The 120,397-nt window shown below is 41.1% G+C and overlaps 5 protein-coding genes and 1 long non-coding RNA gene across 7 annotated transcripts; 4 read left to right on the forward strand and 2 right to left on the reverse strand.

Moving 5' to 3' along the window:
- Window positions 1-448: 448 nt before the first annotated feature.
- On the reverse strand, window positions 449-2,445 carry her9 (hairy-related 9). 2 transcript variants are annotated; one of them, XM_035160373.2, is made up of 4 exons: window positions 2,053-2,445; window positions 1,777-1,872; window positions 1,573-1,660; window positions 449-1,457 (listed from the first exon to the last, which is right to left on the reverse strand). In XM_035160373.2, the coding sequence occupies exons 1-4, from the start codon at window positions 2,158-2,160 to the stop codon at window positions 874-876; spliced, it is 876 nt and encodes a 291-aa protein (XP_035016264.1). In that variant the 5' UTR covers window positions 2,161-2,445; the 3' UTR covers window positions 449-873. The 2 variants fall into 2 exon arrangements, with proteins under 2 accessions (XP_035016264.1, XP_035016265.1); XM_035160374.2 differs by having other exon boundaries at window positions 449-1,454; window positions 2,053-2,444.
- A 35,299-nt stretch (window positions 2,446-37,744) lies between these two features.
- LOC118111414 lies at window positions 37,745-41,849 on the reverse strand. The gene is made up of 3 exons (XR_004697090.2): window positions 41,736-41,849; window positions 39,112-39,235; window positions 37,745-38,097 (listed from the first exon to the last, which is right to left on the reverse strand). It is a non-coding gene; the product is annotated as an uncharacterized LOC118111414 (long non-coding RNA).
- A 1,369-nt stretch (window positions 41,850-43,218) lies between these two features.
- On the forward strand, window positions 43,219-44,628 carry foxl2l (forkhead box L2-like). The gene has a single exon (XM_035159581.1). It carries the CDS (start codon window positions 43,333-43,335, stop codon window positions 44,098-44,100), a length of 768 nt encoding a protein of 255 aa, XP_035015472.1. The 5' UTR covers window positions 43,219-43,332; the 3' UTR covers window positions 44,101-44,628.
- A 1,776-nt stretch (window positions 44,629-46,404) lies between these two features.
- Window positions 46,405-61,639, forward strand: tmem201 (transmembrane protein 201). The gene is made up of 11 exons (XM_035159199.2): window positions 46,405-46,627; window positions 47,650-47,770; window positions 47,884-48,078; window positions 48,170-48,349; window positions 49,039-49,394; window positions 49,483-49,680; window positions 55,281-55,501; window positions 56,656-56,718; window positions 56,824-57,114; window positions 57,308-57,436; window positions 58,212-61,639. Exons 1-11 carry the CDS (start codon window positions 46,518-46,520, stop codon window positions 58,307-58,309), a joined length of 1,962 nt encoding a protein of 653 aa, XP_035015090.1. The 5' UTR covers window positions 46,405-46,517; the 3' UTR covers window positions 58,310-61,639.
- A 3,789-nt stretch (window positions 61,640-65,428) lies between these two features.
- Window positions 65,429-85,763, forward strand: pik3cd (phosphatidylinositol-4,5-bisphosphate 3-kinase, catalytic subunit delta). Its single transcript, XM_035159899.2, has 23 exons — window positions 65,429-65,749; window positions 66,638-66,854; window positions 67,604-67,832; window positions 69,266-69,498; window positions 69,770-69,946; window positions 71,547-71,702; window positions 72,207-72,296; window positions 73,333-73,554; window positions 76,456-76,552; window positions 77,204-77,334; window positions 77,426-77,476; window positions 77,578-77,745; window positions 77,970-78,091; window positions 78,184-78,327; window positions 78,405-78,504; window positions 78,592-78,758; window positions 79,098-79,207; window positions 79,517-79,595; window positions 79,684-79,851; window positions 81,443-81,566; window positions 81,827-81,972; window positions 83,025-83,157; window positions 83,250-85,763. Exons 2-23 carry the CDS (start codon window positions 66,714-66,716, stop codon window positions 83,385-83,387), a joined length of 3,126 nt encoding a protein of 1,041 aa, XP_035015790.1. The 5' UTR covers window positions 65,429-65,749; window positions 66,638-66,713; the 3' UTR covers window positions 83,388-85,763.
- A 2,470-nt stretch (window positions 85,764-88,233) lies between these two features.
- On the forward strand, window positions 88,234-110,968 carry ctnnbip1 (catenin, beta interacting protein 1). Its single transcript, XM_035159243.2, has 4 exons — window positions 88,234-88,392; window positions 96,876-96,990; window positions 98,065-98,155; window positions 107,889-110,968. The coding sequence occupies exons 2-4, from the start codon at window positions 96,895-96,897 to the stop codon at window positions 107,945-107,947; spliced, it is 246 nt and encodes an 81-aa protein (XP_035015134.1). The 5' UTR covers window positions 88,234-88,392; window positions 96,876-96,894; the 3' UTR covers window positions 107,948-110,968.
- Window positions 110,969-120,397: the final 9,429 nt, after the last annotated feature.

Here is a 120,397-nt window from a genome sequence, read left to right on the forward strand (position 1 = left end):
CCATTCTCCGGTGAGCCAGATGTAAAGAGCTCCCGCCAAACTGGTGACAAGGTGGCCACTTAGAACCTAGAGTGGATGAATTGATATTGAAGTTCATATCAGGAGCACAATCGATAGATTGCAAATTCGTTTTCGTTTTCGCAAACACCCTTCAGCTGTATCCACTGAGTCTTCCAAAAAGTTATATTCTCTGACTTCAATAGAATGTGTCCGTATGAATAGTAACTTTTACGCAGGGTGTCGAAGACACAGAATGATAATTTATACCCTGCAATTAAGTACAGAAATAGCAATTCAAACATGATAATAACAGACTGTCATCACTGGCATTTTTACGCATGAAATGTCACTTGTACGCACGGCCTGAGCGACTATAATGACCCTTTATTTCCTCCAATAAAGTAGAAAGCAGCAGTAGGAATGATAGAAACAGTCTGTGGACAAGACGTTCATTTCTGAAAAGTCATTTATTAAAACAACGGGCCAAAGCCCAACTTCAGTTTTTTTTCTTTTCAACACAAAACAACAAAGAATATAAAACACAGCTTTGGTATAACAATTCATAACAACTCTGTACAAAACTAAAATCTTTTCATAAAAAGTACTTCATGACAAAACATCTCCTATATTTCTTCTGCATGTACAGCATTTTTATCACCGACATCCAAATGTTGGACTCAGACGATAAATTAGAAAAACTGCCATATAAGGCAACCCCTGTTCCATAAAACGAAACAATGAGAAGTACTGGGGGTTATTAAGTGGTTAGAGTTACCATTCCACTGCGGAAAAGTCACAGGTTGATCCCCCGCAACAGTTGTGTGCAGTCACTTAAAAAAGTAATGGTTTCGCATGAGTCTCTCGTCCCTGGAGCTACCAAGGCCGCCACACGGGCTCGTTGCTCTCGGAGCCGGTGCTGACACCCACAGGGCTGACCGCTTGGGACCCCCCGGAGAAGGACGTCATCCCGTGGACTGGAGATGCTGCAGTGGGCGCCGAGCTGCAGTGCACCGGGCTGGCGTTAACCGCGACAGGCACTCCTGCGTTTGCGTAAAGGGGGATAACCGGGGCCGTAGCGGAGGCAAAGGCCGGGTTAGGGATCAAAAAAGCGAACTGTCCGTCGGATGCGGGCACGAGCTGGAAGCCACCAAACACCTTGGGGGAGATGGCCTCGACGGGACTGAGCTTGGAGCCCATGGAAGCGCCGCTGATGGGGAGGGTAGATGGGAGCTGCACGTGGAGAGGCTGCGCCAGATGCGCCTGCTGGGACGGGACCTGCTGCGGGTAGTTCATGGACATCATCTGGCCCATGCAGCTGGAGAGGTGGTTGAGGAGCCGCGACCTCACCTCCGTGTTCACCCCCTCTGAGGTGGACAGGAAGCGGGTGACCTCGTTCGTGCACTCGTTGAATCCGGCTCTGTATTTACTCAGGACGGTGGCATCTGCTGAGAGCGCTGCTGGGGGAAGAGAGAGAGAAGTGACGGATATTAGTGACGCGTTTGTGGCTGACAGATTCCATCGGCAGATTCGTGCAGGGTTTACTTTGATCTTTAATGCATCAGATAAACTTACCGCTCATCTGCACGCGCTGCATGTTCCTCAGGTGTTTCACTGTCATCTCCAGGATGTCTGCTTTCTCCAACTTGGAGTGCCTGGAGCTCTGTGAGAGAAAACAGGACGAGTTGAGTTTTTGTTCAAGGTGCATTCAAACCCCCCAAATAAATCATTTTACGTGGAGGAAACTTGCTGAATGGATCAAAATGAGTTTTTACTTACATCTTTTTTGAGTGCGTCCAGGATGAGTGTCTTCAGCTGCCCGAGGCTTTCGTTAATTCTCGCTCTCCGGCGTTTTTCCATGATTGGTTTGGATGACTGCAAAGAATAAACAGTTCCCCATGAATCTCTCGTTCGACATGTACTGTTTCCCACGCTATCACAACCAACTTGTTAATCCAATTACAAACTCTGAAGTGAGACTCCCACACTTCAGACGGCTCGACAAACAGGATTGTCTGATGTGCGTAATGCGTGCGTAATATCAAAAACCATTACCTTTCTGTGCTCGCTGGCATTTTTCGGTTTGTCCGGCGTGTGTGATCCGGTCGCAGGGGCCCCGGCAATAGGGGACGCCGTCTGCTTTTCCATAGTGTCAGCTGGCATCGTCGCTCAAACCAGAAGGAAAACAGTCGATGAGAATAAATCCTTTTTTTTTTGCGAGCGCAGGGAAAGATGAAAGAGTAATAAAAAAAAAGAGTAAAAAAAATGTCACTTTGAGCCTCTGCGGAAGATGTGAGAGTCGTCTGATCGTCGGGGTCACCCGTTCACTGTTTGCGTGTGTTATCACTGAGCTGTCACCTGACTGGGCTGCGGGCGAGCGTGCGTTGCGCGCGAGGGGGGCGAGTCTCCGCTTCTGGCTCCGACACACGCCGCCGCGGTACTTATAGACGGCTCGCGTGCTCCCGGTTCGTGTGAAACCCTCTCTGCATTCTTTCCCACACTCGCCTCAGCCAATCGCGCGCGGGACTCACCCATTGGACGCGGGGCAGAGCGCTGATTGGTCAACACCCCAGCAGGCCGTCAGTCACGCGCTGCTCAATCAGCCCTGCAGGGACAAACAACAAAGCGAGAGAGAGAGAGAGAGAGAGAGAGAGAGAGAGAGAGAGAGAGAGAGAGAGAGAGAGAGAGAGAGAGAGAGAGAGAGAGCTGCGGCGGCGGCGGTCGGGGCAGGGCTGTGAAGTGATAAGGGAGAAGGAGGGGGGGGGCTCTAGATGTTTGTTTCCAACTTTGCTCAGCGCTCGTGAAAAATGCTGCGCAGCCTGGTGTGTGTGAACGAGACAGAGACTCTCTTAGAGCGAGGCAAACGACCTCCTCCATGTTGACTACGTGTTAATGTGAAGAATTATAGAAATATAATAATGAATGTATCCAATAAGATCATTGATCACAAAGCGCTCTGGCTGCGAACAGGGTCCATGACTCCGATACGAGAAGCAGTCTGGTTGTTATTGATTATTTTAGTGCGAATAGTTGAATGTTTCTCTGGGCCATCAAAAGTGCCAATACCCAGAATAAACATCAAATATAAATACATATATGAATATTAATATCCATGTGTAAATATAGATGGATAGGGAGAGATATATATATATATAATATACCTGCTGTGGCTAAACACTGTTTATGTTTATTTATTTTAAACATAAACATCTTCAAGGCCTCATGTGAAAACAAACAGCCTTCACTACACACACACACACACACACACACACACACACACACACACACACACACACACACTTTGATTCTATTTTTAAAGGCTCCTCTCGCGCCTCCGAGGAGCAGACATCTGTAATGGCACGCGAGGCGGTTTGCAGCAGCACTCGCGGAGCCAATGGCGCGCGGCCACTTTATGCAAATAGCCAGGATGCTCTCTGATTGGCTGTGCGAGCGGCTCCGTGTCAATCATCCCGGCGCGGGAGCTGCTCAAAGAGGCGGAGGAGGACGGGGGGTGGCACATCTGTCCGCGTGCCATGCGCACACACTCTCCTCCGGTCTACGCCGCGCACGTGCCAGAACTTGGAGATTACAGCATCATGGAGCGAAGACTGAACAAACTGGAACTATTATATTTAACCAGTATAGAGTAGAATAGAATAGAATAGAATAGAATAGAATAGTATATACATGGCACGTTTTGCATGGCATTTAGGCTGCAGTAAAATTATGCTGCAGTATATAATTTGACTATGGACAAAGACAACGGTATAGTTTAATCATATAATAACCATATAGTTTAACTACATCCTCATAATCGTGGTTAGTCCTGTCCATCAGGTTCGCGTGCGTGTGGTTTGAAACGAGCGGACAGTGTTTAAAGGAGAAGAGCACCATCTAGCGTTGAATTTCCAAAAGTCAAGCAATTTAACATGATGACTCCAGTAAATCGGCGCATGTGGTCAAGCTCTAAGTTTTTGAAAATGTACATATTACCTTCATGCCCAGTGTCATGTAAGTGTCCTCCCAGTTGTTATAGAGTTGTTTTATTATGAATTATGTTCATTAGATACCATTGTTTTTCTGTAGTTTTCTGTGGTACGATATTATTTTCTTTCTAAACTGAATTTAGTTTGTTATTATTATTCATTCCTTTATTTTAGTTCATTAAAGGTGACGCAAGAAGAAGACCCTCATTAATCCTCCAGTAGGCCTGCACGAGGAAAACACTTTTTTAATGTTTATTGAATGACCACAAGGGGGCACATCTGTGTCCAAGTTAATGGAGAAAACAAGTAATTAACCATCATAAAATGAAACTAATCCGTCAAATCTATTATGCTCATAATGTCTATACATATAAAACGATATAATTGTATTTTTAAACTTCCACTCAAATCGAATTAAAGAAAAAACAAAAGGAAGGAGGGCAGGTGCTCATGGGCACAGGTGATGAAACAGAGGAAAACAGTTCAAAATCTTTGTTTATATGTACATTATTCAGACTATATATGATTCCATTATAACATTTATTTAGTGCGAACAAGTAAAAACAAGCAATCACTAAATGCGCGATTTGGATATTCATCAATATCTATACACGTGAACTGTCTATACACGTGAATTGTATGAATATATACAGTATGTATGTATCTTAGAAACCATGCACACTTCATAAAATGACATCACAAACTCTCTGACAAAAATGTAATGTATTGATTCTTGGAAGTTACTTTGTTGTATGTATATTGTTTCTAATGCACGTATGTATGGATTTTTGTGATGTTGTATTTGTAATGCAACAAATACTTTACAGATCTGTTCTAACTATAGTACCACACAGTAAGAATGAAACTGTGACAAAAGTAGAAATGATAATGTTTATTATTCACCCAACATGAACCAGTTATAATACTCAGCTTCATACATTGGTTATAGCTTCATGTAAAACATACAAAAAGAAAAAAAAAGCACAATTCAAACTTTATCAAGAATAATCAAAATGTTTATCAATGATTTAAAGTCTAATAAAAGTCATATCCTGAAGTTCCTGAAACCAGCTCAGAAACTCCGACATTGTAACAGTTACCGGTCACTTCTCATAAATCTGTAATTGTGACACAAATGAAAACTTTATTGGAGCGAACAGCAGATTTCCATGTTAAACCGGTGGATGTGCTGCGACAATAGGAGCATTACAGAGTCTAAGGAGGCGTAGATGTCATAGTAATCGTCAAACCGATGACAAAGTCTGTGATCCTCTTTTGGCCGGCAGTCTATTGAAACAGGCCAAATGTAATAAAATTTTGCTAAGCCCTGCTTCAGCCTGGTCTCTTGTGGAGTATCAGTCATTGTTCAGTGGCTCATGTCCCTCTGTGGGTGAGCTGTGCTGAGGCATGCTGGACACTTGTTTACCCAGGATCCGGAGTCTCAAGAGCCAGCTGTGTGTGCTCGGGCTCACATCGCTTTTATTTGCTTTCGGATTGGGCCAAATGATGCAGATCTAATTCCACAGAGTTACGCGCAGACTACACAACTGCTGCCTGCAGCAGTGGAGTCACTGGGGACTTTGGTGGAATAATTGTGTGTTAGGTGGAGCAGCACCTGTTGAACCTGATCGGAAGTCAGGACAACAAAGTACGACAACGCTTGGTATGTCCAAATTCTGCCCATCAATAAGTCCCCCCTCCCTCACCATTCCCGCATTTCAAAGATCTGGACTCAGACAACAAAGACGACAAGAATTCCTCTTCAACTGAAAGCAACTTTTTGAGTGACTCCATCATTAGGGCATCATTAAAGCGGATGCCGACATGGCTGATCCGAGGAATGCAGGGTACAGAAATCTCTGCTGTTTTTTAAGAGACGATCAACGTTCACCAGACAAGAGCCAAAAGTACTTGCTTTTTGACTTAGCTGTATGAAGTAGGGATCTGCAGGAGGAGATGTCGGGGGGGGGGAGATGAAAGGGCCCGAAAGGAGGGAGAAGCCGTGTTTGCAGATTTAGCCGAGTTCAGTCGTCTGTTGTGCAGATCTGGTGAATGCTCAGCGGCTCCTTTTCACTGCCGCCTGCTTAATTTGTTGTTGTACAATGAGCCTGTGCACTTCTCCAAATCCATGTGCAGAATGCAGAAGGAGAGTCAATTATATCTGTATTAGGCGGTGTGGGCCAGCCAATCCCTTTATATACACTCCCTAATCAAGTGCTGGTAGATGTGTTTACTGTGATGACTCCCCGACGCTGAGCCGTCACAATGCCTGTTTGGGTGGCCTCTGCTTTGTTTCGGCTGCTGTTACATTTTTATGGAGGAAAAAGCAGAAAAAGCGATAAAACAGGATGCTGCTAAACTGTGGAAACTTCACTTTGGTGCTTCGATCTCAAGAGAAACGGTCAAATCTGGGTGTTAAGATAAGATAATAATTTAAGATAATCTTTATCAGTCCCACAATGGGGAAATTTGCAATATTACAGTGGCAAGAGTCAAAAATAGGCATCAGTAAGTAATAATAAGTAAAATGCAATACATAAGTGTAAGGATAATAATACTTAAGTGTAAGGAAGTATAAGAAATATGAATGGAATAAATAGCTAATATATACAGTGTAAAAGCAAGAAAAATATGTACAGAGAGAATATGTACAGTGGATGGATCGCACATGAACCATTGTATTGTACAGACAGAATGAATATTGCACAGTTAAGAGTCCATAATGGGTGCGTGTAGTTCCACTGGGAGCAGAGCTGGTTGTATAGTCTTACTGCTGCAGGAAGGAACGACACCTCTCCTTCAGACACTTGAGGTGAATGTGCTGCCCAGTTTGGTCTTCTCTCTAAAGGTTCTTGTGTTTTACTGGAGTATTTCCATTTTGTGAAACTTCATATATCTTATTTCATCACATCTCAGAGGGAAAAGTTCTACTTTTCACTACAGCTTTAGTCACTTGTTATTAGCTCCACCTTAACCAACTGCACCAGCAGAGTGCAGACCTCCGCCAAGGCCCAACCGTCCCCTTATGAAATCACATTCAAATTCACTAGATCTGGATTTTTATGTGATTCTGCACCAAATGACGCAAACTCGTGAATATTTATAGATGTTTTTTCATCAAGATATTTGAATTATTCTCTATGACATCAAGGAAAATGTTGAAAACACCCCATCTCCTAATGTTAAAAGAAAGTTTCAAAACATTCTGATCTAGCTCCAGGATCCGGATCCGCCCCACACCATACCACAGACTTCCACCAAGTTTTTCTGGAATCCGTCCTGCAGTTTTTCCTTGATCCTGCTTACTAACAGACAGACAAAAAGTTACAGCTGAAAACATATAACTTACAACATATTATAGTCAGGGCTGTGGCCGTGGATACAAGTCACCACATCTGTGTATGATTTTAGTTACTTTTCTTCTCTTTTCTTTTCTTAATCTATAAAGTTCAGTTATTATTTTCAGGTCTTTTATTTATAGGTCTAAATGCTAATGCCAAGGCAAAAATTCTGGTGCAGTAATGCTGATTATTTTTTGATGTAGTCATTGGCCTAAAACTTCAATACATTTTTAAAATACTGTAATAGGCCCATAGAATACTCTTAGAGTACTCATCTGTATGAGAGCACAGAGAAGACATAACACCAGTGTAAGCATTAGTAGCTGAAGCCATGATCATAGTATCCAGTCATATTAGTACTTTCAGCTTTGAGGAATAAACAATACTTATGTGCTTTACTATAATGGAGTATTTTTACAGTGTGGTATTATTACATTTACGTAAGTCAAGGATCTGAACAGTTCCTGCACCACTGGTGAATCCAGACACGTGATGACGATCAGGACACATCAGGCATTTGATGTTGTGTTTCCACATCAGATTCGACAGCAGCTCTTCAAAGCTCCTGTTAGCACCAGTTCGTACTGTGAGGTTTGTAAAACATGTAAATCCAGGATCCCAGCAGCAGCAGCAGCAGCAGCAGTGGATCTTAAGCCTCTGGGTGAAAGGACACCTGTGGCTCCTTCATTCACTTCCCACTTTAAGTAGAGGGATTTGCAGAATGCCAAAAACACAGGGCTGATAAAACAAAATATTGACGAATTAACAAATATTTTGTGTAAAAATCTGCGCTTTTTTTCCTCACCGGCGTTGGCACCAGATCTGAGGGGATTTTCTCGAAGGGTATTTCACAAGCATTGTTGTCAGGGATTTCTTCAATTTGGGTACTGGTTAAATATATTAAACTTTTTTTTTTTAACGCCCCTCAATTGTGCTGGTATTAAAAAAGCCATTTTCCCGTTCAACTATTCCGTATTTGATGTATTACCGGGACTCCAGGGGTGCTTTATAAGAGGTCCGAATTTGAATACATTAATATGAATCTGGAAATATTTCTCATGGCATTACAGGGGTGGGTGGGTTCAGTCAAAGGCTTCAAAAGCTGCATGTTTGCACCACAAACGAGAGGGAAAGTGGTATTTTTCATGCGTTTTCACTTTATTCTCCTTAATCTCATTACTCCCTCGGCTGTTTTCATACCTGGGAAAAAAGGGGGAAAAAACCCTGAGATCAATTATATTTGCCTCACTTTTCAAGCGGCTTGTTGTCATTTTGCCATCTGCAGACCAGCATGTCCAGTACAATGTGGTGTATTCACGGAGCCTCTTTGGCTTTCTGAACAGAGAGAGAGACCCTTTTCTCTTGCTTCTCGCCCCAATTCAGGGCTTTCTTCTCCCTTTTAAGTGGGCTGTTGATGAGGTTAGTCTAATCAGATTAAGTCAACTCACATTGGTCTCTGCAGTTTGTTTTCCTTCCAAAGGAGCCCTGACATCTCCTATACTTTTTTCCCTTTATCCTCCTCCTCGCACTTTTCATCCAGGCTTCCACCCAAAAAAACCCTTTCAACCGAGGTCCCAATGGACTCCTTTATAAACCGCAGTTCCCCAATGATATAGGTTATTTAGAAAGGGTCACTAGACCGCAATACATGGGAAAGGCCTTTAAAGTTGTGCAGTGACGCATTTGGACATTTCCACTGGTGTCTGTGTGAATGCCAGAGATTAGGTAAACACAAAGCGCTAAATCAAATTTTGGAAATTGCTGGAACCTTTAATTTGATTCCTAAATAAATGTTTTAGGGATGTTTTCTGTAAACTACACGGCTAATGCAATCTCTAACTTTTATTTCCACACTTGGCTGAGAGGGAGCGTTTTCACGGCCAACTTGTTAAATACTTTTTAAGTGAAATAAATACAATTTGATTGTTTGGGTTTAACAAGACGTGCCTGTTATACAAACTGGTTTAAAACAACCAGATGTGTATTTGTGGGAAGATCTGGAAAACGCTTGGATTAAAATGTAGAAATGTAATTTTAATACCTGAGGGAAAACAGATAAGTAGCCTACACTTGTTTCCTGAGAGTTTAAGTAGTCCTACATCTTGAAAATATGCAAGATAATTAAGAGCATAAAAAACAACGTGTTTACACTAGTGACGCAAATTTCTAATTATACAATCAATTATTACGTTGCACGTCTTGACATAAGGAACTCAAGAGAGTCATTACTGGAGGCAAAAGTTTGGAAAGTTCATGATCCCAGAGTGAAATCAATTCTTCTTCTTCAAAACTGATTTGATGAATCTGCACAGATGCCCATGAGAAGAATACACCCCCCACCTGTAACTGTAAAAACCTCTGAAGTTCTCATCAGTGGTGTGTGTCGTAATTTGATTCCCCCACTAATAAAGGGCTTACAAAGACAATGAGCACAATGAGTACAGAGGAGGTCTTTTCAGATGACTTCAGAGCCCCCTCCCCACCTCCCTCCTCCGAGAAGAGACATGGCAGCACACTGACTGAATGGGGTCTGCGGAACCATTTCAAGCTAATGGATCTGAGGGACTGTCCACATAATTACATTACAGCATTTCAGCAGCCCTTTGAGCCCCACACTTGCAGCTTGGGCACACCACCGCACTTCATTCATATCATAGCTCCACAGCGGAATGTGCTATGACAGATATGGCCCTCTTGGGCACTCCAGGGACAAGGTTGCGCTCCACGGGACTGGCAGCCCCCTCGCCGCTCCGCACAGAGGTTCTCGGATTTAAAACAGAGGGTGGGCACCGCAAAGACAAAGGATCAAACGTGGAGGGCAAAGAAATTCTAGAAAAATCGACTTAGTGTCAAAGAAATGCTGCTCGAGTGCAACAATATGCATATTTTCCTGTTAACCTTCAGTTGTCCAGTTCTGTTCTCTCACTTTACACAACATATAGTTAATTCAGTTAATTCAGTTTATTCTATAAATATATTCTATAAATAATATGTCATAATACAAACCAATGATAACTAACATACGATTCAAATATTTTTTGGGGATATAACTCACACATACAGTTGCAAACATAAAAGTTATACATTATACACAATCATACCTGTTTCAGTTGATAATCAATTCTCTAACTGAACAAATCTACTGACTTATCTCCGGGTAGTTCAGATATAGGTGTATGCACAATTCTGATACAGGCGATAAATAAAAGAAAATAAATGACATTTGAATAAATAAGAAGTGGTTCTCGGAGCTTTGTCGTTGCTTTTGCTAGTGGTCCCTATCTCTTCTGGCTTTATTCAGGAGATTTTGATCATTTTCTTAGGTATTAAAAATCTCTGTCTCCCACATGTTTTCTTGCCTAAATCAAGCTTCTCCTTTAAACACAATGTCAGTGTGGCTGCAAAGAACCAGTATACAAAAATCAGGCAGAAAATCAGGCAGAAAATCTTCTTTTTTCCCCCTCTCCTCTTTTGTCTTAAACTGAGCTTGTGTCTAATCCATTCCAGCCAAACCAAACACGTGTAAAAGGAGAACAGGATTTTTCACAGGCTGTGGTGAATGCTGGTGAATGAGTCAACAGGCAAAACACAGAGCGGAAAAAAAGGCACATTTGTCGCTGGATTACCATACCCACTCCTTCATCAGTTTGGATTTGTAAAGAACCTTTCCAGCCGTCACAGGCCAAACGATTGAAATTTAGATTAATGTTTTTTCCCCTCAATTTGTGACCAAAAGCGTAACTTTTGCACAAAAGTCGAGTCAATCTAATCCAACAGACCAAAATCCCTCAAACTCATAGAACACAAAGCACAATTTTTAAGATTCGCTTTATTGATAACCATATTAAAAGATGCTGTTGATCTTTTTGTTCAATTTGGTTGTTTGGGGGAAAAAATGCTTCGGCTTCTAGTTCTCCGGGACAAAAACTGACTCCCTTTTGTGGAGGAGCAAAATCAATGCAAATTAATCCTTTCTTCATACATTCAGTCTTTGCACTTTTGTTTGGGGCCTGAGAGCCAAACAAAAATCATAAGAAAGGTGGAGAATGTGAACATTTATTGGCCGGTGGAAGACAGAGATGACCCCACTCACGGCTGACAAAGACTCCTTTATGGCGTTGATGTGAACCCATGAAGCAGGGGTACTCCACCCTGACTGACCAGCACCACAGGAGATCCAACATGTGCTAAAAAAACGTGCCCCAGTTAAACCAACTCTTTCTTTTTCCCCGAGAACGAGGTTAGACAACCAAAAAAAGAAAAGGCGTAATCTTTGCTGCGGTCTTGAGAGCTTATTTTCAGGGATGAGGTGAAAGGCAGAGGATGACAGGCTGGAAGCTGTGTGGCAGCCTGACACTGACAGATTTATTATAAACTCTACAGCAAACAGAGGAATAATTTCAGATTTGGTTCACATTTTTTCATCTTTTAAATCATTCTGCTGGGTCAGAGTGATGCATCATTGAATTGTCTTCAATGGGAACTCCCTGTGTTAAACATTAAAGTCTATATAACGTCTTGGATGGGAAGTACCAAATACATATGTAAGACTGTTGGGCCTTACCTCCACCAAGGACCAACAGTCCCCTTGAGAAAACACATTTAAATTCACAAGATGCAAATTTGGATTTGGATTTCAAATTTCAGATACTCTTCTTACTACTTACTACTTTTTTATTAAGATCCATGAAATTTTCTCTGAGAAATCAATGAAAATGTTGAAAAACTGTGTTATTGAAAGTGAAAAAAACTTAAGAAATATAGAAAATAACTAACAAACACAAACGGAAACGTAACCTCCTTGGTGGAGGTAAAAAGTTGTGTAGAGCAACCATGAAGTTTGGTTAATGGTTGGAGCTAAAGACAAGTTTGAAAATAAAAAGTCTGAGTTTGGAGTTGGAGACAAAAGATCTCCACTCCAGCCGACTACTCATCTCTGCTTGAGGGGACATTTGCTGTTGACGCACCGGAGTCTCCGAACTAACCGGTGGTGGTGGAGTATTGTGGGTGATGTCTGATCCCAGTTCTGCCACAGCATTTTTTATTCTTTAAAAAAGTGTCGATCATGAGTCTGGTGGAGAAATGTTTTTACTGTTTTCACAGTAAAGCCATTGCTGCTGATTCTTATGCAGAATTCAACAGTCCGACTACTTAACAATACAAAACATGTTTCTCATATCACACCAGTCTTAGTTTTAGCTGTGATTTTGCCCCGGCTGCCCAATCTATTATAAATATATAATATAATATACCAACTATTTAAATTGAACACCTTATATGGTTTGGCACCAGAATATAAAACTGAACTTATTTCACCATTTTCACTTTAATATTATTTAATATGTTTCTTTTGTAATTACTTGCTTAGATATATTTAAAATATCCTGCACCGTGAAAGAGCTTGAAGTCAGACCATCTCGTGGCCAAGGCTATAACTGTTGTGTATTTGATGAATAAAGCTTTTACTGAATTATTATGGAATATTTAAACCACACTGTCCTCTGAGACCGCACCTTCTAGTCAAGGTTAAAAAATGAAGGGTGATGAAGCTGCAACTCTACTGGCTCTGGAACAGCCCTCCACTTGGCATTGGGTCAATTCAAAATACACCTTTACAAAACAGCTTTCTCATCTCATAATGCAATTTTACAGACTTCACCATGAAAAAGTAGCGAGTCCAACAATCAGACTTGCAGGATAACTTGATCCTTTATATCCCAGTTTTCCTGCTGAGCTCAGCACATTCCTGCACACGGCCAGAGGTAAAACAAAGGACACGGACGAGAAGGACAAGAGGGATCCATTTATATCCAGTTAAACAGAATAAAACCACCGTTAATACTGGTTGGTCAATTCTTAATATTAAATGAATATAGTAATGGCCAGCATACAATGGTTGAACCAAGGGTTTAAGAGCGTTTCCATGCCTGTGGTCATCACAAACATCATCCCCTCATCAAAGTCCTCTCCAAACCCCAAACACCACCGCCCTTCCTCTCCCCTCTGATGTGGAGATTCACACACTCACGGAGTACGTACCCTCCCTTTAACTGTTATTTTGGGCCAAACATCGCAGAGGAGACGATTTGTGTCTGTGAAAACACGATGTATCAATCACATCAAAAGCCAAGGAAACAAAAAGCTGGCAGCATCGGACAAACACCCCCATTAGTCACTGCGCTCTCTTTTCACGTGTATCACATCGTGGCTGAAGGAGGGGCTGTTTACTCTGGAGTATCTCACACTGTAAAGGCAAAGAGAACCTACCGCCTGGCCCATTCAACAAGCTATGGAAACAAGTGCACCACTGTGCAGTCAATTGCAATAAACACAGATCAAAGGGCACAGAATGGACTTCGGTTTCTCGATGCACCATGTGGCCCAACCTTTTTCCTTACAGGGCCCTCGCGCTCCATCTTCCCACACTCATAAACTCACCATTAATAAGGTCTGAAAAGTGTGATTTTCACCTCTCCCTCCTCTGTTTCTTTTTCTTGTCCCATCCCCTCGCCCCCTGCGTGGTACTGACCCAGCCGGCAGACCCCCTCTGCCCCCTCGGTGGCCCCCTTCAACCCTGGGAAGAAGAGGCCCATGCCAGAGCTACGACTGGGGGCTCATTAGCAGCGCCCACCTGGAGGCTAGCTGGGGTCTGAAGGGAGCGCAGGGTCTGAGGCTTTTATCAATTGGCTGTGAGCAGCAGTGTGACACGCAGCAGGGTCAGCACACAGAGCAACATCATACATGCACTGTATCGCCCCTACAGCCGCAGGTTGATCAGGCTTAATCTGTTTAATTGTCTCCTAAGCAGAGGCACGCCTATTTCTCCAAACACGCCGGCAACGCTTTCAACAATTCCTGCTAATAAAAGTCAGACAGAAAGTTTATAACTATTTGTTTTGATGGTATCATCACAGTAGAAACAGTCTGTAAAACAATTATGGAAACTAGCAGCCTTTGTGTTGTTGCGTTCTTTGAAGTCTAGCCACTTTATGCAAAGTCAGCGTCTCGTCAGCCGCTTGACTGCAGCTTCTCAAACAAATTATACTATTGTTTTAGGGGCAGTTGTCTGCTGTGGATTTTCTCTTGGGGGTGAGGCTGAGGTGTGCTCGGGCGTATGTTTGTAATACTCCGATGGTCGTCTGAAGCCCCGCGGTCAATCGCCCTGGGTCTGTCCCGACACAAAGGGATTCCTCTGGAGGAAGAACAGGTCCCCTGACTCAAGTGGCTCCGGTCATGCAGACTGCATCCAGACGTTCATGTTGCTGTTCGACATCTCGGTATCTAAAGAAAAGCCTTTTCAGTAGAATGGGGCTTTAGAGCTACTTATAAATGTGGTGAACTCTTCGAATAGTTTCACACAAGTAATATCTAGTAAAGTCTTTTACGAAGAAATATTTGTATACCTCTGGGGGTTTTTTAATGACGCATTTGACAACAGCAATAAACTGGATAGAAACATTTGCAAAAACAATAGAAGAATCCTCCCAAACCAATCAGAGTGGGTGATAGGACTTCTACGAAGACAATGTTGTTGATTATTAAAAATCATTCTAATCATGAAAATGTGTTGCCACAAGCCACAATCTAAATGATCCATTGTCCAACTCCTTCTAAGTGAGAGCCAAAAATAGTATTTTATTCTTTTCAACATGAAGCCATTCTTTTGTTGTTCAGCTGTCATATGTTTACTCAGCTATAGCCTTCAGTTTTTATTTGGCATCTTGTATGGGCTCACAGGATAACCACCAAGATTATCCAACCGCAGTTTAAGATGTCAGCAGAAGCATTCGAAAATATTCAAAAATATCCTTATCAAACATTAACTTAACAACCAAAGCAAACTTTGATTCTTCAGCTGTAATATATTTACCTCCCACAAGAAGGCAATGCTTTTACCCCTGTCTGTTAACACGAAACTTGGTGTAAGGATGTGGTAATTTATTTTTGTATCAATGTCTTGAGCATCACACTCCCGGAGGCTACAACCATACTCTGACATTTTAGTTTGAAAGCAGTGTTTTCAAACTGAAACTATCTCTGTCCATACGAGTGTTTTGGCTCCATATCAGTTTGAATCCGCCTCCATACGAACACGCCTGAAAACGCATGTTGAATGAAACAGTGGGGAGGACATGATGTTTTTATTTAGCCGATAAAAACAAGAGCTGTGGCTGCGAGGTTCTCTGCTCCAACAAACCATTGGTCCTGGTCGTGTACATTGTTGGAGGGTCATCACTGAAGTAGAGATGCAGAGCTTGGTCACAAGTATTCTCATGAATGGGAAGCTTTTAAATTATTCTACTTTATAATGATCCTTTGATTTGTTTAGATGAAAGAGGAACGGTCTGGGCTGCTGATGGTGAATATGGACAATGGTTTGGTCATAATGACTGGTAAATCTCAGTCACGGACCACCACATCAAGGACAATTAGCATTAGCTTGACTCTGCAGGCTCACCCCTTAAGCAGGATGAGAAAAGTGACCTGCTGACTAAGCACATTCCACCTGCAGCCTTCAGTTCAAAGAGTCACAAATCTACACCTCAACGCTCCGCTGCCATCCAGCCACCACCTACCCTGAGGCAACGCTCACCCTCCTCCACACCGCGGGTGACCCGGTGCTCCATCAACAACAACATCCCAGCCCATTCACAACACGCGGAGCTGCTCTGACCACTGGCTGAGGCGCTACCTGCCAGCTAAGTGCCCCAGGTGACGTTTGAATGGGCTCCGCTTCAGAATTAGCCGCACCTCTCCCCCTTCAGAGAGGGGGCACGAGGGAGGTAGCATATGGCCGCCTCGGATGAATTCCCCCACTGTTTCAAAAGGCTCCCAGAAGCCTTCGGGGTGATCGGAACTTCATGCTCTTCTTTACTAGATTAAGTCTAATAATCTCCCAGTAACGAGACTTTAAATCCAGAGCGGTAAAACACCGGGCCCCGGGGTTCACTTACACACTGCTCATGCTGTTTTCACTTTAACACTATTTTATGACTGCAAGTAAGAGTTAATGTCCCCAATCAACTTTCTCCTCATCTGAGAGCAAAGAGGAAGATTTGTTGTTTAAAGGATAGAGTTTCACTGAATGTAAATTTATATATATATAAGATGTCATGTTAAAGGACACAGAATACACTCAGTCTACATTTATTGAGATTAGAAGAAAAAAAATCTAGTAGTAGTTTTAGCCATAATCTCTAATGATAGAACTAAAACTGAACTCACCAAAGTAATTCCAGTGGGTTGGGAACATCGCTGTGACATGTGGTCAGACAAGTTAAGGCACATTATCTATACTGCTTTATTTGAAGAAAGAAATTACAGCAGTTGCACCAGAAATGTCATTAATAATCCACTGCTGCACAGGAAACATGTGCATTTACAGATACAGCAGGTAGAGTGCATCAAACCACAAAGTTAGTTTTGCAATGTGTCTGATGTTGCATTGAAAGAATTAGTTAATATTCCTCATCAGCATTGACAAAGATGTTTTTCTGATTTATCTTGGTTGCAACACTTGCATACCACCACCAACAGCCCCCTTATGAAACCACATTTAAATTCACTAGATCCAGATTTTTATTTGGATCTGCACCAAATTACACACACTTTATCAATACTAGTCCCATAAACATGTCTGATTTTTTAAATAAAGATCCATAAATCTCTCTATGAAAAAAGGTCCCATCTTACAATGCTAAAGAAAGTGAAAAAGCAATGTCCTGATCCACAACTAAATTAAATGTGATCTTCCCTGATCCATACCACATGCAGTTTTGTGGTAAACAGTCCGGTAATTTTTGTATATTGCTGCTAACCGAGAGACAAACAAACACGGTGGAAAACATCCTTGGCTGAGGTTTTATAAACAATACAGAGTGAAGAAGATAGCTCAGAGTTAGCATTTACAGCTGGCATGTAAAAAATGAGAGTACAAATTTTATCCCGGTAATTTTTTTCTGTATAACTCTTCCTACGGGTAAACTCTTTCTTTCATGATCCAGAAAAATGAAAACAAAATGTTGTATTATTCATACAACAGGCAAGGTTATTTTAAGATCCAATGAGAAAAGAAACATTATTGTGAGCACTTTTAATTACTGTTACTGATGAAAGGCAAAGTGACTCCATTGTGAAAGTTATAAATCCTGACTCATACTGAAATATGGACAAGAATGCCCCTGGTTACCTTTCCTGGGAATTACTGTTGAGTTCATAATGAAACAAGGACTCCCACTGGACTGTTGATTAGGCAGATGCCTTCACTGAGCTACATGGGACGAGCGTCAGGCCCGTCTCCTGCCCCGCAGGGACTCACTTCATTCATTCACTGATGTAATTCATGGCCAACCCAGACACAGGCCGGGATGCTGCACCCTCTCTCGTCTCCACTCATTTAATTTGGAGAAGGATGCAGAGGCAGCGGAGGCAGGAAGGAACCCAGTGATGAAAGATATTAGACTGTGGCCTTTAATAGGAAATCCATCCTGAAAATAGAACTAACATTTAGTTTGGTTGTGTTATATGATTAGGCATTGACTGTTAATTAGTAAGTTGCTCTGAAGAACCTGATAGTGTGTGGATCTTTAACACTGGTTTCCAACCTTTTTGGCACATGTCCCCTTATGACGAAGATTTGCATGATTTCCATTTCCCCAGTTTTCAACTAGACTGAGTGCCACCTTTCATATTGTTTGGTTTGGATAAAGTCAAAATCACGAAAGCTTAGCCAGTAAGGTTTTTCATACAGAAAATCTTAATAAATATATATCATCACACTCATATCTGTGCATAAAATATTCCAGTTTCAAGTTTATCTATGTCATATATGTATGAGTGCCTTTTTCTCAGAACCTGTGTGCACATAGATAGATAGATAGATAGATAGATAGATAGATAGATAGATAGATAGATAGATAGATAGATAGATAGATAGATAGATTGATACTTTATTGATCCAAAGGGAAATTTAGGAGGGACATACAAACGGTTGAAAGAGAACACAAAAAAGCAGCAATTTAGTGCAGTCGCCTGACTTAAATAAATATTTTTAAAAATCACAATAGGAACAATGAATGCTATGGTTTTAAAGTAAAGGTAAATATGAGGCAGTTAGTTAAGTTTATATCACAGAGACCAGGAGCAAGGAGAAACCCCTCCTGGTTCTTTGTCAGATGCTTTTCAAACTGGAGTCAAAGCCAATCCTGCTTTTACCTCCGTGGCGGTCTGTATGCTAAGCTAAGCTAACCGTCTCCTGGCTCTTTATGAGAGGTTTAACATTCTCCTCATTTAACTGTGGAAGTTTATTTCTACAACTTTATTAAAACGTTCCTTTTAATAAATCATGTTAATAATACAATGTATACCACACATACAATTGTCAAGAGTTAGAGGCATTTGAAGAAAAAGCACAAGTTCAATTCTAAAAAATGTTTGAACTCGTTTTTGGAGAAATGAATTTCTGCCATTTTGACAGTAAAAAAGAGTCATAAAACAGCAAGTGATGCCAAACTGGTGTCATATAAGTGGCAGTGCAAGTACTTCAGATGTTGGTTGTGTCAGATCAAAACGAGTGTGTTTGGGTTCCGAGAAAACACACGCTGAAGACAATGACATTCCAATCTGGAGACAAGCAAAGCCTCCTCATCAGGAAAAGGGACCAAAACAAGGTTTCTCGGCTTGACGGTGTCTCTTCCGACCTTATGCCAGACAGCCGACTGGAAATGCCAGGAATGCTAGACTGCTGCTCAATAGGAGACCATGTTCTACTTATTGGCTGCCGGTGGGCAGATCCACAGGGACAATGTCCGAGATGAGTTCCCACACAATAGGAACAAGATATTTATGACTCTTTGGTCACGGAAAAAAAATTAGACGTTCACACTCGGACGTTCGAGGCTCCCGTCCTCCCACTGACACACTGGGAGAAATGCAGCTCCAGGCTGACACCCCTCACATTTTTGGGCTGTGTCTGAACAGCTGAAGAAAAGGTCTCCCCTGAATCCAACCAAGCTGTCCCATTTAGGATGATTTAAATGGCCTGTTATTACCTTTCCTGGCCTTTGTTTCTCCACTGGTATTTCAAGTATTACGTTTCAGCGGCACTCACCAGACAGGAGCCAGGCAGAATTCTGGCTCGGTATTTCACTGGCATGTAAAAATTACTGGTGATAACCCAGGCAACCAAAATGAGAAACCAGGCCTCCCATGCACTCACCAATGGAAACTGAGACACATGATCTGTGGATAAGTTGCAATAAAATTGTGTTCAAATCTAGTAAGTGGAAATAAAAGATGCAAGGAATGCTGATTTTAATCTATACTTATAGTTTTGAAATAAATGACTGACAATTGAAATGAATGACAGTTAAGGATCACACAGACCACAAATATGAAACGTTATTCAATAGTTTAAAAATAGGTAAAATCTTTAACATTTGGATGGTGTTAATCAGTGAAGAGCAGTAGCAAGTGTATTTTCGTGTTAAAGTGTACATCAAAAAGGTTAGTCATAGAGAGGTATTATCAATTCCAGTGTGTTTACTGATTACTTAATATAATTAGTTTTTTTGTGTTACCATATGTGTATAACTTTTATGGAATTGATCTATTCAATTTTCAATTCAATTTTATTTATATTGCACCAAATCATAATATACTTTATCTCAAGGCACTTTACAGAGAAGGTCGAGACCTTAAAAATGATAGAGAAACCCAACAGTTCCCACAACGAGCAAACACTTTGGTGACTGTGGAGAGAAAAAACTCCCCCATTAACTGGAAGAAACTTCCAGCAGAGTGTCGGCTTTTTAAACTTAAAAGCAACTGAAAAATGAACATGGGCCTATTGAATGTTTCTTGTACAAAAACAAACTCACTCTGAAACAAAGTTAGTAGCCAAAGCAGGTAGGTTGATTGAATGAAGAGAAAAATGTACAATGTCCTCGTCTGAACTCTCCTTGGTTTGAACAATCATGACAACACTCTTTTTAGAGTTAAATTTGATACATGATACTGAAGTTGCACAACATAACTTGAGCAGTTGTTGTGAACCAGCACCCAAAACAACTAAATCATCAGCGTACATAAGATGGTTAATAAGACTCTCAACCACTTAAACAGCCAGACTTTAACTTCTTAGAAAAAACATACGTATACTTGAAGGGAATAGTGACAGTATTCCACATTGTCGGACCTCATTGGCTGCTAGAAAGGGTGCAAATACATTGTAACCCCATCATTATTTCTACTTTCTATCATTTGTTTCTGCTCTGATTGTCATTATCTGATCATTGGAGTTTCTCCTGCAGCTCATGTCATACGGCCTTCAGACCTGGAGTGCCACCTACTGGTGTCTTGTCAGAACAGCAGGCGAAACTGGGAACAGTGGAGTCATACTACAAATGCATTTGATTCTAAACGATCAGACATAAGATTGTAAGTTTCATTTGGATTTGAGATTTTATTCTTTGGCTTGATTTAAAATATTGTTTTAAACTCCTCAGGTGGATATTATATAATTCCATCAATATTTCATTTGAAAGGTTCAGTTGCTCCTTTTCTGCTCAATTGTAAGGTGTGTAATTAGTTGCACCAATTAGTAAACACCCCTATTGATGCTCATTACACTTTCATACTGCCAATTAGGAGCATGGACTCACCAAAACCTTTTCATGAGCCTCCCATTTCCTCACTGCTATCTATTCTACTCTTCAGCTGGTCTTCTGCTATTTGAACCCCATATCCAGACCTTTCCCAATTAGACCCAACTTCCACTTTGTGGTTTACTTGCTCTGAGACGAGGGAGAAACAGAGTCCTTTAACAAGTGGGCCTCATTCTCTTGTTCACATGGGGAAGTTTACCCACATCTGTCTCAGCACCTAACCCCTGGAAGAGAGGGGGTCAGTGCCAAGGCCAAAGGTCAGCACTTGTCCCATTGTAAGCTAGAACCAACATGGACCCCAAACGAACACTGCGGTCAGCGGGAAACGCAGCCCGGTTGGTTTTTCAGGGCCACGGATGTGTGAACTGAACAGGAGTTGTGCTTTGAGGTGGCTTTCTGCACGGAAGCGTTTGAAAGGGACTCTTCAGGTTTCCTTATTAAGTGAAGAACAAATAATTGTCCTGCTTTGTTGCGTCTTTTCTGCGTCTTCAATGGTGCGGACACAAACAGAAAACAAAGCTGCGGTTGGAGAATTTGCAGGTGTGCATGGATGCGTGTGAAGCTGCTGGAGGGAGCACCACCATGTGAGAAAACAAAAAAGTCTATGTGGCACTCGAGGGGGAGGTCTGTATGAGAACAGATCTAGTTAGCAGCGTCACAACACATCTGATAAAATAGGCGGTCAGGTCAGGCCAGGCTTGCTGCAGTGACCCTGTGGTATTCAACCAAATGATAATTATAAAAAAACAGCAGTCCTGCTCCCCTCCCCTGGCACTCCTTCATTCTCTGGCTCCCTTTCTTTCAGTCTTATCAGCAAGCCACCCTCCATAATTGACCTGATTCCCAGATTTCCGTTCCTCTGACCACCCTTGCTGTTGCATAGAGGTGGGCAGCATTGGTGGCAGGAGACGACTGAGAGCGAAAGGAACCCAAAAAAAGAACGTATTCTTCTAGCATCTTGAAAGAAAAAGGGAAATCAGCATAATGACGTGCTCCCCTACCACACATTCACTCTCTCACCCACACCTACACACACTCCTTCTCCACACGGCCCCTCCTCCCACTCCCGTCCGCATCAAAATCTTGATTAACCTCCTCTCTCACTCCCCCTTTCCCACCCACTCACATTCACACATACACATAGGCACAAAGTGCCTTGGAGGCCCCCTGACAGATTTGGAGAAGGGTTTCGGGGGGTTCCTCTGAACAAATGGCACCCTGGTTTAGTGTGGTGTTGTCAGGGTTTGAATTGATCTCCGGGACTACAGAGGCTTCTCTCTGCCAGTGTGTCACAATGGCAACAAGTGTGTGGAGCTGGGAGCAAGCTTGTACAGGCATGGGACCCATACCTCATGAATGATAGCTTAGCAAATGGCCCTCCTTTCACTGGCTTTCATTGTAGGGCCATCTCTCGTTTTCTTTCATAGCCTACTCAAAAAACTTGCCCAGCTTTGTTGGTTTTATTGGGTTTGATTGGTTTGAGATTCTGAAACGTGTTGGTTTTTGTGTGATTTTGTATGTGTGAACTTCGGTGTAAGGTGGATGTGTCTGTGTGTGTGGGTGTGTGTGTGTGTGGTGGTGTGTGGTGGGGGGGGATTGTATTTTTGTACATTTTTGCTTGTTAAATTGATGGGCACTGTGCTCTCACGGTATGGTCTCTGGAATGATGTAAAGCTATCTGTCATTGGCCAGAGCTGCTGAATGTGATTCAGTTTTATATGAATGGTACTTCCTGGGAGGTCGTGGGTGTTTTTCACTCGCTGAGATAAACACCATGTGCACAATTTTCCCAGCTTTCCATAAATTCAGGGAGATACACAGCAATGAGGCTTTCACACAGCTATAACAGCCATATATTCATTCATGTCAACCTGGAGGCTCCTGAAGAACTCCTTAAACAGCATCACTGATGCAAATAACATCCCATTTGTTTAGAGGAGGCATAAAAATCCATGCATTTACTTTTGCCTTTTTGGTTCTAAAGTCGTATATTTGTCTAATATGGTCTCATATATCAGCATAATGAGCCTGTGTCTCCTCTGGAGGATAAAGCCTGGTTGAAAGTCCACTCTGACCCCTCATCTGACCTCGGCTGGCAGTTTACAGGCTCGCCAACAATCGTCCCATTGGCAGATAACAACGGCATCATCCCTCCAGGGCCACTTCATCACTGTCACTTCTCCTCCCTCTGGTTAATGTTTCACTAGTCCTCCGTTTTCTGCCACTCGGCTTGCAAAAGAGGGGGAGAAGGAAGAGGAGCAGAGGAGGTTTGGTTAATGACAATAGAAAAACAGAGGGTGATCAATTGATTGGTAAACAAACAGGCCGGTCAGGCAGCCGCAGAGCAGAAGGGACCCAAAGGAGCCGAGCCTCCTTATCTACCACTGGTGACGTTCCCATCCATCATTGCTCATTATCATGGCTGTATCGAGAGGTGTTGAAAGGCCTGATTACCTTCCTGCTATCAGATCTCAAGATAGCACAAGGAGGAAGTTTTTGGTCGGGCAACATGATGAACTGCAGTGTCTTGTTAAGTTTTCTTTTTGTGGTTTGAAGGAATCATCTATTGATTTTACATTGTACTTCTAAATAGCTTGAGGACTTTTATGAAAGGAACGCTCAATATTTTAGCACCTTAGCCAGTTTATCCTGACATTTAGTTTTAAATATGGGGCAATATGGCACCAAAAATGCTGAATCCTACATTTTACATAATGGAACTGGATAGCATCTTTAATTACACCCTCCTTGTCTAAATGATCACTTATTTCCATCCAGCTCTAGTTTGTAATAGGCTTTAGGCTTTAGCCTAAGCTGAGATAACTCATCTATAGGGATATTTTTTCATACTTTGAAAAGCTCCCTCACATCCATGCAAGAAGAGGAACAACTGCTTTGTGTCCTGTAATTAGCCCTAAAACATAAAAAGCTAAAAGAGTTTCATGTGAGCAGCCGCTCAGTGACATCAGGACCAAATACAGAGAGTTTAACACGAGTGCACATTTTTTCCCCAGCTCAGCTCAGTGCAGTTGTAACGTAGTGGAGCTCATTCACTGTTAGTATGAGTGACACAACAAACTAAAGGGTATGCAGACATGCACACAGAGCCTTGCGTACACCCTCTGATGACAACATTGACCATGGCTTTTCCTTGTGTACTCACGGACACTTAAAGTATAAAGGTGCTTTACATTAATCTCTTAAACAGATTCTACATGTGAATATGCAGAATCTGTAGGTGAGGGACACAAGTTTACAGCGTGACCAATCATGTTTGAGCGATTTGACACATGTGATAAAAGAAACCACTAGACATGGTGTCTGTGCCAGTTAGCTGATGGGAGCCGAGATTGGGCTTACACTGACCTGATGGTTAAGATTGGTGAAATCTCCCTTTATTGTCTTTCTGAACGACTCTACAACTTGTTTCTGTTCCTTGGTCACATGGTGTTCCAGTGTCAATAGGGACACTTCCAGCTCTGACGTGAAGCTCTGATTAACCTGTTCAGCAGAGTTGAATTCATATCATGAACACAGAGAACAAAATCTACAGAGTAGCTCAGAACGTGGAAGGATATACACACGTATACTGTACATACAGTACTTTAACAGGAGCAAAGAGAGAAGTTGTGTTTGAATTCTGGAGACAGATTTGAATGCTGGGTAATGGTTGGCTTTATAGCTGTTTAAGCAGTCGGCCTCACCCCAGGCTGATGGTTTGGGTCAGAGAGCAAAGGTACACATCTCATACATACCGAGGTGTCAGGACGATGTGCCCCCTTGCTCGCCTTTGTGTTGCCCACTCTGCATAGCAATGGCAAGTACACCGCAATATGTTTGAACTGTCGAGGTGAGCGTGTATTGTTGAGGAGGTAAGGTCTGCATATTAAGAAAACACGGAGAGAGAACAGGCGACTGAAAAGACCTTTGAATGAGAATCAATTAATTTTCATTTACCTCCATTAGCACTGGGCAGGGATTTGCATCTGTGAACCCATTGCCAAACTGGCAGTGGTCCTTTTAGTGAGGGAGAGGGCCACATTAAGCTAATGATGGGGGGCAGAGAGAGAGACAAAGGGCTGTATGTGCGGGAGGGGAGGCCTGGCCGTCCTCTTCTCTCATTAGCACCACAGTGCCCTGCACTGCTGTCACACAGCGAGCCCTCACAAGCAGATCATTAACCCCTAGCTGGGATATGGAGAAAAAAACTCAGCCTGTCTAATACAAAAAATGATGTTAGCTTTATCATCTTTGGGGGAAAACATGTTTTTTAGTTTGAGCGACCTTTACTATGACCAGCCTTTAGTGTGACATGCTGTGTGTAATGCATAACAACTACATTCTTAGCATATCTTCATATTGGGAGTTTAAAATCCTGAGTGATAAATGATGAATCCAAACAAAAGGAAATAGGAAATTTGCTTCAGCAGGCCGGCCTATACTACAATACTCACATCTTTCCCAAATGAGCCCCATGAGCAAGGCACTACCCTTTGCTGCTACTGACACAAAAGACAAGCTGTGGAGGTGGCTCAGTGAGCACCTCCAGGTGAGCCAGGGAGAGGGGATTGGCACAGCTGAGACACATGAGTGACACAGACACTCATGGGAAGAGACACTGCTGAGCTGCAGAGCTGACATGCCAGCAGAAGATGCTGGCAAGTTTATGTTTAGAGTTTGGTGAGTTTATGTTTGACGTTTTGAGATAAAAAGTTAAAGCCTAAATGGTTCGTCCCTGGTTGTTGTGGGAAGACCCCGGGGGCATCGTCAATTGCCACACAAACGTCAACTGCCTGAACAATAAAGTTCACTTCTTTTTGTCAACTGCACGATGGGGTTTTCTGTTTATATTGGATTGTATTTTATCTTTAGTGGTTGTAGGTGTTGGGAATACGGTGACTTCTCCATTATTATTAATGCTCCCAGAGAACTTGTTTTAAGTGAGCAGGTACAGATTTGCTGATACTACACCAGTCATTAACTTAAAGGTTCAGTGTGTAGAATTTAATGGTGAAGTTTCATGTTGCAGCTGAATACCCCTCACCTCACCCTGCCCTTACAAACATGAAAGAGAACCTATGGTAGCCTTCAGTTGTCATAAAAATTCAAAAGGTGTTTAGTTTGTCCAATTTGGAAAAAAAACATGGTGGCCTCCGTAGAGAGGACCCTCTCCTGATGTACATGTAAAGTATACAAATATAAAAGATCCATTCTAGGTGAAGAAAACAATAATTTGTACAATTTAGATGGAACACACTAGTGAAAACATCACCAAGATTATTTTATATTCAATTTCTGCCAATAGATCCCTTTCACCTAAATCCTACACACTGAACCTTTAAGTGGTCGACTACAGGTTTGAAACCAAAGTTTCACTCCTGATCTCAACTTCAAGGTCCCCAAAAAACAGTTTCTATGAGTCAGCTGTAAGTTAAGCTTATTGTGGATGAGTGAATAGTCAATTCTCTGTCACAAGAGGTAAAACCAAAAGACAAATACCACATTCAAGGAGTGGAAAAATGAGATTGCACAACAGCAAATTTACAACTTTTATTCAATACTTCACCCAGGAGCAACATTGAACAACCTCTTAATGCTAGCTTTGTAATACTTACAGATGGTTGTCATGTTAAAGATAACTGAGCTCCCACAAAAACTTCTTCACTGACTGGAGGGATGATCACCATTTGTCCAAAAGTTATTCCCTCATTTAGTGTCACGATGATAAATGATGACAACCCTTCAATATGTATTCAAAGATCTCTCGACTAGAAAAGGACACAGCATATGATGCACTCAGAGTCCTCCTGTTGTCCACGGCAGCAACTGCATTCCTGTTTTTCACCTTGTATTTAATGTTCTTCTTTGATTTTTCTTTTTCATTTTTTGGCTCTGAAGGTATAAGAAAAGAAGTCGGACATGGGGGGTGGATGTGTGGATGTTTCAGTCTTGGCTTTAGTCCTGTTGTCTATCCTAAGAAAAAAATGTAGTCCACTGTGGAAATCCACATCTACCTGATATTGGATAAGTGTGCCTTAGTGAAGCTAAGTAGAAACAAGAAAAGAAAATGTCATTGGCACAGCAAATGTTGTCTCAAATGAAACAAATTCAGTTTACATGAGAAATTGCTGCTGATCTGAGGAGGAGGGTCAAATTAAAACAGGATTAGACCTGAGGGCCTGGTCGTCTCATTGCAGCGCTACAGTGTCGAGCCTTGCCTCCACACGTATAAGGAGGAACCCAGACAGCATGAAATGGAGCGGAAGGTATGAGCAGAAAGGAGGATGAAAGACAGAATGGTGGAAGGGAGCAGACAGGGTCACAGATGTGACATTACACTAACAATAGGAGCGGCGGGGGTAAAGTGTGCAGACATCCCATCTTGGGCAAAGCTGTCTCCCAGCTGTTTGGTTCACCTGTCTATTAAACGGGAACATATGTCTTGGCTTCTACAGAAGGAGAGACAGGTTTATTGGGCCGACAAGGAGGAGGCTGAAAGTGGATTGATTATTAGACAAGAGGCAATAAATCACTTTTCCTCTTGTTTTGGGAGGTCTGACTCTCCACCAGCTTCTTGATAGCACATATGAATTTAAGTTGTATGCAGTTGATGTATTAGAAAATTGTTAATGGCGAGAAACTTTAAGCGGTAACGTCTCGTGTTTTAAATGGATCCCTATTTGGGAAGTTTTGTCTTATTTAGGACCATAGAGCGGGGCTTACCATTAAAGCCCAGACAGATATTGAAGTGACCTCCAGCCCTTTCCTGTACTCAGGCGGCCCCATTCTAAAACAAAGTGGACATGACAAGAGGAGAGGGGACAAATCAGATGGCTTAATTGTTCCTGGACAATTAGACCATCACTCAGAAGAACACTGAGCAACCCAGCAGAAGTAGCAAAGGGAGGAGGCGGCCGAAGAAAGGGATGAAAGAAGAGGGCACTAAAACACCCACTGAGTTAGAGGGAGTGAAGGGGAAAGCGGGAGAGGGCCATGCTATTGAGGGCCCGACAGGGCAAAAGGAGCAGAGAGCAGTTTACAATACTGTACAATGCTGTTCTGCACCATTAAGTGGCATGGAGGGCAGGGCCTGGACAATGGACTTCTGTCCCCGAGGAGAAGGCCAGCATCTCCAGAGGAGTCCTCCCTTTCAGCCCATATGTTTGTGGCCACCTCACAGGATGCTCCTCTCGCGGCGGCCGCATGCTCAGCATCTGGACGCATGATGTCTCTCCTCGGTGACCGCTGCAGCGTTGACGAGGCCAGCAGGGTCTCCCTGGTAACACTGTAGTGACACGCAAGGATCCAGGGCAGCACTCCAGAGATTAAGAAGAGGAAGTACTTCTAAGATTGAATGAAATCCCAATTTTGTTGGATTTAGAGTCACGGAAATCAGACAACAAATGCCTCCACAGGACTGAAAACCCGGGAGCCACAAGAACCAAAAGCAGAATTAGTCCTGTGAAGATAACAAGGTCGGCTTAGTCAACAAAATAAAGCTCACTAATAAAACCTTTGTAGAAAGTTCCTTTTCTACAGTGCAGATACAATGACCGGTGTCTAAGCAGTGGAAATATGAACTACCAGAAGTTATTTCTCTCTCAAAAGTAGACAGTGTACACCAGGAACACTTTGATAAAAGACTCCAAATGTTTCTAAACTCAAACACATGCATTTCTAAACAATTTACATGACTTTACTTGATTTTCCTTCATTCTCAGGACTGCTGTTACTCCTGTCCCCTTTGGACCAGTGACAAAGAGTCGGCAGAATGATGGATTATGAAGCTGCTGCCTGAATTTCAGACAAAAGACCTGCCTTAGCTCCTGTCCATCCTTAAACAGACCCACAAACCCCCTAAAAGAGAAAAAAATATAAGCCGAGCGACTGAGAGAGAAAAGACGTTGGGGGAGAGCCGAGAGAAGAAGAATCTTAACAAGTGTTTACCCTCTTTCTGTTGCCAAGCTGTGGAGTAATAACCCACCGTAGCGAAAGGCAGCGCCTGATCCAGGAAGAAAGGCGTCAGCCTGTGGGGTCAAGGGTCACTAACTCTGCCATTGTCTCTGACAGGGCAAGCACACTCCAGCTTTTCTCCAGCTTTCAAAGGCCCATGATGGGGGTGGAAAGATAGGCCTGAAAACACTGGGTCAGGACCAGGGGCTTTATGGTAGTCGGGGAAAGAAAGATTTGGACCCCAAAGGTTAAATGAAGAGCGAAAGGGCCCTTCTGTCCAATTACCGAGGGACAAACGCTGTCTGTGACCCATCAGGGTCAAAGTTCAGCGGAGCCATTGGTAACGGCACACTTTGGCTTTTTGTGCTCAAGATGAGATGAACCTCCGCTGTGTTTATCTAAGTGACACCCCGACCAATAGTAAAAGTATAAATAATCCAGGGTTGCATGCTGCCACTTAGCAGAATTAATTTATAGACCAGGGCTGCGGCAGGTCAAACTTTTTAAAGGAACACTTTGGTGCATACCAGAGCAATAATGATAAAAACTTCAATTATTAAGCAGGAACATCTAAAAATTTTAATTAGTTCCAGTATATAGAGAGATGTAGTCATGGAAAAGCTGTGCAAAGTTACACGTTGATGAATAAAACCTGCCGTCAACTCTGAATTCTTAGATCGCTCAACCAAGCCAGTCAGCAGTTCCTCCATCATGTGCCCATCCCAGTCTGAGGGGGCACTTGTGGCGTTAATACCTGCTGATACAAAGGCCCAGTGGAGTGGCGTGGTGAGAGTCTCCCATATCCGGAGATGGCTGGATTAGAGCTGAACCACTTCCTCCTGAGCCCATGTGCCGCCAGGGATTAAGTCAGAGAATTTAATCATCTGCACTTGTTAGGTTAACAAGCAAAGTACAATCATATTACAAGATTTAACCAAAGTACTTTCTTTTTTACCATACACAGTTGTATAGATAGATAGATAGATAGATAGATAGATAGATAGATAGATAGATAGATAGATAGATAGATAGATGTTCCCATGTTCACACAGATCACAGGAAATCCCGGCAGCACTGAGCCATAGCTGGGTCAGTCCTTCAGAATCTCTCAGTAAATCCAGAAACGAACCTGAGTACAATCCATCAAAGCCCTGAGGTGCGGCCGCCTGGAACACACTGAGCGCTATGAAAGCTTTAAATCTCTTCCTCCGCAGAATCCATTTAGCATGGCTCTGCCACACTCCACCAGGGGGTGCTCAGACAGTCCAGCATCCAGTGTGTGTGTGTGTGTGTGTGTGTGTGTGTGTGTGTGTGTGTGTGTGTGTGTGTGTGTGTGTGTGTGTGTGTGTGTGTGTGTGTGTGTGTGTGTCTATCCTTGCGTGTGTGCCTGTGAGTCTGTGCTGTGGATGTAGAGGATTTTCCTCTCTCTGGGATTCCTCTCTGCAGGTCTTCTCCATTCCTCATGAGCTGGCATAAGCCTGTTGGACACACATCGCAGCGGAGATGGGGTGTCACTGGGGTGTGAGCCAGGCTCCCAGGGTCTTACAGGCCCTTAGAAGGAACAGGATGACCTTTAATCAGGGATCAGGAGTCCTGGCTGCAGCTGGAGGCCGGCAGGATCCTTGATTATGCCCGTGCCCCCCAGGTCAACCTCCCAGCTGGCCGTCCACCTTGAGCCTGGACACTGAGGTGGCCTTAGGCCGGATGAAGCGCTCAGTGCAGGCATGAGGTGAACATTTATGATGGAGTTTTAACATTCATCTGTAACATCTTCATCCACACAGTCTGAGTTTTCTTAATCGAGTCTCTGTGCTACACGAATGGAAAATTAAAACAATTAATGAAATATTCAACACAGTCGGATGCATCAGAGTGAGGAGATATTGAAACGGAGGATAAGAGATCCTTAAAATCCACTTTTTACGGGGTCAAAATATTTGACTAATAAATCAGAAGTGCATTCACAAACACTAGGGGGAGCACTCAAACTTTTTGTTGTTGCATTTATTAAAACAAAATGAATAACAACAGTTAACTCACAGGGGTACTCTGGAGATTTAGTATTGTACTTCTATACAGAGAGACAGATCCAAACAGTCCCCTTGTGAAACCACCATTAAATTCACTAGATCTGTATTGCTATTGGGATCTGCATCAAATTGTACATATTCATAAATATACGTCAGCTAAATAAGGATTTTTCATTAAGTTCCCTGATATATTCTCTGAGAAATAAACAAACATGTTGAAAAACGCAATGTTAAAGAAAGTGAAAAAAAAAAAATCCTGGATCTGCCCCCTGATCCGGATATGCACCAAAATTGAATGGATTCCTCCCTGACCCATACCACATATTTACACTACGTTTCGTGATATTCCCACCAGTAGTTTCTGCATGATCCAGCTAACAAACAGAGCAACAGACAAACAAATACATGCAGATGGAAAAAAGCAGCAGAGGCAGTATTTCCTGACTTTTAGTCTCTTGTATAGGTCAAGCTCCCAAACAATTACATTTCCCATTATGCAAACCAAGAAAGTCTTTTATTTGACCTTCTTGGGTCCTAAAAGCTCCCTTGATATTTTTCTCCTGCAGATGCAAAAATGACGAGTGTGACGATTCACACAAACTCTCTGTCATATACAGCATTAACCAGGCCCTGCCCAGCAAACACACACACACACACACACACACACACACACACACACACACACACACACACACACACACACACACACACACACACACACACACACCGAACACACATTCCCACACACACAGACACACACACACAAACACACACACACACATTCCCACACTCAGACACACACCTCAGACACGCTGCCATGCGCTCTCCTGCCATCCGGGGGAATGCAAACCCCCCTCCTCTTGCCCTCTCTCCATCGCCCACCCCGAGGATTAGCCCCCTACCCCCTAACCCTCTGCGCACTACCAACCCCTCTTGCCCTATTATCATATTTGATCCACAGACACCCCCCACCCTCACCCCCCCCAAACCACCCCTTTACTTATTTCACCCTCCCACATGCACCACCAGTAAGGCATGCCCCCTTTTTCTTTGGCCACTCTCAGGGAGAAGAAGAGGAGGATGAAGAGGCAGGGGCTTTCATGGGGAACAATCTGCCAGGGAGCCAAAGAATGAGCGGGCACTCAATTAAGGGCTGCCCATTGAGCCTGCGGAGTGAGCCTGAATGTGGGCCCCTCCAAAGGAATGGAGTCCCATGAATAGATTGTCGGCCTTCATGAAATATTAAAGAGCGGGAGGATTTCCCACAATATTTGTACACCTCCCTTTGTGGGGATTTCTCCCTCCATTGAGCCTGAAACTGTTAACACATCCGCTCTGAAGCGCGGCCTGCAGACTGTGCTAAAGAGCCCCGCGGTCCAAGCATCAAACACTCCCCACCCTCACCTCTCTCTCCCTCTCTCCCTCTCTCTCTCTCCTTGTTGCCCTGTGTGTCTCTTTCTCTTTGTCTTTCTCTCCCCCGTCTCTCTCCCGTTCCCGTCCTCTCTGTGTCTTACTGCCCATGAGCTATTCATGGAGGGGATTACAGCAGTTTTAATGACCACCTGTGCTTGCTCCAGCACTGTATTGTGCCATGCCAGGCCAAGCAGCAAGCAGCCCCCCCCCGTATTAAAGGGTCAAAGCGCTAACTGGTGACCCTTGTTTCCACCAGCCTGAGCCTGACAGCCAAAGCCACCCAGACAGGTAAGAAGCATGAGCGCTCTGATCACAAATCACCTTGAACCTGCCCACAGTCCACTCGCAGGATGAACACAAATCTTTAAGATGCAGAACAATGGACATTTTGATTTGTGACCCAGTAGAAGTTGACAAGTGCTCCCTCGTGTCATACTCCTCTTTTCATCTTTCTCTTTTCCCCTTTTCCCTCCTCTACTCTCTCTATCCATCTCCCTCTCCTCTTCTCTCACCCACACTGTGATCAGGATGAGTGGAGCAGCAGAGAGAGGGGGGGGGGGCTATGTGAGTAGGTGGGTGGTTAAATTTACCATTAGCATCAGAATGGTCACATATTCCTGCCGTGAGTCAACATTAGTTCATGTTGGAATCGAGGGGTTTGAGGTCGGGACCTAAACCAAGGAATCTCTCACTGTAGCTGAACAAGTGTACTTGGTTCACAGTTTGATTTGAGGAGTCTTGATGCTTTGTGAATGTGTTTGTGTTACTGGAGATCAGTTTATGAGTTGGTCCTGTGTCTTTGTGAAGGTGGTATGAAATCTAGCGTCAATTTTGAGCAGACATATCAGTATGTATTTGTTCTTGCACAAATTCTGATCAAATCAAATTTGTTCGTATCACAATAAACATAATCTCAAGATACTTTACATCGTAAGGTCGAGACCTGACGATATTATTGAGAAACCCAAAAGTTCCCACAATTTCTTTTAATAATGCGTGTAACATAAATCATTTTTCACATATCACATACTGTAGTGTATTCTTCTGCATCTGCTTGTCCTGAGGCCTAATTGAGGCCATGTAGTTGTAGCTTACTGAGCATGATGTTGAGCTTAAAGCTGGTATTTTAATGAATTAGTTGCACTAGTTTATAAAATATTAATTTTGGATTCACTTAATGTTTATAGAGATTTCATGTACAATTTGCAAAAGATTTTTGAAAATATTGAAAATGTGTCGCTTTATATAAACAGGCCCCAGAGCTTCAGACTTGAGGCTTCAGGTATGTAGGACAAACAATCGCAATATTAGACTTGAGAACAAGAACACTCAAGTCAATCCCAGGTCCAATGTTTAATTAATAAAGGTCTATACATTGAAATGAACAGTTTTCAGCAGCATAAAAAAAATGTTTTCATACAGATTTAAACTAAAAAAAGCTTCATCTGTGGACAGGAACAGGAAAGAGATGATAACTAACCATGTTAAATACATTTTCATTGAATTTAGCACTAAAACTAAGTTGCATTTACCTCTGTACATGTTTCTGATGGATGATGTTTTAATGCAGGAGGAAAAACACAGGTTTTGGATATTAAAAATGAAGGATGGCTGAATTGCAATTAGCTGGTTCAGTTTCAGGGTCCTGGCCAGCTGACTGTGGCACTGTTGTTTACAGTGTGACCGTGTAACCCTATCCCCCATTTCTAGTCCTAGTCCTAACACAACAATAATAATACAACTTTATTTCTATGGCACTTATAAACAAGGTTATTCAGTGCTTAACAAAATACATGGTAATAAAGAAAACACAGAACAAAACAGGAAAGATAACATAAAAGAAATATTAAAAACAAACAACATCTGTTTACAAATAGTCAATAATCAGGCATTGAAAAACGTTTCTATAAAAATTTGTTTTAAGCAATTATTTCAAAAATGATGACAGGCTGAAATGTTGGCTTTAGACAGATGTCACCAAACCAGTTTAAGTGAGATAGTCCATAGTCTATCCCTCAGAGCAAAGGGAGAAAACATGTTTATTCTTTTCATAATTTGAGTTAATTGACCTTACAAGTTTTTCAATTTACAGCTTATCCGCACCAGTGGAGGAGCTCAACAGTGGGAGTGAAGCGACACAGCAGTGAGCATGTGGCAGGATGAACCTCCACTGCCCACTCCAGCAGAGCCCCAGCTGTGGAGCACATTGGACACCAGAGCTCCATGGTCTGGCCTCCATATGCTGGGGTCTGGGGTCCAGGCAGTCAGCGTAGTTCCAGCACACGGAGGGCAGTTGGGGGGCACATGGGTGGTGGTGGTGGGGGAGAGGAAGGGGGACATGGGTGGGGTGGGGGACTCGGCCGCTCCACCAGCATTGTACCACGAGGACAAGAGCTGAGGAGAACCCAGCAGGAGAGTGAGGGGCCTTTTCTAAAGAGCGATCAACTGGAGCTCCTTTTTCTCACACCCTGCTAACACACACACACACACACACACACACACACACACACACACACACACACACACACACACACACACACACACACACACACACACACACCCTCCCCCTTGGCAGATTGATACTCTGGCTCTGGCTGAAATGTGATTTTCTTGCATCTCCCTTATGAAACTGCATTGGGCTTCTTCGCTTCCCCTCTCCTCACCCACTTATCCCACTAATCTATTCTCCGCTGGAATTAAATCGAGCCACGTCGCTTTGTCTTTCAATCATTTTGTCCACATCAAAGTCACTCATGAGAGGATGGTAACAAAAAAAAAGGAGGAAGGGGCCAGGGACGAGACAAATCTCTTTGGCTTTTTGCCTCACACAAAGCTTCTCATTTGAATTTCCCCATATATTGCTGATCACCCTTCTGAATGGTGCCCCTGATGAAGTGTTGTTTTTGTGGCCGCTCGCATGAATTCCAAAGACCCCGGGGATACATTTTCCTCTTTTTGTCTTTGACTTCAAAGTTATCTGGAACGGTACGTGTCGGAATGAAGCAACCGAGGGGGTCACCAGGTCCAAACGCTGGATGTTGTTTACCAAACCATTTCACCAAGTCAAGGAGAATTAAAACTATAGAGTCACCGCGGGACATAACACAAAACATTCTTCAAGCATTGAGGCGTTTTCGAGCCTGAATCCATGTCATGTCAAAAAAAGGCCCCTTTGTTTTGAAGATCCTTTAATTCATGGGTTAGACCCCACAGTGTATGAACTCCTAAAGGATCATCCTGCTTACAGCTCGGCTCCTTGTTTGTGATGTCTGAAGGCAAAGTAAGGGGTTAATTAGAAGTTAAACACACGAGAATCTTCCCTGTGTATCGACAACATCTCTGTTGTGCTGCATTCACTGGTAAAACTTTCAGAGATAGAACAAACCCCTGAATGTTTTAGTTTGCCGTTCATTGTAATGTTTTTCTTTTTCTTTTTTAAGAAAGTGTACACTGTGGTTTGGAACAAATTTACTGTAATGCAATAAAACGTATTTTATTGTATAGTTCAAAAACATGAACATGATGGCATCAAAAAGAAATTACATTCAGCATCATGCTGCAGCTCTGAAGTGTGTCAGTCTGCTGCCCTCTGCTGCCAGAATGTAGAAATACAACAGAATAAGAGAAATACAAATTTATACTTTATGCAAGCAGATAATACATGACTGGAGTGAAAATACAGACATCAAGGTGTATAACAGATACAATTTACTTTCTACTTCCATACTACACACACAAACACTAATAGACTGTGGTGCACTACACTAAACTTTGCTGCTACTCAGACTTACATGACATAAGTCACGAGTCTTGTGGATATATTGTTTGCCTTGTAATTGTGACTTGACTACCTCCTCTACAGTTAATTATGTAGTTTATTATTAGTATTAATATTATTATTGTTTTTTATCCTTACATGTTTCTATTAACCCTATATTATATTGCCTTATCTTTTCTTACTGGCAAAATTTAAATGTGATTTTTAATTTACTCAAACATCTTTATTTGATTACCCACCACTAAAATCAGGACTGGTGTTGAAAGACATCTAAGATTGTGGTCTTAAAGGTTCAGTGTGTAGGATTTAGTGACATCTAGTGGTGAAGTTGCATGTTGCCGTTGAATACCCCTCACCTCAACTTACCCTTCCAAACATGAAAGAGAACCTGTGGTAGCTTTTAGTCGTCATAAAAACTCAAACGGTGTTTAGTTTGTCCAGTCTGGGCTACTGTAAAAAAACATGGCAGCCTGAATAGAGAGGACCCGCTCCTGATGTAAATATAAAGTAGATAATATAAAGGGCCCATTCTAGGGTAAAGAAAAGAACAATTCATACAATTTAGGTGATCACACACTAGTGAAAACATCACTAGGATTATTTTATATCAATTTCTGCCAATTGATCCCTTTCACCTAAATCTTACACACTGGACCTTTTACTAAGCCTCCACCTCAGCCATTCATCCATAGCACTGAATGATCGTTGTCTTTTTTAATCACCTCCACAAGATGGCAGAGGAGAGTAATAAATGGACAATTACCAGAGGTCTTCCAAGCAAATGGTCCAATATCCAAACCCAAGTTGATACAGAAAGAGGTTTATAAGTCATTTTTATCTACGAATTATAATAATAATAATAATAATAATTATAATTATTATATGAAGCCAAGCAAATAGAACTATAAGACAAATGTGAATGACATGTACTGTAGGAGCAACCATCCTTGGACATAAGGGGATGGTGGTTGTGAGCTGTCTGTACTTTTGACAGAGGCAATCTGTTTTTAACACACACATAAAAGTTTGTGAGAATTATTTCTATGCAAAGCAAAAAGTAGCCAATAACATATTTTCATGTTGGAACATGAGACAGTGGTTATTCAGGCGAGGCCGGTATTTGGCAGTGTCCTTATCACACAAACATCATCTGCACCCTGCCGACTGGGAGAGGCTCACTGGATGTAAATCAGATGTCAAGTGAGATGTCACAAACTTCACTGCTATTTGAGATCAGTGGGAGAGACAGGATCCCACTGCAGCAGGGCTCTGCATAAAAGCTGATGTGCAGCGTGGAAACAAGTCAAACAGGAATCTCCACAGTCGGATTCTGTCCAGTAATTGTGCGATAAAATAATTAAAAAAGTCCCTTTAGATGACAACAACAGCACTTGATATTAAAAAGTGTGAACTGAGAAACTGAAATATGTCTGTGATGTTGTGAGGCTCTTCAATGAAACAATATCGCTTTGTGGATGAAGATAATCACACCAGCAATAAAGAAGCATCCAGCATGTGATCTGTCAATGAGGAATCCCTGCTGTATTTATCTTGGCGCAGGATTTACTTTGATAATTGACATCAGGGTGCAACGCTGTTATTTTATTTTAAACCTGTCAGCATCCCGTCAAGTACTCATCCATGACTGATAATGACTTTAATGATGTTTGGAGAAAATGGTGGTTACACTTACCAACATGTATCATCTTCTGTGACTTGGAAGTGTGATAACCTCACTTCATGCAGCCTGTTCGAACAATAGTGGACGCTGGAATCAGGAGTGGTTTACTGGGGATGTGGGCTGCAGGGCCACACTGGCACAGGGCTGGTTGACAGGCCATCATGTGGAGCGTTACAAAGAGATGCATTGTGGGAGGAGGAGGCATGGGTCAGTGGCATCGTGAACTGAACAGGGAACTCAGAGTATCTCATAACCTGAAAGAGAGGCCACACCTTATATGGGAATTCAGCCGACAAGCAGTGTCAGTGTAGTGACATTAATTAGTCGTATTTTATCATGTGCAGGATGACGTGTGAAATGTGGCAATACAATATTTGTGAGTCTCAGCCCTTCGTGTTTTAACTCTGAGGTTGACTTTTTGTCCGTTTGAGAGCCCGTCACATCAGAGTGTAGCAGTCACACTTCTTGTACAGTATAATCCATGGATTAGGCAGATCTGGGAGTGGTGCCTGAAATGACTAGTGTAGGTTGAGGGGTCTGCTCCACTACAAGCTTCTTGTCTTCAGACAGAAGCCACAACACTTGCTGTCATTTCCTTTTATCGCTGAGCTCAGCTTGACAGGTGCCCGGCTGGGGACTCGGGTTTCACACACGCTGACGTCAAACTACACATGTTCATTTCCTGTCTTAAAGTCAAAGTCAAATTATAATCAATAATTTTTACATGACACTTGCTGTTTAGTGTTTTTTTAAAGCTGTGGTACATGGCAAAATATTATAATTTTAAGTTATTTTATTTTAAGTTCATTTTAGTTTAGTTTTAAATTGTTACACAGTTGAATATTGATAGAAATCATCTCATACACCTGTTGTGTTTTCCTCGAAAAGCAAAACTAACTCTCTCAGAAGATGCTCCTGCTTTTACATGCTGACTCAAAACTGATTTGTACACGTGTGTAAATAACAACTTAATTTTGAAGCACCGAGCTACCAGGAAGGTAATCAATCCAATGATCTGTGTGGTGAGAGGATTCACCATTTCAAGGCCTGTGCCCGCAGCTGGACGTCAATCCTCCCTCTCACAACATCAGGGTGTCCTATCTTTGCCTCAACCTCAACATTTACAGCCTTGTGGCACACACTCACGCACACACACACACACACACACACACACACACACACACACACACACACACACACACACACACACACACACACACACACACACACACACACACACACACACACACACAGACGATTAGACATACCTTTCAACTTTTCAACCTTTCCAACCATGTCAGTACGCAGGAAGACGAGAAGTAAAGGTGTTGAGCTGCCTGATCTGTTAAGCAGAGTCTGTGTTCTGGACTAGTGCATCTCTGTAGTCACCATCTGTGCATAAAAGGTATTCAAGGTATGACTGCAGGGAAGGGAAGTTCCTGATTGTAGCCAGTTGAAAAGTCAATGTTTTCTCTCTCAAGTGCTCATACTGACGACTGGGAATGTGCCAAAGAGCCTGTGCAGGCACAAGGGCTCTGAGAAGTTGCAATAATAAAATGTAAAAAATACTGACAGAGATGTATTAGCAGCAAACTGAACTTAGGCTTACACATTTAAAGAATGTCCCACATCTGATTGTTAAATTGTTGCTTCCCTCAGGTAAGAGTGATATTACTACGACGTATGATGGTGTACATTGATATTACATACCATATGTTTATAGATAAATGTAAACAGAGAAGTAAAATATTTACCTCTGAAAGTAAAAAGAGTCATAAACTAAATGCAATATTCAAATAAAATACTGGAACCAAATAAATTGTAACTGTAACTTCCCATCTCTGCCAGGAAACAGCAGAAACTGCTTTTTTAAAAACATCTATAGAAGGTACATTTAATCTCAGTTAACAAAATGATGTGTCACTGTGCACATCTCATTATAATATTTATACATTTTTCTCACATAGGGGTTTTAATAATGCTCAAAGACATTTAACATCAGAGAAAGCTAATAAAAATAAATAACAGTAAATATAAAATACATAATCAAATATTAAAAATCGAATCAAAAATGATCAGGAATAACTACCTGAATTCAATTGTGTAATAATACAGTTGAAGTAACACATTTCCCATTCATGCAATAAAAAATAACAAACAGAATCATTATCAGATTAACAGGAAAAATTGAACACTTATAACACATTTTATAGTTAACTACAAATAACATTTGGTTCAATATTTATCATCATGGCATTATTTTACACATAATTTCAATAATTACATGTTGATTTGAACATGTTAACACACAATAACAGAGCAGATACTTTTGCAATAAACAGCCCCCATATTTAATAACTTTGTCATGTCTGTTTAAACCAGAGAACATCAAGAACAAACACAAGTCTGAGCAAGAAAATACTGCAGAGCATTCAGAAAATGATTGCACTGTGTTGAAAAGAAAAACAAAAGACCTTTAAGCACTTGACGAGTGTATGTGCAAGCGACTGAGTCCTGAACGCATCCAACCAATGTCATTTTATAGCCAGAACATAATAAGTAAACATCTTTCTATGTGAAGGCTGTGTATCATTTGAAAACATGGTCTTGAAATGTTTTTCTTCTTTTTTTCTGGGTGAGACTTGAGAGCCACTTGACATTCGAGAGCTGTAACTCTGCATTTCCTCTTTTGAGACGAGGCCTTTTCACAGCAATAAAGCTGCAAAGATTTACAGATGTGAATGATAAAAAACATGAATTAAATTATTTTCATTTAGTTACTTTCCTGACGATGCTGCTTCATTGTCGCACTCTGTATTAACATGTTCAAATAAAAAAAAAAGACCTTTAAGCACTTGACGCTTCAGTATGTTCAACTTGTCATACAACTTGTCTGAAAATATCCCACCATTGTCATTTTATAGCCAGAAAAGAATAACCAAACACCTTTTAATTTGGAGGCTACGTATCATTTGAAAACATGATCTTGAAATATTTTTCTTCTTTTTTTCTGGGTGAGACTTGAGAGCCACTTGAGGACATTCGAGAGCTTTAACTTCTCATTTCATCTCTTGAAGTCTAATTCCAGCGTTCACGCTCTTTGTTTTTGGCAGTTTTGCCGCATTCTTCATCAGTCTCAGATAGCTCAAACTACACAGATTGTGTTTAGCCTGGCGCCTCACTTCGCTCAAATGACATCAGGAGGTAAATCTAGCTTTCTCTGTGATAGAAAACAGGACAGTGTTTACAGTTTTTCCTGGAACTTTCCTTCCTTTCAGTTTTTATACCGGCTTATGTTGACCACCTGAGCCTTGATGTTCAAGAATTAAAGATCATTATATTTTCTGTCAAAAATGGGATGTTTTTGTGCAGTTTGTGCATTATACTTCATATTCACTTATTCTAGCCCTTCACTGTGTAGCTCTGCTGAATGTAACTCTGTTCCCTGGAAATTAGTTAATGGAATTTATTGATTAATTGAAAAATTATATAAAAGCATTAAAATGTAATTTGAGGGAAACAGGTTTGATGAGAAAAATCTTTGACAACTGAAAACAGCAAATGTTATTGTGTGCATTATTTTTACACATTTATTCTGGAAGCATGATACATTTATTGTCAATGAAACCATGAGATCGTGGAGTTGTATATATTTCTGATGGTCTGACTAAGGGTTCGCCATATGAACTATAGGGACAGAGGCCATTAGGGCCTTGGTCTCCTTATTCTGAGCTTTATTCAGAATATAATGATAAAGGCAATATCCTCAGATCTGAATAACTGCCTTACACATATTTATTGTTTTAAAAAGCAGAGGAACTCAAATTAAATACCTATCCAGTGATAACAATGGCCAATCTAAGATTCCCTCTAATCCTTGCCAAAGACGTACCTTTGCTTTTCCACTAGATGATGACTCTTTTGGAGATCTGTGTTTCCATATCAGTCGAGGGGAGACAGACAGACTGTCTGGTGAGAGCAGGTGATCATTATCTGCCAATCCTCCAGCGGACAGACGGCCCTGCTGTTCATGCCTCGCTGTATATGTGGGAGGTATGCTGAGCCCTGATACCTGCGAATCCTGGAAATACCCAACTATCACGTGCCTCTCAGCTGACACAGTGCATACAGCTTTGTAATAAATACAAATAAAAGCTCCTACAGTTTTATGAATGCATCAGATTTTTGTGGCTGAGCACTCATTCTTTTAAAGTTCACCATAAAGGAAACACATCTCATTAAAGGCGCTTTCATCTTACACCTGCATATAAACATATCTGTTTATAAGACAGATTTCATCATTTGAATAGGTTTTCTCTTGAAGCCTTTGCTCCAATGTAGTAAACATAAGTGGTAACACTTCTTAAAGATCATAGCACAATGGAAAAAAAAAAGTCACTGCAGGTGAGAAAACAGGTTGCACAACTTTCATGGCTTCTTTGTTCAGAGGGGAACAAAAAATAATCCAATATGGTCGCTTTACAATAACATTATTTTTTTTGAACGGGAAGTACGCTGGACCACGATACCTACAAATACTGGAAATACGCCTCTGAGCTGAAACGGTGCATAACACTGCATAAATACGTTAATAAACAAATCCATTCATGACATTTTGTGTCTGTGCATTAATTGTTTTGAAGTTTATGATCAATGACAAGCATCTCATTGAAAACAACCTAAACATCTGCTTGCAAACATATCACGGGGTATGTTAATTTCATCATGCTTCAATCTAATTTTTAAAAAGTGTTTTAACTCCTTATAAGTCATGCAAGAGCAGAATTAAGAGCAAATATTTCAGTAGGCCTATAATGTTATAGATTAAAAAAGATAATTAATGCTGTTCCGTGAGGATGCATTTTCTTAAAGCCTATATGTACACTTAAAAATAACTTTATTTTATTTATTTTTAAGAATATAAAATAAGTTTTTTTTTCTCATTCTTAAGGTGGGGGAATCAACAATTTAAAAGGCAGACAATCACTTATATATGCATCATTCTACAATGTAAATGGACTGCTAGGATCAATAAATAAAGAATAATGTTTTTTGGTTTTACACATGTTAAGAAACTTGCAGTGTGCACCCCTGGGAACAGACAGATGATGAAATGACGAACACCACATATCAAACACCACGTACAGAGGAAGGCCAGTCTTTGATGGTCCGGCTCCAAAGTGGGAATATTGGGAAGATTTTCTAAATAAGTGTAAACACCTTGTTTGAACCTGCAGCTGCACGGCGCGTCCAACACGCAGCCCTGAACAGCGCGAGAAACCCGGCGAGATGAAAGACACCGATAACCACACAGTCGTGTACCTGTGGGAGGAGTGTGTGAGTCGGTGTGTGTGTGTGTGTGTGTGTGAGTGTGTGAGTGTGTGCAAGTGTGTGCTTGTGCACCTGCGGACATGATCATATCGCGGCTCTGACTGCAGCTCCCGACCCAGACCGGACGCACGAGAACCGGACACCCGAGGCTCCGAGCCATGGACGCAGCGGAGACATCCCCCGCCGACCGAGGAGCGCAGCTGCTGGACATCAGCGCCAGCTCGCCCGCCACGGAGCCCAGAGGTGAGCCCGTCACGCCGGAGAAGCCGCCCTACTCATACGTGGCTCTCATCGCCATGGCCATTAAGGACAGCCCGGATAAGAGACAGACCCTGAGCGGCATCTACAGCTTCATCATCTCCAAGTTCCCTTTCTACGAGAAGAACAAGAAAGGCTGGCAGAACAGCATTAGGCACAATCTGTCTCTGAACGAGTGCTTCGTTAAAGTCCGCCGGGAGAGCGGCGGGGACAGGAAGGGCAACTACTGGATGCTGGACCCGGCCTTCCACGAGATGTTCGAGAGGGGCAACTACCGGCGGCGGAGGAGGGTGAGGAGACCCTACAGACCCCCCAGCGTGCCTTACCTGGAGTACCCGGAGCCGCTCTACCTGCCGCCCTACGTGAGCAGCTCCTGGGGTGTGCGGCAGCCCCCGCCCGGCGCGTCCCAGGTCATCACCGGTCACACCCGCTGCTTGTCCCCGGTGAGCTCGTACTGCCCTCCCCCGCACTTCCAGCACCCTCCCTACGGGGCCTACCGCTGCCACCTGCCCGCCGTGCTGGTGCCCCACAACGGCTGCCCCTACGGCGGAGTCACGCAGCCGATGAGCCCCGACGGAGGCACCGTGTCCGTGGGGTGCAACTACCAGCAGTTCCCCTCCTATTCGAGACAAGCGGAGCCGCAGCTCTCCCTCTCGTTTGACCACTAGAGTTTTATTCTGGTGGGATTATTTGACAGCCAGTTCACAGACTCTGAGTTCATCTGTTTCACTATTTCACTTCAGCTGTCAGGTTCCACTTTAACTGTTACTTTGAAAAGGTGTAGGCTAAATCTGTTGACTGCGTGAAACTGTTTCATACGAGTTTTGATAACTTCTCTAAACTTTATTCACTTATCAAGAACTACTGTCAAAGTTCAGTGTTTTGCTTTAGAAATGGCACAGATCAAGTGTGAACTGCAGAAGACAGTTTCTTTGTGTCTGAGGCTCGGTTTATCCCTTTTTTTGCAACCAAGTAAACGTTTTTTTTATTACTGTTTTTTTATTTTATTTTATAATAGGCCTACACAAGTTTAACTATGTTATTTATTTCTTTTCTCTGCCATTATCCAAATGATCTGACCTGCTACATGCAACACAAGGTGACAGTGAAGCACTGATCAGTTTTCATTTAATTGAGAATGTTTACTTGATATAAGATATCTCATGTTTGATAAATAAAATGTTATTTTTGCATTTTATTGTCTCATTGTTTGATGTTGTTTTATATTGTTTGATTTTTTTATATTGTTATTATTATGAATTAACTGTAATACTGGTAGCTATAAAACAAGGTGCAGGGGTGAGATGTAATGCACATTTAGCTGTAGTTTACAAGCCTTTACAGGTATTTACATTTCCTACTTAATTTTCATATTCAACTACACTTGCAGATAAATTGTTTTACTTTTAGATAGATAGATAAAACCATAGATGGATACATTATTGATCCCAAGGGTAATGTATTAGCTGTTGAATTTACATAAATATACCTTTTTAAACCCAACAGCAACAAACCCAGTACACCCTTCAATTCCATTGCTGTCTAATGACTAACTATAACATAAAATAAGTACTAAAAGTCTCTTACTGTAGTGAAGCTGGAAGTGTCGTCGCTCAGTTTTAAGTTCATTGGGGTAAAAGTTAATATTATAATGATATTGTTATTTTTGTGTTCTGCATTATTTTTGAGGTGATCCTCATTGATACCATAGATGTTCTGCCATTCTTCTCGTGTCATTCTTTCCAGCAGTTTTTTTCTGGGGGATTTATTTTTTGCACAACTGTACTTGCTTTTATTGAAGTGGTTTTTTGAGGCTCATGTTTTCATTCTGGTCCATGTGACCTGCTTGTTTCCAATTATACATCATGTATCATAATGATAAAAACTCCTACTCTTCATCTAAAAGTAGCCAAAATAATGTAAGACAGACATGATTTCGATTTTTGTGCACATGAGGGAATTCAGATTTCTTTAATGCAAATAATTACATATTCATAACTGAAGCTGTACAGTGTATGAAATTAGATAAATTAGCTCCATCATTTCCAAATGCTTACACATTAAGGAATTATAAATAATCCAGTATAGGTCTAAATGGTCCATAATGCATTATGAGGACATATATATTTATATTTTACAACGACTACCTGTGCAATTTTACCTAAGCCATATTTAGAATGTTGGAAGTTTACATGTATGAATATTTCTTGTTATTGTGCACATGGTACTATAATTGAAATAGTTATCAACTATTCATAAAGTGCAGTATCAGGGTTTTGCGAGTTCAAGTTACACCGTTAAAACTTCGAGCACCAGAGAGAGAGAGAAAAAAAGTTCACCTCAGCCCCTGAATTGTTATTCAGAGCAGGTGATATCAGCCATTTCTGACAGTGACGTTATCTCCCTCATAGTGTAAAGGTAATTGGACATGTGAACAAACTGTTGGCAGAATGGCTGCAAATACACCACCGCTCTCACCTACTTCAACAATAATATTCACTATTGATTCTGAAAACCTGTGTTTACCTACTCTTTCATGTCAAAGTAGCTGCCATGAAAAGGTCTATTTTGCTCAATCTGTGGAAACCATTCACAGTCTGCTGTTTTGTAAATCAGCGAACACTCCCAACTCGTAATTTCTGTTGTAAATTTCCCTTTTTCCCATTTTCTCAATTCTCCCTGAATGCAGCATTTGACCGTGGGAGCAAACGGGAAACAGCGCTTCCTGTCTCATTCCAACAATGCCATGTCCCCTGACTACTACACTCAGAACTCTGTCAAGTATAGGATTAAGCTCAATTTGAGTGAAGAGAACTACACAAGATCACTACAACCCTGTCTAACCAAGTCCAAATGTGTACTTTTAAGTGTTAGCTTGATCTTAAATTGTTTTTAGTGACGGGTAAGTCGACAATGATTTTCTTGATAAAACATATGGGAACGCGTCCTGCCGGTTACGCGGTTCCGTTTCCGCTCCGGGGCGTGTTCTATAAACCGAGAGTTTGCCGCGTGCTCTCTGCCGCCGTGTTAACACTAAACATTTCTCATGTTTTCTTATTTTGTTGACGGATAATTTCACCACGAAATGGAGGCGTTCAGCCAAATAATGCTGGAATATCCCGAGTTGATGTACGGAGGAGTTGGAGTTACGGCGTTTGCCGCCGGTGGAGCGCTGATATATAAAATCGCTACCAGGTAAATTAACTTGAAGACTGAGCCACCACCGCGTTTGTATTCAGCTAGCTCCAAGCTAACGTCAGAGTTAGCAAACCGCGCTCGGTTGGTAAACAATGGAGACGCTTGTGACATGGTGTTGGCAGCAGGTGGTGTGAGAATATTGCTCCTGAACCAGCGCGAGTGGTGTTTCCATCCACGCTAGCCCAGACGCTAACTTTGCTAGCTGTCGTGCTATCTAACACAGCCTAGTATTGTGAGACCGGCTGTATGGAGAACCGTTAACATGATGTTCATGCTTAAACCTTCTCGTTGCTGGTATTTGGATATAAGCGTGTGCATATTTTATTTTTTTATAAAATAATGGTATTTGTTTTTACTCGACATATTATCAATATAACAAAAATAATTTAAGCACGTCAAGGAACACCAAACAGACTGAAATGATTTCAGACAGCAACCAGTTACCCTACTTTTAAAGTACGAAAAGTTATTCTTTTGTGTAATGATACATTTTATAATACATTTCATAAGGCAGAACAGAAGCTTTAAAATATAAACATATAAAGACAGTAGCATTTGTTGAAACACTAAAATATAAAAAAATAAATATGTAAAGCAACTTTAAGATTACAGTCAAAGAAAACACATGGTTGAAGTAGTTAAAAGTGTCGACAGAGGATCCATTTCTAATATGAAGTGGAAGTTCTCTATTATTTATTGTATTTAAGTCTTGCATGTTGCAAACCTGCACTAAGTGACCCCAGTGAGCAGATAGGAACATCATTTGATAGACAATTTAAAAGTTTAGATGGTACCAGACCAATTTTGGCTAAAAAAAAAAAACAGTGGCAACCAGTAAAGTGATGCTGGTACTGATGTGATATGTTCTCTTTCCTGGTTCTGGTTAAGATTCTAGCTGCAGAATGTTAAACAAGTTGCAGCTAAAATGTGGTCTTTACTGTGGGAAAATATTTAGACCTCAGAAAGAGTCATCAACAGTTCATATTCCATCATGTAAAAACTCCACCTGTTCTTTGCAGAAAGAAGCCGACCCATGCAAGTGTGAACTGCTGGTTCTGTAATGAGAACACAGTGGTGCCCTATGGGAACAAAAACTGCTGGGACTGTCCCAGCTGTGACCAGTACAATGGCTTCCAGGAGGTAAGTCAGAAAAGTACAACACCTGTCAATTATATAATTGACGATTGGGAAATGTGGATTTGTGTGTTCACTGTTTTTATACTACTTTTTGTTTTGATCCGTCTTGTTTTCAGAATGGAGATTACAACAAATCCATCCCAGCTCAGCACAAGGCAGATCTAAACTATGCAGTATCTGGAAGCATTCACTCATCTGAGACACTCAAGACACAGCAGTTTGTCAACTGTCAGATGCTGTTGTGCAAGAAGTGCAATAACAACCAGTCTTTAAAGATCAAGCAGTTGGCGTCATTTATCCCGAGGGATGATGTATGTACTATTATTTTCTGTTGACTTTAATGCACCATGAATTGTTAAAATAGTAAACAGTAAATTTATAATTTTTTTGTTTTTATTGTAGGAAAACTATGATGAAGAAATTGAAGCCTACAAGCACCACCTGGAACAGACCTATAAGTTATGCCGGCCATGTCAGACTGCAGTGGAGTACTACATTAAATATCAAAACCGCCAGCTACGTACAGTGCTCCTGAACCATCAGCTTCGACACTCCCGAGACACCGTCAAGAGCTTTGAAAAGGTCCGTGCACCCCTGATTCAAAACTCCACACACTTGACAAGTGGTGACTTTTTGTATTTGATAATTATTTGGTAATTATTTGTTCTAATTGATAATTAGGAATCCCCATTTAGATTGTTTTTTGTGCATACAAAATAGAATAGTCTGCTTGAGAGATCTAACAAATTATTCTTAAGCATAAACTTCAGCATCTCATAAACGTCCTAATGACTCCAAAGGTGGACTCCTTAATTATCAATTAGAACAAACGTTTTTTGCTCCTTAAACTATGAGCATGACATGTCGGATTAATACAATTATTTGAGAACATCACATGGGGGGGGCAATCTTAAGCAGATGTAATTGATGTGTAATGTGCAGACTTGATAATGGTGTATGCAATGAGCTGCACTAGAATGTTATATGTAGCACAACAGGATGTATAGTATAGACATGTTAGTCTGTCTTATAACATCACTTTGCTGTGAACATTCATAAGCATTCACTCTGTTTAACTCAATTCTGATATGAATTAGTTTGAATGGCTTTCACACTTGCTTGTAGCCTTTATTGAGGTTGAACATAAATCAGCGTAACCCTCCACTGTATATTGTTGCTTGTTATTATAATATGTAAAGATAGTCTAACATTGATTTCCATTTGTTGTGAAACTGTCTGGATTTACTGAAAACCTGTTCTCTCTCCTACAGACCTCCTATCCCCCGTCTTCTCCCATGGGAGTCACACTGTTACGGGCTCTTGCCTTCCTGCTCTGTGCTTTCCTAGTTGCCACATCTTTCTGTGAATTTCCAGACCAGCTTCTTTCACCTAGTGCCCCACAGACATTAAGTGGTGTTGTCACTCCAAAACCCGTAAATGAACCCACCACCAAAAATGAGAGCAGTGGAGACACAACAGTTTGGCAGGGTCTCCTGGAGCTGATCCCAAACACTACCATAGAAGATGCCAAGCTGGTGTGGCAACATGGAAGGGACAACCAGCTGGCTGTGGTCTCTGCTGGCCTATTGACTTGCCTCACGTCTATCTTCTTAGGAGGACCTGCAAGGTAAGCAGTCACCACCTCTTTCTTTGCCTTTGCATCCCAGAGATGTTCAGTAACAACTCTGCAAGTTCATGTGTATCTGTATTTTTAGGCTGAGGAGAATCGATGCTGTGGCCTCTGTCCTGTGGTTCCTCCTCCTGTGCGTCTACCTGGCTGAGAGCTACTTGTCTGGTGCCTCGAGCTGGATGGACATGGCAAAGCACTGTATCATCTCTGTCTGTTGCCTTGTCAGCTTTGCTGCTGCTGTGGCAACTCGCAAACAGGGTCTACGAAGAGGCAAATATCGAAGGTCAGAATCTCAGCAGTAATCTTCAAATTTTGTTTGAAACATGGGATTGGGTAAATCTTCCTCTTTCTGGGAGACATTTGTTTTCACTAGTGAATGACAAACTCAATACATAGGACCATGTGTGTGTGGTCCATGATTGGAAAATATGAATGGTATTACTTGCTTAATGACATCAAAACCTCCTCTTTAAGCAGACATGCACCACAAAGTACACTCGAAAATGTGTTTTAAGGGGAAATTGTGCCGCACATTTAATGTATTCATCTAATTATGTGCATTTCAAATTTCTTATGAACTACAACAAATTTGAGATGGACCGACTTTCAGAGAGGAAAGAAATAAATGCATTTAAATATGTAATTTTAAAAAGCGGTAGGGAAGGAGTTTAGCATTCAAGTACCTGACTAAATTATTATAAGGTTAAAAAGCATTTTGATCTAGTGTAGCTGTGGGTTGAAAATGGTTCACTAACTTAAGCTTCAGCTCGTTGCATGAAATACTAATTTATTTGCGATGACCCTGCAGGTCATACTCAAGGTTTGATATTTGAATAATCACTTACCTCCTTTCTTGCTTCACATCTACAATTTCTGAAAAAAGAATGGCCTTGTGTTAATCACTACTACTCCTAAAACCGTCACTTATTTATGGCAGACATGCATCATTAGTGATGAAGGAACAGATCAGTTCTCAAGGCAGAGCCGGAATATTTAAGTGGATGTGTGGTTACGTGAAGTGGCTGCCACTGCATTTTTTTCTGTAGCGATGAGGAATGTTAACACATGGTAGTCCAAAACCTGGTCTGAGTGCCACTTGAGATCATTCGAAAAAAAGTTGCTTGAGAGAAGCAGTGACTAGTTCATCAATGTTGTTGAACCACTGTAATAGTTCAAATGTTTTGCTGATTGCTGCTGATCTCTGTCCTGTTATTAGGCGCCATCTTTTCCCCGTTTTGAAATGATGGATCACCTTGTAACCTGTAAGCCATTAATGCCAGCATAGCATTTTTGTTTTGTATACAGCACTTACATTCAGGTTAGTTTTATTTACATAGCCCAATATCACAAATTTGCCTCAGAGGAACTATAATCATGTATAAAACACCCTCTGTCCCTAGACGCTCAAATCCGACATAACTGTGGTGTTTTTGTTTCTCTCTGCTGTGCCAAAAGCTGTTGTGTAAATATGGTGCCCCTAGATGATGACCAGGCAGGTGCTTGACTTGTCTTGGCATTTGCTTGGGGTTATCATGCCAGCAGTAGTTTCTGACAGCCTTTTTCTATCAGTTCTTGAAGATGCAAAAATGTATGAAGAGCTCGGCTCTGCAACTGTATATGGTCATTGACAGGAAACTTTCCAAGTGTCATGCAAAACAGTAAGCTAGTGCTATGAGAGTAAAGAGTGGGCTGCACTGGTTGCGTGAGCAGCACTGAAAGTCTAATTTCTCATTTCGGTACAGATGTTATGTTAGAGCAGCCACACTGCCCACATGAGACGTGTTTAGAGAGTCTGGTCTCATCTATTTTCTCCGCAAACCACGTAGAGCTGGGTTTAAAAATGTATTATCTGACTCAAATCGATCTTCATTTTAATGATCCATCCGATATCAATTCATAAAAAGGAGGAATCAATCTTTTAATATATGCCTTTTTCCATGAGTGTACCCATTTTAAATAAGAACAGGGAGTCAGAGACAGAGTATAGACTGTGCCGTCCTTTGTCCTCCCTCCACATTACGTCACCTCACGTTACCTGCGCCTTCACCAACACACATCGCAAGTTATTGGGACCTGATCGGATCATGAATCATCTTTCCGGTCACTTAAACACGGATGTCCTGACTCTGCATGTTGTGTGTAGCAGGTGAACTACACATGCACATGTTTTTATAGACGTGTCTTATAAACTCTAAAGTGAGTCAACAAAAACAAAGTAAACGTCAGTACTGTTTAGGTCCTAATAAATTGTGATTAGCGTTGCGCTCAAGTCTAAATTGAGCGCAGGTCAGTGGAGGGATGACACTAAGACAGGAGACTCTGAAATGGTAAAAGACGACCGGACCTTTTTAATGTGCGGCTGTCCTGAACCAGCGGTGATTAAAGTTATGCAGTGGCGGGACGTCGCCAAAAAATTTACATAGTGGAAAACTTATCAATTATGTTCTGTGTCCGCATCGATGCACAGTCGTCCGCATCGCGATGCATCAGTAAAAAATACTTCCTGTACCTGTTTTTAAGTCAAAGCATATTCAAACTATAGAGTCCTAGCATTAAGTTGAGTACTTAGACCTCCCTTTATTCAAGGAAATACAGTAGTTCTATCCGAAACCTCACGTAGCAGCTAATCAGCAGACACGTTCCCTTTATGAACAATAGATGCATGTGAGATGCAGCAGATCAGCGACGTAGCCACGCAGCCGTCACAGTGCGTCCTTGGTGTTCAACGTTTTTTGTGTGACTTGTGTGAAGTATTGTTTTATCTTAATTGTTGTATTTATGTAAGAAACTCAACAGCATTAGAAAGAGTTGCACAAGTGAGAAGTTGGGCCGTCATCTTTTATTCTACTTGAATAATCTGCTAAATGCTGCTTTACCACTAGCAGCTAAAAATTCTAAGTTTCAGTAGCACCTGCATGTCACTTCACTTGATCCCTTCCATTAACACTGATTGAGTTGCATGTGTTAACATTTAACCTTGCCAATGTATTTCCATTAACCTATTTTTATTTGTGTTGGAATGTACTGAGTGTAGCAGGATATTTATTTACCAGTACTGTGAATAAGTATTACAAACTAATAGCTGTAGAGCGTGAACATAGATTGAATTTGATGGCTATTGTATGGGTTAAATTGCATGTTGTGTTTGTGTTGTAGATGAACCTATGTTCTCAAACTAGTGCCACTGGTACTGTAGCCTTGAAGCTTTAAATAGTGAAGTATTGCCTAATTTAAGACACTATAGATGCAGTTGTAGGTTACGAGGATCGTATTGATTTGGTAAAATTTAGGACTGAAGTTACCCAAAGAATAAGAATGTGACTGAAATTGCACCTGCTCTTGGTTTGGTTGCTTGAGGGAAAAACAAATATTGACCTAGAGTCTCTTCTTTTTAAATTGTTCATTAATGTATCATGTATATTTGCATCTTGACAAAGATTATCATCTAAATCAAAACACATGCATTTCTAACCTAATGTCGGCAAGATAGCTGAAAGTATATGAACGAAGCATGGTGAACTGTAGAGGAGTTGTGATGTGTCTAAGTTTTAATGGACTGAATACTGACAGTAGAAAGCTCAATGGTCTGCACCTGGTGGTGTGTGTCTTCTCATACTTTAAATATTGATATATTTTTGCTGTTCGTGTAAGATACAATTTTTTAAAATGTGTTATCTTTGCCAATGTTTCGATGCTGTGTTGTACAAGCTCACTTAAAATCTCTAGTGTCCATGTTTGTTATACCATGATACAAGGATGAGAGTAAGTGCGTGAACCCTGAGGCATTATTTGTTTTTTTGGATTAAGTGATCATTAAATGTGATTTGATCTTCATCCAAGTCAGAAGTAAACACAAACATAGGTGAAGCTAGTCTCACTTTCTGCTGCTGCAGATCAGACCTATACAACGTTCAGGATTCATTTTCTGCAGAACTGCTTCAGCTCAGCCAGATTAGTAGGATCATGTCTGGTGTGAATCACTCTCTTGATCACTTCACAGAATCTCTAATGGGGTGATGTCTGGGCTTTGACTGGTTCAATTCAGAAGGCCCCTTGATAAACTGGGGAATTGATTTTTCCCCTTGATGGTCTCAAGCTGTCCAGGCCCAGTGGCAGCAAATGTTTCTCCCTTCATCCTACTTTACCTTTTGAATGACTTGGATGAAGATCTGACCGTATTTTAAGACATAAATAAAAGTAATTTCAAAAAGCTCTTTTCAAGCCACTATGTATTTATAACATATGTAGCCAAAGTTTGTGGCTATTTTTTAAGAGTTTCTGTATCTACCTGAGGAAATGACTGTAACCCCACACTAAGCATTTAGCACTGGAAGCACTACGTTGTAGCTTTTATGGTATTCAATTTCAATATCGCCATGAACATATATGATGGCGATAAAACTACCTTTTTACTGATGTAAACCATGAATGTCTTTTTTAACCGTCCTGTATTGGTCTAGAGATCCAGTATGTAGCTGAACTGTGATCATGGTTAAGTTTTACCGAAGTGTTTAAATTTGTGTGTGTTGCAGAAACACTAAAATATTGATATGCCAAGTTTTGGTACTTTTCAAGACAATTAAAGGTAGAGTAAGCAATTGTTCAGAGTACACCCAACCCCCTTTTAGTCCTCTTTCAGGAGCACCACCCCCAAATTCATGGTTACGAATTGCTATGGCAACAACAAAATGGCGGAATCCGGACTGCGATATAGGCGAGAAAGTCGACATGCTACAAGTTTGTTGTTCGTATTGGTTTAACGAAACTGCATTGACAGAAGAGTTGAGTGTAGGTTTGTAGGTAAGCTAATTAGGAAGCAAACGTTACAGACATTGAACAGAGCAATACTCCCCCATATCTTCTCTTCTCTCCTTTGTCCTGTGCATGAGCATGAACGCCCCATGTTGCTGATTGACTGTAATTGGGTTGTGTGGCTTTGTACATGCTACATTCACTGAAGGTGACAAAGTGTCGCACCATAATCGCTTACTCTACCTTAAAGCAATAACTTGCAACTCCAACCTTTAGTACAAATAAGCTAATGAATATAGATATGTCAGTTAGATTATTTACTATGCATGTATGTATACATTCTATTGCATCCATGGAAATGAAGCTCCATCCATGTGGAAAGGCTTCCTGCAACATACCCAAATGAAACAATGTTTTGGCTGCTTACATGTTGAAGTGGGGTGTCTTGCTTGTATCAAATTTTAATGCTTGCTGTATATGGAAAGTAATAAATACGTGATGACTGGATATGTCTTCTGCTTTTTTTTTTTTGTTCAACTTAAACACAGTATCCACTTTGTGTGTTTTTTCTGTCTGGTTTGAAAGGAAAATATCAGCTTAATGTTGGCCATGACAGCTGGATATTATTTTGTAGCTTGAGTGCCACTAAAAACAACTACAAGTATAAAAATAAATAACTACTTTGACACAAAACATGTATTGGCCACGGACCATGTGGTGTTGTGAAAGTGTGAGCCGTGTTGCTGAGCAGCGTTTCTCATGTACCTCTTGTTCTCTTGGCACTTTCACCTGCTGTGTGTTGTCAGACAGCTGCGGCAGCATTTTAGCGACAGCCTCGCCGTACACTGCTGCCGTCAGTTAAGTGCCCAGATTAAATGGATATTAGAGCTGTGTGGTAGAAAGTAGCTGCACTGACTCGATTTTAGACACTTGTTCTCTACTCTATTAATATCGTACTTTGACAATAGTACGATAGTGGAACGAAAACTGATTAACACGATCTTAAACTGAAAATCCCTAATGTTCCCCATGGATGTTTACACCAACTAAATGATATGCTATGGTTTTGAAAGCTTTCATTGATGATTTTGATATCTGGTAGTAGACCGTTGCATTGCTCTTGTGTTGCAGATACCTTGCAGGCAGCTCTGCGGCGCCCCCCTTCAGCAGCCAGCTTCCTCTGCTCGCGCCTGACCTGGCTGAGGCCTTCATCCCCACCCCGCCCCCGAACCTCTCCAAGCTCTTCAGCTGCCAACAGAGTCGCCGCCTGTGCAAAGATTCCCCTTCCTCGCTGCCTGGGCGACTCAGCAGGGCCCTCTGCCTCGGCACCATCCCCTCATTCAAACGGACAGGTAACAACTAAATTCATTTTGAAGTTTTTCTCTGTCTTTTGGTATAATCTGAAGATGACGTTTTCATTGATATAGTTAAATTTCAGTTATTTGTAATTGTAGTGTGAATTTCTTCAACAGGGGCAGATGGGAATTTTCAGCCCACCTCTGTCTACACCTCATGTTGCAGTGGCTGCTCAGAAAAGTTAGATTTTAAGTTGCTTCTTACATTGCACTGCCTTGTATACAAGCGAGATTTAAAATTGATTATATTCAGTTTCTGCTTCGCTGCATTTAATTAGGTCATAACACTGTTTCCAAAAAATATGACTGAAGGGTATGGCATTTCGGCTGCAGAGATTAATGTTAAATGCTGAGGTGCATCTTTTATTTTTTCACCATAAATTATAAAAATAATTTAAATAATTGTCACATCTGGAGGGCAAAATGGTGTCACGCGTGTCTCTGGCATTTCTTTAGTGCCATTCCATATCTATTGGGCATCATATACGCTGATACCAATATTTACAGTGAACGAATATTTTGCTTACATTTTGGCAATATATCAGTTTATTTTTATTTGGTATATTTTGGATGATATTGCACAATAATTAGCATTTACATTTATGTAAGGGATGTGATTTTACACTAGATGGTTTTGTTCCTCTCCTGGGTGTGGGCGCAGCTCAAAACTAACACTCCCCCAAAACAGAAAAATAAACTTGTCCCCATGCTGACGGTCTGAGACCACCCTGCCTATCGGTCGTGTCGCTGATGGGCTGGTCAGGTGGGAGGGAGGTGCCACCCATCTCTCCGGGCCTCGTCTGACCTCACTCCTCACGGCCCCATGCACAACATTTTTTCTCTCTCCTTTACAAGCAGCACTTCGTTATAACAGTGAACTGAATTTTGTATTGTTGACGGCCATCGGAAAACTAAACCTTTATATTTTAAGAAATCCTAAACAGATGTTTTTTATTTTTCTTCTTACAATTCATCCAACTGAATCAACAAATGAACCATAGTTAAATATCAGTCAATTATAAAACTGTTATTTTATTATAACCATGGAAATATCATGAAGTTGCCTACTTTTATTTGGTCTTTTGTTTCTGACCAACTGACTCAAACTGGTTGTGATTAAAATGGTGTGATTGTATTTTGTGTATTTTCAGATTCTGGTTACCTGTTTAGCGGAAGCAAACCAGCCTCACAATATAAAGACTCCCCGCCTTCAGGTATTTAAACTCCAGGTGTTTTCTGGACCTTCTCCTCATCCCTGTGTTTTAAATAATTCCTATCCCCTTGTGATTGACATTTTTACTGTTTTTCTTTTGCCACAGACTACTTTTCACTGAAGTCTGGGAGCCACCCATCATCTCCCAGTCCATCTCCCACTCCTTCAATAGCTGGGTCATGTACATCCAGTCTTTGTTCTGCCAGACAGCGCCGCCCCCTCATCAGCCCTGCTCGCCTCAACATCTGCACTCAGAAAATGTGGCTTTTCACAACGGAGCCAGAACCTAAGCATTCACCCCCGCCCACGTCTCCTCTATATTCCACTGTAGGACCGGCCTCTCCCCTTTACAGTGGCTGCTTTTCACCTGACACATCACCCTTCCAAAGCCAGAGCGGTAAGTACACCTGATGTTCAACTGTTATAAGATGTTTGTAAAGGGGCTGTAGCAAACGGCACTGCCGCAGTCTCATTTATGATACTGCCACCTCACCAGATGGCAAAATACAACATTCTCAAATCTTAGACAGAGAAAAGATTTCATATTTATGTACACATGATGCATGATGTCATGATTCACCTGGTTGCAGATTTGAGTGCGAGAGACAACAGTGTCATTGATGAGGAAGAGAGGAGCGAGATATGCAGCTCGTCGGGGTCCTCCGCCTGTGTGGTCGGCACAACAACACAGGACCCGGAAAGCACTCCCCCACCGAAAGGTAAGCTGGGCTAACAGGGCGAAGGAAACTGTGTCTATCTAAAGTTGAATTCATATTCAGTTTTGATTTCATGCCTGCCCCTCATCATAGTGCTGGGTCTTCTCAAATAAATAACGTATTTAAAGGATACTTATGCATTTTTCAAATCTTTAAACAATTCTCACTACAGTACGTTGAAATCTTTATCTGATGCCTTTTTTATCAGATCCCTGTCTGCACTTCTGCTGATATTTTTTAATACACAACATTTATTTTACAAAATATCTCCATCCAGACGAGAACACAAAAACCAATACAAATGCTCAAACAAACATGCCAGGCCAGTAGGTGGCGTTAAAGTCTACATCAACAATCTGTCAAATAACAGAGAAGTGAATTTATTGAGTGAGTTTTTTGTTGTTTCGGACACATGTTCATTACATAAAGCAACAGTGGGCATTCAAGAATTAAGCTGTGATGTCATAGGTTCATAAATGCTCATTTTACATGTAGACACACATCAGAAAATTAGAAGGTGTTTGTAAAAATCTTTTTTTTTAGTGACTTAAAACGCTATTTTCAATTTGTATTTTCAATTTGTATTTTCAATTTGTATTTTCAATTTGTATTTTCAATTTGTATTTTCAATTTGTATTTTCAATTTGTATTTTCAATTGTTTTAAATTACACTGTCAGGCCTGTAACATAACTGTAAACCATATTCAGTAAATAAGGAACCTTCATGCCACTTAGATGCACAATGATGATGAAATGTATTTTCTCTATGATTCTCCAGGTTTTCTGAAGCGTCTTCTCTTCCCGGGGCTGTTAACAGTGAGCCTGACAACCAACCTGGTCTTCGCCGGCCTTTGTATCTACTACTACTGGAGATGATTTATGTCCTGCCCCACTTCCTCTGCATTGGCCCTACCCCTAGACATGAAGTGCCTCTACCTAAGAGTGTCTCCCACCAAACAGAGCCACGAGGGAGAGGGCTAAAATATGGAGCTAAATTCATGCCAAAACTTAACAAACAAACAAACGAGCTGTATTTTTAAACACTGTGTGGTTTACCAATACACAACCCCATTAACAAACTAATGCTTTTTGTTTTTCGCCGATCCAAAACGCACCGGACAAACAAATACACTACATATTTCTAATAAATGATGTTTCAGAAACAAAATTTCATACAAAATCAATCCAGTCCAAAACTACGCAGTAAAAGTACTTCATAGTATTTGTACAAATAGTTTGAAATCTTCTTATTGCAAGAACATGAAGCTCATAAACTACCAATGGAAGAAATAGTAGTGTCCGCTATCAGAGGAGATAATATCCGACTTGGATTCACTTCAAGTTACAGTTGTGGGACTTCTAAGTTGAAATTTCTCTAAATTCATTAACTATTCAAATTAAGTGGGTGTTTTATTTATATGAGATACATTTGTGCAAATATAATCAGATTTTCATATTATGTATTTTGTATCTACTCTGTTAACGTTATTTTGAAAACTGGAAGTAGTCGCTTGATTCTATGTGTGAAACAAAATCCATTAGTTTGTTAATGGGGTTTTGTATTTGCAAACCACACTGAACGGTAGGGAAGTTGTAAAACACGGTTTGTTTAAGTTTTGGTATGAATTTAGCCCCATACTAAAAAATCTTCACCTAGGAATCGAGACCACTCACTCCGTCATCTGCAGCCAACCAAAGTTATTACAGTGACAAACAATATCCACCAACATTATAATAGTGACTCATTTGACAACGGCAGGACTGACGGGACAGATTGATCTATTGATCAATAGTCAGTCTGCGTTTTTATGGTTATTTCAATGTAACGTTAGTCCTGTCCATAGAAACTGAAAACGTTATAACATGAGCGGGGAAGTTCATTTCAAACTTCATATACAGGACACGGGAGTAACGCATGTTACTTTCACTCAGACTGTTTACATGCTTGTTTTGACAGTATGAAAAGCGACTTACGTTTTTAATTTGGTACTAGATTAAAACAAGATATTCCGCTGAATTTTTTAAAGAAATTTCATGGTTATTTTTCAAGATTTCATACTTACATTTATGAGCATTTTACCCGCCGCGGTCGCCATGTTGATTCGCTTTGTCCGTTCGTAAAACATTTGGGAAATATACTACGGTGGGAGGGCTCGATGGCCACTAACCCTACATCCCATAGAGAAGTGGGACAACACTACCCCTTCACGGCCATACACAAAAACTAAGGGGTAGGGCCAAGTGGTAGAGCTGAGGGGTGAATTGGTACAGGGCTTAAATATGGGTCTGCTGCAGTCATGTCTTTAGACCTGGAGGTCGTTCAGGAAACATCAGATCCTGGCACTTGTCTGTTGGTGTTAATCCAAAATACAGACATCAGCCGATGGATTTCAATCAGTCGGATTGAAGTGACAAGAAAACTATGGAAATGAAATGAAATATTGCCCTTTTGAATCTATTGATGGCTTGAAAACATTTTTGGCTTTCGTCAACTCTCTTAATTATGACAGCTGGTACGTTTTGGAGAGTTTGCATTATGGAGGGAATCAGGCCCAATAGAGATGTCTCTAATATAAGCCTGCCCAAAAGGCTTTTATCTAGAGAATTTATAATATACTGATTGGGATGAGTGCATTATTTCTCCCTAATGAACAACAGTTCTATTACTCTACAGCAGCCAAAACATTGGAGAGCATTCAGCAGCATGTTACATTTGTGTTGTGGGTTTTGCATTTTTTAAAAGTTGTACATATTTTCACTTTGTAAAGTCAGGATTACACAGCAGTGGTGTTTGCGATTGTCTTTCTATGTACAGGCGGGTGACAAGTTAAAGGTAAAACCAACATGAAGTGTCTTAGTAAGGTGCCGCAGACCATGACTGGATGTTAATTCCTTAGTTGTATCCTGCAGTACCGCTGTGTGGAAGCATTTTCATTCACTGTTTCTCCACATGTTTATTCAGGTTTTTTATTTGAATCCATCACCAATGTATTTAATTCTACCCTGTTATTTTGTTTCATGGTTTACAGTCAAGATTTTTGATATCAGGGTCATTTAGATCTCAACACGTGTCACAGGAACAGAAACTTCTTTCATCAAACCATTTGATTCTCTGATATGTTCATTAGTTTGTAAATGTGAGAAAACCCCCATGGTCAAGTGCAATATTTACAAAATGTATTTTTCTTAATTTATATTAAATTCACATCTACTTGACATTTTCCATTTAAAAAAAAAAAAAGTGAACAGACTGTAAAATGTACGCAGACTTTTCTTAAAACTCTACGCATCAAATCTGGTAGATTGTTGCACTTGTTTTTCTGAAGTGTGTTTTTTTTTGTGCGCTTGGTTGTGTTGTGTTTTGAATGCGTCAAATCAAATGTATGAGCACAGATGTTTGATTTATGGTTTGCGTCAATGCCAAACATATGTTTTACAAAAAGTTGTACGTTTGTAAAATGTGTGTAAACAGGATACAGTGAGCTTATTTCCCATGTAAAACATTGTATGTTGTTGTTTTGGGTGTTTATTTTCTCATTAAGAGTTTTTTATTGTCGATTAACCATGCACCTGGTTTTAAAATCAAGAATAATTACTGAAACGAATGTAAACTAAAAAAAACTAAAACGTTTGTGAGAAGAACTTACTACTGAAAGACTGTTAACTCAAACTCAATTAGTCAACCTTACAATTAATATTTTGTTTAGTTTTTTAAAGCTAATACAACCTTTCAACTTACTGGATGCAAAGTTGTGCATTTGTACGTGATGTGTAACCTGGTGTAGGTTTTTGTTTTTCCTCTGAAGGGGCTCATTCATTGAAAGTTGGTGTACATGTTGAAGTGTAACTGTTCTGTCGTGCTTAACTCCTGAATGAGACAAACCTCATGGTTCACTCTCAGAAATTTATTTTTGAATTTGTATTTATTTTTAAAGTTGTATTTAACGTGTAATTAAGACATTGTGGATCTTGTGATCACATCACTGTTCTGTTAAATCAAGGTTGTTCCTTTCACAGTCTTTGACAGGAGGTATGAATAAATGTTCTCTGTGTTGATATTTTCACTAATTGTTTGAAGGTTTATTACGATGTCCGGTGCAAATGTTTATCTGCAGGAGCTGTTTGGTCTGTGTGATTGTAAGAAACAACGTTGGCTTGTTTCAGTTGGACCAATACTTTTTAAATAAAGTGTTATATTTCTAGTTATTTTTGTGTTCTGCAGCTCACAGGTACAAAAATCTGCTCTCCTTGGTGATATGTGATAAATAGATGAATGCTTTGCTAATATCGCCCTCTTCTGGCATCATCAGCACATTTTACCTTCAGCAGCACCTTCCCCTCTTTAGATGTGTATTCAATCTGATGAATACACATTTGTTTAGGATTTCAGTCAGATAGCTGTTTTATAAACTGAAAACCAAAGCCTTCTGGGAGTTTGCATATGTTGCCATAGCAATGAAAGCGTGGTTTCATGATCGAGCATGTGCATTACTGACCGAGTACTTAAGGACTAAATAAACAATCATTCAGAAATTTAGTTATTTTATATCCCTGCACTCTGATGTACTGTATGTGTAGAGAAATTAATCATTAAACCTTAATTAGTCAGACTTGAGTTGAAACGGTCACACTCTGAACTTCAAATCTTCTTTATATCATCACAGGTCAGTTGTGTTTAATTCCTTGTTTCCTTTTCTTATATGCTGAGCTCCATGGCTTTGACTCACTCACCTCATTAACTGTTCCGTTCTCACGTACTCGTCAGGTTCTGTGCTGATCCTCTTTACCTTGTACCATGAGTCTCATCTTCTCTGTTATCTTCTCTCTGATGTCCGCATATTTCACAAGTCTTGATCAGATCAAGATCTAACAATGGCGGAAATGGAGAGACTTTTTTTTTAATAGAATGTAATATTTACAGTGAAAATTACTAAATAATTTCTATAATATTGTATCATATAACAGGCATACACATAATTAGTAGCTCTGCTAGTGCCAATGGCTTTGTGAGGCTGTACTGCGGCATGAAGCAGTGGTTTGTCTTAAATGCTAATTCCACATTCACAGCGACAACGTAAAAAAAAAAACGGCCGTTTAACTGGATCCCAAATTGAATTTCTACTTTGGGTCATGACCCACCCCCCCCACAAAATTTCATGGAAATGGGTGGAGTAGTTTTTTGCGTAATCCTGCTAAAAAACAGTGACACAAAAAAACTAAAGATTATGTTTACCCCCTTGGCAGAGGTAATAATCCTCATTACTATTATTATTAGTTATTGTATCAAGTTAAAAGCTAAGTTAAGCTTTTAACTACAATTCATTTAATTATAACAGTTATATCTAAACCGTTTCATTCAAATTCTTGCAGAAGTAATATAAATTCCAACCCTAAAGTACAGTATTGGTGTCTAACTTGAATTCATATCACAGTCAGTTTGTAAAACAGACTCAAGTAACAAAAGGTTCAGCTGTGCAGCTTGTTTGCAGACGGGGATTTCTGGCCCAGAGTTGAAAATAGGTTTAGTGACTGTTGAGAGGTGACGGCTGGGAAACAGGCTCATACAGTGAGTCTGCAGCTCAGGCCCAAAGTTTCTCTTCTGCACAATCTCTTCCTGTTTTCACCAGCTGGTCTGAACTGCATTCACAAACACACGAGAACCAGAGTCGGCACGATCTTAATACAGGCAAACAGCAGGGACGCCTTTAAGACATTGTTCAACAGGAAAATAGAGTTTTCAGGTGAGGTTGTCAGGGTTAGTTGGTACACGCTGAAGCATTAACACCTGCAAACCAAACTGACAAACAGAACTGATTGCCACATATTTTGCATATTTTTGTGGAGCTGTAACATATCTGGCTAAGACATAATCTGACCTTAATATCAACTGAAAAAATTTACATTTGAGGTGTGCATACTGAGGGTGAATAGTTGTAGTGTCATGTTGTTGATGTCGGCCCCATCATTTCCCCTTTCTACTACTGCGGTTTGTGTTCCACTTGTATGTGAGTCGTGTCATTGTTAACTACTTTCTCTTTTATTTTATTGAGCATTTTACACGGCACTGGTACTTATCCACTCATTTATTTGACCTGCTTTCTTCTAAACCTGACGTTTTATGACCTGTCTGTTTTTAACTTGCCGCCTTTGTAAGATATGTTTTGCAAAGTGCTCTATAAATAGAGGTTACTGTGTTGAAGTAATGATGAAGGAAGGGAAGTTTCCCACTGATTCTATTTTGATGACAAACATCCACCTCCTGAAAACTCCAGTCAATAATAAAAGTGAAGTTCACTTTGGTTAACTGTGAAGTTTAGGAGTTGTCTGAAGATTTGAACTTAGAATGCATTTTGTAATTATAAGAATTTTTTTTTCGCAAACATTTACAGCACAATTTATTTTTCACAAAATTATTCTTTATCATGTCTGTTTATTTATATCTGCATTTTGGAAATGTCTCTACATTTTTAGCCTCTCTCTGTGTTTTACGATGGCTGCATTTTCTTGAATGCACACGAACAAGAGTTTCACATGCAGTCACGTTGCAGGGGGCCAGACTTTCTGGGCCACGATGGTACCTGGAAATACACTGAACCTCTGTCTGAATTACAAGAATTTCATTAAGTAGCAGATGCGTCTGGTCTATTGTAGGTCACAGTCAGACATGTGAAACTCTGCAAAGGAAAACAAAAGGGGAAAGTTGTAACTTCCCTTTTATCTTTGCTTAACAATTTCTTGTCAGTAAGTGACGCTTTCTTTATTTAAGATGCCTGATATCCTTAAGTAAAGTGATTGATCGATTAATCGACTTGTCTACTTTTCTATTTTGTTCCACCAAGAAAAAATACAACAACAAAATGCTACATACACATAAATATGCCAGTTATAGTTCTTTTTTAAATGACATATAGAATAGTAAAACACTCTCAGGAGCCATTTCTCTGCATTGAATTCTTTTACACATACATCTCTCCTTTAAACTCTTTATTCTTACATCATGGTCTGCTAGTTTTACTTAGGTCTACACAATGTGAATATTTCCTGACAACGGTTCAAAACATAAACATATTTTGTTTATATGAAAAGCAGGAAATTCCAACATTGAGAAGCCAAACATTTGACATTTTCATCTGACAAAAGACCTAAATGACTAAATATTTTGTGGTTTCTTTTCTGTCCGTCAGCTAATTTTGATAAATCTTGATAAATTAGTAAAGCTTTAACATTTAACCGCGTTCCTCGGCCCTCGGAATGACATCCCACCGGAATGACCTGAGTTGAAAGCGTTCCAGTTGCACAGGTACAATGTTTACGTTAGCCAGCTAGCCATTGTTAGCAAAACCAGTTCATAATAACTAACATTACACTAACATCGTAGTATACACGTCCACCTACAGTAATTGGACAGTAGTGTATGACAAATGACAGAAGTGCTAATGAACAGTAAAAACTACAGCTTTCACTGCTGATGATACATGGAGGAGCCATTTTGGATTTCGAAGTCAGGGGTGGTTAAGGTTCCTCAGATTTTCCGAGTTAAAATTCCAACTTGAGGGGGCGTTCCAGTTGCAACTTCCATCTTGGATGTATGTAATTCTGATCTCCGAGGTATGATGGAACGCAAAATAAATTCAGGAGTCACAGATTTTTATTTGGATCACAGGAGCAGTGTGGAGGCATTTTATGCTTTTTTTAAAATAATCAGTCACCATTTACTTCAGTTGTATTGGATTTTGGCTGCAACGCTGTTTACCCCTGAAACTCCAAAAGTGTTTTGTGGACTCAAACCCTTCACCCTCCCCTCCACCGACATAGTGGTGAGTAGATAATGAGTGCATTTCCATTTTTGGGTGAACTATCCCTTTAAGATAGTGCAAACAGTTTTGTGGTCATCGGTTGTGTAGTTGTGAGGTAAACCTGCTGCTCACTAACAGACAAAGGTGATAATGAGAGCTGTTGAGGAAGGATGTTACTTTCACTTCGCGCTCAGTGAACTTTTGCAGGACGGTCCCTTGGCCTGCAGGGGGCCGTGGTGGAGGGAGAGCTCAGGCTGTCTGTGGACCAGTGACCGCGCACACGCACAGAAACACGTCGCCGCTTCGCATGAACCGTGACAGCGGCTCGTCCGTGGCGTGAGGCGCCGACTCTAAACCCGCTCACCTCGCCTCCTCTCCGGGGATCGGCCCGCAGTCTGCGCCCGCCGGCGGAGTGAGACATGTCCCGGTGACGTTCCAGACAGGCTCCATGTTCGCTGCGGTGAAGCCATGAGAAGGTGACCGGCTGCCGGAGCTGACAGGCGGGCGTCTGCGCCAACAGGTTGGGATCAGCTCATCTCCATGATACCCTTAGTTAGTATTCTAACACATCACGTCTTACATGTGTGTGTGTGTTGTCGTGTTGTGCAGCTGCCTCCTCTTTTCACTTCCCTCTGCTGAATTCACACGTTTTCTTTTTTAGAAAATATATTAAAAGACCACAGTTGCTTTGGTTAAATCCACTGAAAAACATTTTAACATGGAGAAATAAATCACTCTACATCTGACACTAAGCTACAGACTGTGCAGCTCTCACATAGCACTAGTGTTGTCTTACCAAAATCAATAGTCTAGAATTACTTCAAGAGAAACTAGTGACGATTACACAATTAAAAATATACAGTGTTCGGTCTGTACAGTGATTAAAATAACACGACATCAACTGTCGAATTGTTATGTTTCACATGTCTTTATAGTTCAGTACAATGAAGTTCATTGTAGTGTGTGTTCACCTCATTTGAACCCAGAGGAAAGGTTGTTTCTGACAGAGCACTCAGTCTCTTAAGACGGTGCATGAGTTCAATCTGTTTACCAACATTATAAACTGTTAGTAGCAGTTGTACATTATGTGTTATGTATGTTTTAATATATGTAAACTGCTGCCTCATTGTACAATTCAATACCTTATTTATTATTGGCACAGCGCAGATGAAGAAAGGATCTGATGCAAGAAACTACGGGCTCACTTTGCGTTTGAGTTTACACCATCATTCAGGGGTTTTAAGGAACAGGAGTGTGTGACACCTCCGGCCAACACACACACACACACACACACACACACACACACACACACACACACACACACACACACACACACGGCACACGTACTCGTACAGTAGCACATGTTAATAGACGACATATTAACCCCAGCCAGTGTTTCCTCTGTTAGGACGGCCGTGAGCAGCAGCAGCAGCAGCAGAAGCAGCAGCAGCAGAGGGGCTGACGGTAAATGAGAGGCCGTCACCATGCCCCCGGGGAAGTATGGGATGCAGGAGGAATGGGAGAAGGAGGGCGTCTGGGAGATCATGATGGACTTCCTGCTGCCCACTGGGATCTTCCTCAAATTCCCTGTGTCTCGGAATGACACCATCAACAGCATCAAAAAAGTACGTCAGCTCACGTCCCAAGCAACGTGTATTTTAAAACCAGAATGTGATTTCCCTCTCAGACACAATCTATAAATCATAAAATGCATGTTTATTTATTATAATATAGCACTGTGTTTCCAATACACTATGTAACGTATTGACTGCACAGCACTGAGGCTGTTTTTATTTACTAAATTCACTCAAAACGCTTTTAAACTAATTGCTTGACTTAATATCTCCTTCAGGCATTAAACTAATGAAAGGCTGCACAGTCTGAACAATGCATGCTTTGGCTTCTGATCCATCTCGGAACATTTTTTTGATGCAACTGTTGAGAGAAGCAGCTCCAGCCTTCCTCTCCTCCCCAGCGCAGACAGCCAGCTCTCTGCTGTTCGATATGAATGTGCCAGTTTCTATGCCAACAGTTCTGCCACTTCAGGCTGTTTGATTTAGCTGTGTTAAGTAATGATACTCTTGGAAGCCGTTAAGATGATTAAGAAATTAAATGTCTCTCTAGTCAAAGTGATTCACAAGCTTTTATTTTAGGAGACAGTTCAAAAACTTCCAGGGTCATTTTTATTTTGTTTTTTGCACCATAGGTTATCGTTTGAGCCCGGACAGAGAAATCAGAGACGCGGCAAAAGAAAATGTTGTCACTGGTTGAAGGGTTTTGAATCCCTGTTTCCATAAAGCATGCATTACCTGCACAGAGATCACACTTCACGCAATAAACTCATGTGCTGTCACCCTGACGTTTCTTGTCTCAGATGGTTTGGAAAAATGCCAGGAGCGAGGCCCTCTTCTTCGCCCTGGGCGACCCCGATGCTTACGTCTTCACCTGCATCAACCAGACAGCGGAGCGGGAGGAGCTGGAGGAGGAATCGAGGCGCATCAGCGACGTGCGGCCCTTCATGTGCGTGCTGAGGCTGGTGGCGAGGGAGGGCGACCGGGTGGAGAAACTCACCAACACGCAAATCAGCCTGCTGATTGGCAAAGGTGAGCGACAACCCACCAACCCCCTCCCTGACAGAGCTCACCTTTTGTTATTATACCACTATATGATGTTGGTGTTTGCTGGTATTGTTGTGCATTTGGTTAATATAAGGTAAGAAGCGATGGTCTGTCATCATTATAAAAAAGAAGAGAGTTCTGTCTCAGCTGCTCCAGCCTGATTCCAGGCCTCTGAATCTCCGTCATTCTAAGAAAGTCATTGATAATCGATCGTAAACTGATTCACAGTGACTGACAAATCCATCCTCATTTCATGGGAAAAACAACAGAAGGGGTTTCCCGTAGTGTAACACTATTTTGAGTAGATAGAAGAAATATGCTGTTTTTGAGAACGAGCTGTATCATTTTCTTGGCACTTGGCCCTTTCTTGGCAGAGGAAATTGAGAGTTTCCGTTCTTAGTCGTTCCTATAAAACTCTGATTGGTTTGTTGCTTTTCCCAATCGGAGGAAGATCCTCAGCAACAGGCAACAGCACTATTTGAATGGTTGAATAAAAAGATGGGACAGTAATTCAGGGGTGGGAGTGGGCAGGAATCCAATAATCACTATTTTTCAAAGGAACTCTGATCTCTTTTATTTCTTTGTTTTTATTCATGACATTTAGTCGTCATAATGTATTCTCTTTTGCCTTTTTCACCATTAAGTTTCAGTTCCTAAAAAAATTTCTCTTGGGGTCATTGACTCTGTTTCCTTTATTGATGTATTCATTTTACAACAACATATGGCAGTTTAATAGTGTCATGTACAGGTTCCACATAGAACTGAGCACACAATGTAGAGAACTATCTAACTTCAATACAGACAAGATGATACATGAAATGAAATTGTAATGAAAAGGAAATAAAATAAAATAGGGGTTTGTAGAACAGTGCAAACTCTTTTATGAAGACTGTAAATAGAGGCTATGTTTTCATAAATTTACACAAGTTAAGTCTGCAACATCAAATTACAATTTTTCCCACCATTATAATACCAAACGTGACATTATGAGTGGTATAGCGAGAGAGAGATTGTGGTTTGGGTTCCAGCCAATCGTACATATCACACCCAAACATATTCCTGTAAAGACAGAGGGAAAAACAAGTGATCCGTTTTCTAGATTTCCTCATCACAGAAAATACTGTTATTTTGATAGAAGCTGAATCTTTGTCTTAGGAGTTCTCCTGATGAGAGTATATCATTAAATATTTGAGAATTGAACGTTTTTTGCTTTCGGAGGGAAAGGTAATGAAAATAAATGAGTTTGTAAATTCTTAATCGGGACTGACAGAAGATATGAGAAGCAGAATTTCCGCTAAATTCTATTGGGTATAAAGAAAACATAGGGAGACAACAGAACGCTTTAAGCTTTGAGTAAAAGTTCATTTAAAAAAACTCTTTCACTTTAAGAAAGGAGCTCCTCTCACATTTTTTTTCAGGTCTGCATGAGTTTGAGGCCCAGAAGAACCATGAGGTGAATGAGTTTCGGACTAAGATGCGCACGTTTTGTGAAAACAAGGCCCAGGAGCGGCAGATGTTGCCATGGCAGCAGTGGATGGAGTACAGCTTCCCGTGCGACCGGGAGCCGTGCGGCTCGCCGCCACGCAGCGGGAACCCCAAGTCCAAAAACACCAAGAAGATGTTCATTAACGTCAAGTTTGAGGCGTGCGATGTGAGTGTTTTTATGAGTCATATTTGTAAATCAAATGTTATGGTTTTGACGGGGCAGCAGCAGAGAACTACACAAACATCTTTGACTGTGACTGTGGTTCTGTCTTGTGATGACAAATTCCTTGAGGGTGATTCAAAGTAAATGTGAACACCTTTGGAATTCCCCCTCCCACATGACAAACAACATCCACTGACATAAAAGATGAACTTTGTGCCATTTTCGGGGAAGTTGGCGCCTTTTGTTTGGATCATGTCCCGTGTTGATGTTACAGGAAAGCTTCATGCTGCAGCAGGACCCCCAGGACGACCCGATGGCTCTGATGAGGAGCGCCCTGAAGAAGAAGGCCACCGTGTTTCGCTCGGTGCGACAGGAGGCTGAGGACTACGCCCTGCAGGTCAACGGGAGGTGGGAGTTCCTCTACGGGAAACATCCCTTGTGCCAGTTCAAAGTGAGTGACCCCAAAACCAGCCAATTTGGGCAGAGCTTTATCATTACCTCCACCACCGAGGAGGTCTGTTTGTTTGACTGTTACACAAGTCACAAAACTACAGGACAGATTTCCATACAGCTTGGTGGAAGGATACGGTTTGTGTCACGGAAGAACTCATTAAATATTGGGTCAGATCTGGATCACGGGGTCAAATCCAAGAAATGTTCATTGTGAGCATTTTTTGACATTTTCCAAAATTTTAATGGGAGTTGATGGAGCTTGAAGAATAAAATCAGGCCTGTTTAGAAGATTGATATCAATGAGTGAGTGTTTGATTTAATTGAATTTAAGGCAACTGTTTGACCTTGGCGGAGGGATGCCCTTTTCAGAGTGCTGATCTAGTTTTAATTGTTATTATTTGCATTTAGCATTGTAATGGCACATTATTCAAGTTTCATTGGATTTCCTTGGGGTTTTGACTCCATCCATCTTCTGTTCATCTGAAAACAAACCATTACAAGTTAATCTTACTTTAAATCGCATATTAAGCAAAAACTTGCTGATTGTGTATGTGTTCACCCCCTTTGAAGGCAACATGAAGTAGAGAGGCACCTTGAGCCTATCCAGATTTAAGATTAGATTCAACTTTTTGCTATTTTGACCTTAATATGGCCTCGTTCTTCTTTGTCAAACTGCTCGAGCTTGGTCAATTTGCTTAAGGCAGCTGAAAGTAGAGGTTCACGAGTTTCCAAAGATTCTGGATTTGTATTTTTAGGACATTGGGGTTGTTGCATTAAAGCTATTCTTGTGTAGCTTTACGTTTGGTGTAGCAGACGACGAATGCAAGCACACAGTTTGAGCAGAAGCAGAGCAAATTTAAGTGCAAACAGGGGCTATTTGAGTGCAAGGGCAGGGTTTGATGAAAAATAATTCACTGTCTGAACATAAATTCAACAAGTCATGCGCTCAAACTGAAAGACCACGCTCTTGAATAAAGACAGGAAAAAAGCTCCATATTTTTCAATGATTTTAGAAGGGAACTCATACATTCAATAATGAAATCAAACTGTTACACAATCAATTAATGTCATTTTATTTTGATACGTTTGGAGAGATTTTTCTTATTTTGACACAAAAGAGTAACTTTCTTAAATTTGTCACACAAAGAAACATATTCATATTTCATTGCTTCAGTGTTGCACAAGAATTCTAAGCCCAGCAAATAGTGAATATTTCTTTGTAAGCACCTGAGCTGTTATTTTCTCAGTGCATGTGGATGAGTTTCTGTTCAGTCCCGGTGTGGCTCAATGACAGTGGAGGTCATTGTCAGATCAGGAGCAGGGTAAGTCAAGGTTTTTGGTGGAAGGAGACTCCACTGATGATTTTGAAATTGCAGCTACCTGCAGCAGTGACTCATATCTGTCTCGCAGCGCTTCAGAGAGGAACTCCATCCAGCCACACATAATGAGATTTGGGCTGCATTAACCTTCAGCAAATGAACAGCCTGCAGGAGTTAACCATCAGAACACTGGGAAATATCTTTGGGTGAACTGACTAATGGCTGTACCAGTAAACAAAACAACTCCCCCTATTTGTTGTCTATCTTTTTTCTCACCAGTACATTTTCTCGTGTTTGAGAAACGGCCAGAACCCTCATCTCACCATGGTGCACCACTCCACCATCAGCAAGTTCCAGGAGGAACAGGGCAGAATGTGCAACCAGGTATTCAAGAGTCGCTCCCAGTCCAGACCTCCTCCGCTGCCGCTGAAGAAGGTAAGAGGTCAGCGGACGACTGTCGTCTGTCATTAACAGAGCAGCTCTCTCTCTCTCTCTCTCTCTCTCTCTCTCTCTCTCTCTCTCTCTCTCTCTCCATCTCTTTCTGTCTTCTACTCTCTCCTCAGCACAGTTGTTCCTCCACGGACTTTGGCTCACTGCAGACATGCTGTGTAACACACTGCAGATAACTTATGCCACTTTTGATTTAAGGCAAACGTTTGACTTACGCTCTATATGTAGCAGGGACGGACGTTTTGAATACTTGAATGCTTTCAGAGTGCTCTGTCTGTTCCTTCCAGTTTCAAAACATGTTCCTTTTTCTTTCTTTTGAAAGTGTTCATTCTCTTGTTTCTATCTTTTCACATGTTGCCAAACAGGAAGTTGTAGCAACAGTTTCACGCCTTTAGACTTCAGTGAATGCTGTTAATGAAATGGAAATGTGATGTAAAGGATGGGAGGTCAAAATAAAGATTGTTTCTCTCCTCTGTCTTCTCTCTGCAGCAGAATACCTCTTCACTGTGGTCCATCAACGAGCCGTTCAACATTCACCTGCTGCAGGGCAGCCGAGTCAACGCAGATGAAGGGATGAAGGTGCGCTGTGGCTTTGCATTGTCTTCTCTCTCTTTGCTGCTCAATGAAATGTGCCATTCACTTGTTTACCAATATCTTAATTTCAGTTGTAGGAGCAGCGGGGTTGACATATAATTGATAGGGGCGTCACATGGTCCAGACCACACGTTTCCCATAATTCATCAAGGCGGTTGGTTAAAACTTCAAAACAGGAAGTGGGGAGGGCCTATCTGGTTTTTACGTCTCATTCTGAGGCCCTAGATTCTAAGAAAAAAGAAAGACTTCATGGTGTCTTTCCTTCTCTCGCTTTCTCTGCACTTCTTTATTTCTTGAAGTCGATGCATACATCAGCCCTTGACCTATGTTGAAATGTGACAACCTTTTTTAAAATTTAGACGTTTCCCTGTAAATCAAAAGCATCTAGAAAAATCCACTCACAATCCATATCCACAATCTATGTTTTGCTCTGTACGTTTTCTTTTGTCTACAAATGTTACCAATAAGATAAAGAGTGAGAAAACGTGGGGAGGGAACCCTGTTAATGTGTGTCTGTGTGTGTGAGTCAGTTTCATAACTAACTATGTTACTGTTTATTTGGGTTATTAAGTGTAAGTGCACTTCTGCCTGCTGCCTTAGACCACATCATGACTCATGGCAAATTTGTCCTGTCACATAATTATCAGTGAGGCGCTGGTTTGAAAACCCACCCTGGGGGAGAATAGCCACTCATAGATTTTGTAAATGTAGATCCAGACTATCTTGATGTGGCAAAAGGCAGGAGCTTAATGCTCCCACAATATAGAATTTTACCTCCAATTATCTTTTTTTTTAGTTTTTGACAGACTCTGCATAGCATTGAAAGGAATTGCAACCTGCTTAGGTTATGAATGTGTCGACCCTTTGACTCATAGTGAGACAGGAAACTGTGAATCATCTCGTGAAGTCTGCACATCTTCCACAAACAATCTCCCTCACAGATGTGCTTCAGCTTCCAAAACCACATGTCAGGCCCTCATCTAATCACTACTGTGTGTATGTGTGTGTTTCCCCCTCTCAGCTTGTGGTGCAGGCCGGTCTGTACCATGGCAGCGAACTGCTCTGCAAGGTCGTGACCAGCTCGGAGGTGACGGTGTGTTCCGAGCCGCTGTGGGATCAGAAGCTGGAGTTTGACATGAACGTGGCCGACCTGCCCCGCATGAGCCGCCTGTGCTTCGCGCTCTACGCCGTCATCGAGAAAAATAAGAAACCCCGCGGCACAAAAAAGAAGAACAAGAAAGCTGTGAGTCCGGCTGATAACCTGTGGCGCTACTGAGCCACGGTGCACAGCTCATGATGGAGCGGGCGAGTGTTAGGGCCTGGCATGAGTGTGAAGTTGTTAACAAGCACAAACAGATCCGTTTCCTCTCTCGTGTGTAGTCAGTGTGTGCTGTGTGGGTGTGTTCAGCTGCTGCGTCTGGTTGTGCAAGTGTGTTTAGTGGCAAGGCTGCGGTTGACGTTTCATCCGCTTCAGCCCTTTTATCTGCACATCACTCCAAGGAAGTTAAGAACAGGAAAAACATTTTGAAGGATTTCTATATTCATCTTCAGTCACTTACAGCACTCTGGCCCACAGAGCATTTTACATTTCAATTTACTCCTCAGTTTGAAGGCCTCGACTCGCGGCACTTTACAGTCGAGCCCTGAAACAATGCAATTTTCTGCTGCTGTTATTTTTTTCAAGGGAACACTTTAGATAAAAGTTGGTTAGAGCACAACCTCTATTTTATTTTTATTCTCTTATGTCAGAGAACAACAAGCCTGGTAACCAGAGATTACACATAAATACAATATGTAGCAAAAATCACTCAAAGTTAGTCAGTAATAATAATCATCAGCGTCACAACTGTATTTAAATAGCACACTTGTTGACCACAGACTGCAACGCATCAAAACAAAAGCTGCTACAGAAAAGGGGAATTAGTACTTTATATAGACACAGGATACTAAAGGTGTAAATGCAAAACTGTATTCACACTGATAAAAACAATTCATAAATAAAAGCAATAAGAAGACAGCATCGCATAAAAACAATTAAACATTAAAAGATTTAAAGAAAAAGACAACATCACCAAGTCTGTAAGAATGGGTTTTAAGAAGTGATTTAAGATCAAAGTGATCAAAGTCTCATGTACTAATGTACCGTAAATAATAATGATGCATGTACCAGAAGTTATTTTTACAAGCAGATAACATCTGTGAAAATCACCTGCAGAACTTTTTTCGATTATATTAACCACTTCTTTGACGCTGTGTCAGGAAAAAGGGGAACGTCATTGCCGAGCAACATGACGTCCTCACACAAACACTGACAAACAACACAAGCATGATGTGTAATGTTTGTGTGATGTTTGGATATCATGGTGCCTGGAGATAAAGTCTGCTCCTCTCCTGCACTGTAAAAAAAGACAATTCTTAAACTTAAATTTTATGGCAAAAGAAAAAGTCAGATACCCATAGAACAAATACTTAATTTAGTACTGAACTGTTACACTATTTGAATAGTTTTGATCATGAATTAACTGTCACTTTTCAACAATTGATGGTTCCAGATTCTCAAATGTGCGGGTGTGTTGCTCTTTTCAGTTTCATATATAAATGGAACAACTTTTTAACTTGGTCTGAAAATCTAATTTTGGGCTCTGGGATATTATTATGGACATTTTTACCTCCAGCCCTTTCCATTTGTTAGTATTTTTGTTAGCATGATTATACAAAAACAACTCAACGGATGCAGTATGGATCAGGGAAGAACCCACTGAATTTTGGTGAGGTTCCGAATCAGGGAGTGGATCCAGGAATGTTTTGATCCCACTGTGAGATTGGGCATTTTTCAACATTTCCATTGATTTCTCAGTGATTAATTCATTGGTCTTGACGAGAAAAAATAATCCGGCAGATTAAGGGGAGTGTGAAATTTAGTGCAGTTTGAATTAATTTAAGGGGTCTGTTGAGCCTTGGCGGAGATATGTGCTCTACTCAGTGCCATTCTGGTTTTAAATGCTTTTGACATTTCATAGTTAAAAATGTGAATTGAGAAAATAAAGAAACAATGCAATTACATCTGTTGTGCTACACTGCGAGGCTGCATTGAAATAGACTAAACACACACACACACAAACACAGTCGTGTAACACTGTACACTGAGTAGTACAGTGTTACACGACTAATTCCCCTTTTCTGTGGCTGAGGTCTTAGCAGCTTTTGTTTTGATGCATTGCAGTCTGTGGTCAACAAGTTCAGTCAGACCTCACAAACATGCTGCGCAGGTGTGAGTTTTTTTAAAAGTGTATTGAGGCCGCTTCTGCTTTCTGAACCACTTCTCTCTTCTTTTTCCCCGAAGTGAAGTCCTGCAGCCCTCCACCAGAAACTTAGATGGAAGTTTAGCTATTTTTGACTGTCTTGTTTTTGTCTATCGCCTCTTTTGCCGTGGGTTTGTTTCATTGTTAAAACAATGAATGGTCCAGTCATTTCTCTTCTCGTCATTGCCTGGAACTCATTTAAATTTTGGATGTTCTACATTTTGGCCACGACACTTGAGACTATATAGACTCACTCATGTATTTTCTTTTTTACTAAAGAGTGCAAAGTTCTTTGCTTTGCAGTTTATATTTAACATGATAATTCCTTTAAATGAACATGCTTATTTTATTAAAACATAAAAGATCTCTTAATGCTCTTTGATTTAAATTTAAAAATAATTTCCAGAACAAAGGGTCTGTTGTGCAAGTGTTGCAGATTGATTGATGAAGACAACTTATCTTTAAAGAATCTGTGAGTTGGTTTTATTTATACTCTTAGAAAAGAGCAGAATGATGTTTGTATAGGTAGATAGTCTGATTGTATATCCCAACTACCATTTGTAGTTTGCTTGAGTTGAAGAAATTTGTAGATTCTGTTGAAAACCAGCAAGACATAATTTAGCTTTGACTGAAAACGATTGAGGGTACTCTGGTTCTCTCTGTCCCTCTTTTTGGGCTTTTTCTATTTTGATGGACACAGTGAAGGACAGACAGAGGCAGGAAATGGGATGACAGAGCAGCTGAAAGACACAATTTCCATGATTTTCCTGCTGCAGATGATCAATAATCCCAAATTAATAAAATCAACAAACCCAGTCCTCACTGTCCTCTCTCTCTCTTAGGATTGTCCCATAGCCTGGGTGAACACCATGGTGTTTGACTACAAGGACCAGTTGAAGACCGGGGAGTTCCTGCTGTCCACATGGCCGTCTGTTCCTGGTACATGGCCTCATAGTCTTTTCTTACATTTCCTCCTCTTCAAAAACACTTCACTCGTTCACAGCCTCCTCCACAGTGAGGGCTCACATACCAAAAGTGACAAACACATATTCAGACATTATGCATTTGCTGTTGTGCAACATCGCACCACGTTAAGATGAGGAAATGGCTGTTTGCTGGTGTCAGATGTTTGGCTGATAAAGTACAGCGACATGTTTATTCACCAGAAGGGCTGCAGCTATGCATTATTTTAGCTCTAGTCTGGAGTATTGTATGGATTATTCCATTGATTATTCGATTAATCCTTTCAAAAAATCGTTTTGTTTATTAAACCTCTCACATATCATAAGGGCATGCTAAATATGAAGCAACAAAGTCCTGCTGCACATGCACGTAATGGTCAGAAGCTCTGCTTAATGCCCATGACAAGATATTCACCTAAACCAAGGGTCAGCAAGTGAGTTTAGCTGCTGATTCACTGTCATCAATTTAAACCAAGCTTCGATGCAAAGAATTTGAATGGAGGATCTTTGCGGCCCGGTTCAACAGCATTCATTATTTTATCTTTGTAAGTCTCAGAGAGGGATTTCATTATAAAAATGTTTCAGGAATGCAGCAGAACAATATTCATATATGACATTTTCCTCACAGATGACAAAAGTGAGCTGTTGAACCCAATGGGTACGGTCGAGAAGAACCCCAACGTGGACAGTGCTGCAGGGCTGCTCATTAGTTTCCCCAACATCCGACCACATCCTCTTTATTACCCTCCGCTGGACAAGGTACTGATTCTCAAAAGGCTTTTTTGAATACATTCTTAATTTGAATCTTTAATTCTGTAAGCTGAAAAAAATAATCATCATCCATTCTCAGATAAATGACGTAGAGAGGAACGGTGATGCAGCTGTTGTCACTAAAATAGAGGTACGACTTTCCACATCTCACATTTTACAGTCAAAGAAACAATCTGTTTGTTAGTGACCACATATTTTGTATTAATTTCTCTTTTGGGTCATCCTCTGTAGTACATGAAACTAAAGGAAATCATGGACAACAAAAACTCCACTGAGTTTTTTGAGGATGAAAAGGAACTCTTGTGGAAGCTCCGGGCTGAAGTTTGCCACCATTATCCTGAGAGTTTGTCAAAGCTGCTCCTCATCACCAAGTGGGGCAAGCGAGAGGACGTAGTTCAGGTATAATGGAGGAGAATATCCCCACTGTGATTAAGTTTGGTTTTCTCAAGTGTCTACAGGTTGCGCTGAAGAAACAAAACACTCATCTTACTTTTCGGGTTAAATAACTTCACTTGTTTGTTGAGTAATTTCACACATTTCACAAGTGTTTTGCATGTTACATGTTAATCTGAGGGTTTGAATTGTTCTCACCATATGAAACAATGTAATTCGATTCTCTTCAGATGGTGAATTTACTGAGGAACTGGCCCGACCTCCCTGCCATCCATGCCTTAGAGCTCTTAGACTACAGTTTCCCCGACCCAGCGGTGCGTTCTTTCACTATCAGATGCCTCAGGAAGCTCAGGTACACAGATGTTTGTTTTTACATCCATGAGACATTTTGTATTTTGTCTTTTAATTGAATTGTCATCTATGGTCCACTTTCTCTGCACACAGTGACGATGAACTACTTCAGTATTTAATCCAGCTGGTCCAGGTCCTGAAGTATGAGTCCTACCTCGACTGTGACCTCACCACTTTCTTGCTGGAGAGGGCTTTGTCCAACAATAGGATTGGACATTTTCTGTTTTGGCATCTCAGGTGAGACGCAGCCCAACAGAAAACCCAACATCACGTACATCTGCAGCCTTTTGTTCAACTGTTTGTGTTCATCGTAGGTCGGAGATTCATGTGGCGTCTGTGACTTTGCGCTTTGGCCTGATTCTGGAGGCATACTGCAGAGGAAACATCCACCACATAAAGCTCTTAACCAAACAGGTATTCTCACGTGGTTGTACTCTCTGACTTCAGGCACACTAAGTGTGTGTATTTGTTTTGTGCTAAATCTCAGCCTCTGCCCCACAGAACGAGGCTCTGGGCAAAATGAAGGCCCTGAGTGACTTTGTCAAGTCAGGCTCCCAGAAGATGACGGTAGAGGACCTGAAACTGTGTATCAGACAGGAGTCATACCTGGAGGCCCTGTCAGACCTTCTGTCACCACTCAACCCCAGCATCATCCTCACCGAGATCTGGTTAGTGCCAGACACACAGCAGACACGCACACACAACACACTTACATTTTTTCCCCATAATTTCATTTTCATTCTTGGTTTGTACTGAATTGCAAAATATTAAATGAATGTAACCTAAATAAACACTTTCACCCTTAGTTTTGACTCTTGAAAACCTAACGTGAGGATAGTGACATTTCTTTTGTTTTTTTCTTAACCCAACCTCGTCATTCTCATCCCCATCATATTTTGTAAAAGAAATATATATTCAAGACCATAGTGTGTTTTGTCCTCAGTCTATAAGCGTGACACACTGTTAAGATGATCAAATGTTCATAATGAGTGTGTTTACTCTCACAGTGCAAATAAGTGCAGATTTATGGACTCCAAGATGAAGCCTCTCTGGTTGATGTACGAGAACCACTGGGCTCCAGGAGACATGGTGGGCATCATCTTCAAGAACGGAGATGGTGAGATACAAGAAAATCTGAATTCATGGCAGCATATTAACATACTGTGGACACAAAATGTCAGGTTGTAAGCTGTAGTTTCATTTAGTTTAGAGACGCTAACTGGTTAAAATGCATAGTTGTACATTAGAGTGCAACAGAAAGATAAACATACATAGAAAGGGAAGCCCTCGAAATCCAAAAAGAGGAATTTTAGAAGTCAAACAGAGCAAGGGATAAAATGTGCAGGAAATTTTAAATTTGGTGCATCCCCAGTGACAATGAAATTAATATTTTTTTATCCCACCTTTTGTCACTCATCACCTTTAGATCTCCGACAAGACATGTTGACCCTCCAGATGATCAAGCTCATGGCGACGTTATGGAAGAAAGAAGGCCTTGATCTCAGGTACATTGCGAGCAGCTGCTGATGTTATTGCACGAGCAGATCTCCTACACCAACCTAAAACTGTCAATTTCACCCCCCACACTCACAGGATGATCCCATATGGCTGCTTGTCCACTGGGAACAAGATGGGACTCATCGAGGTAGTGAAGAACTCGGACACCATCGCCAACATCCAGCGCAACAACAGCAACAGTGCCGCCACAGCTGCATTCAACAAGGACGCCCTGCTCAACTGGCTCAAATCTAAGAATCCTGAGTGAGTATGATGAGCTGCTACATTGTTCACTATCATCTGTTCTTAAGACGCTCTACTGATCTCTGTAGAAGGGATGACGTCTTTAACCCAAGAACCCAGCACTGGGTCACTTATATGCTCACAAAGGTTGTTTAAAGCCACAAATTTGTATCCATCCGTCTCTTTAAGGCCCTTCTTCTAATGAAGCCCCCGTCTGCTCTGTGTTGCGATTTGTCAACCGGCTCCAACAGGCTCTCGCTTTACCTGGCTTTGTTACGGGGCAGGTCAGACTAGCCACTGGGCGTGCCGTGCATAATGTAAATGTGGTATTGGTATCGTCCGGACCACTGACGAGGTGTTTCAGGAGCTTCAGGAACAGTGTTTTCTGTGGGGGGATGGGAGCTCTCTGTACTGTGGCTTTTTTAACTTTACAAACCTTGTAAAAAAAAACCTCTATTAGAATGAGTTTGCTTAAGAAGACCACCATGCGTGCTGTTTTTTAAGGTTTTAAGGACTCTACTATCCTACAATGTAACAGAAGTGGAAGAGCTCGTAGAAGGGCACCCTGATAGCTTGGGTCCAGATAGCCTTTGTTCCATGCTATCTGTCTTCTCTGAACCTTATGTCCTGTTGTGTCCCTACTTCCTGTTCTGATGGTCAAAATGTTAAGAAAATACTTTTTAACCCTTTGTGCCGGGGACAGTTGTGGCCAGAGGCATTATGTAGTGTGCGTTATTTAAAAGGGTCCTTATATTTTTACAACTATATTAAAGTGTGTTAAGAACCATTTATTAAGCTTTTTATACAGGTCTTATGATTGCTAAATGAGGATGATGATATTTTAGTTAGCAACATCAGTGGTGCCGGCTTTAATTCCAAGTCAAGATCACAGACAGATTTAGATTTTTTTCATTTTTCCATGTAACTCAACGAGGTTACAACAATGTCTTACAACATAATACACAGTAGCTTTATTTGTGTTGTAAGAGATGCAGTGTGTGTGTGTGTGTGCGTGTGTGTGTGTGTGTGTGTGTGTGTGTGTGTGTGTGTGTGTGTGTGTGTGTGTGGGTGGGTGTGGGTGTGTGGGTGGGTGTGCGCGCGCGCCTGCAGTCTGAATTTTTCATATCAAAATATTTATTGTGTGCAGCGTTGTGAGACCATGACCGACCCAGACAAAGTGCACAGGCGACTACAGCTTTAGCAACATTAAATGAGAGTAGATTTTTATTTGGTGCCAGACAGTCTGAAGGTCTTGTCCATTCTAAATGCTCCTTGAAGAGGGAGTACCATTGGGTGTAATGAATAAGCCTCTGTACGTCACGTTGGCAGGACAGACTCAGCTGACTGCACGACAGGACAGAGAGGTAATTAACTTGAAATGCTGCCGCACCCGGAATGGAGTGGAGAAAATTTGTAAAAGCTTAACACGGTGAACCCCATGCACGTCTAGACCGTCAAAGGCCGTGACAGTCAATCATTAATTGGCCACAGGAAGTCCTCTGTGAATATTTCATACAGCAGTAGGAAAATCTACCTCATGACTGAATGATGAATGTGTTTGTACAGTAGTTAAGTTGGTTTCCCTTGTTTCTCTGACTCTTTTTGTCACCAGGGACAAACTTGATGAAGCCATAGAAGAGTTCACGCTGTCCTGTGCTGGCTACTGTGTAGCTACTTACGTCTTGGGCATTGGAGATCGTCACAATGACAATATCATGATCAGGGAAACTGGACAGGTGAGGTTTACTGGTGTAAAACATGAAAAAAAACCCAATACTGACTGATATGTCATAGTTTGGATAGTCGAGCTTCCAACAATCCAACAACCTTAATAATTCTTGGTGGTGACCTTTAATTTAATTCCAATGATGATTTATTCTGATGATTATTTTTTAATAATGTTTTAATAATTAATCATTCAGGTCAGTCACCAGTTGGTGAGTGTGGTCAGTGATTCAGAACCGACTTAACAGTCATTTTAACCTTTGTCCCTCAGCTGTTCCACATTGACTTTGGGCATTTCCTGGGCAACTTCAAGCGGAAACTTGGGATCAACAGGGAGCGTGTGCCTTTCATTCTGACGTACGACTTTGTTCATGTGATCCAGCAAGGAAGGACAAACAACAGCGAAAAGTTTGAGAGGTACAACATTTACCAAGGAGGTTATTTTTTCACCCCTGTAAGTTTTTATGTTTGTTAGTATGTAAGTAAGATCACGCAGAAAGTACTGCATGAATTACCACAACATTTGTTGGAAGGAAGTGGTTTGGGTCAGGGAATAGACCCCATGAAATTTTGGTGTGGATCCAGATCAGGTGGTGGATCCAGAATGTATTTATTTTTTCATTTTGTTTAACATTATGAGATATTTTCAGTGATTTCTCATGAAATAATTGTGGGATTTTGATTTATTTTTTATTTACAGTTTTCCATTTTACAATGACAAAACAGACAAAATATAACTATTTACAAGATGATATTAGAATTACCAGTTAAATACCACATTTGCTCATGTAGCAAGGCAGGTCAGTTTTCCTATTAACATGAGGTGATCTGATACTGCTCCGAGAAAGGACCTCAAACTCTCAAATCTGTCCTGTGTAATGGATTTGTGCAGTCAAAGTCTTTCCATCTGTATAAAAGACAACATCTCCTTGAGCCAATGCAGAAAGCAGGGTGGAGTGGGACACTTCAGGTCAGGAGAATAGGTTTCTGGGTGACTTAGCGACTAGGTACAGAGTAATCTGCAACTATTCATGATCTTTATGAAAACAAATCAGGCACATTTATGAATCAGATTTCTTTAAAGCCGTTTTCAGACATGACCTCCGAAGAATGTCCACACAATTTGGTCCAGACTTTCTCCGGAGTTTGCGGGGAATCCTGCAGAGGATCCACTGCTGTGTTCTCACATTGGCTCATTCGGACATTCTGAGGACTTGACACCAGAGGGCTGGCTGGAGAAAGTCCGGGGGCTGACACTCAGACATTTTCGTTCTCACATACAGCCCCGCCAGAGAATGTCAGGAGGTTCTGCAGAGTTCAGTGCATGTCTGAAAGCCACTTTAGTGTGCACAATTTGGGGCAGCTTGATTGAATTTAAGGGAACGGTTGGGTTTGAGTTTGTTCAATGGTCTAGGCTTTGGTTCACATATTTTATAACTGATAAGTGATTGTTGCATCCATGTCGTCAGGTTCAGGGAGTACTGTGAGTGGGCCTACAAGATCCTGTGTCGGAACGGGACGCTGTTCGTGAACCTCTTCGCTATGATGAAGGCAGCAGGACTGCCAGAGCTCAGTTCCTTCAAAGACATCCAGTATCTAAAGGTATGCAACAATATTCATGATGATGATTCTGTTGCTGTTGCCAATGAGGATCATAATAATGTTGACAATCTTTTGGATCTTGTTTTCAAAAGGATTCTTTAGCTTTGGGCAAATCCGAGGAAGAGGCACTGAAGAATTTCAAAGTAAAGTTCAATGAAGCGCTGCGAGAGAGCTGGAAGACCAAGGTCAACTGGATGATGCACTCTTTGGCCAAAGATAATAGACCATGAACACTGAACACCTGAGGACAAGCCAAGAAATTATGGATTTTACCTTTATGGAGATAAAAGGGAAGAAAACCCAATCAGATATTTGACTTTATCAATGGTACTTAAACATATTCAGTGATTGTTTACATCTGTCTGGCCAGTCTGTGGTAAATGAAGACCAAGTGGAGGCATCCAAAGACAATGAGAGAATCATGGAGCCTTGTTTCAAACAGTGGAATGCCTTTATCTCTCGGACAAATCGAATGTGCTTTTGATTTGTTTAAAACTGTTACTTGAAGACCACCTGCTAATGTGATGTGATGAATGTATCATGAATCACTGGAACAGAAGCAGAGACTGAAACTTCATTTCACCAACTGCATCATTACTCACCAGGGATATTGATTTTAGATGACACATTTCAGTCACAGAGTTTAATAACAGGGCGGCACTTTCACCTCAAGACTTTCATATGGATGGATGGCTGTGTCGTTTCCTCTCATTTCAACTGCCTATTTGCAATTGTGTCTTTTTTTTAAATTCTATTGTATTTTATTTAATTTGATAACTTTGAAGAACTTGTACAAAGTCATGAAGGATATTTTTTAAAGATGTTGCATTTTACTGCTGTATCACTTAATGATTTGTAATATTGCCTTTAAGTACGATATGTTGCCTTTTGTGTGCCAGTAGAAAGAAAACATAGAAGCATTCACAATTTTATCGAAAGATGAGAACAAAGCCCTGAATAGGACCTTTCTTTTGATAATATCCCGCTGTACCAGGCTGTGACTCCAAACAGCCTCACAAAACACCAACTACTTATTAGAGGAATAGTATATTGTGGTAAATATGCTTATCTGCATTTTTATATAGAGTAAGATGCGAACTCACATGTTTGCCAGTTAGCTTAGCTTAGTACAAAGAGTGGGAAAAAGGTGGAGACAACTCTGGTTTCATGGATGGTGGGAGTCAGACAGAGTCGGGGTGCTGCAAGGTTTATTAAATTTAGTGGCCAACAACCTTTTGCACCAGTTTTAGAGCATTTCACACTACAACAGACAGCAGATGAGATCATCTTCCAGTCAAAGCAGTATAAGAGCAGAAATGGACAGCTCACACGTCTCAGTTGTGCGAGATGTTATCTTGCCTGTTCTACATTTGTGCATCAGATAGGATACACATAAAATCCACAGAATATTCTTAAAGTTAAATATTAAAACATTATTAAAAAATGCTATTAGGCTACTCTCAAAATGTTGCTCTAGAAATTTAGATTAAATAAAAATTTAACAGGCAATGATTTTTTGCCTTTGGCTTACACCCTTTTGCCAGTAGGGGTGCTGCAGACCCCTCGCCAGCCCAACTTCCAGCGTCCATGTCTAGTTCTGGCTGAAGGAGACAATATCAGCACTTCTTAAAGATAAAAACATGTTTACTTGCAAGTTGGGTAGAAAGTTTTTTACCTCAGACTGTTTCCTGTATTTGAGCGAAGCTAAGCTTACTGTCTAACAGATAGATTCCATTAATGACATGACTGCCATTAGCACCTGGACAAAGAGATGATCTCAGGCCTACAGCAGAGATGTTACAGGTGTTTGGTGACTATAACAGACAATTATATTAAATAATATTTTAAAAACCTGTATCAGTAAAACCCTAAATGAGACAATCGGTTGGCAGATGTAAGCCATAGACGTGTGGTTGTGTAACAGTTCACTTGGCCCTCTTGAAAGTTAACTTTCTCAGATGATGCAGTATCCGTGTCTGTGTGTTTATGAGCGTCTGTTGTTTTCTGATATTTAAGCTATGCATTGTGATTCTCATTGTATTTTTTCAACTGATGTGCCAGGTGGCATGAAAGTGATATGTCATGATCGACCAGATGTCTGTTTAAGTGAGCCTGTGTGCTGGATGATTCAATATCATGTTGTCTTCACATTCATTTACATGCTGTATATCAGTCCTGCAAGGACCGGTTGAATGAAAGAAGATGATGTGCTTTTCATATCCTTCTTAAGAGGTGAAATGATCTCTACCGTTTGTATGAGTCTCCGTACGATGATGACTTTAAGAGAAGAGCGAGTGTAGCTGTTGATTATACAGCATCAACACCTTAAACTACTGAAATATTCACTGCGGAACAGACTTTAAATATGGGTCATCAGTGCAGAGTTAGTAAAACACTTCTGCTTTAAGCAAGAAGGAGTGAGTCTACTCAATTAATGGGCTATTTTTGCAAATTGTAAAATATGCTGCTGTTGCCTTTTGATTGATTTGTAATTCATTGTTTTGAGGCTCAGGCCTGATTCACATGTGTGCAGCTGAAACATTTCTCCTTTGCTTCATTTGCTCTCAGGAGGGAAACATACTCTCAATAAACAGTTTGCAAAAGCAGATCTCACTTGTAGCTTTTCTAGCTGCTGTGTGTTTATACAGAATACTCCAACAATTAATAGATTTCCGTAGGTCCTATTACTGCTCACACAAGCTGTGATTAGTTATTTTGGCGACTGTGGCAAGAAAAATTCCCTCTGAGAGGAAGAAGAACTGGGTAGGGTCATCTTCCTAAAGGTTGGGGGACATTGAGCTGTTCCTGGCAACCTACAGTATGTGGTCCATCATCAATCAGAGCCCTGGAAATAGCCATCTATCTTCTTCTGGATGTGTTAGATGTCTAACCTTAATGTTCACCTTCACTTTCCAGTAAGTCTTCACTGCAGAGGGAGACGTCACCTACCTTTTCACACCTCGGCCCATGGTTTGTCCTGTAGGTTCATTTCAGGGAGTCTGGCTCATCACTATGTGAGTTCAGGGCAACTTTAACTGATAGCAGGTAACAATGTTTTGGTGGTGTGTCTTTGTTGCTTGGATTCAAGGTGAGATTAAGAAAAATTATGATTTGTAAGGCTTTTTGCTGTGGCGATGATATGGCCGATGGAGCTAGCAGTTATCACTCTGAGAAAGAAGTCGGGCGGAGTTAGTTCACTGATAGCACAAACATATTCTTAAATCAGCCCCAGTCTGATCATGTTGTTATTCTTTACCTGGTTGGAGGACACCACCAGCTCTTGGAGTACGACAGGGTCATAGATCTAGTTCAGCTGGAAGGATGGAGTAAACCTGGCATGCTTCAGGCTAAGACAAGTACTCTATTCTACAAGTAACTATTATTATCATTATTATTATTATTATTTTGTTTTCCCCAAGGGGCGCTTGAAGGTTAGTCTGGCCCTTGCATTACTGAAACAGTAAATTATATTAATTAATCAATAGGTTCTATTCATAATGAAGTGGGTACAGAGGGAGCTAAGGAAGGAGATAAGGAAGGGCAACGATGGGCTAGAGCAGGAAGTTGGAGGAACAACAATGGAGGGGTGTGGAGAGGCCTGGAAACCATCTCCGGCCACAGCAAGGACAGTGGGAGGGGCCCAGAATCTGGAGACAAGGAGTGGGCAAATGAGCTGAATTTGTTTTTCAACAGATTTGATTCTGTCCCCGCTCCCTCCTCCACTGAATCACCTTTACATCAACGCCTGCATGACAAAGGAGATGGTGATAGACGTTCACAGGAAGTCACCCCAGCCCACACAGGTGAAAATCCAGGGCTTGGACATTGAGATCGTGGGGGACTACAGATACCTAGGTGTTTACCTCAACAACAAACTGGACTGTTCCAGTAACACAGACCTCCTGTACAAGAGGGGCCAGAGTCATCTCCATCTGCTGAGGAGATTGAGGTCCTTCAGAGTGTGCAGGACACTATTAATTTTATGACACAGTGTTCTATGCCATTGTCTGCTGGGGGTGCGGATGCACTGAGAGGGACTGAAAAAGACTAAATAAACTGGTTAGGAGAGCCAGCTCGGTCTTGGACTGCCCTCTGGATTCCACTGAGGAAGTGGGTGAGAGGAGGATGTTAGCGAAGCTGAATTCCATCATGGACAACACCTCTCACACCCTACATGACACTGTGGGGGCCCTGAGCAGCTCTTTCAGTAGCAGACTGCTCCACCCACAGTGCAAGAAGGAACACTTCCACAGGTCCTTCATTCCCACTGCTGTCAGACTCCACAACACCATCCCAAATGAAAAATAAAATACTGCACAATTTTTGTCTTGTTCTGTTTTTTCTCTTATGTCACTTTACTCTTACTATTTGTAAAATAACTTTTTTCACATTTGTGTCATCTGCACATCACAATATGTCCTTACATTTATATAAAAACTTTTTTTCTACCTGCTCGTGCAATCATCCTGTGCCACTGCACTGTACTTTATAACATATCTATACAAACCACTACAGTAAAAGGTGCATATCATATACATATTCTGCTTTTTTTAAATGTATTCTATTGCCTTTTTTAAATATTTGTATTCTCTTGACTACATCATTCTGACCTACCTGCTGTTGTCACAACTCTCCTGGTGTGTGGATCAACAAAGTTTGATCCTATCTTATAAATAAAATAAACCTAAACAATAACATTGAAATCATACATGGCTGCATCCCCACCTTGATTGTACATATAAGGCCTTTAATGCTGGGTCTAATCTAATCTTTAATTCAGGTTTAACTCTCCTGACTGTGCAATATTCATTCCTGTCTGTGCAATCCAATGACTTTGTGCAGTCCCTTTTACTATATACACTCTCACACTATATATGTAAGTTTTTATATTTCCTTACATTTTCAGTATTGCATGTTTCCTTTTTATTATATTATGTCTACTGTTGAATGCCCTCCTGCTGCAGTAACACTACAAACATCCCCGATGTGATACTCATGAAGGATTCTTTTATTTTATTTTCATCGCAGACTCCCGGTATGTGCAGTGTTGGCCGTGCCGGTGGCGCCCCCTGCGGTCGGCAGCGGTACTGCTCAACCATCAGGACTCCGGCTGCGTCGAGTCAGTCCGCCGAAGCTGCGCCGACTGGAGGGATGTGACCCCGGAACAGGACGCCCTCCTACAACAACACACCATTCAAACAGAGCACAGAAGAAAGAAAAGCTGGACCAGGAGGGGTAAGCTACGTGTGTGTTGCTTTTCCTGTCGAGCTGCCGCGCTTCAGGGGCTTTTTGTGAGCAGTACGTGTGTTTGAATCCCGGCGTTGTACACTTCTGGCACAGCGGCGGCACCTGGATGCTGTTTGCACCCATAGGAACTTCATTCAGGCTTTTGTCTCGGGTATGCTAGCGAGCTAGCTCGGCTATGTAGCATTGCCTGCTTTGCCAAAGGTAGCGCGGGTTTGGTGGAGACTGAATTACAGGTTTGTCTCGGTTTAAATGGAGGCTGCCTGTTAGTCCTTGCAGGTCGTGTTCACGCATCTTCTCCGTGACGTTTGGTTAAAGATCCGTATCGAGGTTGCGGTGGAGCCTCGTCGCCTGATGCTAGCATGAGCGCTGCTACAGTTTGAACGGTCTGCGTCCCGCAACATGATAACACGACCCGCACAGCGCCATGTGTTTTTATCTGGGTTTTTTACCTTCTGTTTTCTGCGTTTAGTGTCCAGGCTCGTTTCTTTGCTCAGTTAGTTTTCATTCAGAATTTGTCTTCGGGAAAAAAACTAATAAAATTGCCCAGTAACCCGCGGCCAGGAACTGTAAATCTCACGCTAACGTCAGTGGACATTAAGCAGAGTCGTCAGCATTAACGTTACGGTTTGTGTGACTCTTACCCACCTTTATAATGTTAGTAACCATGTAGTTAACATGACCGTACAGCAGTTTTCTGTTTCCTGCTGACGAGAGATTCTGCAGACTACATGTGGTTTATATCAGACTGCATAAATATACAAATTACAGACCCATTCATCAAACACCCACCAATCAGCAAATACATACAAGACTACACAAAGGCACTGAGGACATTTACAATGCTGCTCCAACCTCATAAACTCTTCTACCTGTGATCACTGTCTTCCACATGCTTTTCATGTTCATATAACTCCATTGATTTTCTATTTTTGGCCCATGCCACCCATGGGTGCATTGTGCCACCCCTGCCTTTTACAGTGTCTGATTCCCCCCCACATGTCAGATAGCTGACAACCCTCTGAGTGGCAAAGCTGGCACCCTGCCGGCAGCAGGGCATTGATGAGCGCTGCGGCCAGTGGGTGTTGAGGCTTGGCCACAGGCAGGCACACTGAATCCTACTGGCAACTAGCAGGGGTTGGTCATGGACCACAGTATGTCAAGCCTGCCTTAGTTTGCACATTCCCCTAGCTGACTGGGTTTTGGAGAGAGATTAGGACCCCCGGCCTCACCTCCCTCCCCTCCTCGCTTCGTCACATTCAGGGCAGGTGCTCCTCGGCGGCTGCTCAACCCCCTCGAGCCCCGAGGGGACCTCATCAGCTGCCTGCGAGCAGCGTGAGGGAGGGAGGGCTGGTTCATCACACAACCTCTTGCTCTGTGTTTGGCACATGCACTTGTCAGCCTGTCGGCATTAACCAGGCCACGTACTAGTCCCTTGTGGCCTGTCGCTAACATAGAAGAGCTGTTTTCATCCATTCGTCCCTTACACACTATGTCCAAATGACAGAAGACTCAAGACAACCACAAGCCTTTTTAACTTGAGAATCAAATTTAAAAGCTTAGCCATCTTTTCTGTGTGCACTTCTTTGTCTGTTTTATATGGTATCCGGCACATTTGCATTTCGTTGCATTGTTCCAAGCACAGCGATCATATAACTGCTCACAAATCAGAATTTTTTCCCCATGCCTTGACGCTGGCACGTTCAAAATCTTGCAGACACACCCCCAAGGGACCGGCTTAAGGCAGCAGCTTCTGTTTCAATTCCTTTGAGAGGCCCAGATGCTCTGAGATCATAGTTAATTATGTAATATAGTTCAGTCTGTGAAAAACTTGTATCAAATTACATATTGTGGAAACATTTTCAGAGGTTACTTATTGTAAAAGATAGTTGAATTTTGATACACGTTCTTAAGCAAACTGTAGTACTAAATGTACAAGTTGTGGCCCAACAGAAGCTTAAATACTGGCCAAATGCTCTCTAAAAACTGAGAACTTTAGCTTGTCTGTGGTGTTAAGTATTCATTTTTGAAATGTCATGTACAGCCTACTGTAATGCTCTCTCTCTAGGCCCTAACCCTAACCCATCAATTGATTGTGGCACAGTCATAGCCACTAAAGCACACCCAGAAACCCAGATATGAACTAAGCCTGTACAGTTGAGCAGGATTATTTGAGTTCATGCCTCACGTGGTGACAACAAGACATGACCTACTTATCAATCATGTTTTCACAATCCAGTTCATCATCATTGTCCCCAAATACTGTAGCCATTGTTGTGGGCACTGTACATGTGGGGAGATGGTTCCACACAAAGGCAGCATGCAGACATCCAGTATATCCAAGCCAGAGCCTTTCTGGCCTGCAGTGTCTGTTCGTCTGGCTCACGCTGTTTCAGGACCCCATGCCGGCCCGACTCAGAGGGAGTCACTCTGGTCGTTGCTGGAAAAGTAGTTGTCATTATGGATCTGCAGTTTTGGATGTGTATAATTTGTGACGTGTCAGGTATTACACCCACAAAAAATAAAAGGGTTGACAGTCATCTTTAGAAGTTAGTCGTCAACAGATAAGTCAATTATCAAAAATCCCAAAACAAGCAGAAATGTCAGATGTTTATAGGTTACACCTAAATTTAAAGTGAATATCTATGAGTTTTCATTCGCAGTTTTCAGCCGTTTTATGAATTAAACAATCCATAATTTTATATAGTTGGTGATAAAAAGAAATCTTACTTGCAGCTATATTCCTTTCATTATTACTTTTATTATGTGACACAATGATTTAAAAAATCAAATCTACAACAAAAAATTGCTGTGAAAATACTACAGTTTGGTGTAAAGACCTTTAATTGACTAATCATTGCAGCTCCATGAATAATGAAAGAAATTGTTTATTTTGATAAACTGCAGTTTTAGGAAAGCTACCAAAGCTAAATTCATCAAATTATGTCCCTTATAAAGTCACATTGTCAGTTATTTTTGTGTTTTTAACAAATCAGGGAACAAAATCTTTTCACAAAATGAAAATAAATCACAATAATGTTATTCCTTAATGTCAGTATGATGTCTAGTTGTTTTAACCAGTAGAACAGAGTCAGTGTGTGTATCTGTGTGTAACCTGCAGTGACACAGCTGTTCTTCAGAACCAGGCCAGGTTGTTGACAGCTCAGCTGGCAGTCACACCAGGGTTGTAGCCTACTAAAGTTTCTCACACATTTGCTCTGGATGCTGGAGCAGCTCATGACTGAATTCAGATAATTTCCCCTGCTCAGTGTTATTCTGTGCAGAGGCTATCGACCTCCTAGGGTCCTCTGGTTCAGGCTTTTTGCGGCTTGTCCGTCAACTCAGAGGCATGTTTCCTCTCTTTCTGCTTGCTGGAGGAATTTGATTTTTAAAACAATCAGACATTGTGCATCATGCGAGCCAGTAACAAGCTCAACAAGTGGACCGGCCCATGTGTGATCGGGTCGGTGCACTGTGGCAGCCTCTGCCCCTCATGACCCTCAGCAAATGTGAGGGCCTATCACATTGCATGCTGTAATTCCTGGCAGCAGGCCCTCACTCAACTGTGTGGCGCACCCTGAGTGTTGAAATGGAGAGTGGCAGTACTGAACGTCCGTCCATCCGATTCCTGAACCACTTATCTTCGGAGGGTCGTGGGGTGCTGGGGCCAAACCCAGCAGACAACAGCCTGGACAGGTCAGCAGTCCATCACATGACTGACACATAGAGACAATGGTTGACACTCACATTCACACCTTCGAGCAATTTAGAGTCCAGCCTAATCTGAATTCAATTCTTCAAGAACTTGTGTAAACAGTTACTCTAAATCACCATATGTTTTAAAACATGGCTTCTGTTAAACAGCACAATTTTAAGGTTATATGTATTTATTGGCACCTCGGAGGTTATCCAGGAGAAATCTGTCTCTTTATTTATGTTGAAATGTTTTTCACAAAGAGAAATAACATAACAGCAACTCCTCCATGTTTTGTTTTGACAAGTTTAATGATATATAAAAAGTAAACACAAAATACATTTTAAAGTTAGATATACTGTTATTTTTATACTGAGTAAATAAAAATCTTGCTCACTAAATAAAAGTACATATATTACCTGAGCACATTTACACATAGTGAAGATCAACATTTTGAACACATTCCCTCAACAACTTACATATTTGTATGCCAGAAATTCACACAAGGCATAAATAAAACCGATAAGATTAATGATGTAAAGATACAACTATGGCTCAGTATTGTAACAGAAGGTATTGCAGTGCAGAGTGGAAACCATTAGCCCTTAAATTAAAGTCAGAAAATGAACTATCGTGGGCAGATTGGAAATTAGAACTGTGCCCTCATGTTGTATTTGGATTCTTTAAGTTTTCTGAGCTCGGTGTCAGCGATGCTGTCTTTTCAATGAGCTGTCTAGAGGGACTTGGACTTGATGCCTCAGTTCAGACCAACATCACAACATTGACAGGGGGGGTAGGCCTAGATCCGCATTAAAGAAAGCCTTTGATTATGTCTGGAACATTAGCCACATGTGTCTGAGGCCGAGTGTCCCCGAGGGATTAGTGTTGAGCCAGCCCACCTCTAGAAACCATCATCACGCACACACAAAGGACTCTTACAGGATCCTTGTTGTGGTCCTTGAAAATATTTAAGACACAGAAGAAGATCATATTTATCAGAATTATGCTACAAAAAATGGGTTTGCTTCACTTGGAAAGGTTTCTCCCTAAAGTTGTAGTTGTAGTAAAATGTTATAATTTTATAACCTTCCTGTTTGTCACCGCCTCTTGAGAAATCTGCTTTCATTTTTATTGTAACTGATGATTTTGTTCTTATTCTAAGCTGTTTTTAAAAAAAAGATATACAGACTCCCAGGTGTTCCCTGGTGTGTGAGATCATCCAAACATGATAACAGGTCAGGTTCAGGTGTTTTTTTGAGGTGGCAAACATCTGATACAGACACTGGTATCCATAGATAGTAGAGTATGTGCTCTTGAAGTCAAAACTGATTTTGGAAAAATAAAAATAAAAATTTTACTGTAGAGTTAGATCTACAAAAGCAGCAAAATCTTGCATTTGAAAACCTGGAACAGTTGAGTTTCTTTAAAAAATAAATGATACAGTTTATTCATTTAGCAATCAATCAATTTATGGACTAATCAATGGTACGATTGAAAATTAATCAACAATTCTGATCAATTTGTCATTTTTAATAAGCAAATGAAACAAACAAGCTGTTTGGTGTCAGCTTTTCAATTGTGAGTACGTATGTATTACTTGTGTATTAATTCATGTTTTTGAGTTTTAGATTTTAGTGAAATTTGCTTGGACTCAGTAAATTTAAGTTGACACACTGGATTCTAGCTACCTGCAGTTCTATAGAAATATTTAGTTTTTGTACTATTCTTTGGGACAAAATAGCAATGTGAACCCCAGCTAAGGCTCTTGGAAATCGTGATTTTTGTAACTATTGTATTATGTAAAGAATAATGAAGCAATTAAAAATATCATCTTGAATCAATAATGAAAATAGTTCCAGAATATTATCTAACATATCTAGATACAGGCCTGTGACAGTACATCTGACTATGAGGACATGTTTGATATTTGACCTCAAAATCACCTTTAGCTTGACACACTGTGTTAAACATGTTGTAATCCAGTGCTGATTCCCTGGAAGGGATTATTTAGAAGTTAAGTCTGTGGCAGTGAGGCGCTGTACGCCAGGCATCTGAGTACTGTCTGGAGCATTGTTGGATTTTAAACATGGCTGGAAAGCTAGTTGGCTCAATTTGAGCGCATGGAAAAACCATGCATTACATAATCATTTGCACAATGTTAATCACTTTTGTATACATGTTGTCATCCAGTTCATCGCGTACCAGAACTGTAATGATTCCAGTTCTTTAGCTTCCCCAAATAGTTCCCTACAAATTAGTCTCTGTGCCCTTTTTGTGAGTCACAAACATGTCATGATGACAGAGGAACATCACTGATCATCCACATTTATGATTCAACATTGTTTCTTCTTACTGCAGAGATTCTCCCATTGGGATTTCATTTACTCCATTGGTTGTTTGTGCTGCAGATATGGCTGCGAAAGTGGGATAAGATAAAATACACTTTGAGGCTGGAAAAAAAATATATAAATTACAACCCTCAATACAGTCAGGAGCCTGGGTAGAGATCGTGCTAAATATGGCTGGTTTTCAAACTTCAAAAGCAAACATCAGAGGATCAGAAATGCGTTAGTTATGAAAGCAGCAGTCCTATTTATACAGACGATGAACGTGGAATATATCGACCTTTTGTGCGGTAGAAGACATGAAAAATATTTAAGTTGTCATGTCTCAAGATATGCCCGAGTATTAATGCATCCCTGTTGTATAATCATTTCTGTCTTTCAAACTCTCAAGAGGACACCTTTTTGCAATCACAGGGTCCTGTTCTTCAGTTCTTCATCCTCCATTTTTTATCCGCTCGTACGCAGTGACCGGTTTATTCCCAGCATGTTTCTGTGGCTGGCAGATTTGTGCTCCTGAGTTTCTATCTTTATTCATACTGTGCGTGTCATCTTGCCGGTTGGTCTCTGTGCCTGGAGTCTCAGCTCTCCTATTTGTCTGAGGCGAGGAGCGTGGAGACGTGATCAAACGTGTCACTGCTGCCGATTGAAGCCACTGCCACCCCCCACACTACACCCTCCACCAACATCCTCTCTCCATCACTACCCCCACCCAAACACATTCACACACCACCAATACCCTGAAGGTGTACTGAGCTACTGAACTCACACAAGCACACACTCCATCTTTTCATGTCTGTCTTGCTTTGAGTCTTCAGCCATTCTCCAATTAATCTATGCCTGATGCCTCGTCGGTTGAGGTGAATAACTAATGTATTTATCTGCCCGTATCCATTGCTCTGCTCATGTTTTTTGTGACTGAAAACAGACAAGAGGACAAAGTCAAGTGTTAGTTGTTCACAGGAATTGGCCACTAAAGGTTGTTATAATGATAAGGACTGTAGCCACAAGAATACTCTCCAGCTGCTCTGATCTGGATGAATCCATACGCTCGCAGTGGCACCCAAACGCCAGCCAATGGCCAACGGTGGCCCATTCATCCTGCACCCCTGGGCTCTGGGAAGGGGGGGACAGCGAGCCAGCTCCTCAATTAAATATAACCCCACATCAAACAGCCTGTCAACATGCATTAGTGGTCCTTTGTATAGATAAGAGGCCGAAATAAATTGCCAGAACTATCATAGTCACTGTGGCTCCCATAGGCTTTCATGAAAAATTCTTTGGGGCAAACAAATCCTGACTTGCATACTGATCTAATTTTTTTTATGTCCAGAATTCTATTTCGTCTTTTCAATTAGTTATTCCTTCTGCATGTTTTAGCTTTTTCAACTAGAGAATTTAGGTAAGGAATCAAGCGGTGCTGTATGCCTCATCTTGTTGGTGCGTTGTAACAGAGATCTGATGCGACAGCAGCCGACCTTGATGTGTGCGCTATCACAGCGGAACCTATCCCTTTTCTGTCATACGCATTAGCTTTGGCAGCTTCTTTTATCGCCTCCCCCTCGTCCCCTTTTTTTTCTCCCCCTTTGCCTATATTTCACATGTCTGCAGACTGACAGTGAAAATAGGTCATTAGTTAGATGGAGAAGAAGAGATGGAAGGAGCAGGCAGTGGTGAGATCTGTGGAAAATTCCATACAATATTAATAAGAGCTATTCACACTGTGTAGTGCCAAAACTACTGTGACTACACTGAGACAAGGCCATTGACTTCTAATATCATCCCTGTTTGGATTATATGAATACGGTGTTTATCACACATAAATCATCTATCATTTAGGCTAGTAGTAAAACATCCAGTTCCCGCCTGGTTTTTTACATGTAACAAGTCAGATAAGAGAAACATTTAATAGTTGAATCAGGTCAGTCTTTTATGTTTTTGTAATAATAATGGGTTATTATTTAAATGCTCCAGACTATGGCGACATCTACACAAATATTTTAAGACTTATGAAACAAACAAACAAGGAAGTTGACTACCCAAGTCAATTACTATAGGTGAATGCAAAGAGTGGCTAACACCTAACCTGTTTTCTGACATGAACTCTGAAAAATGAGTCAGGCGTGTTAACAACAGGAAAATGGGCCTTTATCACCAAAAGCTATTAAATCTTCATGTGTGACGCCTCTTTTTCATCCTGAGATATTTGTATTCTTTTTGTTTTTTCCCGTTTCCGCTTCCATCTTGTGTTAGTAACATCATCAACGTCCCCACTCATCCGCAATGAGTTCCCTCAACATAATCCTGCTGTGTTCTCACATGGGCTCATTCGTCACATTTACTACGGGTCTTGCAGAAAAGTCTGACAATAATTTCCTTTGTCGCTAACGCTGACTTCTCACAGGTCTTCTGTAATCTGGATTTGTTTGTGTGTCCAGAGCCACAGGAGCAGGGGGGATGAACCGCGAGGAGGCCCCGGGGAAGTCTCCTGAAGACATGTACGTCCAACAGAAAGTGCGGGTCCTGCTCATGCTTAAGAAAATGGGATCAAATGTAAGTACAGTGTCTTGACTCAACACTACATTTAAAAAAAAAAAAAGCCAATTGACCAGCTCATGCTTTTAAAACAATCAGAAAAAGGGTACGCTGGTTCTCCAGGTATGGTATTTATGTAGAGGAGACACGCTTGTCAAATCTACCATCACCCGGTAAATGCCTCTACCAGATTTAGCATGTCTACACCAGGCAGAGCAGACAGCAGCTCCACAGATGTGTTTTCTGTTCAGCTCATGTAGTGATAGGTATTCTTGTCTAAATGCCAATTTTGACAGTGTACAAGACGTCAGCAGAGATAGCAGTTTGCTGCCTCAGGAGAGACAACAACTTAATTGCATTCTAAAAGGTTATGAGGCGGCAAAATTTAGTCAACAAAGCTGTCCCCCTTCAAACCTTGAATTATAGGATATCAAGCTGAAGAAGGCCTATTCATACATGGACTTAATTTTTAAACAATCTAGAGATTGAACAATATGTTAATAGATATGGCCCTCTCACACGCAGCCTCTGACACTAACAAGACAACAGATATGAGTTTAATTTTATGATTGAGGTCACTCATAGAAAGAAGTGGTATAAAGCTTGTTTGGGATGGGTGTCCCTGCCATGGGGATCAGGTTGAACTATGATGCTGTAAATGCTAAGTCTGTGTGGACGGTATCTTGAGGATTTCCATATTTTTTTAGTATAAGTTTTCATAAGACAGATCCCAAGCAAATGTCTACAAATGAACTTCTGATACTATGATTAAAATTGTCTACATGGCTGTAAGCTGTAATCATTACAATCAATTACATTAATCATCAATAAACAAGTTTTACTCTGTTATGTTTGTTGTCATCATAAATGTTTTGGTTTAGGTTTCTAATCACCAAAAAGTTCCCCTGAAAGCTACTGTGTATCGAGATATTATATAAAATAAATTCCTTCAATAGAATGAATGTAAAAAGTCAAATTGTAGATCCACAATGTCACACGTCTGCCTCTGTGGGGAATTATTTAGATAAAAACTATGATCTCCTTCAATTCGAGCTTGTGTTATAACTTGGAACTTTGTTCATTCGTCTCCAGCTCACGCCAAGTGAAGAGGCTTTTCTCCGAAATTACGCAGGTGTGGTCCACAGTCAGATGAGCCAGCTACCACAGCACAACATAGACCAGGGTAAGACACACACACACACACACACACACACACACACACACACACACACACACACACACACACAAAGACATCTTCATAACACAGATACTAGTTACACTATTACTGGTGTGTGTTTATATAGAAATACGGATATTTCTGGTTGTAATTATCATAAATTGGTTTAAAAAGGTCTAAGAGTAGAAGGTGTTTTTGACAGTCGGTTAATATGAAACACATTTCAAACACATTAGTCGACCAACACACCACCCCCACGTATTGCAGAGGTGCTACTGTGCTGAGAGTGAAAACAAGGGAAATCCCTCCATGCACATCACTCCTCTTGAGTCTAAACCCCAGTTGGCCTATCGGATTCCCTGCCTGAGCGCTTGGGCCGACTCAGCGGTCCACCAGCACTGTTTGATTACTCATACAGCAAACTGTGTGGCTGACTGGAAACAAGTGACTCATCTTCAGCATGAGTGCATCAGTAGTTTCACCACCAATTCTCACGATTGGCCTAGATAGAGAAAAGCATCCAAATGTTGTGGTGTTTGTTTTATAAATCAAATCAGTCTTCACTTGTTTGCTTCGTTATATGACCTTGCGAATGATGGTCATGTTTTTTCAGGGCACTGGGGAGCGCTGTTGAGCTTCTTTAAGCTCCTCAACTCTTTTACAATTCTAAACCACTAGAGGGTGCTGGATAAAACAAAATAGTGGAGATACGAGGAGGCACTGCAGTGTCCTGAGAAAGCAACAACAAATTTAAATATTTAGTTTGTTAGTCGATCCAAAAACTGCTTTCCAGGCTCTGTCCAAACATCACACCGGTGCCCTGCTGTCCTCCTGTGGTAAACCTGCTGGGGCTCAGGCCTGGATTTAAGTCATAATAGTTATTTGCAACATTTTACCTACAGTTAAGTGTCATGTCTCCTTGGCTGTGTCCTCTACCTGCACGTTTTTTTTTTTTTTTAATTGATAAATATCTGATTTAATGCGATTAATAAGGATTGGGTTAATGATTATAAAGGTATTAAGGAGGCAAGTAGCAGGCGCAGTGACTTTGTCTTTTTGTTCTTCTCTGCTGTTTTTTTATTTATTATTATCTTTGTTTTAGCCTGCAGGGTATTTTGTTAAACATTCTGCAGATCCTCACATTTTTAATGTGTGTCATTGATGTGTAAATGTCCTGATTATATTAAGCATCTGTATCCTCTTCAAGCTGAAGAGTATAAAGCATTGCCTTAGACAGATGGTGTCACATCTTAAAAAGTTCAGTACAGATTTTCTCAAATCTTAAATTTATGGAGCATGATTGCTGTGTGTTCAAACAACCACTAACTAGCTGTCAGTTGGGGCAGCGTGGCCTGATGTCCTTTACTAGATACAGTACTGCGTGTCTTTGCTGTGTCAATACTGCGAGGAAGAGCCTCATTAATTATGGACGAAATGACTGGTGAAAGGTGCTCCGACGATGCATTATACATCACAAAAACAGACACATTTAGCATCATCTGGCAGCCACCGCCTCCTGTGTGGCAATAAATAATTTGTGGTCTGCATCTTGTCTAAAGTACTGTGATTAGGCATTTTGGAGAAAGCTGAGAGTTAATCACTTGTAAATATTCAATGCTGCGCCAAAGGACAGCGGTTTGTACGTATCAGCACATTCAGGACCCTTTGAGGTGCTGTGAAGACGATTCACTTACACGAAGGAGGAAGTCCACAATTTGATCTCATTTGGACCTAATAATATGATGAAAATAGATTAAAGGAAACACTTTATTGCCGAGCAATGTGCATAATGACTGTTCCTCTTAAAATGTAATTTTACAGAAGCACTGGCTTCAAAAAGACTTGATATGATACCTGCTAAAATATCGAAATACTGAAACGAAAGCCTGTTCTCATTAAGGTGCATTGAGTCATTTGTGGTCATTCTACTTTACAACACTACTTTAGTGTGCAGGCTGGGATTTGAGCTTCATCCCTATGAGGTGCCAGGCTTACATCTATCCATCCATCATCCATTATCTATACCTCCTATCCTTTGAGGGTCGTGGGGGGCTTGAGCCAATCACAGCTGAGATTGCACGCGGCAGGCTAAACCCTGGACAGTTCCTGCCATACTTACAGTTAACGTCATCCATGTTTATTATTTTCATGCTTAATAGTTTATGTGCTAGGAATAGTTTTTAATTTATTTTCATATATGTATTTGTGTTTTTGATAATTAATCAGTAAGTATATAACATTAATAATGTCAACCAGATGTCACATATTAAACCCAATGCACCTCCTTAATGGAGGTCTGCACTCCACTGAGGATATTTTCATAGGCTTCATATATATTCACCAAAATGCCACGATTACCATCACCAATACGGTTTTAGTATATATTAATCATTTGTAACTGTTGTTGTTGATTTCTATACTTGTGAATGCATGATTTTTAGCATCTTGCTCGTTACAGGGAGGTGTCTACCAGAGTGAATGTTGTGTTAGCATGTAGAGATGTTTGCCTCAACAAACTCTGGTGGTGACTTGTATCTGAGGTTCTGTGAGCGTGAAGTCATTACGTCACTGTCACATTTAATGCTTTGCCAAGTTTTGGCTTCCCTGGTCTACATTGGTTTCAAATGTCAGACAGGCTTTCTGGTGCCCTGACCTTTGGCCATGTAAACAAAATAATTCCATACTTCACTACTTGCATCTTGTTTGTTAATGAACCATGGACGGACCTTTTAAGAGCACATGCATTTGCAGCTGTTGTGTTTCAACTGTGAAAGATATAGTAACGGTTGGTACACTCACTGGGCCTACTGGCGGTGGAAGCTGAGCTATGCATTTCAAACACACTACCCGACTGTCGCACATCGCTGTCACGCATAGGTATTGGTAATATGGCAGGAATAACTTTAATATCATTGTGAAAGTATCAATACTAATGAAATGTGGTAGTATCACAATACCTTTCTAATATCACAACACTAAACCACTCTGGTTCATATGCACAGCATAAATGAACAATTAGTTTTTTCTTTTAAACAGGTTACCTTTAGCAATATTTAAATTGTGAGAAGGATATTTTAAAAGAATAGCATCATCCACTTGCAATCAGCACATCCATTGTGTTCTGAAAAATGGTTAGTTTAGGCAACTTGATGGAACTGGTGTAAATGGGATTTGGTAAACAGCTGGAATAAAAAGCACTGTGTTTGATATCATTACTTCCCAGCTAACCGTTTTAAAGATTTTGTATTTTGTCAGACAGCGCATGTCAGATGATTCCCATCAGGATTTATCCCTGTTGGATAAGAAACCGATGCAGCCACAATATCCTTTCCCAGGAGCGTGAAACTGAGCATAGTTTGAACATGCTCAGGATGCTTTGATACCAGTGTCATCGAAGGGTCATGTGTCATGTGGTAGACACGGCCTAAACGATCGAATTGAAGCTACCTAGAGGGCATCAAGGGCGTAGTGGAGACACACGGGTATTGATTCGTCAAGGTCAGGCTATACTCAGGAAATGTTAAATGGGAGCATAGCTAATGGAACAAATGGTTAACTGTATTGCTGTTGTCAGCTTATGCCAGAATATTTATTCTGATTAGAAAACAAATTTGCAGGCGTTGCAGTTAAATCTCTCCAAAAACATTGTCACACTTCATCACATCTGATCAGACTGAGAGGAAATGTTACTCAAACCCTGAATCATTCTCCCTGACTCTGCTTAACTGTCAAATGTTATTGTCTTGTTTCCTTGTAAGGAACAAGAAAAAAAAAACAGCTTGGGGGGGTGCCACTCATATTTCTTTTCAGTCTATGGGTCACGGAATTAGCATTTCAGATAGTTTTAATTGGCTGATTACCATACATGCAAATACAGATTTTTGTTTTGCAATTTTAATCAGGCCAAAGAGGAATTCTCTGCTTTGGAGCTCTGCATGTTTTGCTTCTATTTTTCAGAGGAGCAGAGGATTTTTGGTGAGCAGGACTCAACATGTTTTGTTTCATTGGAAACGAAGTGTGAACCCATTAAGTGAGATGTTGAAGCTTTGTTTAGAGAGTTGTCTGTAGCTCAATAGTTTCCTTTGTGGAATATATTAGTTTTGTCTTTACAGTCAGGTTCTTATTCTTCTGCCTTCACTTCTTTCATTCACAGCTATCTATTAACTGACATCATGTCACTTTTAAACAGAGCCGCACATAAAGCCCACAGTCTCGCCACATGTTATACTGTCTTGTTTGACAGAGAAAGTTTACTCCTCCAAGAAGAACGTCTGAGGGTCGCAACAAAAGAGGAGAGATGAGGAGGCGTTGCCATAGCAACCTCAGTTGTCCCAGGAAAGCCAAGCGTCCCTGCGGGCCTTGGGTGTTGTGACGTGGTGCGTCTGTAGATTGGAGCCGGTGTCATTGGGGGGGGGCCTGGATGCAAGCTGGAGTGTTAATTACACAGCTAGAGTGTGATATTCCAATCTCTCCCTGATAGTCCCATCTCTTCTTACAGAAATGTGGCCACTCTCATTTCAGATACTACCACAGCCCGGTGCAATCAATACACAATCTTGTTTCTTTTTTTGTGCAATACAACTCGGGTATCACACAATCCTCAAACCGGCCCTTTTAACTGAGAGCACAGTGACACAGAGCAGGGCCCTGCCTTTGTTTGGCGACTGGGCTCAGGCAGAGTGGTATCGATTCATACTTTGTCTTGCTCCTCGCTGCAGCATGAATCAGAGCCACACTCAGATTATGAACCACCTCGTCTACCTGACTCACTGACACAGAGGCTTGATTTGCTCCTCTCAGTCTCAAATGTGTCAATTAGTTTGATGTTTTATTGATGAATGTTATAGAATAACTTTAGAACAATTGTTTCTAGTTCAGATTTGCTGATTCAGCCAATTCTCTTTGTAACAATGTTTTCTTCATTGGCAACAGAAACTAAAAGTTTAACCAAACTGCCCCATAAAAATCTACTGCCTTATACAAAACTAATTTACCACCTGGATGTGGCCTGTAAATGTTAAATTAATTAAATCTATCTTTAATGGATCATTTAGAAAAAGGTAATTGACCCTTTGAAAATTAGTTGCTGCTGCTTGAACCTAATGCCAATGTTGTAACATCTCTTAATTATCACAGTTTGAAGAGTCGTAAATATTAGATGTTCTCCGTTTAATTCTGGACCATTAATTTGCAAATGTGACATGCTGAATTCGATTTTGTTGTACTTTTTAATTAAGAATTATTTTATTTTATAATTTTAGGATAAACAAGGCTGAGAACCGTTGCATCTGGCTTCAGTTTCTTTTGTCTCTGCTTTTTAAACTTTTATTGATATATAATTACTCTTTTGTAAGAGATGGTCCAAATGTTACAATAAAACATCATCAAAATATCCAGTAGTAACAGGTGCAGAGGTCTGAACCTAAATCCCTCAATAATATTCATGTGAGCCAAAAAATAAGACAATTTTGTTGAAAATTAAACAATTAAAGTTACACTTAACTGAATTAAAAAGAAACCTTTCACAAAGTGGACTTAGTACTTAAGAAACTTTCAGATACTATGAAGCTTCGTCACCTTGAAATAACAGATCGTAGGCACAAGTGTATTAAAGTAGATCCACTGTGTTTGTTGATGTCAGTATGTTGAGCTGGACCACACATGTCCCTGTTGTGTTCTGCATCTTAACCCAACCCGGCTGGTGTGCGTGTGCGTGTGCGTGTGCGTGTGCGTGTGTGTGTTGGGCCGGGGGTTCCAGCTGACCCTGCACAGATTGTGACCTCAAATGCTGTTGTTGCTCCGACTATTAACTCAGTGCTTCATCACTGGAGTCATACAGCTGCTTCACTGCTCATTCACTCGGAGTGATGCAGCACGGCGCCTTTAATTTCAAACAAGCTCTGTTTCGGTCCATTTTACAGCTTTGAAGCGTTTCACTGCAACATTGTGTGTGTTTTTTTTATTGAGGCGCTACCTTTTTTTCAACCACATATTGATTTATCGTCTCACAGAAGCATGACGAAATTCTTTTGATTGCTTGTGAATGATAACAAAGCACTTATAATTATTTATTCATTAATATCTGTAGTGTTGTCTTTGCTCGTTTTTAATCTTTGTGTAATATTTATTTGACACCAAAAAACGATTTGACTTCTACGCTGTTGACATATATACCCTTTTCCTATATATTATTTTCCTAGAGAGAGTATTTCTGTTATGGGTGATGGAACTGTTCTTTTGGTTCAAAGTGCTTATATTATGCCTGTTGTTGTTGTTATTTATGTAATCCACCTTCCAGAGTCGCTCTATTTATCCATTTCGTGCAGGGCAAGGAGAGGATCAGTGCAGAGTGGAGGGAGGGGCCAGAGAAAAGCCGAATGCTGAGCTGCACTGAAACAAACTGAAAGCTTTTTGCTCATAGGCATCAGCAGGAGCAGCCCGCCATCCTCTGATGCACTGTGATCTTTATCTGTCGCTAGGCAACAGCTTTGAGGGACCTGACGTTTCCATTGCTTCAGCTAGACCTTGTGTGTATTGTATTAGGGTTTATGTGTTTGTGGCAGGGCGAGGTCCAAACATGACTCTCCGTCAAAACAGATATAGCTCAGTCTTCCACTCGGCTCCGTGGGTGTATTTTCAGAGGGTTTCTGCTCGTTATTTGGCTCAAGTTGCGCCGGGTCGGCTCAAGTTCACAGGACTGTCCATTATACAAGGGTGAACTCATTCACACAAGCACAAAAATAATTCAGACTGGCATTTACTGTATTAAATGGGCGTTACTGAAGCGTCTGGTGCCAAAACCTCATCTTGAAATGACAATGCTATTCATGGTTAGTGTAAATCAGGTCGAGTTTCCTGTTGTGTGGTTTTACATAATTGTCTCTTGTTCAAGCATCATTATTCCTACATGCTGTCTCCAAACAGATGAGATCTATATTAACTGAAGACATACAGCGTCTCTTACAATATTTTTCATCACTATGGGTCTGGTTTCCTTTCCTGCTGCTGCTTTTGCCCATTGACTTCATCTTTTCCATATCCTCATCTGGTGAACCAGTGAGCTCCAATGGGAAGAGGAAGTTGAGCATTCATTCTAAAAACCCACCTCTCCCCCAACATCTTTATTTTACCGAGCTCATGATGACCTGAAAGCGCGTCAAACAGGCTTATCATCTTCTCCGCAGAGAAATGAAACACAAAAACTCTGTGTTTGGAGGGTCTGAGTTGTCTGAGGAGGAGGGTCCGCCCTGTGTGCCAAATACATGTGGAAGCTCACAGTCCCTGGCCTACTTTCATATCTCCACAATAATTAAATCTAACAAGCACTCGAGGGCTGCAGTGAAGAAAGTATTTTTATAGCAGATCAGGCACAAAGTGCTGACAGGATTTCTTCTCAAGCGTGTGCAAAGGTGTGGATCTAGGTGTTGGTGATATTTATGTTTGTATCGCACTACATGATCAAGCTTCTGTTGGCTGCAGCTCCCCATCATCTTGAAGAGACGAGGCTTTATTATTAAAGAGTTGAGGAGACTAGGAATTGCTGTATGTCTTTTCACAGTCGGGTTATCACAAAATTGTTGAGGTTTGTATTGTATTTTCAGTTACAGAATCATTACAGCCCTGAAGAACAGGGTGACTGCAGGTCCTTAAAATGTCTTAAATTCAAATTTACAGATAAATGGCCTCAAAAAGTCTCAACTTGTTTACATTTAGATTGGATGGATCTTATTTTTAGGCCCATCACTGCTAAAAGTCGCCGCAATACATTTCTCCACTCTGCCAGACCGAAGAAGAAGAATTAATAGTTCCTGTATGAGCTGCTTTTGGTTAACTTTAAGTCTTAAACTAATGTCTTTCTAGCCAGCCTGCTAGCTTGTTTATGAAAATGGGGAAACCCAGGTTTAAGTGGAAATGATGAGAATCTGTGGTGATTAACACAGTGCAGGGAGGCGGTGATGAATAAAACTTTGCTCTGTCAAAAGTCTGTCATACTTGGGACAATGGGGATCAAGTTGGTGGAGTCTAGAGACATAAATGTGTGAACTTGGAACAAGTACATTTTCCCTTTTGATGTGTATTCCATTATAAGTTTGGTCTTACATTTAATTTAAAAGGGTATAAATAATAAGTCTTCAACTTGAGGGGGCCAGAAGGGTTTTAATATTTTCCGATATCATTTGTCAAGAGTTTTTATTCCTCTCTTTTATGGAGGGCCTAAGAACATACTGCTCGAATTTAAGATGATTCATTGCAAAAATGATGAGGCCTATATGAAAGAACTGTTGCTGATGTATCAGTCGCAGAAAGAACTTGGTGTAATTGTATTTCCCCTTACTCTAATAGAATTTGAAAGTGTGTATTAATCAGGTGTGGGCAGACAAAAACAACTTGATGAATCACTGTTGGCGAAAAGCTAATGAATGATCCCTTATTAAACAAAATCCAGATGACTAGGTCCTATTGTGCAACTGGCAGGCTCCATTAGTCGACTCAACCTGAATGAGGCTGTAATTAACGCTCACTCCTTGATAACTTGTAAAAGTGAAAGAGACACAAAAGGGATGGAAAATAGTCAGACCCTGTGCACTGTATCATTTCAGTCTCTTTTCTCTGAGCCCATCAATTATTTTCCCTCAGCTCAGTGAGGTTAAAATCAGCTGAAATCTAGTATTGTTTACCCGCTGATAATCTAGTGCGTCACAGGCAGAGCTGCAGCAGCAGAGGAGATTGAACGGTACTGAAGCCTCAGATGTAAGTGTTATCATGGCAGAGCAGGAAGCGTCTGTCAGCAGGCCGCTCGCTGTGCTGCGGTATCTACTGTCAGGGCGCTGTGATGGCAGGCAATGGCTTCTCCACATCCGCTGGGGAACATGGCGATGGATAAAATTACCTGCTTACACCGAACAGATCTTCACGTGCAGTGTCGTCCCTCTCAGCTTTACTGTCACAGCTGACAGGATCTACAGGATTTACTGACATGATCCAGGAACCTGTAGAAAACCTGACTCGCTTCACACTTGGCACTAAAATTAGTTTCGGCAGATTCAATCACAAGTGGATAGTTGAAGACTTATGTTGATGCAGTAATTTGAAGTGATTTGAAAAGTAGTGAAATATGTTTGTTATTAGCTCAGAAAAAAAAAACATTATCAGGGAAATAAAAAGTCTGAAGCCTGACGTAATTTTTGACATATTAGTGCCTGATGACAGGTGCGAACTCTAGACATATGAGACTATATCTTGATGTTTATTGTCATTTGTGTGTGTCTGTCTGTGTAAGTGTATGTTATGATTAGTACTGTGTGTGGACAAAACTGCAGGTCACACCTTGTATCGACGTTAAGCAAACAGATGACACATGGTTTGTCAGAAAAGTAAATACCGCTCCTTGGAAATCCCAAATGTGAATTCACCTGCTCAGGCTGCATTATTACTGGTGGTTTTTCCTCTGTGACACTAAAAAACTGTACATGTCATGTAAGAAGTGACACATTTCTGGATGTTTGGTCTACATTTTGAATCAGTTTGGCTTTTATAAGAAGTTGACAGTTGCTTTTCTCTTAAAAAGCTCTCATACTGTACAGCGATATTAAATGCTGTAACTGTGACGTTGGGTTTCAATCATGTTTCTCAGTTTTTTTTCTATACTGTTACAGAAGAGCATGTGATCTGAACGTCAGCGTCTGTATTTATTTGTATTGCTTCAGTGGACTTATCTGACTCTGCATTTGGTTTCCAGGTGCTGAGGACGTGGTGATGGCGTTCTCACGGTCAGAGGCGGAGGATCGGCGACAGTGACCCTGGGCCCCCTCATCCTGCCCCGCTGCATCCCGTCCCAGACCCGTCCCGCCCCGCACACGACCCACAACAACCCAAACTCCACAAGCACGACGCTGATAAGCTCAGGGGAGGAAGGGCACGGGGGGGAAGGGACAGAAGAGGAGGGGAAGAGACGCCGGGATGTGGCGGCTGCCTCGCTCCCCCCCACCACTCCTTTTCCATCCGTATCCTCCTCACACAGGCTGGCACACCGTTACCTGAGATGCACTCCAGTGGGTCCCAGTGGGCTGAAGCCTTGAGAGTCAGTGAACACACTCACAGATTGTGTGGATGAATATCAGTTGTATTTTTTTTTTCTTGTGATGGGGGGGGGTGGTTTTGTTTTGTATTATCTTGTCTATGTTGAGACGTTGGGCAGTGTTACGTGTATTTCCTGCTGTGGTCACCGGAGGAACTGACCAGTCAGCAGCTGATTGGAGCAAAGAGAAATATAGTTGTGGTCAAGTAGAGCAGCGGGTGTGAGGAGTGGTCACGTTAGGGGAGAGATTTTAATTATTTCTGCTTACCCCAATGGGGCCGGAATTGTTTTTGATTTTAGCTGTTGTGTTATAAAGGCTTTTGTATTTTGTCCCACCAGGGGCCTCATTTATAAACATGTTGTGCGCATTACAAACAAGCGTGAAAGATGCATTCGCTATTTGGAACGCACATGTTTAGAGATACAGGCGTCTGCTCTTCTGCTGGAACCTGCATGCAGAAAGCATGAATTAAGAAACATTTAATATGTATTTTATAACTCACTACAATGTTTTTGTAAGCAGATATTAGGTTTGTTAATGGATTTGTCACAATTGTAACTCCTCATTAGTGGAGGCCGCTTTATAAACATGAATGAGAATATAGTAAAACACACTTGAAATAATATAAAATATGTCCTCATAGGAGAAGTTATGATTGTTGACAAAAACTGTGCATTAATAAACACAATAATTCCTTTTATCTGCTTTCACAGCCATTATGGTGTTTTTTTAATAATTAAGTAAATGTTTCAATTCCCACCCATAAATCTGTGACTGGGGAACTTAAAGTAAAGTGTTACCATAAAATCTAATGCATCAATAACTCTTCTCAGTCAATGCTTTTCACTTAATGTTAAATTACAGCCTGTTTTTCCAGTGGGAAGCGATGGGTAATCACTTTAATTCACAATCAGTGATGTGAGGAGAGCTGCGGTGAAATCATTTTTACTTTACCAACTGATATTTTCATTTCAGAATAATTTGGTGCTTTTATCAAAAACAATCAGCATTTTAGACTCTTGATAGTTCTCAATGTGATGGGATTTCTTCTGTACAAATACTAGCACGACACAATGATGTGTGTCAACGCTCACAACAGGCCCGTCATTAATTAAGCGAGCTAACGGGGTCTTTCGACGTGCTCAACAGGGATTTCTGCATCGAGGTGGGGATGTGTTTGGAGCGTACGCAGGTTGATAAATGAGGCCCCGCTCGTTCTTCTGCTGCTTATATTTTTGAACCAGAGGCTGTCGAGGGTGCGGCGACACTTTTCTCTAAAGGAGAGCGTCAAGATTTAAAGACACTAGCAGACCTAATCATGCGAAACACACATGTACACATTCTCCCCAAACAAACACTGGTTTTGTTTTGGGTTATTGTGACATGTAAAACTTTTTTTTTTAATTGTACAGATAGTTGGGGAAAATACAATAATAATTTGATTGTGCCAATTGTATTTTTGTTGTTTTTTATCTGCAAGATAAAAATTAACATATTGATTAAGAAAACTGATAAAGAGACAAGTCGTAGTTGTAATTTATTGTTTGCTGAATTGATTCCCTGTTCCTTGGACGCGTCATTAAAGATGGAGAACCAGTAGATAGTTAAAGCCTAACACGAGTCGCTCTTTGAATATCATCAGCAGTGGCTCTTTGTTCACACTAAAATCATACAAACTCTAATTTTTAAACTACCTGTAACTAAACACATGAGGCCAAACATAAGAACTGTGTGCTATCTCTGACTGTACTGTATCTCTTGCACTATTATCAATGAGATATTTGCAAAAAATACATTTTCATATTTAGCACAGAGATTCTATGTTTGGTTCAATGGATAAAAGAAAGGTTTGTAACCATGTTTTTATTCATTTGGTGATTATAAAAAAAATCTCAACTGGAAAATAACTCAAATGAATATTTGTTAACAGCCAACATGTTTTTCTAGTGACATGCTGAATATTTAATGTGTTTAAGTACAGTTTGTTAACTTGTATAACTTAAAATAATCGTAACGTTTTAAAGCCAAGCATGTCTGCCTCGTGGTTTCTAATGTTCATTCAAGCGGAGCCAAGGATCTTTGTAGCCTGGTGCCGATGACCATTGTTTGTACATTCTTGACATGTGGAAGCGACTAGCTCTTTTAAAAAATGTTTCAGAAAAAAAATGATAATTTCTTTTGTAAATGTTATCCGTTACATCGTGTCAGCAATAACTTCTATTTGAATGTTCTCATCAATCATCGCAATGTAAACGGCCAACAGATCCGTCACGCTGTCCGCCTACGACAAAGAAATTTGTCCTTTGATGTTTACTTTTATTTTGAAGCATTCTTTATTTGTCTATGCATCGATTGTTTTTCTCTAAAATGTGTCTTACTGTACATTTTACCTATCAGGGTTGTTCTGCAGCCTTCATTCAAGCGTGTGTGTGAAAGGAAGTGTGTGTGTTTGTGTGCGCGTGTCTGTGCGTGTGTGTGTGAGAGATTGCCATTGAACCTGCTACCAGTTTTGATTTTCAGCATGCTGTTGTCGATGTATCTTTTTACTGTGATGACCTGATGTTGCCTAATTGTCCTTTTTTTATTTTTTATTTTATTTTTTTGCCTTTGTATTTTCTTTTCCGCTCAGTCGACTTTGATTAGTTGGTTTTGTTTTGTATGGCTGCTGACCATGTTTTGACTTAATGCTTCCAAATCCTATACCAACTGAACCATTAAAGAAATTTTAAAACAGTCAAAAGTCAAGTTTTCTTCTTTTTCCCCATAACAACATTGAGCGTTTTCCAACATAAAAGCCCAGAGATTGCAAACTTTATTTTAAAGCAGCCGCTTGTCTTCAGATGAGGCCTCATGCTGAGCATCCAGGGACAAGAGTTTTCTGCAAAGTCATACTAAGGGTGAAATCATGGTTTATTTGATCTTCTTACCGTCGGCACATATAGAAGAAAATTTGTCATTTCTTCAGTCTGATCAGTAAAAAAATCACGTTCGATGAAATCTAAATTTTTAGATGAGTCTGAAAAACTAATTCTGACTGACTGGCTAGACTCTTCAGTCTTGACCTTGAACATTGCAAAAAAGAAATATTGCTTGATTTATTCTCAAACGTTCGAACATTTAGGTTTTGTGAGCTCTAGAGAAATTCTCCAAACATCATGAGCCACATCGTTCAAGGTCCTCTACTTGCTTTTTGAGCAGCTCTCAGATGTATCCCACAATCTTCATCAAAAGGTAAATATATATATATATAAAACTTGCAGAGAAATTCTCAGAAGTCAAAAAAACATTTTGTTCTTAAACTATTATCTTTTTTTTAATTGCATAAATTCAGGTAAAAGAGGCTCATCATATCTATCTTCTCTTTCTTTGCCTGAAATTTGTTTATTTATTTACACGTGTACAGTATGTATTGATGGTTTAAGTGAATGTAAATATATACTGTATATGTGACTTAAACACATACTGAGGCACAAATAGGAATATGTTTTATTATATAATTCTCATTCTCATGGCTTTAAATGTTAAAAAACAGGAACTTAATGAGAAAAGATCATGTTGTATAACAAGGACAATTCTATTATTTATGAAAGTTATAGTCCACACCAAAATGACTCACCTACTTGTTCTGTTAGAAATAAAGGACGGGTGAAGTTGCTCTGTTGTTTCAAAGTCTGAGTTTTTCTCCATAAACATAAAGTCTCCTGCACTATAAGAAGTTTGGATTTTTAAAGATCAATGACAAGTAAAGAGTTTTTTTTCTGCAGAAGAAGACTGCTCCAGAACAAGTGAGTAAATGCACCTTGAGGGGAGGGGACTGTTTTCCCCTGTCATATGAAGCTCTCATACATTTGGACAGTTTACGTTTGGCATCTTCCCTCCAGCTCCACACAGACTGACGGTGACGCACTATGTCGCAGCCTCACCTCCTGCAAACTCTCGTCATTTAACAACGCAACCTTGTTACCGGCCGGGGCCTCGTTCATTTCCCTGTCAGGTGTTTAACCGAGGCAGATGTTTAAATCTACTCACCAGAAAACGAGGAGGAGAAAAAGTGGGGCTTGGTGTTTTTCCTGCACTAATGATGAACATCTGCTCACGGTTCCCTCGCCTTCGTTCACAGATGCAGAAGAATCCTGCGATTTAGAGGCAGCGAGCTCTGGGAGTGATGCACCAGCTGTCGGCCAATTCACAGTGTTCATGTGTTCATCACTGCAGACTGTGGTGTCCTTCACTGACAACAAAACGTCTGGCTCACACCGGGACAACTCAAACACTTCTGGGTGCAGCAGAGGATTCAAACCACAACTCTGATCCTCATATTAATACATTCATATCGAAGAATCATATGAGTGGACTCAACTTTTTAAGAGTTAGCCGCATCCATTATAATTATTATCTTAAAGTCCTGCTTTTTTTTAAATCTAAGGTTTTGTCTCCTTGTGCCTTTGTATGATAAAAAAACATATTTTAATTGATATAAAGTCATTTCAACGTTATGGGCCCAGTCACACAGGAACAATTGTATGAATGGCAAACCGTCACCTCCTGGTTTAATTCTAATCAGCTCGAGCGAGGGGGCGAATAAAACATTTACGTCCTGTGATGAAGCAGATCGCAGGGTGGCTTCACGTTTGAGTGGCTTGAGGTCAAACCCTAAAGACCTGGTCACACGTGCAAATTCTGAAGCAAATATTGTGAGGCAAAGGTCATCAAATACCACGCCAAGCCACCCTGCGATTTTCCTCGCCACAGGAAGCGAATGTTTTATTCGCCTCCTCTCTCTCAAAGGTTGGAAGTGAGCGGGAGGCCACTGACGCATTAGCGTTTGTGTGACTGGGCCTAAACGCTGCTGTAAACGAATGGCACTCCCAAAAAGAATCAGATTCAGACAGCCAGGGTTTAGTGACGTCACAAACCTGAGAAACCAATCCTGTCAACTTGTGGGTGGAAGAGACTCCTTAACCAATGGTGAGCTGTGAGGGTGGGGGGAAGAAAGGAAGAAGGAAGCTGTAGGGTAACATTTAAGCGATTTTATGGCCATGAAGGTATTTGTTTTTCATGACAAACCTTTTGAATAAGTATATTTAGGCAAAGTATTACGCTACTGGAGAGGGACTTAAAACACAAGCTGTCAGAGGAACAGAGGAACGATGGTGTGTCTGGCCTGTGTCTGCTGCTGCTGGTTAAAATGCAGACTAAGTGCACCTTGTGAGAGCAGCACGTCTCTCATCCTTCCAACGACACAAGCTCCCTCCCTCTCTGTACACGTGAGCGCCGGCGTCATGTTTATCTGATGCCAGACAGTTCAGAGCAGACGCAGAGCTCGTCGGCACACAGCAGCAGCAGCAGCAGCAGCCGGCTGATGACCGCCACCAGCGCTATCACATCACGTTATACAACAGCAGACTGCTCAGTGCACACGCTGAGGACGAAAGAGCAAGAGGGGGAAACTGTGTGATCACTTTTAATGGCTGGATAAAGTACCACCTCAACCCTAACCCTTCTCCTCCATCCATTTGTCTGCTCAGTTTTGATTAGTCATGCCTTCTGTTTTTAAATAATAATGATAACAATATTTCAATTTTATTCAATTCAATTTTATTTGTATATAGCACCAAATCACAATATACATTATCTCAAGATACTTTACATGTGAAGGACAAGCCCTTAAAATTATAGAGAACCCCAACAGTTCCCACAATGAGCAGAAAAATTAACTCATTAACTGGAAGAAACCTCCAGACTCAGTGTGGGCAACATCTGCCTCGACCGGTTGGGGTGAGCAGGGAAGAATGAGGAAGAGAGGAGAGAAGAGGGAGGCGGAGGGGAGGAGAGGGAGAGAGAGACCAGGAACAGTTGTGTAACCATCCTAATTAAACTCTGTCAGGCAGGTTGTTATAATGAAAATGGTAAGAGTGATATTTATAGATGTAATGATGTTATTGATGATAGCAGCCACAGTTAATTTAATAATAATAATAATTTTTCTTGTTATCTGGATCCTGCAGCTCTGGAGTCTGATAAATATAGATAAATATAGCACTTCTCAAAACCAAGTTACAAATGCTTAACAAATTAAAATCACACAAGTATAAATACATTAGGTAATATAAAAAATAAAAACACATAAATAATATTAATTTAAGAATGACTCCCCATTACAAGGATAAAAAGTCAAATTAGGTAAAATTAGGGAATGTGGTCGGATAAAAGTAGGTTTTAAGATTTTATTTAGGGTTTAGGGTTTTCCAGAGCCTCAGGGCCATGAAATCTTCAGCCGGGACTCTGGAGCAGTTCAAATGTCCCTGCCAGAGGATCTCAAAGTGTAAGCAGGGTTGGAGGTGGATAAATATGTGTTTGGGGGCCCACATGTATTGGTGGGTATTTTATAGGCTGGCTTGACTTTTTTCGGGTCAGTTAATATGAACCAAGCTACAGTGGATTGCATTTTCTCTGTCTTCCTCCCACAGTCCAAAGTCATGCAGATTGGGGTTAGATTAATTTGAGACTCTGAATTGACCATAGATGTGACTGTGATCTGTTCAGGTCGTACCCCACCTCTCGCCTAATGTCAGCTGGGATTGACTACAGCTCCCCCTGTGACCCTCCACGGAGAAGCGCTATTGACAATGGATGAAAGGAAAATCTAAACTTAAAGATGAATTATTTCCTCATCAGAATTTTATCCCTGGCATTGTCGATCATGTCTCCAATTTTGGATTTGGATTTTTCAATTTTTTATTTTTTAAATTAAAACAAGTCTATTTTCACCTCAAATTAATTAAAAAAAACTGGACTGTCTGTCCTCGCAGATAAGGTATGAACCCTCATGTCAACGGAAGTATACACTTATATATGAGGATGTTTTTGTTGTCAGATATTTCTGTGGGAGCTATGGCTGGGATCATTTACCTCAGCCGGCCTATTTCTGAAAATCTTCCAAGAGTTTAAAAGCATCATAATTGGAAGGGAGCCCTTATTTCAGACAGAGAGTCTGATGCCACATGGCTCCACTGACCCGGCACTGCAATAACTCGACTCCACAAACTAGAGAGGGGGCATATAACTTTACAGCCCAAGTGGATGTGATCAGCTCCCACTTTCATCTTCAAAGCGAAAAAAAAAAGTGCTGAAGGCGAGAGCGTGGGAGCTCCAGGAGTGAGAGAGGTGTCTCACCCTCCCTCCCACATTATAACTCAGCATTATTATTGAGCAAAGACGGGAGGAGTCCAGGGGGAGAGGAGGGAGGCATGCAGGGAGGCATGAGAGGGCGCACACAGTGGAGGAATGCAGCAGAGCACAGTCACTCAACACAAAGCTCTGCAGATACACTCTGGGCCGCGTTAAACCTCATTACTAATAGATGAGATTTGCTCTCAGCTCCTTTAACCAGCAGCGACTAAAGCTCTTCACGAAAGGAGCACGCCTCCTCTTATGCATCACACGCTCTGCTTTTTATTTAGTAACCCGCTCTGATCTGAAATCCAACTGAAACCACTTTGATCGGCCTTTTGCTCCTGCGCAGGTTGACTGACATCTACAGACATGTCTATTTGTATAAAGATAACACAGAAGTCTACTGACCGTGAAACATTACCTCATAAAAGCATATTCTTTGAAATATACCTCAAATAAATCATGGGCAGAGCTTGGCTGTTGACTCACAACATGACAAATATACAATAATAAAAAAATGTCTGTAGTTCTCAGAGCCTGAGAAGTAGAAGTAAACTAGTGTGTAATTCGGAGAGAATACCCCTCCGCCAAGGCCCAACAGCTCCAGAATGAAAACACTGATTCATCTTATTTGAATCTGCACCACATATCAAACGCTCATAAATATCAGTCCTCTAAATATGCCAGATTTTTTTCTTTAAGATTCATGAATTATTCTGTGAGAAATCAATGAAAATGTTGAAAAATGCCCTATTTCCCAATGTTGTCCACTAAACTTTCATGCGTTCTTCCCTAAACCATACGGCATCCCTTCACTTAGTTTCTTAATCCTGCTAAGGGAAACAAACAAACAAACAAAAGCAGCCAAAACAACATACCCTCCTTGGCGGAGGTAAATATGAATTTTCTTAGCCATGCTAGTCATACGCCTGTGGAGATAGACAGACAATTGGTTGTCCTTGTTATTTGGTCCAAAGTGAAATACAACAACTATTAAATTAATTTGCTATGAAAGTTTGTACAGACGTTCATGTTCCCCAGAGGATGAAGCCTGTACTGACTTTATACCTGACTTGTCCTTTAGCACCTGCCTGATACTGTCATTTGAAATGTGTGTGGAACTATTGGATGGATTCAAAGCTTGCATAATTTATGTTCCTGTGCAGGATGAACTTATGAAGTCAGAATTGTACTTTATCTAATGTGAAGTTGCAGGCAAAGATGTAGACTCTAGCTCTTATTTCTCATCTTTTCTACATTCCATCCATCCATCTGTTCATCCATACATCCACCCATCCGGCAATCAATCCGTCCCTCCGTCCCTCTATCCATCCATCGGTCTATCCATCCATCCATTATCTAAACCATTTATCCTTTGAGGATCGAGACGGGAGTTGGAGCCACACTTCCACGTTTTCGTTTTGAAAACGCATCAACTCTGCTACGGATACGCCTGGCGTCCACACTACTCTGGCATTTCAGAACTGCTAAAACAGAGACTTTTGTAAACGCTGATGGATCAGTTTTAGTTTTAAAACTCTGGGGCTTACTTTTAGTCTGGACGGACAGAAACATCGATATTTGGAAACAATGAAGTCGACCCTCACAACCGCTTCCTGATTGGGTCATTTCGGTAATGACATAGACTTCACCGATCTGAGAACATCAATCTCCACACAGAAAGATAATTTTTAGAAACTTCGGAATTTCCACTGGAATTCAAAACCATCTGTGAGTGTGAACAATGAATATGAGGTTGAACCTGTTGGCTCTGGCAAGTCAGTGGAATTTAAGAGGTCAACGAGAAGAAATTACAGTCTGACTGTATTTTTAGAGGGTCTAGTTATGCTCCACATTGCACTGAAGTGAAACCCTCTCAGGTATGACATATACAAACACTGTACCAGATTCCTGCTGCACCTGGTGGCTCGGAATCTGGGCCGTATGTTGGTTTAGCTGCTGTCATGGGTCTGCTCCTGTGGACCACCTGTGTTACTGTCGTCTAATCGGATTAAACACACACACACACACACACACATTACATTTGTACACCCAGCAACAAAGATCTGCAGCTTCCACTCCCAGTGTCATGACACGCTGCTCCCATGAAGGCTTAAAGACTCCAGCCATCTGCTCCGGCTCTTTGTATAGCTGTGATATCACTTTGACAGAAGCTTATTTCCACAATATACTCTTAGGATCAACATACCTGTCCACCTCCAGGATTCCCGCTCTGCTGCTTCCGCTGAGCGAGATTTATTCCTCATGTGTGACAGTGAGTGGGCAAAAAAGTTTGGAGATGTCTTCTCTGGTTTTTTCATGTGACAAAGTGAGGATGAGAATATTGTGGGAAGCATTCGGAAGCCTTCAGTCCCTTGGTGGAGAGCATATATTAGCATGTGTCCAACTTTTGACTGTTTCCAAAACTCACAGTGACATTGAAAAGAAAGTCTAATATTTATGGTAATGAAACATTCCCACAGAAAAAATATTGTTATAATCATTTAAACACGTCCCATTTTTTTGTGATTCAGCTCTGGTGGTGGAATTTTAAAGGTGCTGGAAAGACAAATGTAAATCTCACAATTCTGCGCGGTGCACAAACATCAACAGTGCAAAGGTTAGACATGTGATAACTATTTATGAATCATACGCACAAAGTTTCCGCTCCAGCCTCTAAATATGAAGCCGGGCCTGTTGCTGGCGGTCATGACAAACAGACCCTGGCTGTGCCATCAGGCCTGAAGTATGCATCATGTTGACTGAAATAAGCATGAGTGACTGCTGTTGCTGCAGGAACAGCATATACTTAGACAGTGTTTATATTAGTTCCCACTGCAACTCGAAGGTCGCTTGGCAAGCACATACCTCGAGCGAGGCTAACACCCTGTCTCAGCAGGTTCAAGAAAGTGATGAATACAAAAACTCCTGGATCTGCCTGTTTGTCCAAAATTAAATGGGTTCTTCCTGCTGGTCATGTCCCACCCCTCCAGAAAATGTCATCGAAATCAGTTGAAAAACATAACCACCTCAGAGGTAACAAACAAACGCAGATGGAGCTCAACAGTCCCCTTCAATTCATTCCAGTCGCACCAAATTACAGAAATTCATATATCACTTCCCTAAATATGCCTGATTTATTCAATTAAGATCTCTGTATTATTACCTCCACCAAGGGGTTATGTTTTCATCTGTGTTTGTCTGTTAGGTAGCAGAATTTTGCCAAAACTACTGGACTGTGTTTAAGCTGCTGCCACTATACTCAGTGACGTTCTAGTTTCTTAAGAAAGTCACAAAAATGTTGAAAATCACAATGTTAAAGAAAGTGAAAAGATATTCCTGCATCCGCACCGAAATGTATCGGGCCCTTCTCTGATCGATAAAACATCCTTTCACCAAGTTTTGTGGAAATCTATGCTGTAGTTTTCTTTTTTTAAATGCTGCTAAACAAACAAACAAATGCTAATGAAAAATGAACTCCTTGGTGGAGGTTCTCATTAATAAGTGCTGCAGTGGTGTCTCAAACACGAGAGCTCTTTATCTGACGTGTCATTTTGGTAACGCTTTGTCCTCTTTGACACTGAAATGTTCCCGTCTCTCCTCTGCAGTGAATTTTAGATCAAAAAAATACGACATCCACCTGATAAAAATTCTCCAAACTTATTCTTCTCATTTCAAATTCCTCCCTGAGGAGGTTGGGAGGGAGAAGAACGATTCACAGCCAGCAGCAGCTCCAGCATTGATTAATGAAACCCTCTCCGAGCTCACAAGTTCAAAGCTGTATTTATTAGTCTGTTTCCTTTGCAGCAGATGATTTAGTCTGTTGCGTATTTGTGTGACTCACTTCCCTCAAAACGTGCTTCACCAGATCACACTATTAAAAGGCAGGATAAAGTTATCGTTTTTTTAATAGTGACTCACTCAGGACGCAGCTATTTGTGGACTTTGACCCCAGATAAATGACGGGAGCAGCGAGGCCGGCGCAGCGTCCCACTGAATGCTGGGAATGCGTAGAATGACTCAGCGTTCTCAGCAGGAGAGTTGGCAGAGCGATTATCCATCACCCCACTACAACAGTCTGCTGGTAGCCTATAGGAACCTGACGCCTGCTCTGACATTGTAATGGTCGGCTCGCTGTGGTGCAGACACTGCTGACTGCTGAGGAAATATCACTGACCCTTTTTTCTGCGCCGGGGTGAAACCAACCCGATGTGAAATGAGGAGGAAGAAGTCATTAGTGGAAATTTCCAAACTGGATTATATCTGACACAACATCCACTGTTGTTTTAGATTCACCTGCCCAGTCAAGTCAAGTACACCTGTTTACTGAATATTTCCCAATATCATGAATCACAGTCTGTACAGAACAGGAGTAATCTGATTAAACAGAGATATATTTAGAAAAACAACACTAACTAAAATAATATAGATATTAAGTGAAGTGGTCAGTGGTTGCTCCTGTACACAAGAGGCTGTAATAGACACAATCATCAGCCCTTGTTCTGTTTAAATATTTCAAGGTAATATGAGGATTCAGGCCACTGAGTTCATAAAAATCAAGTGGATTTCTGCCAAAGTTACCATCCTAGTCTTCTGTGATCCTGCTTTGTGTCTCGATCTCTCTGCTGCAACTCACAGGGAAACGTGAAAGACTTGATTTTACAAACTAAAGCTGAAGCATCATTTTTATAAGAGATATGGATTGTGTCGGTCTCATTGGCTGCAGCTATCATGCCCTGGTTTGGTTAGGCAGTTTGAGCCTTTTTGTGTATTTAGTTTTTGTTTGGGTTTGCAGATCTGTCACTGCAGGAACAAAGATTATGTGTAAAAGGCATGTCAGTATTGTTTTAAAACACATGCAAAACAAAACAGAGATAAAACAAAAACCCAAGTAGAGCAATTAGAGAGAAATCCAACAGCAAAGAGTAACAGAAATCAGTCTCTCCACTGACAGTAGTAGTACATTCTAACTGAATGTAGCCATGGTTACTGC

Source organism: Hippoglossus stenolepis, chromosome 6 (assembly GCF_022539355.2).
Source record: "Hippoglossus stenolepis isolate QCI-W04-F060 chromosome 6, HSTE1.2, whole genome shotgun sequence".
In the NCBI taxonomy this organism is placed as follows: domain Eukaryota; kingdom Metazoa; phylum Chordata; class Actinopteri; order Pleuronectiformes; family Pleuronectidae; genus Hippoglossus; species Hippoglossus stenolepis.

Bases quoted from the DNA above. Each gene is read 5' to 3' on its own strand.
- her9 (XM_035160373.2), bottom strand. From the start codon at position 2,160: ATGCCAGCTGACACTATGGAAAAGCAGACGGCGTCCCCTATTGCCGGG. The intron at 1,873-2,052 runs GTAATGGTTTTT...TATTCTTTGCAG, and splicing joins ATGCCAGCGAGCACAGAAAG to TCATCCAAACCAATCATGGA. The intron at 1,458-1,572 runs GTAAGTTTATCT...CTCTTCCCCCAG, and splicing joins GCAGCGCGTGCAGATGAGCG to CAGCGCTCTCAGCAGATGCC.
- foxl2l (XM_035159581.1), top strand. From the start codon at position 43,333: ATGGACGCAGCGGAGACATCCCCCGCCGACCGAGGAGCGCAGCTGCTG.
- tmem201 (XM_035159199.2), top strand. From the start codon at position 46,518: ATGGAGGCGTTCAGCCAAATAATGCTGGAATATCCCGAGTTGATGTAC. The intron at 48,079-48,169 runs GTATGTACTATT...TTTTTATTGTAG, and splicing joins CATTTATCCCGAGGGATGAT to GAAAACTATGATGAAGAAAT. The intron at 56,719-56,823 runs GTATTTAAACTC...CTTTTGCCACAG, and splicing joins TAAAGACTCCCCGCCTTCAG to ACTACTTTTCACTGAAGTCT.
- pik3cd (XM_035159899.2), top strand. From the start codon at position 66,714: ATGCCCCCGGGGAAGTATGGGATGCAGGAGGAATGGGAGAAGGAGGGC. The intron at 66,855-67,603 runs GTACGTCAGCTC...TTCTTGTCTCAG, and splicing joins CCATCAACAGCATCAAAAAA to ATGGTTTGGAAAAATGCCAG. The intron at 79,596-79,683 runs GTACATTGCGAG...CCACACTCACAG, and splicing joins AAAGAAGGCCTTGATCTCAG to GATGATCCCATATGGCTGCT.
- ctnnbip1 (XM_035159243.2), top strand. From the start codon at position 96,895: ATGAACCGCGAGGAGGCCCCGGGGAAGTCTCCTGAAGACATGTACGTC. The intron at 96,991-98,064 runs GTAAGTACAGTG...ATTCGTCTCCAG, and splicing joins TTAAGAAAATGGGATCAAAT to CTCACGCCAAGTGAAGAGGC. The intron at 98,156-107,888 runs GTAAGACACACA...TTTGGTTTCCAG, and splicing joins ACAGCACAACATAGACCAGG to GTGCTGAGGACGTGGTGATG.